Source organism: Dermacentor albipictus, chromosome 9 (assembly GCF_038994185.2).
Source record: "Dermacentor albipictus isolate Rhodes 1998 colony chromosome 9, USDA_Dalb.pri_finalv2, whole genome shotgun sequence".
Lineage (NCBI taxonomy): Eukaryota > Metazoa > Arthropoda > Arachnida > Ixodida > Ixodidae > Dermacentor > Dermacentor albipictus.
In genome coordinates, this window is record NC_091829.1 from 64940074 (window position 1) to 65050631 (window position 110558).

General features: G+C 45.7%; 3 protein-coding genes across 4 annotated transcripts; 2 read left to right on the plus strand and 1 right to left on the minus strand.

Annotated features, from left to right (window-relative positions):
* Nucleotides 1-283: 283 nt before the first annotated feature.
* Nucleotides 284-8348, minus strand: ClpP (Caseinolytic protease proteolytic subunit). Its single transcript, XM_065456162.2, has 6 exons — nucleotides 8151-8348; nucleotides 7871-8050; nucleotides 5474-5570; nucleotides 4324-4511; nucleotides 1433-1538; nucleotides 284-485 (listed from the first exon to the last, which is right to left on the minus strand). The coding sequence occupies exons 1-6, from the start codon at nucleotides 8166-8168 to the stop codon at nucleotides 370-372; spliced, it is 705 nt and encodes a 234-aa protein (XP_065312234.1). The 5' UTR covers nucleotides 8169-8348; the 3' UTR covers nucleotides 284-369.
* A 301-nt stretch (nucleotides 8349-8649) lies between these two features.
* Nucleotides 8650-19603, plus strand: Polr2E (DNA-directed RNA polymerases I, II, and III subunit Rpb5). Its single transcript, XM_065456168.2, has 8 exons — nucleotides 8650-8808; nucleotides 8953-9041; nucleotides 9150-9211; nucleotides 9683-9822; nucleotides 12901-12981; nucleotides 16384-16442; nucleotides 17831-17909; nucleotides 19271-19603. The coding sequence occupies exons 1-8, from the start codon at nucleotides 8752-8754 to the stop codon at nucleotides 19334-19336; spliced, it is 633 nt and encodes a 210-aa protein (XP_065312240.1). The 5' UTR covers nucleotides 8650-8751; the 3' UTR covers nucleotides 19337-19603.
* A 17334-nt stretch (nucleotides 19604-36937) lies between these two features.
* On the plus strand, nucleotides 36938-103234 carry LOC135921864 (zinc finger SWIM domain-containing protein 5-like). Of its 2 annotated transcripts, none has more exons than XM_065456259.2 (17): nucleotides 36938-38733; nucleotides 57770-57866; nucleotides 62902-63029; nucleotides 64929-65072; nucleotides 67270-67418; nucleotides 68463-68613; nucleotides 70123-70326; nucleotides 71186-71581; nucleotides 76259-76501; nucleotides 78277-78411; nucleotides 79342-79657; nucleotides 81734-81857; nucleotides 83652-83896; nucleotides 84613-84767; nucleotides 89079-89245; nucleotides 90274-90421; nucleotides 92685-103234. In XM_065456259.2, the coding sequence occupies exons 1-17, from the start codon at nucleotides 38367-38369 to the stop codon at nucleotides 93485-93487; spliced, it is 3972 nt and encodes a 1323-aa protein (XP_065312331.2). In that variant the 5' UTR covers nucleotides 36938-38366; the 3' UTR covers nucleotides 93488-103234. The 2 variants fall into 2 exon arrangements, with proteins under 2 accessions (XP_065312331.2, XP_065312330.2); XM_065456258.2 differs by having other exon boundaries at nucleotides 36939-38733; nucleotides 92679-103234.
* The last annotated feature ends 7324 nt before the right edge of the window (nucleotides 103235-110558 follow it).

Genomic DNA, 110558 nt, shown 5'->3' on the forward strand with positions numbered 1-110558 from the left:
ATTAAACAGTTTGGCAGTCTAGTAAACATTATGAGGCAAGCATCGCAATGCAAGTGAGCTTTAAAAGAAGAATAAAAGAAGCAACCACAGGCTTTCCCAAAGAAGCTGCACCAAATCAGAAAAAAAATTTTTGCACCACCCAAGATTTCTCACGGTGGCCGAATAATTGCAGTGCAAGATCTTTCTCTAGAAACCTCAGCATTAAGTTTTGTGTTTTCAGGAACTGTTGTTGCTACAAAAGCACTGTGACTACCGCCACGTGGCAAGAAACGAAAGGCTGCTGTGAACAGGTGTTCTCCATTTTACTGCTCTCAATGTGTGAAAATTGTTGCAAATGTACAGAAGCATGTCTGACGAGCTTGACGTGGGCTAGCTTGTCTCGGTTGGCGCATCGATCGTTGGTGGGTGTTCGAGGACGGAGTCGATGATGCCAAACTCCTTGGCCTGCATGGCACTCATGAACCGGTCTCTCTCCATGGCGCTTTCTGCATTTTCAGACAACAGCAGCAGGAGTTAGCAAAATGGGCTGTGAAAAGGTTATGCAAACTGTGCTGGGACAAAAATTTCTTTCAATGATTTACAACTGTATTTGGTCTTGGGAGTTGAAGCTTAGTTGAATGAAGAAGACGCTGCAAGTGGCCAGTTTCTTCAAGACATATAGGTTCGAGTGTGCAACACAACAGTTCTAGCTGGATTCACACGATGAATTGAATTGCAATTTGACCTTGCAAATGGCCTGTCGGGATCATACATGATCCTATTCCTGCAGGGTCCTCTTGGCCCTCCGCAACATGATTCATGACACATCAGAAAGCAAAATTGCCATCAATATTTTTCTAGAGAAATACAGAAATAGTGATAGTAAAACACCATAGTCTGGCAACAACCATCTTCGATCCAACTGAAAGCCACTCATTGAATTCGAGCACATGCAGCGAATAAGACACGACTGATGCTAATAAAGAGAGCAGCGTTCCAGCATGTCTGCCATCAGCCATCCTTCGGGGGAAGAGAGTAGTGTTAGTTCGTTCATGCTGTCATCTGTTTTTCTCCTCTCTCGTTAAAATGCTAGCCGCTAAGTGATCTGATGCACTCATATGTCATGTGACCGATTTTTCCATGTTCACGTCCACCATGTGAATCCAGGTCTAAGTATGCCAATTTTGACTATAAGTACTGATGCGTATCAGCACAATAACTCAAGAGCCTTTATGCAGTCTGTGGCTGTGGGTAAATTATCAACCTTTTACAAGAATCACCCAAGACAAGGTACAAGACAATGAACTTAGGAGCAGATGCGACAAAAAGTATTTGAACACCACTCGAAGAGAAATGCAAATGGCTTACAAAATTTGGCTTTGAGGTGGACACAAAACTAACACATCAGTAGACAGGAGACCTCACTTGTAAGCAAAACACAAGAACGGCTCACCTATGGTCTCCAGGGGCTGCTTGGTGTGCTTTGCGTAGATTATGTTGATGGTCCTCTTCAACTTCAGGATCTCCTCAGCATGAATCTGGATGTCCGTTGCCTGACCCTGTGTTATACATGCAAGACAGCAGTTTTAAACACAGTTAAGGGAAAAAAGATGAACTATGTGTGTGTGACATGTCTGTGTGTGTGTGTGTCACATGCACGCATAAAATACCGTATTTATTCAACTATAAGGCAATGATTTTTCCCAGAATACTTAGCCTTGAAGTCACTCCCCCCCCTCCTCCCCCCACCTTTTACGCAAATTTTGCCTTTAAGTGTGGCTTTGCAGCACCGTGAATTTTGCCTTATAGTGTGGCTTTATGGCATTGCGGGGCGTGATGCCATACAGAATACAGATGTTGAGCAGGCAAAAGAAGACGCACAATACAAGGGAGAGAGATATCAACTTTACTTTACAAACAGCCCTTTCTCCACACTACCAGGCGAAAATTGCACTGCCGTGAAGCCACACTTAAAGGCACAATTTCCATATAAACGTGCACGGTTGAAGCTCCCTTCGCCCCGATTTCATGGTTGCAATTTTTTGTTTGGCTGTGTTAGTAATTCAGTACTTCGGGCAAACCCTGCTGAACCTGAATAACCCATCTGCTACTCTATATTGCCTTATATTAATGTGCATGCTTAACTTAATTTAATGGGTTTCTAACTGCACCCTCGCCTTATAAGTGTGACCACATATAATTAAATGAATATTGTAATAAATAAATTTGCAGATCTATACAACTTCTCTAGGTTTGCATCAAATTGCAAATGCAACACAGATTCTGAGCATGAAAAAAAAGAAAATGCAAAATTACAAGGGAGAGATCAATTTCATTTTACAAACAGCCCTTTCTCCGAGTCGTTGGCTCTGGTAACACATTGTCATATGATGCTTTGAGGTTGCAAAATCCTCAACTGTGGTGCAGCCTTTCTTTGCCTCTTGGTAACAAATGCGTCCTGTGACTGACTGTTTTCGGCCGTCATGGTAGATTTGGCGAACACTCGTATTGCATCACATGCAGCATCTCACAGCCAGGGAGACAAAGAAATCAACTAGTGTCACAAGCATCAGTGTGGTGGCATACTATATGTAACTAGCCTTCAACATTGATATGAACCTATTTAAGAGATAGTGTCCAGGACAAGTGGCCTTACATACCTTTCCTAGTGCAAGGTAATAGGTCTAGACTGCTTGCCTGATTGCTGAAGCACATGCAATTAACAAAAGGGGGCTATGCTCACGTAAGCACACCATTTTTAGCACTAACACAGTAATTACATTCCTTGACGGTGAACTGTAAAGTCAGTGTGCAGACAGCTGTGTAACTTTGCTGCTCTTTTTTTAACCCTCTAAGGAATGGACATAAAAGTTCCTGAAAGGAATGATCACTTTTCATCTAAATGTGCAAAATACACCGAGAATATGAACATTCAATGAAAAGTGAACAAATTTTGCAGAATCTTTTACAGATTAGGTTTGTTGCCTGAGCAAGTTTAACCACAAGCTACCTATGGCTTTGCGTGGAACTAGTACAGAGGGTGCTTGTTGGATGTGAAACAGAGCTGTACATTGCATTTGCTCTACATTACCAATGTGATACCACTGAAGCCAGGAACATAGCATATCTTTGTTGCTCTTTAGTAACACTTGCCCGTAAAGTATTAAACAACATTCCTTTTGTAGTCATAATCATGTGCTGTGTTCTGCCATCTTTATATGGCAATGAGCTTATGATTTCGTCCGTAGTATGCTAACACTATCTATTGCTTTGTCAGCCCCCCCAAAAAACACCTTCAGTTATTAGTCAGTACTTCATGATACAGTTCCTTTGGCTTGTCTTCATTTTCCATTCTGTTGATTGTCACAAACTTTGTGTACCTTGTTTATTCCACCTGCAGAAATGCTTCATTCCACTGCTACTGTTTTGAGCAAAAGAAGACAGGCGGGTGGAACAAGCATGCACATCTGCTTGCTTTAGTAGGTTGGACCATCATCATCAAAACAAAAAAATATGCAGATCTAACGCATATGTTCAAATCTATGTGCTTAACTAAATGCTTTGCAGCTGATGGCAATGCATACAATTTTGTTTATTTTCATCCTATGCAGTGCGTATCTCATAGGATGCTAATTTATCCACCACCAATGTCACAACTTATTGCGATGCAGTCTTTTGTGTTTACGCACTGCATCGTTCACAAGCTATGCCGAAATGCAACCTCCGAATCAGGTGGATGCCCAGTGCAAGACGTATACGCAGCGATATCACGAGGACGAAGGCAACATATGATGCTTGTTGAGAGAAGAATATCGATGACGGATGTACGTACACAAAAGTAGAATCCGTATCGAGCAACGTATAGGGATGCTGTATCTCTCGTGTCATAGTGGGCCATTCCCATTCCGAAGGATTGGCCAAGAACGAGCACACTCCCAGTGGCACATAGCGAGTGGCCAAACCAAAGAAATTTAAGTAAATCAAAGAATGCGTCAAATATAATTAACAGTTCCATTAACAGATCGATGTGCTTTAGAGATGCCTGTGAGTCTATATTATAGGTGCAGGTTTCATTACCAAGTTAATTCTTTTGTTACAGAGAACAGAGGTTCACATCCAGAGCAGTACATAAGCTACTTCGCGGGAACTTTCATATAACCTTCGTATATATACCTACGAATATATCCACCGAAGGAGTGACCGACCTAGCAGCCAAGCAGCCAAGCCAAACTCGGAAAAGTAGGCAGAAAAACTTGTAATGTGTAGAAACTTTTGAACACGAATAAACTTTACAGACTCTTCTAGGCACATTCAGCTCTGTGCGACTGTCACAGATGCACTCACGGCAGCGTGCCCAGACGGCTGGTGGACCATGATGCGCGAGTTTGGCAGGGACTGGCGCATTCCTGGTGTGCCAGCACACAGCAGCAGGCTGGCTGCACTGCAGGCCTGGCCAATGCACCAGGTTGCGATGGGTGGCATGATGTACTGCATTGTGTCGTAGATGCCTAGACCCGCCGTTACCGACCCACCTGCACGTGCAAATGCATGCACCACTAAGACTAAGATGTTGGACAGGCATATGTTCAGCAAGCAGCAAGCAAAGTGGACAGAATGGCTGGCTCATATGTACGCTTCACAATGCGAGGAGTTGTGTCTGGTACGTGTGGTCTCACTATGCCTGTCACTGTCGTGGAGCATCAACAAGCCCCAACGTTTGCAATACCTTCCACGGTGCAGGTGGGGCACCTCACTGAAGGTTCCCGTGCTGAACATGAACACTGGTTACTAAAACATTGGTTCAGACTTCCTACCACTGGAAACATGTCTTTTTTAAATATGTTTATCACATTAGCCAGTGAGATAAACTATGGATGACTCCCCCCTGAGGGAAAGCTGTATGCCACAGTGCCTGCATCACAAAAGCTGTGCTTACATTGCGAGGCTCCTTGCTTTGGTGTTGCAATCAATCATTAACTTGTGTGTAGGCACGTCTTTCCTATCTCTATACATGTGTGCAATCTCTCTCCTTTGTTGCAACCATGCTCTCATCAAAGGTAGAGGATCCTTCTTATTGGTGACATCATTACAGTGGACCCTCATTATAATGAAGGCGCATCTGACATGAAAATACCTTCGTTATGTGCAATATTTTTTAAAAGTGTATAAATTCATTACATGCTGACATTTGCGAGAAGCATTTTTATTTACTTCACTACATGGGACAAAGTGTTACATCCTTGTTCATTATATCGAGGTTCAACAGTACAGTAATCAGAAATGAAACTTTTAAACACTCATAGCAATTTTCGGGCCTCTACGTTTTAATGCACAGAAACTTCTTGTTTTCCACTAAGCTGTAATCAACTTGACTGCATTTGGCACTTACTTCCCTCGAATTATTTCACGCTTGAATGCACTTCCAACTCGGAAGACTACTCGCTTCGAGGCTGTGAAAAAACTAAATGTGAAACAGATGTCAAAGAGTACATACCTGGGCTATTGATGTACATGTGCACAGGCTTCTTGTTGCTCTCCGACTGTAGGAACAGCAGTTGTGCCACAACCAGGCTTGACATCTCATCCGTGATCTGCGATGTCGAAGCATGTACTATTATGTTATATCAATCAATTGACTGATATTTATTGAAATATTTAGTTCTTACTCCACTTGGTCAACTACCAAGGCAATTTGTGTGAAATTTGCTGCATTTAAAAGAAACAGTAAGTGCTTGTTGGGACTAGCCCTTTCTTTTTTATTGCAGTCTCAAATTTCTAGCAAGAGGTCACAAAAGTTAAATTAAATTTGTAACAGTGCAACAGAAAGAGATGCCTCAATTCTCTAAGCAGCTGCTGATAGTTTAACTGCCAGGTTAACTCCTAAAGCTTTTTTCTTAGTCTCCCAAAGCATCATAATAAAATATCTCTAATTTCAGCAACATAGGTGACTTAAATATGTGCCAAGATTTCTCAGGCATATGGGTGCTTAATATGCGTACACCCATAAGAATGTTTGCTTCCTCCCTCTATAGGAATTCAGCTGCTGTGTACCAAGGTTATAGCTTCTTTCAATCGCTTCCCGGGATACTTTCACATTTAAGTTTTACATGCAAAAACCATGATCTGATCATGAGGCACACCATAGTTGGGGACTTCGGAAATTTTAACCATCTCTGGTTCTTTAACATGCACCTAAATCTAACTACACGGGTGTTGTTGCATTTCGACCCCCATCGAAATGCGGCCGCCGTGACCGGAATTTGATCCCGCGACCTCGTGTTTAGCAGCCCAACACCATAGCCATTAAGTAACCACAACGGGTACTGTCACTCTTGTGAGATTTCGCGTGACTGACGCCAGATGCATCGGTGCTTATGGTGAGGCAGTGTGCAAAAAATGCTGTTCATAGACAATGATGCATTCGACGCTAGTCACGCGAGAGTGTCTCCAAGAGTGATCATCCAAGAATACTGCCCCATGAACAGAACCTACATCCCAATCGGCAACAGGATGCCATATCTGGTGAACCACTGCAGGAAGTACAGCATCCATTTTCAGAAATTGCAGTTGCTCAATGACGTCATACTCTACCATTATATGACTTCACAATATCTTCAATGAAGTGGGGTTCTGCAATAACTGGTTTGTGGAAGTCTTGTCCCAGTACCAAGCATCTGTTGCAAAGTGAAGTGATAAGTCTGAAAGAAACACGGAACCGTGATACACACTCAGTGTGCTCTACCCGACATCGCCAAGAAAGGTAATTCATGCTGTCCATGTGGTATGCGTGTAACCTGTGGTATTTTTGCTGTGGCAAAAAAATGTTTCTTTTTTGCTTTATTGCAAACCCAGCACCATGCCAAAGAATGTACGAACAACTCAGCGCTAGGCTGTGTATCAAGATACTGTGATGGGCAAGTAGGCCAACAAGCACTAACTTAACTGCCAGAAAGATCAGTCTGCTGCACTGCTGGAATGGAAGGTCCATAAGATTCACTTGTTCTCTGTGAACTAGTCCAGGACTTGCTGTAACATTCTATTCATTTCATAAGTCAATGTGGTGACATGCACATGTTGCAGTGAGTTCCACACGGTGCACGTATTACACAGAATGTGTTCACAGCCTTTCCTGCCCTAATGAAAGAGCGGGGAGCAGGCATCACACAGAAGTTTCTGGGTCGATTTTTCACAGCCACAGAACTCGCATTAACCAGATCGTGAACTGCAGGGCGAATGGTAATGGCCTTAACAGAACAACAGAGAAGACAGCAAGGTGATAACAAGGTTCTATTGTGTCGCTATCTCTGTTTTCCAACAATACACTTCGAGCAGAATGGCACGATTGCTGCCAACATTGCGAACTCTGTGGCATAGACAAATGCGGATGCGTCGGCCACAATGCAGTGTTAACGACTCTATTTGTCGCAGTCCTAATGAACAACTTGCAACACAGAAAAAGTAAGCTCATCCCTGCCAGCAATATACACACAACAGTTATTGAACCACAGGAGTTTACGTTGTTGTTAACCAGTAGTAATAATATACTTCGGCATGCGGACCCTCAGCCGTTTCAGTTACTTGAGCAAAAGTCGGTGAACAAGGATAGTTATGCCGACAACTACAAGAACTACAAGACTGAACGCTGAAGTCGTAGTAGCATATGCTGGATAAAAAAGAAAAACAAAAGTCAGACATCGCAATCCTAAGGCAAACAACTATAAACTGTTAGTTTTCACTTGAGCGGGACCTGTATTATATAATGCAGTGGGGCCCGCATATGTCCGACGGCGTTGATTGCGTCAAATGACCGCGGAAGTCTCAAGTGGACCTATACTTGGCACACGCGTACCGTCACGTTGAATAGGAGCGCGCGCCTAGCTCATCAACTCACCGGGCCCATGACACACACGATCCGTTCCTTGAGCAGCCTGCTGTAGATGTCGTAGGCCCGCTCTCCGCGGCCAGTCTGCTCGATCACGATCGGTATGAGCGGGTAGCGCAGGGACCGACTTGTGTGGAGAGACCGGCACGCTTGAGTCCGCGCTGCGAGGCTCGGACAGAGTTTGATCGCCTGCAGACAAAAGTTCTGTTCTGTTTTATCGGGCAAGAAGGAGCACCACTGAGTGCATAAACATTACTACAGGTGTATCTCCGACGGAAAGTATTCTTACCTTTCTTAGGAGACTCATACTTGTTCTTTGAATAAGTTTAGCACGGCACAAAACAGAAACCAGACGACCGCAAGTGATGGCGATGGTGCTGCAGCTCCACAATTCTGCTCGAACTATTTTAAACGTAATAGTTAAAAAAATAAGCTGTCTTGTTATTAACCTTTATAAGTGTAAGACATGAGACACTTTAGGACAAATTTGTATGGCTTTGATTGTAGGCAGCTTTTGTGTGTGTGTGTGTGTGGGGAACGTTGGTGTGGGGAGGGGGGGGCAATGATGTCTTTGTCGACATTTTTTTTTGTACATAACATTTTTAATCAATAAAACATTTGAATAAAAAATAAAAAAGCCATGTAGCAGTATAGGAATGGTAAGCACAAAATTAAGAAGTTCCTAATTTTTTAAACAAAATATTACTTCAGTTAAAAACGTGGGTTTTTTGTTTGCTCTACCTCTCTGCTTCAAGCAAACCATTGCATCTGAACGTCCAGTTAATCATAGTGGTTGCTTACTTATTTGTCTATGCGAGTGGCGTGTATGTATTTCGCTGGCCTTTGCCTGTTAAGATTTGTTTGACGGCAACAGCTCATCACCGTGAACGATGGATGACGAAGCCGAGACCTACAAGCTGTGGAGGATTCGGAAAACCATTATGCAGGTATTCAACCCGAGGCGCTCATTCATCGTCGTGCATTTCGTCGCGGCCGGTGCCGGGGAATGCCAAGATGGCAGCCCCCAGGGCACGATGTTTCGCATACGAACCTAATTCTTCCGCGTCGATTTCGTTTCGCGTGTTCTTTAGCTGTGCCACGACAGAGGATACCTGGTGACGCAAGATGAATTGGATCAGACCCTGGACCAGTTCAAGCAGCAGTTTGGTGACAAGCCGAGGTAAACAGCGGTACTTTCCAGACGTCAACTTCCTGCATCCCCGAATTTTCTGCAGTGCGTCGTTACGTTTCGCGACTTTATTATTATATGTATATTTTTTTATTTCAGTGAGAGGAGGCCCGCGAGGAACGATCTTATCGTACTCGTTGCCCACAATGACGATCCTACTGGTGAGTCAAAGTTCCTTATTTAATGTTGCTGCCGGGCCATAACGCAATAAGCAATGACAACACAGTACTACGTGGATACTGGTGCTTTCCACCATCGATGAAGCATGAAGCACTGTTGAATGAGCAGCGCAGTGATGTATGTATGCAGTATACACGGCAGCACATCGCATATTCGTTTCGCCATTTCGATTACCTTACAAAAGTCTGCTTCCTATCATTTCGATAGTCGGCGCGGTGTAGCAGGCCAGACTGTCACGTCAGCGTCACCAGCCCGAAATGTCATAGTCTAGTTATGTCAAGAGCAAGAGATTATTAGTGGCCATTTGAAAGCTGATTTGGCGCAACATACGTAAGGCAATTCACAGTGAATGTACCCTCCCTGATTTGTTACTTGCCTTCAACTGCACCTGTGGGCACGACTTTTTTCCTATATCGACTTTCTTCTAATGCCACTTCTGTTTACTTTCACAGATCAAATGTTCGTGTTCTTTCCTGATGAGCCCAAAATTGGCATCAAGACGATCAAAACATATTGCCAGCGGATGCAAGAGGAGAACATTACGCGTGCCATCATTGTTGTGCAGGCAGGCATGACGCCATCAGCCAAGCAGGTATGGTCAACTCGCTTTGCTAATTCGTTGCTTGTGTACGTCTCCGTGTGTTTTTTTTAACCTCCCGAGACCCCGTGCACATTATATTGCACGTTGCCTTCAGTCTTTTTTAAGATTAACACGGAAGTGATCACTCAAAATATTCATCCCAAATATGAAGTCTGGTGCATGCGCAACTGTACTGAAGGGGTTTACTTATATTCGTGCCATACGTTTTAGAGAAATTGGACACTAAATTTCTCTAGACCATTGGACACTAAATTCCTCTAGACCTCTGTGTTATCACAGACGGCAGAATGCGACCTTGAAGTGTGTTTCAAGTTCCTCGAGATTGCATGAAAATTCAGGATGCAGCAGCACCATGGCAGTCTTCATTGTTCCATCTTCATCTTAGCGTTTAAGCAATGGAATGCAGTTTTTACCACAGAAAACATGAGATCTTCCACGTACATGGAGATGCAGTGTTTGGCACCTAACCGTAATATTTGAATAAACAAATTCCTTTCATGTTCGTAACATGCCGTTACACAATAACTAGCTTGAAAAGTGATTATATCCCATAGCTGTGTTTGAGTCTTAGGAGGTTGAAGAGACACTAAGATTAATCTTAAGCCGTATTAGTAAGTTGTGCTTCCTCAATAGCAGTACAGACACACTTATTGTTGGAGAAGGCTTGGTAAGTCAGAAAAGATGTACAAATATGAAAGATAGGTGCTGACTGCAGCCTCGAGTTCCCCCACCAGCTGGATTCTGGCAGCCTCTTCTCAGAAAAGCGTACATATTCAATGCAGTGTCGAGATCTAAATGACACGAAGCTTGTTTGTATTAGCGAGGTAGCAGCTCTAGTGCGCGACATGAGTGTGGCCTTGTTGCCTGCAACTGTTTTTTATTCAAGTACCCTAAAGGCCCATATGGGCATTACATAGGGGTGTCGCAATAAATCAGTGATAGATACAGCACGCACATTCAAACAGATAATGCATGTTAATATGTCTGCAGCATGAGTACGAAAATGATGTTTGATTGTCAAGAGTAGATTGTTGATGAAATGCCTATGCAAAAGAGAAGTACAACACATGTCTAAGGGCATTTAAGGCTCCTGTACCCCTTGTGTTGCAGCGACACGTCTTCTCATATCTGGGACGTTGTGGTGTAGTTAGCAGAAGTTCTCATAACTTGCCAAATTCAGTCATTGGTTCATTTGGAAGATGGCGCAGTCCATCTTGTGAACCAGAGTAAATAACTGAGCCCAAGTCGGCACTGTCATAATCCAAGATGTCACGGCAAGCTGGTGCCTCATTTGTGGTAAACCAAGCCTTATTATGTGGTAAGAGAAGCTGTTTTGGTGCAGAAGGGTAATTTACTAATAAAGCTAAAGTTGCTTTTCTCTGTTGCTTTAACTCTTTCAGGTTTGGATTCTTTTTATGAAGTGAAAATTTTATATTACATGCATCTAGCAACAAATGTCAGGGGGAAAATAAAGAAAAAAGTTCCAGTGTTGTTTTTTGAGGGGTGAATGGAAAGTTTTTCATGTGAGCTGCCACAAAAATTCGAGGACACCTAAGCACTTCTTATGATTTGTGAATGCGAAAGCATTAATGCCCAATTGAACTCCAGTGAGTGGTCCTTTGAGTTATGAACTCCTCGCGGGCAAGTGAGCGCGTTGAGATGCTTGGCGCATTTTTATTTGGCCTTACCAAGGTGCACTTAGAGTGCAGGTGAGCGATTGCACAGACAAGGAATGCACGAAGGACACAACCTTCTGAGAGCGAGGGTGACATGGCGTCGCAGCAATGTTCTCTCCCCTCACGCAACAGTTGGTATGTTACCGCAGCAGCAGGTGTTCCCTTTTGCCTGCTCATGATGTGGCGTCGCAGCCAATGGGAAATTAGGTGCCGTTTCACTCCTACAGATGACAGATGTCGGCTTTTCTTCTCAATGGGTGATTTGACGCTTTTGCATCAAGCCTCAAGGTGTTAAAAGCAGTACATGGCTTTTCTGTTTTCTCAATCCACAATCCTAATGGTGTGAAATATGGCTTCAAATTATTCGAAGATCATTTGGTCCATTCGTCGCAGCAGGTTACCTGAATTAGGCAGCAGGCTTCAAAAATAGAGCGCAGCGTTATGTGACACATGGGCATTTCCAAATTTCAAGGACAGCCTTTATAGTTGTGGCACCTAGTTGGCAAATTATTTAATTAGCTTTGCTGAAGCTTAATAGGAATTCTTCTTAGGCAAGTTGGTGGTTTGTTAGACATTGTTCTGGAGCAGTAGATGAAACATACAAAGGGAAGGATGGACACGCAAAGCACAAACTGATTTAATGACACAAAAGAGAAAGCATAGCGCAATGCAGCAGATGGCAGATGGTGAGACAGTGATGGTTTATCTCTATTGCTACAGCTTTACCTCAAACAGGTGCATCTCAGGAATATAAGGACATCAAGATGTCATTGACACACATGGAACCTTTAGTTCTGATAAAGTGTGCCTCAAGAGTTCATGTGCTGTCTTCTTTTATTGCTCCTGCCTAATATTCTCCTCAAATGTACCTGTTTGAGGCAAAGCTGTTGCAGTGGAGATGAACCAGCACGTTCAAGCCACCTGTCTTGCGTTGTGTGCGTGTGAAAATTTCATTAGTGCTCTCTTTTGCATCATTGAATTAGGTTCTTTGTGTGTGTGTGTGTTCCTTCGTATGTCTCGTCTAGTGCCCAAGAACAATGTTTTGCTGGTGCTCACATTTCAGAAAGTAGTATTGTCGGTTGTTTTTCTCGATGTCTGGTAGTTGGTGCTTTTTGTGTGTGTATATCTCATCCACTGCCCAAGAACAATGTTTTACATTTCTGAAAATAGTTCTGTCAGTTGTTTCTTGCATTGTCTGATATTCCCTGTAAACCATTATGATTCCTACTGGAATAATTGACCAGAAATGGCTAAAAAAACCCACAAGGGTAAAAATAATCTTGCACAGTCGACATGGGATTTCTCGTAGGCTCTGTATTGCAGGATAATGGTACGCCCCCTCCAGTCAAACATTCAACTTCCTCTTCCTTTGCCGTACTTCTTTGCTCTGCAGGCCCTGGGAGACATGGCACCCAAGTACATTCTGGAGCACTTTCTGGAATCGGAGTTGCTCATCAACATCACGGAGCATGAGGTAAGCAAGTTCACAATTTGCAGTGCAATAGTACAGTTGTGCTCCCAAATCTGAAAACTGTGAAGCATAGCCCTCTTCAAACACTGGAATGAACAAGGATGTGTTATGGATGAGGCACTCCATACCAGTACTGTACCCTCTCACGAGTAACTTGCAGCACTGCTGAATGTAGGAGGTGTACAGAGGCAATAACCTTGTGCAGGGGAATATAGTTCCGGGCATAACCGTCTCATTATTAGTAGGATTGAAAAGATTTATGTTTGCTTCGTACACAATACAGTACAGCAATATGCAACATGTTAGGCCTTTTGTGTATACACGCTGTATACTGCAAATGACTGAAATTACTGTGGCAGCTATCGCCAGTAACCGTAACAGCCACCCTAATTGTGATTATGTAGCAACATGGCAGTGCCCATACATTCCAGACCAACCACTTCGATCCGAATTTGCGTCTTTTACTGGTGCTCCACCCTGACAGCAAGAAATAAATAATAAAAAACCGTCATCGCCTAGTTTCATCTCGTGCTGAGGCACAGCATTAAGTATGTTTTGTCGTTAGTATTATTGAGATCAGCAGCTTCTTCATCTTCTTCTTTTTTTTTTTTTGACACTGCTACAGAGGCAGTACTGAGCCGTAAAAGTGGTTTGATTTCCAATTAGCCGATGGTGCAACAGCAGCAGCACTGGTGATGTGCTGATGATGTGGAAGGCTATAAAGGCCTAATTGTTTACTGCATCATTAACTTTTTCAGTGTCTTGTTTTTGCAGAGGTAACGCACCCCCAGTGTCAGATTTTTCTTGGATATTATAAGATGTTCACAACGGTTTAATTTTTTATTGTGTACAAATAAAAAACATCATGGATAATAGCAAATGCTTTCTTGGTGTGCTCAATGCTTTCCTATCTGACAAAAAGAATGTAAAAATAAAAATCATGGTGAGACAGAAATGCAAAACCGCATCGGTATGTCAGTGATGGTGAAAGGGTTAGTTTAATACTTTGCTATAGTGTAGCACATGATGATGGTGGCGAGCAAACGTCAAATAGACACTGAGCAGACGATGCGACGCAGGTGACCAATCGTAAGGGCCCTTACTAATGGCTAAGAAGGCTGCAAGAAACTGCTGAGAAATCGTACTGTTGAAACGAAGCCCCAGTGTCGTATTTATTCATGTAAACTCATCTTATGGTCACGACACCATAGCATTTGTTGTGTCAGTCCACCAAACATGGAGCATCTATCGACAGGATGGCAAGTGGGACGTCGAGCTGACAACACGGCGCTGCAGTGTACTAGAAGGGGGCAGTGAGCTTACTCGGCTGCTCCTCTGGCACAGTTAACATCGCATTCAAGAGGGCGCCACTGGCAACTTCAATGGAAGCGTTGTTTGCAGAAGTAGAGTGACCCTAGCAGAATCTTTCACTTGCCTTGCGCTGCTGTTGATTTCAGTTCGAAGCAGTTCACATTCTTATTTGTTTTTAATTTCTGCACACTTGAGATTCTTCACGTGTCTTTAGCAAGCACTATATTTGTTTAAGCCACATGATATTTGCCGCTATATAACCTTGTGGAAAAGGACAGCGTCAATTCTTCGGCGATTTGCTGCTTGTCCTAACCACTAAATTTTTATGCAAATAAGTTGTCGCCGATGGTTTAGCTTATATGTAATTAGCCTTAAAATTTCTTGAATTTTCAGGCAATCATAAAAATTAATTAGAAAAACAGTCTTGTTGAATTTGGAGGGCCGGTGACCAAATATACGGTTTCATGCCGTGTAGCTCCTGACTGGAAGCTTAGCATTATCGTTGAAAAGGAAGTGTACAATCAGTGCATTTTACAGGTGCTGAGATATAGCTTAAAAGGACGTCTTGTTGGGCGAGTTGGTCACAATTCATCTTGGCTACTAGGCGCGAAAACACACACGACACAAGGAAGGGGACGGGACAGAGCGCCACTTACAACTGTTTTTATTCGGAGGTACACCACATACTTATATACCCGTCTTATACGCAAGGACACAATCACATCAAGATTGATATGGAAGCGCACTAGTTAAATATTTCTTTTCAGCCATATATAAAGATATTGACGGGTCGCTGACGCACATGCTTCCTTTCTTTTCGATAAAGAAAGCTTCAATCACTCTATATATATATATATATATATATATATATATATATATATATATATATATATATATATATATAATCATTAATGAATAGTTCAATTAATTGGTAGTGAATTACTTAACTTAATAATTAACTTTTTCACCTCGTTAGGTAATTCACTGCCACCACCAAAGGTCGAGGCTTCAGCTCTCACTAACGACCGTGGGTTAGAGTGTCGTAATGAACTCAGTCGTAATTAAACTTGCACCCTAATTAGCTCTACCTGATTAACTTCGCCTTAATGAACGCGTGTGTTGGACTCCCACTAAAGGTTGTGGGTTCAAGCACCTTAGCTATATCTTACAAACTGGGCCTTAATTAACATCGCGCTAATTGACACCAACGGTCGCGAGTTCGAAAGATTCCCCCAATGGTCGTGAGTTCGAGCGCCTTAACTCTATTTTAATTAACTGTGCCTTAATTAACTTCACCTAATTCACTCTGCCTTAATCCACGCTGCCTTAACTGGCGTCGTGAACTGCCTCGATTGGTTCGCTTGGGCTCCTGTGACTTTTTTGGACCATCGTGTGTTCGCGCTAACATCGCCTCATGAGTCATACCATGCGTTCGCATTAATAATTAATTAGTACTAAGCAGCAACAGCTGATTACAAGTACTAATCAGCTATTTACAGCTATTAATCAGCAACAGCTGATTAATAGAGCGCAGTGGACGGCCAGGGCTGCTGCGGCCCTGGACTAAGGAATCCACGGCGCACTCTGGGGCAGCGCAGCAGCAGTTTCAGAGCTACGTAAAATTTTTTAGTCACTCTCTTAAATGTGAGCCTATACAAACATTTAAAGACGCATCGGTGAAAACACTTGCTGAATACGTAAGCTGCGAAGTCGGAGAACCCGAGCCCCTTCGCAAACGCAGAGCTGCGCCCGCGTAGAACTACCTGCGGTGCTCCCGCCCTCTGGCGGCAAACCAAGACACGGGGGCACCCGCGATGTACGGCGCCTACGGAGAGTTTGACAACTGAACCTAGTCTAGCGTGGGGTCGGCTGATGCAAGGTAGGAGTAATTGTAGATCTCTGGGAGAGGCCTTCATCATGCAGTGAGCATAAAATAGGCTGATGATAACAATGGTGATGATGGAAAACTGGAGACGTAGATTATGGGATCTTGGTATAGCCATACTGAAAAAGGAATACGTAGTATCTCGTAGGCCCATGATTGACTTCAGAATGGTTTGTTGACACTTTCTCTCTTCCTTTTCTGATCTACAGCTTGTGCCAGAACATGTGGTCCTCACCCCGGAGGAGAAAACTGAACTGCTTGCGCGATAGTATCCTTTTGCTCTTCATGTGTTTTGCTTGCATGAGCGTTCTGTTGTACTTGTCTCCCTAAAAGTGCAGTCATCGTCTGCATTGCTTTCGTTTGCATTCTTGAAAACCTCGTGCTTGCAACTTTTTTCTCAAGAATGCTATGACATGCTGATAATGTACATGCTGTTTGTAACCTAGCTGTAGTGGACACACAGCATTCAAGAAAGGTGTGCAAAATAGTAAGGATTATTGTTTTGGGGCAAGATGAGCTTGAAATCAGTGTAAACTTTTTTAGAGTGTAGGGCAAAGAGCAGTAATACTTGCCCACTGCCACTGGTACTATTCGAACCCATACCTCTACAAACAAGAACACACAGCTAGGAACTGCACACTCTAACCGCCATGCTATCGCATTGCATTGTGTTTCAATGTTTTTGAAGAGATGGTGGCGTTCCTTGTGAAAGCCTCCTGCTGCCGCATAATTTAGTTTAGAGTCGGAGGTACTGTTAATGTCTGCTGGTCTTTAATTTTTTTAGCTGAATTTGTTGTGTGATTATGTCTTGCTTCCTACATGTGTTACTTAGCGAATTACTTTTTGTAGTGAAAGCTACATTACGCCAGGTTTTTGCCTCTTTGCTGTCACCGCACTTTGAGCCGTGGCCACACTGGGATGTCACACCACGGCCCTAGATTCTCCAGTAACTCGGCTCGTCGCGGTCGCCGTGCGGCCACCGCTCCTGCCGTAGGGCGCTTGCTGCGCCCTCTGTATGTCGTCACACCCCGCACTCAGCAGCTGTGATAACCGGGAGTATGGAAGGGGAGAGCTCGCATTCGCCTCAGCCATAGTTGCGGCCACAGTATGGATGGGGAGAAGTCGGCCAGCACTAAGTTTAATAACAACATGTCTAACTACAAGCGAAGCCTGAGCGCAGCCGTGGGTCTGTAGCTATCGCTGCTCCACTAGGTTTAACGAGAGCTAAACTACACCCAATTTTTTATTGCTGTGTTATGTTGAGCTGTTCCTCTACCACAGAAATAAATCATCAGAATTCATCTTAGCCCTTTCTGTACCGTTTATGAGTATAGTCATCATGAACAGAAGTGCCTTGCAATGTGAACAGTTGATGAGTACATCCATCAATATGCTTGTAGTTACAGTTGTTGACACTAGGTGGCCTGTGCCCAGTCCCAGGTATTGTTGACTACTTGAATCCTCACACCGAAAACATGGGCTTGCCTGCGTGCCACATTTCTGGGAAAATTTGTACATTTTTGTCATTTCCTACAGTATGAAAAGAGTTAAGCAGGATTGTAGGGCTGGGACAACTTTTGTGTGAACTTGTGGTCCCATCACATTGTCAGCATAGTGTACGCATAGATTTTTCCTTGACTGACCCCTGCAATACAGCAAGCTGAAGGAAAACCACCTGATGAGGATCCAGGCGGGAGACCCTGTGGCGAGGTACTTTGGGCTCAAAAGAGGACAGGTATGACAGCTCCTTGCACAACTTGGGGGAATGCGAGTTGTGCCATGTGAAATGTCTATGATAGGGCTGTCTACTAATTTGGAATGCATGGTAGATATATTTTGCAGCATTCTGCTAAAGTCAGGTGGCCGGCACATTTTCGTTTTGCAAAACTTCCTGCATCCTCTGGATTGGTACAGAAAATATTTGATGAAATCTTTTGTTTCAAGCTTTTGGTACGTTAATTTGGTTGTTTAGGTGCACAAAATCTGAAGCTCCCTATTATATTTCAGAGCTATTAAATAATCAGACTTATATGCATTACAGAAAAAAAGGTTGCCAATTACTACCCCAAGAAAGTCAGAGGAATTGCTAAGAAGTAGTCAGTTACTTCTGCAGTGCTTCCCTCCAAATGTTTATTAACATTGCGCAAATACAGTAAATAGAACTAGCTGACCTGGCTCTTTCAGTTCATCCTCTGCAATCCTTCACACATTGTGGAATTCTTGCAATTCATCACGCAATGATCAACACTAGCAATTGCTTCTTAAAAGTGTTTAGCGATCACCTTCCCTTGTTTTCTTGTCAAGATGGCAGTAGCAACACGGAAAGCTCTCTAGATGTGCATGCTGAAAGGAAGGGCAGCGTTATATTGTATGAGCACATTGCGCCTATGATTGTCGTTACTCAACGCTGTGCTATCCGTGCTTGGATTCTTTATGGCGGGCAGCACTTCATTGTTGCTGGGGCTCAGAGAAAACCCTCTCGTTAGCAAAAAGCTGGAAACATTGTCCTGGGATGATCTCGTGGCATCAACATGCAAAGTGGCCATTGCTATCAAGCCGTAGCAGCACCTGTTCAATTCATCAGCCAACATCAGTCCATCAGTGTTAACATGAAACAGATACTAAACGTTTAGTAAAGCAATGAAGGGGGCTAGTTGGTGAACGTTCATGGTTATATTGCGCTCAGTTTTACACAGACGATATATACAAGTTGGTAGTTTGCACTACGTCTGTCCACGTCCTGTCCTTCCTTAATATCGTCTGTGTAAAACTGAGCGCAATATAACCATGAAGATACTAAACGCCTAGGTTTGCGAGGCTGCAGCATGGCATGGCCATGGGCGTTCTACTGTAGTTCCTGCCATATTTAAGTGCTAAAAGTTTTGTTGCGTGATACAGCTTGTCTTGTTAATAAAGTAACTGGTTGCATATAATTGGTTACTGAAAAATATAATTGAATCGCAGTGAGTGTTATTCAGATCAATTGCAAAATTACTAAAATTTAATTAGAAGTAATATTTATGTGTAATCCTTGCATATTAGTCTGCAAATAATACACTAGTTTAGTCTTTCATTCACTTCTCAATTATTTTCCAGGTCGTGAAGATCATCCGGCCTAGTGAAACTGCAGGACGTTACATCTCATATCGTCTGGTGGTGTAGCGTAACCAAGTTCTTACTACATTTAAAAGGGTAAAGAGGCAGGAATCAGCTTGACGCCCACAAACCATCGCCATGTCCGTTGCTGCATCAGTGTCGCTGTGCACCGCTGGGGAAGCCAGGTTGGCTCTTTTGGGACACGGTCATCCTCTGACTGCAACTGGTGTTGTGCTGTGTGATAAATGGTAGCAACTTTCATCACTTTGGAGACTTCTGACTAATTAACGAGCCAAAATGTGTCATCAATATTAAAACTGTTCAATCTACTCATTGCATATCTTCATAATGCAGGGTCACAAGTTACGCAGTCTGGCGAAACAGTGACATTAGTTGCATTTTATGAATTTCCACAGCATCATGTGCTGAACAAAGAAGTTACTTTGCACAGGCATCAACATTCAAAGTAAATGTAATCATACTTTCGTGAACATTCCTTGTGCCAGTGGAAACCAGTGTGTAGCTGCCACCATTGCACAGGACATGAGCTGGGATATTAAGCTGTCGTAAGACATGCCGTAAAAGGTATCGCCGCACTATTTGTTGGAAGACGTTCTTGTGAACGTTATTTTCCTGCTGACTGCATTACGGTCCTTCGCCATTAGCACACTTTCCGTTTGTAGCATTTCTGTCTGGTGCACATCTTGGACCTAGCACAAGAGCACTGCGTTTACCTGTGGCAACACACTTTTTATTTGTTGTATGGGATCCGCACATATGTTTCAGCCAGCATGGGAATGATCGGCAGGATTTGTCTAAACTTTGTCCTTCTGATTTCAGGCGAGTTTGCGGCTTTGCGAAACTTACTATTTTCAACAAAATATTGCACATATATGCAATGCAACGGTTCACAATTATGTGTATATGGGAGAGCCGAATTGTGTTTCTGTGTTTAGAAAGCTACGAATGCTTAGAAATTGGGAAAGAGAAAGTGTAATAAAAATAATGTCAAGAAAGCTTGAAATTCCAAACATGAAGATTAGGCAAGTCCTTTTACTGATCGCATGCTTTTTGCTTCATGACTAATCGTCATTACTGTGGTGGCTGTCTGATCGCAGTGTCAGTTGCAATTTCTCTGTAAATGCGAGAGAAATTCATTAGCATTAATGCCGCACCTCTTTGAGGTCCCTGATTCATGACCTAAAGTGGGTTCGCTACATTGCAACGGTTTGATCAGCAGCTTACTCTACATACTTCTTGCCTCTTTGAGAAACAAAGTGTTAGTGATGGTGGTCCTGAGCAGGCCACCATCCATTTGCATTGTATATATACACCAACTGGATGGTTATGCACGCATGCACACGCCTCTCTCTATATATGTCTCCCTCTCCCGTTGCCAAGCTTTCCCAACCTCTCCCCACTTCTACCAAGTGACCGGCTTCACACACTCACGTTTTCCATTGCGACACCCCTGATGCTAACGCATGGAAAAAAAGGCCAAATTGGTCCGATGTGTTTCTCGTTTGTCGCCTAAAAACGCGAAGCATTTGAATCCTAAACCTAGCCCCCGCTTGAGACGACAGTCTGGCAACACGGAGGCCTGCGGCGGCCATCTTGCGTCGTCTGCTTCTGTTTTTTTCTTGCCGCGCTTCCATTCCTGCGCGCGCCGGGGCCGTAAAACAGCAAATTGGATGATATTCACGCCGCACAAAATCTCGTCTCGGGGACCGTCGGCTGCTCGCTCACGCAGGAGAGAGCGGAAAAACGCACTTCGCCGGCTCTTGAGAAGGGAGGGATTCAATTGATTGGATCTGGGTGATCCGGCTATGCGGGCCGGATCGATTCAGAGAGGCAAACACACTCCACGAGATCTCGAGAACAGCCGATTCCGAAAGCGAAACGTTGCGTTAGTAGAAAGAAGAGCGAGAGAGGGGGGGGGGGGAGAAGCGCGGGTCTTTCATTTCTTTTACCCAATTTGAAACAGACCTAGGAGGTTGCCTGGAATTGATCCCGAACCATGGATCCACGTTTGGTTTCTTTGCGACGTAGTGCAGTTCAGTGGCTGTTACGGCGACGCCAGAGTGCATACTGCGGCATCGCCACGACGGCAGGAAAGAGCTCTATGCAAATGCGCCTTTGCGTGCGCTTTGGTTTCGAAAGACCGATTAGTGACGGCTGGGTCGAGGGAGTATGAGCGATTGAACGGCGCGGATCACCAAAAGAGAGCGATGAGTCAGCAGCCCAGCACGGGCGCCGAGCTGATGCGAGTTCGCGGTTGAAAGGAGTTAGCGTGCTTTGATATTTCGCGCTCCCCGCTTTCGCCACGGGCTGCGGCCATTATTTACGTTCGTTTGTTCGTGGGTTCTTTTATTTCTTTCCCTTCCTTCTTCATTTGCTCTCGGTCTGCAGTTCTGCTGCTGCTGATTTCTGCGCTCGGAGCACACGCAGAGGAGCACCGTTGGGCGTCTGTATTTGCTCGCGTGTCTTTATTGACCTTCAAATTTTGTCACTTTTTTTTGTCAGTTTGTACGTCGCGCGTATATCTTTGCTGTACAGCGTGCCGTTCTGTAGCATCTGGTTACCTTAATCAAGCGTGTCATTAATTTATGTTCAAAGCGATCATATTTTTTCCCCTCTGCCTCTGTCCTGTTCTCCGATTGGTACCGGGCAGCCTGCGAAATGTTGGACACTGTACGAGGAGTCGTGATAATAGCCCGTTTCACATGGTGCAAATTTGACTGCGTCTTCGCAGCTGCGACAGGCAAATGGATCGTCACACCCTTCGTACGTGCGAACTTTCCATGTTCGGAGCGTTGAACTTCTCTGCGATAACGCACATGCGGCAAGGACGGGGAACCAGTCACAACGTGGATCGTAGACACGTCGCTGTGGCCTTCCTACTTCATTTCTTCTTTTGATAAAGTAACGCACTCAAAGAACTTTCACGAAAGCAGTTTTTTAGTTGCTTTAATTTGTTTTTATACCGAAGCGAACTGACGCCAGGAATAATTCGGTCCTCCATTAGGTGCTTGCAAATGCGAAAATCGCAGCTGTCGCGCTCGGTGAATGTGAAACAAGCAGGCGAAGTTTGCATTTGCGGAAATCGCAGTGTGAAATCGCGCCAAGTGGACGGGGCTTTAAAAGTGATTGGGTAATGGAGGCGCAACACGTACGATGGTTCACGTGCTTCCATCCTGATTGCAAAAACGCCCGGAGCTGTGCTTTGGAGCAGCTCAGACGGGTAAAGAAGTGTTGGCACCTTTGTCAGACATTGCCGAAATGCGTTTAATCAGCAACGCGTCATTAGGCCTACGTCGCACGTGCACTCTCGGTGGCCATTCAGACGGCGAGCTGTTGAACCTGTGGAACTTAACCCCATCGCGCCGACGGAAAGTTACCGTTGCCTAACGAAGTCTGTATAGTGTCGCTCTGTGAGGGCAACTTGATGACAGTCGCCTTTCTTACAACTGACAGCCCAGATGCTGCCCCAAGGTCTCCCCGCCAGCACCCTCTAAGAATCTGCGACCGTAACGTGTGCCACCGTTGGCGCCCTTGTAACTTGAACGAAAGCTGCGCCTTACGTGCCAAGACCGGCGTAGCAGGGAGACTCTGGATTTATTTTGACCACCAGGGGATCTTTAACGTACCCCCAATGCATGGGACGCAGGCGTCCTTTTTTTTTTTTCATTTCGCCCTCATCGAAATGCGGCCGGGATTTGATCGCGCGACCTCGTGCTTAGCAGCGCAACAATTATAGCCGCTAAGCCACCGCGGTGGCCGGCGCCCTTGTAACTTCTCGCGGTGCGCCGAGTTCGTCGCGCTGGAATTATTTACACGAGGTCTCCAGGAAGCGCTCATCAAAAACCTTTTTTTTTTTTTGCAACACCTGCGCCAGATATTGTTAAATGGGTTGATTCTGTACATTTCTATTTCAAAAGATCGTCTGGAAAGCAGTCGGCTCGGAAGCGAAGCAGACGATCATCCGTGCGAATGTCGTCTGCGCGCGTCCCCATGGTATCAACACTCTAGCGCTGTCCTATTTATATTAGTTTTAACGTGGTTTTTCTTTTTTTCAGCTCGCGTGGCGTAAAAATTAATGGTGGCGCTTGACGACGCCTCTGCGCGCCTCTGCGGACGGTATGGTCGTCGTCTCGTCCATAAAAGAAGAGTCGCATCGCGACCGCGTGGGAAATGGCCGTCTGCGTGAAGGACGTTGCGCGGGTGCCACGTTTCGACACACGCACGCACACTCAGCCGGCGCCGCAGAAGTTCTCGCGCGCCAAATGGCTCTTCTCCATTTAGATTGTGTGACCGACGCCAGGGGTCATCACATCCTCCTAGCGCGTGTCACTGTTGCAGAAAAGAAAAAAAGAACAGCCTCGCTTGTTCACTTTCGGCTCGTGACTTTGCGGCTGTTGCGGCGAACAATTACGCCAAGTAGAGATTAAAATGCACCACTCCCTCGGGCTTCCTGCCTTCTGGTTAGCGTGAGCGATTCTGTGTGTTGACGTGTGTGCGGCGGGCGATGGAGAATGCGCTTGATATTGGCTAGGCAACGCAACAGCAGGCGAGGACTATAACTATAATGTGTACACACGACCGCGGATTCACAACAATGCACATTTATTGGCGAAAATGATATCAAATGTGTAAGGAGAATTTGTAAACGTTAAAAAAAATACCGTTTGTAAATATGAACGGTCGCTAACCGGCCCATGCCAAAGGCACCTAGAACTATAGTTCTAGGAGGCGCTGCCCAAGCTTTTAGAGAAGTGCGCTCGAACTGAGGAAAGTTTAATTTAGCTGAGTCTTTGTGAGGCCCTCTTCAAATCCTGGGGAACAGGCGCACGAGATACAGACGCGACAAACGTCTGTCGAACAAACTTCCCGGAGATAGTGAGGGATTCACTGTCTTCTGGCAGGTAGCCGCGCCATTGAAGTAAGGGGAATTCTCGTTGTGTAAAATAATTTAGCGGTGACGACGCGTACGTTTGCAATGCTATGGTGTCATGGCCACCTTCTTGATATTTGGAAGCGTCTTTTTGATCAGAAGCCGGGAAAGTACGGAGTTTCACTTCTGTAGTGGATCGAATGTTGATATGGGCCAGCATGCGTCAACAGCTTGAAAGCTCGGGTTTTATCTGCGCTGAGACGTAGGGTGTTGTGTAAGCGCCGTATTTATTCGTGTAATGCCACGCCTGAAATGCCGTCTGGTCAAACTATGTTAATAATGTTCGAGGCCGTGGAGCAGCTATTGTGGTTTTATTCTTTCTTTCTTTTTTTATCTTTTTTTTGGGGGGGGGGGGTGGAGGGGGAGGTGCGCGTACCCAGTGTGCCAGCTTCCTGGCTACACCGCTGTTTCAAGGAGATGCGTCATAGAGACCGTGTCAGGAGTGGCTGCGTTGGTGAAAGAGAATGGCTTTTGCTCCTCGTTTTCATCTGTTCCATGCGACCAAAAGTTTGCCCCCATTGGAGCTTGTCCCACAACAATAATATATCGTAGCCGCATTTCCTTTGTTTAACGCTGCGCGCCCGGTACTGCAAGACCGCGAACGGCATGCGCGTAATCAGCGCGACATAGCATTTTCAACAGGAAATTAGCGAGTGCAAAGTTTTCATGGAAGGAGAGGCAAGCAAGACGATTATAGTTGTGGCACTAGATGAGCCCGCAATGGGGGATGCAAGTTTTGATAAACGGACACTGAATGCGAAACAATGAATCAGTTTAGAGTAATCAAGCATTGTGTGAGAACCCTGCGGGCAGTCATTTAAAAAAAATAAATAGTTTGACTATTAGACGAGAAAATGAAGGTCCAAGTATCAGTATTTGAATTTCGCGCCGAAACCCCAGCGCTGGTACGTTAGCGTGACGTCTGGGATGTATGTTTCGCATTTGGGCCGCGTTGGCTGAATAAAGGTTCCCTAAACTTGCCATGTTTAATATTTAGTTCCTTTAGAACACAATGTAGTCAATCTGTGCCGCTATATATATATAAATAGTAGGCCCTAGAAGCTGCCATCAATATCCAGGACGTCACAGTCCCCAGGTGCGGGACCTTAAGTAGGCGTCGCCACCCGTATTTTGTTCTTGCCCTTTTTCTGGCTTACCAAACCTCTTATCGTTGTAAGAGTGGTGTTTTTGGTGTTGTAGAACGGTAATTTACTGATGCAGAAATCATTTTTCACTTTAGTGTCTCTTTAAGTGTATAAGACGTCATTGTGCTTAGACGGAATTGGTTTTACACCTTCCTGGTCTGACGCATCTTCTGGGTATAGCTCCACAAACACTTTAGTGCGAAACGGAAGTTAACGGGCTTCAAATGCGAGTGGACGACTTCATCGGAAAAACGGTTTGCAGATTTCCAACTTCCTCGCATGAACTTTGTTTGTTTTTCCGCCCCAGGCTTAGCGCTGTCCATCACAATAAGCACCTCTTTCAGCTCCGTAGCAGAACTAACCCGGCTTCGTCTCGTCTTGGTTGTTGGCCGCGCCGTGAGGCGGTGTATATTCGTCTGCTCGGTCAACGGCGAGGGCAGAAACATGGAGGTGGGCTGTGCTGTCTCTCTAATACCGTGCACTGTGCAGAAACCTGTAGTTGACCTGTCGCCAGTAAATTTATCGTGGTGCCCACCACTTCGCGAATTGGGTGTCATTTAATACAAGCGCTGATTCTTTGCGGGAATCTCCGCGCTGAATGTCGTGACCGACTAGCATTCTAAAGTGCGTAGTGAAACCCATCTGTGCCGTTCTTGGAGTGCAAGTCCCTGAATAGGGGATTCGGTCGCTGGCTACAGCGTCCAGCACGCTGCATCGTTTTATCGAAACCGCGCGCGCATGCATACATGTCCGCCGCCTTGGCGCTGAAGCGTGATCCGCTTTGGAAGAAGGCGAAAGCAGACCGAGGTGCGAGCCGTAAAAATGAGCAGCTTTGTGGCGTCGCGCCGATTGTTGTTGCCTCGGCGGGATATGGAAGAGTCGGCGGTGCAGTGCTCGGAACATAACCTGCTGCTCCAACAAGCGTTGCCCTTTTTTTTTCTATCCTACCTTTTTCGACCCCGTCTCTCGCACCTTGTGGTTGCATTGTATATGAGAGCCCCGTTCCCATTGTGCGGTTCGATGAAAAGAGAAGGGGGGGAATTTGGTTTGTTTTCTTTTCTGTCAGTCTTTGCGAAGAATAGCCGGCATTCTCTGGTACTTCTCTATGGTACTTGTTGCTGGCTGTCTCGCTGGCCTTACCTGGCCGGATGGCCCCTGCGTGAGCTTCTGGTTCGTCTGGTCGACTGGTGGTGCAAGGCGGCTTTGAAAAAAAGTCGGTTCTCTTTACCGAGGCCGGGTTATCTTTCTGCGCGACTGCCTTTTGCCCGCCTGTCTTACACACTTTCTTATATATATATTTTTTTAAGTTCCCGCGGACTTTTTGACAAGCGGAAGCACTGTCTGTAGATTTGTCTCCCACATGCCCAGCGAGGCTGGTGCTAGGGAGCTCCAAGGATTTTGCGGCCTTTTATGCCGCCCGCCTCGTATGCATGCGCAAGGCTTTTAACTTCACTTGTATGCGCTTTTGCTGACCGCCCCTTTGATCCTGTCCTCGGAAAGCCGTTCGCGCCTAATCGTTTGTTCACTTCACTCTGCAGTTATAGTTACTGAATGCGCAGTCAGGGGCCAAAGAACGGCTGCTTGGGGAACAGACAGATAACAAAATCGTCTGCTGCACGCTGTGTTCGAAGCAGACGACGCACTGCGTCTGCTTCAAACGCGGCTGCAGACGTCTGCATGGCTGGCGCGTCACCACAATTACAGGAGCACGTTTCCACTCAGACAAAAGCACGACAGCGATCTGAGGCTTGTGTTCGGTCTTTGCCAAATCGGTGTTGTGCGCGGGCGAGCAGCTTGTTTCCAAACGGCGTCACAGAGGTGAACTTTTCGGTCTGTGGCTTTTCACGCGTTTGGCATCTGCTGTGACGATACTGGGAAATTGTGCTGTAAGGCAGAGGGCATCAATCTTGCAAAAGCGGCTTCCCTAGTTTCACAAACAGTCTTCGTGCGCAAAGGGTTGAGAAGTGTGACGCATGTACGATGTATATTCATCGACGTGCGAAGTCCCATAAGGAGCCAAAATCGGATGAAGGTCATTAACGCGGCTTTCCAAAAATGCCGTTCTTTCGACATTATGACCTTTATTTATTTTTGAAGTAGTTGTCGAGTTAGATAGCGGCAGTCCGCCGCTAGCTCGCCATTCTGTTGTATTGATATGTGGACTTTAGTTAGCATGAGCCCTCATGGGTTTAAGTCAGTCGAATTTATGAAAGTGGTTTGAACTTGCAATAAGCGCATTAGAATGGTTACGTGCGTGAATTATTTGCTCACCTGTATAAGCAACACTGCATCGCATCTTATTAACCGTGCGCGCGGTCGATTTTGTAGTCTGTTACCGCTGTTACTGCTTAATTACTAGAGGAAAAATTGGCACCAGTGTCTGTGTGAGCTTGCAAGCATGCATGATCTTTCAGCCAGCATCGCAATGATCGATAGTAGGTACATGGATCAAGCTTTGTCCTTCTAGCTTCAAATGGCTTTGTCTCTTTTAAAATCGGTCATATTCGCCAAAATATTACGTTATAAATTATAAGTGCAACAATTTGGAATGGTTATTGCTCGTATGTATATGCGCAGACTTACACCGGTGTCACACGCGACCACTTTGGATCGCGATTGAGCCCGATCCGGACCGAAATTCTCGACCGCGATTGGCTCTCTTACGCAGATTGAGCCAAGAAGCGAATCGCGACCGAGAAATTCGATGCCGATCGGGCTCGATCGCGATCAGAAGAGCGCCGTGTGACACCTGTATTATCACCGCCAGGCGTGTGTAGTACAAACATGTTTGCTTGGAAAGTTAGGCCAATAAATGCAAATACTAATCGTTATTTTCATGGTGGCTGAGCGATCGCAGAGCTTGCCTCTTGTAATTTTGCAAATTTCCTCTAGTAATTTTGCGAGGACACTGCTGAGAACATGGCCTCTGAGATGGGGCAGCGCGCAGCGTGCGCCGCCCGATCTCGGAGGCCATGCTGAAAGCAGTGTCATCGACCTCAACGCATGCCGGTTCTCTTATGCCGACGCCAAGGGCGTTTCCATCCGTCGGATGAAGATACGGACGACGACCGGGCGACGTAAGTATAGCATACATTGAGCGCAGAGACGCATTACGTGCTGACCAAAAACCCGGCCGGTCCTCACTTGACCCCTGAACCGGTGCGTATCGCGGCAGGTGCCGCGAAGCAGCTGTCTGCGAGTTGTTGGCTTCCGTGGGAGCTTCCGGTTGCCTCAACCTCGCGCGCGCCTGGCTGTGTGTAGTGCGTCAGCTGGGGAGGCGGTGAACCCAGAAGCAGACGACGATGACATTCGCAGCCGGCAAACGGTCGATCGTGCGTCGCCCGCCGTCTGCTTCGGTGAAGAATCCTATCACGTGATGCCGTCTGCTTCGGTGAAGAACCCTATCACGTGATCGCGGAGCGTAATCGGTCTACACCAGTCTCGCGTGTTTAAAAAAAAAGGGGGTGGGGGTGGGGGGTCATTTTGGATAACCATACAGCTAGCTCTGCCGCAAATTAGCAGGAGCGAGTGAATTCTACGACACTCGTCAAATGGCCACTATTTTGTATATGTGATTGTTTTTCCGTGTAGTTTTCGGTTATTTCTAATCGTCTACTTTGTGCGGTCATGCATGAAATTGGAGCATAAGTGTTTCAAATTTAATCCTGGCCGCCATTAGATATAATGCACAGGTTACGTAGTGGACCAAGCTCACGTTGCTCAGGGAGTCGGACTTTTTTTTACCAAACCTCTGCGCGCTGGCCACTGAACGAGTCTTGAGTATGCGAATAAAATGCTTGTTTCCCCTAAACTGCTCAATTTGTGCTTCTGTTAAACAATTGATAACGTGCAATCCAATGGCAGAAATTTGCTGCCATGAATATGCTAGGGTGTGAAGGTCGCTTTATATTGTGGAAACGTCTGCTCATTATTCGAAAAGTATTAGATTCGATTCGTTACTGACCCTATATGACTCGTATTGGGTTTGGTTACAATACGCGTGGCGTATTGTAACTCCTGGCGTCGAAGAAATAAAGGAAAAGGTGCTCGATGGTACTCCTTTTTATAACACATTTCGAACCCTATCGTGCGTCGCTATTTGCTGGGTGTTCTGCCTTTTGCTCTTAATGTTTCCTCAGTAGTACGCGGGCATTTCGTAAGTCTTATTGCACTTCTTTTGCACACCCAATCGATGCCTGCCTACATGCTATGTAAAAGAGCAGTCCTTCACCTTCGTGTTGCCTTTACCAGCTTAAGCCAGGTGTGACGCGTATCCTGCTGTTACATTATATATACTTATTGTGCGGAAAGCGCGCTTGACAAGTTTGACGCTTTAGTACGCGTCCCTCTGCGTATATTTTAACACCGGCCGGTTTTTCCCCCTTTCTTTTTTTCTTTTTTTTCCAACTCCGCGCTTCCTTCCCTTTGGCGCCTGTTCCAGTTGGCATTTGGTGCATCTGTTGCTCTCCGCTCACGACGTACGCTCGCTGGCGCCCGCGGAAAGTGAAACTCTCGCGATCGTCTGCTGACCAAAGTTGGCAGACGACGCTCTTCTGCGCCGTCCCAAGTGACATCGTTGTGGTTTCTTGGCGTACGCGTAGTTCCCCCAAGGTGGACTTCATTATTATTTTTGTTTCCCTCTCTGTCACGTGACGCTTCCTGCGGCTTTTTCGTCTGGCTTCGAACCAACGTCGTCCGATTTTTGTTGGCTCCGTCGATCCTTCCGTGGTCGTCTGCTTCTAGGCTGAGACGTCATTGAGTCTGGCGCTGTCATTCATCCACATAACATACGTGTAGAGGTACTCTGGGTACCGAGTGCGAGCCTACAATGGAGTGCTTCTTACTTCCTTGCCAAGAGCATTTCGCAAATGCTCATTACTCGAAGCAAGGAACCGCGCCAGGGATGGATCACTCTTCTTTTTTCTCTCTTTCTCTCTTATTGCGAAGGCACTTCTGGCTTGCTTGTACGAGTACGTTCGCGAGGGGAGTTTTGCGCCGGTCAAGGTCTGACGTTCCCCCGTTGGAACGTTTCCTGGCGGTTATATTCTTCGATGTAACTAACTTTCGTCAAGCTATACACGTGTCTGCCGTAACGGGAAATGATCGGAAAACTTTTGCTGGCTGAGCTGCAAACACTAGTTGAAGTTTCTCGGACGAATAAAACGAAAGTTAAAGCCTGTGCACTTCTGCAGAACTTCAAAATTTTGTGTGTTGCGAGGTTCACTGCACGTGTGGAAATATGTACCTTCAAAAGTGAAAATGAGATGTTCAGGAAATCAGGCAAAGTAGAGGGGTTGGGGGGATGCTGAGAAATGGTATCGTATTTCAATATCGCACATAAAACACTTTTCCATGGGATGTTACATTGGCTTGAGATTAATTATTGCCTAAGACTGCGTAGGTTAACGCTGATACTATACTTCGAGGTCAGATCAGGAAATTTGGTGAGAGAAAGTATGGCACCCCCCCCCCCCCCCCTTCCCCCTCCAGTATCACGGGTCGCTAGCGGCTTGCTTTGCGTATCCGAAGTCCGCTCGGGTATTGCTGGGGCCCAAATGGCTTGAGTACGCAAGTATAATGGAAGCTTCTTGCGTCATATAACCTAATTAAAAACGCTGTAATAGAAAAAACGCTGTAATAGAAAGTTCTTAGAAAAAGCGTTCCCAACATGTTTTGCATACTTAAAAAAAAAAGTTCCTTTATAAGCTTTTTGTGTTATTTCGTACTTCTGGCCGATTGCGTTCCCTAACTTTGGGTCGCCCTTTTTTAAAATGTCTTCTATTAGGGATTTTTTGATATTGGGGTGTCCATACTAAAGAACGCAATATGTCAAGAAACATTCGAGTCTGAGTACGCAAAGCCGCCTGGCGCGGCGCTATTTCTAAAGCTCCCTAGAATCTCTGCGGTCCTTCGTGATCAGCAGACGTGCGGTTGGGAGAAAGTGTGCTCTATGTGTACGCGGCGGTCGTGAGGGAAATTTGAACATAAAAAAAAAGAAAAGGAGGCTGACGCGACAAGCGTCGGCACCGCGCTTTGTCGCTTTGAGCGACGTGTGCTTATTCCGCAACAAACGCTCAGGTTGTATTCGTGTGGTGGCCCACCCGTATACACCTGCCTCATTTGCATCTCAAACGCGCGATTCGAAACGGAAGGCAGGGAGCAGGTGACGCTGTCTGCGCGTTTGCGCGGAGTATATATACACTGCAGGTCAAGACTGCAGACGAGGACGCCTTGCAGACGATTTCGACTTTGACGCGTTCGCCTCCTCCCAGGAGCCGACCTGCGATCCATGCATCTGCACTCCAGCTGGTCACGAGTCTACACACTATGACGCCTCGCAGGACAGCTCCAGAGTTGACGTCATCGCCATCGAAGCATTTAGTGATGTGCCCATTATTGTGTGTGTGTGTGTGTGTGTGTGTGTGTGTGTGTGTGTGTGTGTGTGTGTGTGTGTGTGTGTGTGTGTGTGTGTGTGTGTGTGTGTGTGTTTTCTGATTGGACTACACACTTTATGGAATTGAGACAAGAATGTTGGACCGCAATTATAGATGTCTTGCCCCTTGTGTGTGTAATGCTCGCATACTTAATGCTGCTATATATACCATGTATAGAAGGGAAAAAAATACAAGCCGTTGATTAACCTGTTGAACTTGAAAATTTTCCATTAGGACAGGGTTTTTATTTTATTTTATTTGTTTGCATACGTGCGTACACGCGGGAGCGTTTCATGGCGAAGCCTTCCGGGAACATCGGCGCAAACTCGTTTTACCACGTAGCTCGCCTAATCACGTTTGACGCAGAGCTGAATCGTAGGTGTTTCACAGGCACTCACTAATTTTCTACGATGTCGCAGTAGTCACGGCAGATAAAAAAAAGAAAGATTGCCATGACCGCCTTGCCCCATGCGCGCCTCTCATACTCCCCTTTCACCCACCGTCTCGGACTACCATTGGCTACTTTGTCCTCGCCTGTACTTCACGTCCAGACTGTACTCTATCTCGCAAGTCGTCTGCAGCGCTGCCGAAGAGTAGTAGCAGACACAGGAGGCGTACACAGGCAATATCCTTGCGCAGCAGAATATAGTTCCAGGCGTAACTGTCTGATTATTGGCAGGATTAGAGAGTTTTGTTTTTGCTTGGTACGTGATACGTACGTGACATGTTAGGACATTTGTGCGTGCACGTTGTATACAGCGAATTAAGCAGCCGCTCAACAAACGACGCGGATGAACACATATCGATAAAAAAAAAGAGTAACTAATTTCAGTCGCCTAACGCGCCACATTAACACATTGCAGCTATATGTAGAATCGCAAAACGGGGAAATTCTCTCTTTCGGGATGTAAACATTTATGGCTCTGAAACTCGTATCTGAATACATGGGAACGGGAAATCGTTTTTCTCCGCAGCCGCTGTACCGATTTTAATGATGTTTCTGCATTCGAAAGTAAACGGTAAATTGTAGTTACTGTAAGGAAGCAAATTTTCTTTTATTTAGGATGACACAGCTTTTACAGAAGTTACTAAAATGCCAAAGTTGGGAAAAAGGTACGAGGTTTTAAACTCTGTAACTCAGTAATAATAAATGGTACACCTATATACAGTGATAACTAAATTACACCTATTAAGACATCCAAAGCGGACAACATTTATGTAACCTACACCACTTTCACTTATACCACTAATTTGTGAGCGTATACCGCTGGTACATAGAACGGTACATCCCTCGTACGTACACTGTAACAGTATTACGTGACCTGCAAACTCATGTTAACATCCGTCCGTTTCAGATGCTGCTGGATTTGTGAACTTCATGCTTCAACTCCCTTTTTAACGTGCCGGTGTTCGGAGTCTTTTGTTTCCCTAAAGTGAAAAATGATTTCTTCTACATCAGTAAATCACCGTTCTACAACACCAAGAACACCACTCTTACAACGATAAGACGTTTGGTAAGCCAGAAAAAGCGCAAAAACGAAATACGGGTGGCGACGCCTACTCAAGTTCCCGCACCTGGGGGCTGTGACGTCTTGGATTTGTATGGCATCTTCTAGGGCCTACTAATTATATATAGCGGCACAGATTGACTTATTTGTGTTCTAAAGGAGCCAAATATTAAACATGGCAAGTTACGGGAACCTTTATTCAGCCAACGCGGCCCAAATGCGAAAACATACTTTGGAATCCCTGACGTCACGCTGACGTACCGGCGCTGGGGTTTCGGCGCGAAATTCAAATACTGATACTTGGACCTTCATTTTCTCATCTAATAATCAAAACATTTTTTTAATGACTGCCTGCAATATTCTCAAACAATGCTTCATTAGTCTAAACTGACTTAATGTTTATCTTTAGTGTCCCTTTAAATCAGAATTTTGCTTCGTATACAGTTTCTGGGTGTTAACTCTCTTTCTCAAATCCAACACAGTTCGTCGAAAACAGTCACGCGGTTGTCTCGTAAGAACGCTTCTGCGTTTTACATGTACTTGAACATAGTGAAATGGGAACATGCCCGGAGTTAAAGCTTCTTTATTACCGCAAGGATCCAAAGTGTAATTGGTCACGTCAGTGGCAAAAGGCAAGCGTTTGAAATCGGCAAAATATATGTATCGCATATAATTAAGCATGCACCGCCTCCACTCGTTGTCACGGGCAATGAATCATGTACGGGGCACTAGAATCACCCAGAACATCGTAGATGTGTAGTTGAATCGTGTCATGTAGACTCATAATTCACCTCATAGATTCATCAAACGTGACTCCTGCAGCATTATATTTTTTTACTGGTAGCGAGTCCATATATGTCCTCCGGAACTCGGAAACAGTTCACAGAATACAACCGGATTTCGAAGCTCCAGTTACGCGACAGATACGACACTTCGGTTTGCTAAAACGTCACATTGCGTCCCCGTGCAGACGACGAGAAGGGCACTTCCGTTACTTTCCTGTCGTCTGCTGGCTCCTCAACGGCGCGGCGGCAGGCCAACTTGTGCCAACGCTGTGCCAGACCGACTACACAGAGGGACCATTGTTTACGCCCAAACAACGCAAGCGGGCCCGCCACTTCTGTCGGGTTATTTCTTTCCGGAACTGCGATCATGGCGGTCGGTGAAAGGAAATGCGGTGTTCGCATGTGCCGTATACGCAGCGCGCGCGCAAGTGATGGCTTTCAACAAAAGCTCTCCGTTGCCTTGTAACCAAAGCGAACGACTGCACAGCGTTGCTAGAGGCCGGGGCCGACCTTGACACGCTGAGCTGGCCTGGCCCGACCTGCTTTTTGACTTGCGAGAGTCGGGTCCTTCGAGAGTCCCGTGGCCGCCCGCTTGAGAAGGAAGTTCTCACTCAAGACAAGCGATGCGGCCACTTGTCTTTTTCTGAAGCAGCAGCTACTCGAACTAACATTTCGTGTGTGTGTGTGTAACTGCGTTGGCTCCCGGGCTTTACAGGCAGCGGCATTCATGGGATTAGGTCACTCTAAACAACCTATCCGCAACTGTCCCGCCAAGCAGACGAACTTCCAGGAAACAAAAACGGAAGACGTTTGCTAAACAACGAAAACATACATATTTTGCTGTTCAGTATTAAGGTAGAAGTGAGTACTGGCAACTTGGAAGGCCAACCTCCACCATTTCTATTTTTGAATTTCGCGCTCAAACTAACGCCGTTACGTCAGTGTTACGTCACAGAGTCGGCATACCCCAAGGCTTGTGTGCCGGAGACGGGGAGTAGAGGCCTCCTTATCTGGCGGTACAATAAAGTTGCTATCATCATCATCATCATCATCATACTTTATCTTTAATCTTTTCTCTCGTTCCCACATATATCGACTTCCGTCGGCAGAGACATTTAACTTGTCCGGGTAACCGCAACATTTTTTACGATGCCAGTGGCCATTTATTCCTATCTACTCAACAGCAAATATTCGCCCTATGGGCGTCCCCGAAAAGCTTAATCTGATATTTCACAATAGTGTCCCTTTAAATGTATCCACCCCTTAAATTGCAAACGTGAGTCACTCAAAGGGATGGTCGTCCGAAGCATTATTTTTATTATTATTAATAAACAGTTGTATTATAGTTTGCTGTAGAACATAGAGAAACGTGGCAGCCGAGATACTACTGTCTTCCTCAAGCTCTCCACAGCAACCGGTGTACTGTCGAAAAATTAATGTAATGAACCCGGATAAAGCGAATTAACCTTTATATCGAACACACGAAATTTACTGACCCATGAACTGCGTCTCCCAATAAGGCTGGTGTACCCCTCGGCGTATTATACGCGATTCTCACTTTTACTTGAATAGTAGAGCTAATAACCGAAACCCTCTGCTTGGTGGACCACCGAGGATTATTTTTCTTGCGGATTTGCGTTGCAGATTTCGATACGTTTGAATGGGTCTTGCGCCAATTCCCTTGCGCTCCAACTAATATTCAGAACAGGTAAGTTCGGGCTGGCTTTTATGAATTATTTACCAGATTATGAGGCAAAAGGCCAGCAGCCGTTCGCATTAACAGTGAGCTGCTGCTGAAAAATGCACAAAAGTTTGCTTGTTTGCTTACGTTTTCAGAACAGAAACGCACGAGGAGGCGAGGCGCACTGATGACTTAGCCTGTCGCGCAAGCTGCGACACCTGTTGCCGTGCTCTGTGTATTTGTTGTTCAAAGTAGTAACCCAAAGTCAAACTTCAAAGTACTTCACGAGAAACGCAAGATCAGTGTCTACACGCCAGACGACAGGAGGCTCGATCTGCTTTACCCGCGGAAGAGCACAGTGCCACGAACGCACGTGGTAAATAAATAATAACAAATGCAACGATTGGCCGTGAGCGTGGCTTGTGCGAGCGCCGTTTGCGTCATCAAAAGCGGATTAAGTTGGTGCACATAGCCGCCATTTGGATGACAGCCGTCTGCGAAGATTTGGCCGTGGCACGAGCGAATAAAGCGCCACCCATTACCAGTGATCGTCTGGTTCCACTCGCGCATCTCGTCCCGCACTGCTCGTGGCAGAACAAATCCGCACCGCGCGTGCGCGAGCATAAATTGCTAGAACAAAGCTCTCGCGATTGCCTGAGCGCGCGCCTCAGCGCGGGAGCTGGCACCGACGCGGGCGCCTACAAAAGGACAAAGTGACGGCGCCGCTAAAAGAAGAGAGCAAAAATCTGGAGGAGGGAGTAGCCGTAGGGAGCGAAGAAAACGAGCTTTGAGTCACGCTCTGATGCAAGCCTAAGCCGCGCTCATGAAGCTTTGTGTTTGGTAACACAGCGTCTTTGTGAATTCAGCTTCAATAAAAGAGAACACAGCGCGGGACGCGCGGAGGTCGCGGAGGCTCATCGCATGCAAGCTTTTGAAACCGCCCAGTACTTTCCAACGAAACAGGCAGCGTCCTATGCCAAGAGGAAGCCAAAGGAAAAAAAAAAAGAAGGTGGACGCGAGAACTTCCACCCAGCGAAAGGAATGCTGCTGCCCCCGTAGTTCGTGCCTGGTGCCCCCGCGGTGTTCCTCTTTCTCATACGTGACGTCACAATGGCGTCACGGCCGGGAACGCCGCCGGTACCGCCGGGGCGCAAGTGCACTTGGCGGCGCCAGATGGCGGCACCTGTCTCGCAGGGTGGGCGTGCCTGTCAGGCCGAGTGGGCGGGGTCACTTTCACCCCCCCACCACTACAACACGCGCACGGCCTGCACGGCACTCGAGCGCGTTTTTCTGCGCGCTGACTCGTGTGTGTTCCATGTGTATATATGTGTGAGTGTGTGAAACATTAGGAGCGAAGGCTTCTTCGTTTATTTTTCTCTTGGGTCGAGGACACGTGCGTGATGCGCGTTTCGCCTCTTCTTTCTCGTGTGAGTGCCAGCTAATCAAGACGAATTAGGAGAGGAAAGGCGCGTCGCGTTTTTACAGCTTTCGAGCAGACGAAAAGAAAACTCGCGCACGCGCTGTTCCGCCGCTACTGGCGCTCGGGCGGAAAAATATCGTCTGCATCAATCACAGATGCCGCTCTTTAAAAAAATGTCGCCCCTCCGGCTCGTTGTGACTGAAGGTGGCGGGTTTTGTCTCGTCCATACTAAGGACGGAACAAAATTCGAACATGCAGGCATATGGGAACGGAGCGCAGAAAATAACTGACTACGTTGCGGAACACGCAGCGCTGATCAGAGAGCGTTGTGCCGTCTGCTTGACTCGCTGTGCCACCTGCCCTGCGAGCAAGGGATCCATAAGAGGGCAACAAAAAAGACGCTAGTGGTCAACAACGACAAAATAATGCGCACACAATAAAGAGATCGTCGTGCTTGAATGTATGGCGTTCGAGAAGCGAACCGCGGAATATACGAGGCGTGGTATGTGCCAACACGGGAGCGATAAATTCCCCCGGAGCTCTGACGAGCCCCGCGCGGTTCCCTCTCATCTCGCGAGCGAGCCAAAAAAGATAGGCCAGCAGGATCAATGTCCAACGACGGAATAACGATTCGAAGCAGCGGCGGGCAAGCAGCGCCGGATCGAAACCCCGAGCCGAGCCGGTCCGAGAACAAAAATGCACGCCGCCGCCAAATCAGCAGCGGGGAAAGGGGAGCTTGCGAGCAGCGGGGCGATTATCCGAATTAGGCTTCGCCTCGACTTCGTGCACGGGGCCGGCTTTAGCATGCCGAGCATCGTTAGGCCTCGACTCGACTCTCTCCGGCGAGTTGCTCACGGCGCGGGGCGGAGCTGAAGCCCGCCGTGCTCCCGGAAGGGACATTTCGCTGGGAGCGGCGCGGCCGAGCTGGCAAAATGACAGCCAAAACTTCACACGCCGCGCCTCACATTTGAATGAAAAACATGTGAATTGCTCCGATGATTCATCCCTTTTCCTCGAGGGGCCCGACGCCGCAGCCGATGCCAATGACGGGGAGCCCCCGGCCCCACGAGCAGGATAGCGAGTCCCGCGTAAATACCACGCAGGTGCTGTATTGTTATTAAACCCCTCGCGCATGCGCAGTGTGTCCCCGGCTTATATCAGATGTTTCAAACATGGCGACGGCGCTCAGGCCGTCGTGTTCTTTTGTGGGTGGAAATTGCCTCGCCAAGGGCGACAGATTGTCCAATTTCGAGCCGAAACTGTTCGGACATCGCCAGCCGGAGAGCCTCTTGGACGTGTGTGCAAAAGTGGTGGCGCAGCACATCCCATTCCAGCGCATCGAAGAACGCTACAACAGGATACCTGAGCCCGTGCAACGCAGGATCATCTTCTGGTCGTTTCCCCGCAACGAACGGGATATTTGCATGTACTCGTCTTTATCAAGTGACTCCAATAGTTGTGGTGACTACCAGAAGCTTCCCTTTTACCGTGGCCTCAAGCTGTACGAGGCTGGGTGTGTCGATAACGTGTTGCAAGTAGGTAAGTGTACACGCTACGGCGCACCGAACAAAGGCCGCTTGCCTAATGGGCTTTTTGGCCGTGCATGTTTTCACTCCGTTGCCCGCTGCCTCGCTCCAGTGCACTGTGTTGCGCGGTGAGTGCGATCGGCGATGCATCGTTCTTAGGCGTAGCCAACGTCGGAATGGGCCGTGGGAGGGCCAAAGTAAACAAAAGTGCCGCGGGCAAAGGCGTCTTTGATCGAACCAGTCTATGCGGCTGTGACACCCCTCCGCCCCGGCGGCTAATTTAATCGTTTCCATTATTGATCACGTCCCGCTTTTTTCGCCGCCCTCATTTGGCAGAGCCCGAAAGTGATCTGACGTGCGTCATTTTCGGCTGCCACTGCAAAAAATGCGTCCGCGAGCGACCGGATACCGAAGTTTGCCCGACTCCGACGACGCGCTCCGTGGGAGCCCCCCACCGCTTTCACCCCCCGAGGCGCCGAGCGTGCTTTTTTCCACGCCACTTGATATCGCCACTCGAAATGCCTCGGTCAGCGCTATCCGACGCCACTCTGTCGTCCCGAAAAAAGCACCAGCTTGCGTTTTTCACTTGCATTGTCCGGCCGAAAATGCCGTCCCGTGGTAATTGTCGTCTGCGTCACGGGCGCCGTGCCTTCTTGTTTCGGTTTTGCATCGTGTTTATGTTTTCCGGCCGAAGGGGGGCCGTGCTGTCGTCGGCGCGTGGGGGAGCAGCCAGCGCTTCGCTTCGCCCCGCGCTAGGCCTAGTTCGACTTGAGGGGATGCGTTTCCGTCCGCGCCCTGTGGCGAAACCCTTGGCACGTAGGCGCCCGTGTCCGTGTAGCCGACGCAGAGGAAGCCGTCGTTCGTTTTCTTTATCGTCTGACCGAGTGCGATTTCGTCGACGTCGTCGTGCATCCGGTGTTTCTCGGGCTCCTATAGCCCTTGCTAGGCCTCACCGTTCCGTATCGACGGCTCATCAAAATGTAAACATGATGAAATCATGCTTTTTTATTCTCGGTTCTGTAGCGCCGTAGAGCGCTTCTTTTTCTGGTTTTTGTTCGTGCGTTCCTCTCTGCTGCTTTCTGCGACACTTAAGCGCGGAAGAGAAAAAAGAGCACGGCTCGCTCGCCGACCGTTTTTCGTCTGCGTCTTCTGCTAGTCCGCCTGCCTGTGCGTTTGCAAATAGTTGAACTCCCGATGCCGATTCTGACTAATTTGAGAGAATTTTCGATGTCGTTTTGCTGTGCTGCGGTCGTATGCATTTTAAATTCGAAATGGTATTTTCGTTTTCCTCAGCCGTAACTAGCAGCGCGCATGTCCCGGGTTCTGTCGTCTGCTACAGCGGCGCAGAGCTTTTTTCTTTTTCGTCTGCTCGCAAGCTTTCCCCAGGGCTACTAGCAATCCGCGGTGTTACGGCATTAGCTCTGCGAAAGGCAGAGCTAGCGGCGATAGAAAAAAAGAGTGAAGCTTCGTTCCTTTTGCATTTTTAATACGAGGACCGTGCTTGTGTATGTGCAAGCCCGCCCGCGCCGCCTCGACCAACGCTAGCTGTGTACACATCAAAAAAGTATATGCGGGTCTTCTCCGACGGGATGGATCGAAATCGCGCCATCGCACGCGCCGGCTTTGCGTGCTTCTGCTGGAAGAAGCGTATGCAACATCGAGAGAAAATACCGCCCCAGGGATCACGGGGAGCGTTCGGAATACGAAAGAAAGTAATAACAGTTCGGCAAGAAAGCCGACGAAACGGGCAGGAAAGTATGCGTCCGTTTCTCCTTTTTTTTTTCTTTAATTTTTTTTTTCGTTTCCGACCGTGAAAAGTACCTTACGTAACGCGACGAACCTGGCATTCAAGCGGAAAAGACAAGCTGCTCGTTGCGCCTACGGTACCCGGGAGTTAGTAAGCGTTCACGGAGCTAAAACGCCAATCTCGACTGTTGCACCTAAAAATGCAGCGCGCATTATTACGAATCGACTGTTTCGTTTTCTTTTTTCACTTGAGTGATTTCGTGTCTTTCACTAAGCGCTCGCGTAGCTGCGTTTGCATTTAGGCTGAGCCCCCGAATAACGGCGGAGCGTCGGCTGGAACTAAAGGAAGGGATAAAATTGCGTCGGAGATACGCCGCCAGCGCATCAGAGGGCAGCGGGTCAGAGGGAAAGTAGTTTACGTAAAGCCAAGTTTACGTAATGGACTTTTTATTGTTATTGGCTCGGCACGCCTCAGGTCTCTCTCTCTCTTCCCCTCCGCTTTTCTCTCTCTCTTGCCATCTCGAAGCGGCGATTTTCAAGGCTGCCCTGCTGCTATCTGCCCGGCTTTTTTTTTTGTTGGGCGCTGGACCGCTCGTGGAAATCGGTGACGTAAGGAAACAAAAACCGAAACGCCTCCCGCGTCGAAATTGCACCGCTGCGATGGGCGGAATGGCCCGCCTGGGACAGCGATGCGCGCTCATTACGGGCGGCCTCGATTGTAATCGTGCCCGTTTTCAAATCTTCGCAGTCGAGAGAATTAAAGAAAAAATTGAAGTCTACCGAAAGATAATGCGGCACACAATCGTGCTGGCTCTACAATCTCTCTAACTTTCCATTATAGCTTACCTATTACAAAATTTTGACTTATTTTACACTTCTCTGTAACCTACCCGATTCTTGGCCAATCCCCGAGAGCGGGTTACGTCTGCAACCTGTCTTCAGCCGTAGAAACAAGTGTATCGGACTTGACCTCGCGTTTGATCGTGTACAGAATCAGAATCAGTTTATTCATGACAAAAATGGGGATAATTACACGATAAGTATATACAGAAGGAGGGCCCGTAGTTAGAAATTGAAATGCGACCTTGCGTGCATGATGGCTAGAATTAATAATACAAACAATGGCAACGTGTAAAATTTACGATAATAAAAGTTTTTAGGAGACAAGGCACAAATGAACGGAAAAGCAGCAGATGAATGCATTAAACAATAACAAGGCTTCGGATTAGTCTACAAAAGGTGAAACTACAGAGCTTAAGAAAAGAAAAAAACGTAGAGAAAGAAAAGCGAGAGATAAATACAAAAACAAAGTGAAAGTTAAAAATACAACACATATATACTACACTTAAATAGGAAAGTCGGAGGAAGCGAAAAGAGAGTGTTTAAGTTCTGTACGAAATCTGTGAGCTTTGACCAATTTAAAAAAGAATGGTAATGTGTTCCAGAGAGATAAAGCTGGAAAGTGTAATTACTGCTTACCATAGTTGGTGCGAGCGAAGGGTAAAATGAAAATCATATCGCCTGCAAACCTGGTGTTGTTTATATTAGTAAGGGATGTCTTCGCTGTGATGGTTACTGGAATACCATTGTTTAATGCCCTAAAAGAAATATGGCCAGGTTATATTTAACAAGATCAGTTATATTAAATATGTTATTTGCATGTAACAGGTGATTCGCGGTAATGCTGGGAGGTGAAATGTTATTAGGCGAATAGCTCGATTCTGAATGACTTGCAACGAAGTTAGGTGACTGTTATGAGTGTTTCCCCATGATCCAATGTTCTAGTTAATATGAGAATGAACAAAAGCATAATAAAGCGACGTGAGAGTAGAAAATGAGAAATATGGTCGTGCTTTGGATTAAAACGCGTATTCCATATGCCATTTTCTTTTTTTACATTAGCTATGTGAAGGTGAAATTTAAGGTGGCGATCAATTTCCACACCGGAATAGGTGCAATGATCAAATGCAGTGATTAGGTGATTGTTGATGGAAATAGACTGAAGGAGCTAAGGCGATCGCCGATGCGAGGCAAAGACGACAAAATTGGTCTCATTATGGTTCATCTCCAGCTTATTAAGTTCACGCCGCCATGTGGAAATTTTCACGAGATCTTCGTTTAGATTAATTGTTAGCGTTGTTACACAATTGTTAGAACCAAACATAGTGGTGTCGTCAGCGTACAGAATGCACTTCCATGAAGAGAGGCAACTAGGCAAGCCATTAATATAAATTAGGAAAAGTAAGAGACCTAATATGGACCCCTGTGGTACATCAATGTTAGTAGTAGCTTATTTAGAATTGACGTCATGAAGTATTCGAGAAACATTCGGATCTACCAACGGCGACGATTCGCGGAATGAACCTCGTGTGTTCAACATTCGACTCGTTGATCGAAAGCATAGCGAATGTTCGCACACGTCTTTGCTAAACACAAAGGATCAGTGAATTTAACTAAGGCCAAGGTAGTTTGCGAGCAAAAAATCTATCGCACATTCAAAAAATCGTTAAATGGAAGTTGAGGGAAATAGCATGCTCGCCGGTTGGAAAATAAGACAACATTGGAAAACGGTAGAATAGGGAAAAGGGAGGTCCAGAAGGCAGTGTTGCGACGACAAATCGAGGGTCACTGCACTTATTATTGAGGCTGTAGGGCAAGCCCTCTAAGAACACGAAACTATAGAAGGAAGAGGCTTTCTTGGGTAGAATGCAAAGGATAATGCGGGGACAAGAGCTCTACGTTTATTAAGTTCAAGTTCATCTGTTGAAGCAAATCTTTTCGAAACATTTCATGTTCGCAATTTTTTTCATTTATTCAATGTTAGTTTGGCTCTTCACATTTTTTATAAAATCAAGCATGACTTTAACTCTTTTTCTAATACTTATAATTCAAGAAACGTTGCATATGGTCTACGTTCCGTTGCCCTATCTACTGTAAGACCCAGAACAAATTATGGTAAACAAACAACCGATTATCAAATTATAACATTGTGTAATGCCTACCAGTCTCTTACTCAGATTGCTTTAGAAAGTCATAGTGTGTCTGTATTTAAGAAAAAACTGACGATTCTTTTCCCCCCCGGTTAAATTTCAGCTAATTCTGTATACTTGTTTTGTTCTGTATAATTCTGTATAATGTTTTGTTTATTGTTAATTGATATTTATTATTGTCTATCATTAACTATTTTTCATTTGTGATCATGTTTGCTCATTTGTTTTTTTTTCTTTTTTTTCTTTTGTCCATTCGGCCCCCGTTTCCGTGATGTGTGATCGGAGTGTAGGCCTTGTCAGGAGGTATGCTTGGTCTACCTCCTTTAGCCTCACCTCGAGGGCATATTGTATATAATATGGCCAAATAAACCTACTACTACTACTACTACTACTACTACTACAATTGCGCGTATGTCCTTGAGGACCAAATCGTGGCCGTCCAGCGCGCCCGTGATCGGGCCGGCAGACTAGATCTGTCGGTCCCGTCGTGGGATTAGCCGGGCGCGCGTTTTATCGCGTTTTGCTGGACCAAATAAAAGTTTATTCACTCACTCACATGTTAGAACGCGAGAGATGGCATACTCCCAAAACACGATAAAGATACTGTTGCTCTCCGCGAAGCCCTGTAGTCTTTTTTTTTTTTTTAAAGACAACAATGAGAGGGTAGACATGGTCTCGATAAACAGAAGCCAAAGACGTTTTGAAGATAAGGGGGACGCAGACGTAGAAAAGCACGAGAGACCTTCAATAAGAAATGTCACATCATTCTTTTTCTTTTTTCTTAGAACAGATTTTTTTTTAATATGGTCTTTTCCATATATAACAGTTCTAGTCCTTGAGCTGGAATAATCGAAGACGCGGGCATCACTAGCGCGACAAATCGAAATGAGTAATCAACGAATTATCAAGAAATCGCTCATTAACTTTTTGGTTGCTTTACGTCACATATCGTAATTTGCGAATTGTAGCCGCAGTGAGTTGGGAAGGCACATCCAATTTTGGAACGAATTGTCACCAAAATACATTGGCGGTCCAGTTACTTTTGCGCTTCAGTGCGTAAGACGACGTTTTCTTTAAAAGTAAGTGGAGCAATTAACAGCGCATGTTTACCGCAAGTTTGACGGCGTATGTCTCGAAACCAGTGCGATCCTCAGGATTCGTTCCAAGTCGATGTGCCTTGCAAAGTCCAGTTGAAGGATTATGATTGCGTTATCTGCCACAGGCGATTAAAAAAAAGAGAGAGAAATCCTGCACAGTAAAAAAGAAAAGAAACAATTTCAAAATGCTACAATCGTGCGCTCATTACAGACAGCAAGGGGTGACAATTAAAGCATATTTAATGACACTAAAGTTGGGCAAATGGGCATAGAACTAGAATGCCGAAGTGCAGCGCACGCGTAATGCGGAGGTCGTGTGTTCGACTCCTACAGGTGTCAAGTTACCCCTTCATTCACTTCCCTTTTTACAGCGAAGCTGTATATGGCTAGGGTTCCAGGCATTTGTGTTCTCCGTGAACAAGAACTATCATCATCGATGGCTCATACCCCCGTAAGCATTCCTGCTCACGTGAGCCGGCAAAAAAAAAACAAAAATCCAATGGTTCATAGCCCCGTAAGGCAAAGGCTACAAGCACTCGACAGAGTGAAGCGAACAGTGCTTAAATTCTTTCTAATCACACATACATCATACAGAACCGCATGTCGAAAACTGTTATCATCAGTGGTTCATACCCCCTTGAGCAAAGACTCATAGTCCCGTAAGGTTCATGGCTACTCACCTTGCGTGAATTAGCTGCGATGACACTACCCCTTTTGTCATTGTCACTGACTTCAATGTGGATGTGTCGGTACCGAAAAGGGAGCGGTTTACTCGTTCCGTGTTTCGTGTTATATCCCTTGCGATGTCACACCGATCCGGCCTAACCGACAACCCAGCGGCGTGCATGCATTGGCTTGACATATCAGAGAACGGGATAGCAGTTGCGAGTGAAGTAATGGCTACCTATCAAGAGAATAAATGAGTCTGCGTACCTTTCGTCACGATAACCATCCTTCAAGACTATAAGTCAGTTCCCACCTTTGTTCAAAATTATGGATCACCTAAGTGCCGTGTGCTAAACAGCTTCGCTGGTCAACGACCTTCACAGAGTGGAATAGATCATGACTTTCTACAAGGAAACAATAAAACTGAAATGAAAAAAAAAAGAAGAGATGAACGTCATCACGTATTCTTGAAGGAGCCGACTTGGTGGAAAAGTGTTCGCGCGCACTCCAACTGGAGCTGCAGGCCAGTTGTGTCTCGTTCGCATCATGAACTGATCATCATCATGCGGCCATAAGCATGATAGAACAAAATGTGGAAGTCCGATGAGAAGAATGAATCGCGACCGTTGTCGAACCTGGGACGTTTCGTTTTGGTGATCCAGCCATGTGCGCCACGACAGCGTCAACGAAAGTTTGAAAACCTAAAGTTTCGTATAGGATGCTATCGGTAGGGCTTACAATAGAACGCAAGGAGAGTAAGAAATAGGTAACCCAAGCGGAGTTAGAATTCCCTCATTATTTTCTGCAGTTCAATTTCAACTGCATATAATTTTCCCCGATGCTTTCCCATGGCTTCATTGCCTGTTGGCTTTATGTGGTCATGATTAACAAAAATCGAGCCCCTCGATCGGGTTCCAATCTTCTCTGGAGCATATGTATAGTGGAACATGTGCCGCCGCCCAGGTTCACTCACCATTGTCGTTGGCCTTTTGTGTTTACTCTACCGTTCCTCTCAATTAAAATTTGGCACTCGTTAGTCAGCATGCTGTCCCATGTGCTTTTCTCGCGCTTGATGTTTACCTTCACTTTGTGTGCAGCAAGCGTGTAGAACTGAGCGGACAAGATGTCTCCTATACCCGTTTCTTAGCTTACAAATGCCGTCTCAAAGTATGGGTGGTTAGTAAAACGTGCAGTAAAAGAAAAGACCATAGTAAAAAAATCCCGAAGAAATGTGAAACGGGCACCACAATGTACGATAGAATAGCAGCTTGGGCTTGTTGGTTTTCCATCCTGCTATTTACAGCGCGACAAGAACAGAACAGACGAGACAAGAAGACACCACAAGCACCGACTTTCAGCAAGGTTTATTTTGAAAGAAACACGGCTTCTTATAACCATTGTCCACACATCTCGCAGTCACGTGATGGCACATCATGTGAAACGTGCGCTTTTTTGCACTCAAGATAGTGGTTGCACATGCAAAAGCTCGTTTTTTTTTTTGCCAGTAACAAGGACGGCGTGCTAACGCATTGGTCACGAAGTCTGGTAATCTCGGCTGCCTCTTGTCTACATTTTGCGCTGTTAATAGCAGGAGCACCATGTACGAGAGCGGACTGTGACATTCACAGACTTGGTTGTACCGCAGTAAGCTAAAGATGCACTAGAATTATAGGTTACACATGGAGCCGCCGCTGCCCAGAACGTGTATCAGATATTTGTGTACCCTTAACTCAACCCTGCGTAGGTTAACCAAACCTAGAGAACTCGTACTGGTTGGTATGTATTCAAGGGCACGTTTACCGCGACAAAGTACAGATTGAAACGAAAACGAGGACACGTGCGGGTTTCGTCTTAGTTGCGGTAGCATGTCCTTTAGTTAACCTATCCCTACCGTAACTGGATCAAGCCTAATCTATAGCCTAACCTATAAACCCAACGTTGTCCTTGCTCAGGTTTGACCCCGTGTTGGATATCCGTGCGGCGCCAAATGCTGGGCCGGTGGGCCGACGTAATAGTGTGCAGCAAAGGTTCCCGTATTCCCCAGAAATCAGCTGTAAAAGAAAGCCATGTGGCCCGAAACAAAAGGAATTTCTAAATGTTCGGCCCGAAGAACTGCGAAAGAGCAGCTGCACAAGTAGAAAGGTTCACAAAGCTCATAGGCTCGCCGAGCACACGAAAGGGTCAGTTGGGCACACGAAAGATGCAAGCACCTGCTCAAACACTTCGGCAGTACGGCTCGCCAACGCGGAATTCTCTTCGCGGACGAGACAGTGTTCAATGTCGAGCAGTCTTTAAACCACCAAAAAACGATAGGGTGTTGAGACAGGAAGCCTCAAAAGAAGCCAACGTCAGTGGAAGGATTGCCTCAAGAGTTGCTCGTTCGCCCTCAATCGGTGGTGATCCCTTGGGGCAATCATTTTTGGTGGAAAGATGGCCGCTGGTTCTACTGGAACAGGGAGCCAAAGTGAACAGTCCGTATTATGCGGTAGATGTCCCGAAGAAGGAGGTCCTACCCTTGGGCCGAATCGCGCTTCGGAAACGGCCACTGGACGTATCGGCAGGATTCCGCCGCGGCTCGCGAGATGAAGGTGGCGCGACGATCGGGCACGAAAAACTCTCGATTTTATTTCCGCTTAAGAATGTCCTCCGAGAAGCCCGGTCCAGAAACCGCTAGTCTAAACTCATCCTGATCTGTGTTAAAAAGCAGTCTGCCCTACTCGATCCTCGCCGTAATTTGGCTGCTCTTCGTCGGGCATTATAGAAGAAAGCATGGAGCGAATTACTATACGGAGACTATATACGTCCGTGCCGCCATCGAGTCATTTCCGAAGCGACTCAAGGCTGGCATTCGCGCGATACGCTGACTTTTCGAAAAAGAATATTTATATTTGTGCATGTAGAATGTAGCACATCAAGGTAACATAGGTTTGCGCAGCCATATTTATGGGGTTTTTATTTGAGCGCGGGAACTTCTACCGCACCATCTACATTCCTTTCGTTCGGTTCTATTGGCCTCGAGCTCCACCACTGGAAAAGCTGGCGCCACCGTCGGCGTGACGTCCTAGGAGGGATCACGTGGACATAGCGGCCGCGTCGGCTGCTTCGGGCGCGCCGAAGCGAGCTGAAAACGAGTTTAAATTCCCTCGTACGCTGCGGTTTTCATTTAGTGGCGAAATTTTCCCGCTTCGAGTGTCTCCTTTACAACGCTTGAAAGCACTACAATATGTAGTGGCTGCCTTTGAAGGCGCGCGACATGGTAGGCTACTGCTCGGTGCCGCAGGGCCGGACGCACGTAACGGAGGCCGGTGTCAGCCTTATTCACACATAGCCGCAGGACAAGAAGCTGTGTGAAGCTTGGCTCGCGAAACATAAAACCGGCAAACAGTCATCGGCTACAACTCGGGTATGCAGCAAGCACAGACGCGAGGAAGATTTCTGCTACGGCGCCCGGTCTGCGATGTTCTGAAAACGCGCACTGAGACGCACGCCCGAGTCCCCTGCCCGACTAATGTCATGACGGTTTGGTCTATGAACTTGTCGATACTATAGATACTGGCAAGTTCAGTGGAGTGGAAAGGTAGCGGTAAGAAGCACATTTAAAGAAAGCATGGCATATGGTCATGTTTGTGTTATGAAATAATGCACTGGATTACAAAAAAGGAGCAGCGGGAAATTGCGCGCTGAGAACGCCGATAAACATACAGTGCGACGCAACTCGAGAAATAGTATCGAAAGGTCAAAGAATTTTCAAGAAAAAAAAGATTGAATCGTCGCGACGGCACATCACAGTATCACAGTCCCCGTAGGCGTCGAAGTCTCTACAATGAAATTATTTTTGAACAGCTCTGATAGCGCCCACGCAACAATGGTTGCTTGTATACTGTCAAATGCTCATATTCTGCGGCCTAAAGCTCATGGCACGGTGCGAAAACGCGCGCGCGGAGAAAGCGAAACAGTGCGCGGACAAGCATGCAGACGCGCAGTCGGTCGCTGCGAATCTACGCGATCGCTGCATTGAGGCTTCATTCTATTACGCTCCATTTAGTTATACAAACACTATAAGAACATATTTCACATAGTTTGCTCTCAGCGTTTACCTACCTTTCACGCAAGTAGCCGGTTCGGCAGACTCCATCGTGGCGACCTCGCGCAGTGGCGTTCACTGTACGTATTCGGTAAAGAGATAGCGACTGTAAACGATTGTGTGCTTTCAGTTGGCCCAAGATTATTATTTAGACAGTAAGAAACTTCTCTTGTTGCGAAAGTACTTACAGAAATGTCCGGGAAAGCTCGCGCGTGGTGTTTTCAGTGAGCTCTGACAGCAAAACCTATGAGGAGCGCGCCACGTGATCCCTCATACTACGCCAGCGAGGCGCTTCCGATAGAGGGCGACTCCGTAACTCCTCGCCGCCAATATTGGCCTCGAGCTCCACCACTGGAAAAGCTGGCGCCACCGTCGGCGTGACGTCCTAGGAGGGATCACGTGGACATAGCGGCCGCGTCGGCTGCTTCGGGCGCGCCGAAGCGAGCTGAAAACGAGCTTAAATTCCCTCGTACGCTGCGGTTTTCATTTAGTGGCGAAATTTTCTCGCTTCGAGTGTCTCCTTTACAACGCTTGAAAGCACTACAATAGGTAGTGGCTGCCTTTGAAGGCGCGCGACATGGTAGGCTACTGCTCGGTGCCGCAGGGCCGGACGCACGTAACGGAGGCCGGTGTCAGCCTTATTCGCACGTAGCCGCAGGACAAGAAGCTGTGCGAAGCTTGGCTCGCGAAACATAAAACCGGCAAACAGTCATCGGCTACAACTTGGGTATGCAGCAAGCACAGACGCGAGGAAGATTTCTGCTACGGCGCCCGGTCTGCGATCTTTTGAAAACGCGCACGGAGACGCTCGCGCGAGTCCGCTGTCCGGCTAATGCCATGACGGTTTAGTCTGTGAACTTGTGATACTATAGATACTGTCAAGTTCAGTGGAGTGGAAAGGCAGCGGTAAGAAGCACATTTAAAGAAAGCATGGCATATGGTCATGTTTGTGTTATGAATTAATGCACTGGATTACAAAAAAGGAGCAGCGGGAAATTGCACGCTAGAACGCCGATAAACATACAGTGCGACGCAACTCGAGAAATAGTATTGAAAGGTCAAAGAATTTAGAAGAAAAAAAAGATTGAATCCTCGCGACGGCACATCACAGTCCCGTAGGCGTCAAGTCTCTACAATGAAATTATTTTTGAACAGCTCTGATAGCGCCTACGCAACAATGGTTGCTTGTATACTGTCAAATGCTGATATTCTGCGGCCTTAAGCTCATGGCACGGTGCGAAAACGCGCGCGCGGAGACAGCGAAACAGTGCGCGGACAAGCATGCAGACGCGCAGTCAGTCGCGGCGAATCTGCGCGATCGCTGCATTGAGGCTTCATTCTATTACGCTCCATTTAGTTATACAAACCCTATAAGAACATATTTCACATAATTTGCTCTCAGCGTTTACCTATCTGTCACGCAAGAAGCCGGTTCGGGAGACTCTATCGCGGCGACCGCGCTCAGTGGCGTTCACTGTACGTATTCGGTAAAGAGATATAGGCTGTAAACGATTGTGTGCTTTCAGTTTGCCAAAGATTATTATTTAGACAGTAAGAAACTTCTCTCGTTTCAAAAGTACTTACAGAAATGTCCGGGAGAGCTCGCGCGTGGTGTTTTCAGTGAGCGCTGACAGCAAAACATATGAGGAGCGCGCCACGTGATCCCTCATGCTACGCCAGCGAGGCGCTTCCGATAGAGGGCGACTCCGTAACTCCTCGCCGCCAATACTCCCTCCTTTTCATCCACGCTTCATGGAGGCCGGTTGAACCCGGTGATAAAGTGGGCGGCGGTAACCGCGCAGACCACCTGCGAAGCACGAAAAAGATATAGTGTTTTGGAATGGAATTGTTACGTTGTGCCGCTCCTCTTGACCTATATAAGGACAGTATCCGTGGCCATGGCACATATGCGGGTATAACAAACGACTCGGGCTAGTTGTGTGCTCCCGTTCATATACGTATTTTAACCTTAAGCCTTTGTTTCCTTCTGATAACCCTTATTACCACAACATTTTGCCGGGGACGCACGTTCGCTTGATTACGGCGTTCGTGCGAGTCAAGTACCTGCGTATATGCCTGAGAAAATTCCCGGTTTTTATTTTTCCCCCGCTTCACCAAACCATATGCGGACAAGGTCTGCAGTATTCCTCGATGTTCATCCAATGCTGCAACAATGCTGCAACAATGCTGCAACAATGCCACAACAATGCCGCCTTTGCTGTCACATGAATATATATATATATATATATATATATATATATATATATATATATATATATATATATATATATATATATATATATATATATATAGTATATATTTAAAGCATACATTTCAATCTTCCACGGTTTAGACGTAACCTCCACGCATCGATGCTCCTGTACACCCTCTTTTTATTATACACCGTATAAATTGGAAGTCAGTTTGGATGGTTCTTATTTTCGTATGGAGCTAACTGTCAATCATCGCATTGGTGATCTATGGTCGGTGTAGTATCATAATTTTGCGCCAAACGCCGCCAGTCATCATGCAGCTTCTACGAGCTGAGGGCGTACACTCCAACCTAAAAAAAAAAAGTTATTACTAATTATTAGAGATAGATAGATAGATAGATAGATAGATAGATAGATAGATAGATAGAGAGAGAGAGAGAGAGAGAGAGAGACGCCTTGTACATACACCGAATTCCTGGTGGCCCCTGGCTGTCTGCATCCTTTCTGCATGTCGTGTCCATCCTACGGCGCTAATGAACATATCCAACAGGCACTAGATGTAGGTCGAAACGTTACAGTCCCGTCGTGAGTCTCACTATAAAAAATGCTGCTGCACGTGCAATTTTGGGAGGCACGTGCGCGGCACCGTAATTGCAGCTGGATTGAACCTCCTATATAAGGCTGCGCTTGTAGTTGGAACTCTTTGTACTCGCGGACAACTTTATGTGGCAATAATGACGGGAAAGCTACGGGCGCGTGGCTGCTGCACATGTGTTACGGCGCCAAGTACTCCGGCAGCGTTTGACAGTGCTTCTGGCTGCTCGGAACAGACGCCGAATCGACGCAACTTCCACGTGCGACGGTTTCGAGTTTGCCCAGACGCGGAAGCGGGCAAGCCGCAAAATAAGAACTTTTACATTCAGTGGTGTGTTTTATCTTATCTAAACTGTTACTACTAAGGCGTTTATGTTTTCTCTACCCCAGCTTAAACTAACGCGGACGGAAACGCGGGACTCTTTTTCAGAAGCGCTCTCACTTCTGCGCGCTTCGCCTCCGTAGCTTTCACTTTCATTGCCACAGAAAGTTGTCCGCGAGTATAGGCGTTTAAGGAATGCACTGACCGGAGCGGATGCGTGTCGAAAGAGCGAAGAAAATAAAAAAAAAGGAGAAACGAAGTCGCAGTTTCGCCCGAGAGGCGAAGCCACACACACTGACGGCAGTAGCACTAATGTATGTGTGCACGTACAACGACGAGGCAGTCACACGAAGGTTTGCATAAGCCGCGTATAAATTGCGATAAAAGTTATCTTGCCAACTAAGCAACTGTACGATGTCCCGCTCGCGCGGACAAATATGATAAGGAGATCTCAGTCGACGACCGCGAGGGAGAGCGCGTGCTCGCCACAGAGAGAGAGAGAGAGAGAGAGAGAGAGAGAGAGAGGGCTCTTTATTAGAAGAACAGAGAATTTTGCCGGCGCGCATATAACCGGCATGCTACTCTGTATAGGGATGGGGAATGGGATTAAAAGATTCCAGAAGAGAGTGGGAGAAAAAAAAAGGATAAAATAAATATGAAATGTCCGAGTGGACCTGACGCAAAAGCGAATGCGCCTCCCACTGTGCCGCTCGCTTAGCCATTTCAACTGTCGCCGCGTCTCCATAACTCTTGGTTACGCGACCTCCAAACACAAGGTGCGCTTACGACAGGGTGTATTTTGTAAGACCCAAAATCACTCAGGTCGTTGCGCGGGGATTCCCGCTGTCGCAACCTTCCTTTATACTGCGAAAATCGATATCATTATTTGCTTCATTCGTCTAATATATGTGTACACACAGGCAGCTACGGCACTGCGCCGGTTGCTGTCATTAAAAAAAAAAGAGAGAGAGACAATCAGTGGCGATTGAAGAGGTAAATTGCGATAGAGATGTGAGAGAAGTTACGTCGCACCCCCTTGCTGTCTCGGCGCACCTTCTTGCTATCACGTGACTGGCTTCCCACACGCGCGCTTTTTTCCCCCCTCACTTTGGCCCTCCTAATGCTAACGTGTTAAAAAATCGTTGCAGTTGTTTGCAACTCTGAAACAAACGGTGTTGGGGCGTCCGTTGCCGCACTTATGTTAACTGTTGTAGGCGCCTTGAGTGGGGAGTGGGAATTTGGCTACACGTGTCATGGCATGGCCGAACCACCACATTGTTATATTCATCATTTTCTTTTTCTCAGCTCGGAATGGCCCACTATAAAAGGTAATTAACGCACTGATTGTCTAGGAACGCAAACATATGGCTAAATTTTAGGGTGTATAGAGTGCCCAGCCCTTCTAGTCAGAAAGCCAATGGCGGCCGATTTTGACGTCACTTGCGTCTTTCATTGGTGGGGAGAATAACGTGCGTTCAGTTGCAATCTCAGTTACACTCGGGGGCATTCCGAAACGCTGGCACGATTCCATCAGCTCGTTATCTTTATTTTTCCATTTTGATCACGACTCTAATCAACTCGGACCTCGATCAGGGTCACGGCAGCGTCACCCCCGCCCACCCCCTTTCTTTTTTTCTATCTCACTCGCCGACTGTGCTTCCCAGAACTCTCGATAAGCAAACTGCGATATCGTCTGTGATACGCCAGACAGCCCAGGCGCCACTTATCGCCTCACGCTCTTTCGCTCGCTGATAGGCGCAGCCGCCGTGACGTCAGCGCACGGAATCGCCTATCGGTGGAACCTATATAGTGGCTACATAGGGGCTGTGTGGGTACACCTTGCTATCAGTGAGCGCCTCTCTTTCAATTTTTTTTTTTTTGCTTTGCGTGGACCAGCTTTTCGTATCTAGGTTCTAGGACAAATTTTTTTTGCACGTATTTTTTTTTCTTTTCCCCAGGCAGGGCGATAACGTCATGTTTGTGCAGACCGCAGACCTTATTTACTGGCGACCTTGTGGTGCTGTTGAATTACCACACATTTCGTGGTCATTGCCAAGGCCAACGCACGCTCTGTGGAAGAGGTGATCTGCACCGCTCAAGTCGGCGAAGTACAGCGTGATTAAATGGACACTAAAGAGAAACAACTAAAAAAAGGGTGGTACGTTGGGCGTGATGGTATTCCATACTAAAGAAACGGCTAACTCATTTCTAATGATAAATCATGCGTTGAAAACCTGTTATCTTCGTTAATTTCATGGTAAGGGGGTGATTACCAGAAGAGAAAGTGAAGGCGCACCGAACTTCCATTTTGAATTTTGCACCGCTGCGTCATTGCACCATCACTGATTTCGGTGTCCTTTTTTTGTGTGTGTTAGGGGGTGGGGGGAGATTCATTGTGGTGCAGTGAAAATTCACGAAACTCTCCAAGTTCACTTTATTGCTCCTTTAAAGAACAAGTTAGCCTATCGTTACACCAATGAAACCTTAATGAGGCCCGATAAGATGACATCACGACTCGTGACATAACAGTGGGTCGGTGTGGGCGGTGTGGGAACTTCAAGGAGGCGTGGTCACCTGTACTATTGACGCTTTTCGTGGAGCAGTTTATTCTTAAGGAAAAAAGACGGCACTTTCGGTGGCACGCCACACGTCGCCTCGGCGACAGCACGCGAATACGAAGCCAGTACCGCTTCCACTTTGCTTTTGTGCGATCGGCTGTTGGAAGTGCAACTGAGTTTTCGCCAATGCACTGTGCTCCAGTCATGCAGGATTGAATCATTTGGATTGAAAGTGTGTGCAGTAGTTCGCTACAAAAATAGGGACCATCATTTTAAGGAATGGAATAAATCAGTGTAGCCAAGTTCGCAGATGGTTGCTGCAACTGTCTGTACGTGTTACCGGCACTTTGAGATGTACAACTTTCTTCAAGGATACAGAAATTTGCTCACCCGCCAGCACTGTATCTCTAAGCTTCAAAGAAAGTGTTTCAGCCCCGGAACGGCAGCAAGAGCAAGTACCGCTCGTTAAACAATGACAAAGAGAGTAGCGCCACTTCCTGTCATAGTATGTTTCGCGCACAGTATCTAAACACACCTACCCTCAACTGGCATGGAATCTTACGCCCACTGTATCGCCAACCTGCCAATAAGTGAATGGGCGCACACTTGAATATGTGCGCACCGTATACACAATAAATGACGGACTACATCGATAGCGCACAAATGGTCGAAGCTGAATGTTTGGTGATGGTCCGCAAGAGTAAGCTAGTTACTAGCGATAATAAATCTTTGCTTCATGGTATTACTGTGTACAAAATGGCTACGCTTCAAGCCTTGCATACAGCAAGAACGAATCTATCGGAACTGAGCACACCAGCTGCGAGTGATTAGGCAGAAACAATCGGATGGTGGCCACACCAAGGAAATTTACTTAGTCAGAAATGTGACAAGCCGCTGCTTCAAAATGTTTGTCAAATAATGAACGAACAGAAAAACACCAATCTTGATTCAATTTATGAACTGAAAGTTTGGATAGCCTTATTGGAATATTTATCCTTGCTTTCAAAACAAGCACCATATACGCTGCTCACACTATTGAGACATAGCTTAAAGAGCTTCCAAAGCGCTTTTGCATGTTCTCTGAAGCTGTGGCCAAAGCCTCGTGCCGTCCACCCAGTGATCGTCTACGATACCTCCCGAAACAGAGGCTTGCTAAGCCGCACCAGCATCATACACACCAAAATTAAACATGGACGAAATGGAGGCAGTTGAGGCAAGCAATGGACGTGTCACCACGTGATGAAATGTGGCAGAGCCCACAGGATCACCGCAACAAGGGTCAGTGGTGCACTGGCACACTGTACCCATATGTACACCTTTCGTTTTCGTCTTTCCTTGCTTGCCAAGCCTCCTATCAGGCTAGAGCAGCTTTTCTTTCTTTTTTATTAATAACTAATTTATTTATTTATTTTATTATTTGTTTATTGCTGTCGGCAAAATGAATGTTAATCTTCTAATACAGCTCAACATATTCTTCTGTTTTGTGTCCGTTTATAACATGTTGGAAGGAGGGGGGGTGGGGGGTGGCCGGGAGTGGGCTGCAATGCCAAGCATTGCACAACATTGCCTGCCTGATCACCATGGCATACTTAATTCACTCGCTTTGATCAAAACTAGTATGTTTCACCCACTGCCTTGTAGCCAATGTCAATGCATCTTCTCAAGCATTGGAGACAGATTGGAACAATTATAGCATAAAGTGCGGACATTTTTTCCCCCTAGAATCTCCACTAATGCCAGCCATGCGAACAGCTTATGAAGAGGCCACTGGTGACACTGATTTACAGAATAGGCTCAGACTTGTCTAAATATGCCTTGAGCAGTGACAGTGTTCAATAAGAAATGCATTGCATGCTCTGAAGTAATTTGTTAGAAGATAGTCAGCTTTTAGTTGAGCAAACCACTTATTCTAAATAAATTTCTGATACCATCGGCATTCACCAAAAAGGTAACCTATGTATCTCTCCTTCACTGTTTATTCAGAAAAACTGAAATCTTTAACTGAAAGACCAGCTAATTAATGTATCACTTTTGCCGTTAATGTGTTCGAGTAAGTGTGCCGCTGCAGTAATGGTGACGACTGGCCTTCCATTTGTGGTGCAAAAACCATATGTCACACACTCCTCGACAAGCTGTCCTATGCAACTAAAACACTCCTCCCTTGGTGTTCCTTTGTGTAACCCACATCGCTAAGAGGAATTTGGCATAGTCTCCACGAGAATCTGGACCGGAAGACTTTGGCACCCATGCGTTAGGGGAACCGATGTCTTCATCACTTGCAACCCATTGTGCATTGCCACAACAAAGTATTGGTGCAGTTGTCTGACTGTATTCGTTCGTTGCAAACTGAAGTGATTGTGTTTTGTAACCAGCGGATATGGTGTTCTGCTGCTGAGCTTGAGATCGTAGGTTCAATTACTGGCTGTGGCAACGACGTTTTGATAGAGGCAAAATGGAAAAAAAAGAAAAAAGCCTGTGTACTTCGATTTCGGTGCGCGTTAACGAACCCCAGGTAGTCAAACTTAACCTGGGGTCCTCCACTGTGGCGTCCCTCACAGCCCCACTGGTGCTTTGAAATGCTTAAACACCACAAATCAATCGTATGGTGATTGATATGGAAATGAGGTGCAGGCCATGGCCGTTTGTTCCCTCCACATGTGCTATTGTTGTTTGGTGTTAAGGCCGCAGCGATGGTTGTTGAGGCTCAGTAACTGTCTGCCCGAGTGGCATTTTGTTTCATGCCTTTGACTGTGCCGCCCTGGGTGTCTGGGTCCTGCAGGTTTTCACTTGAGCGGCAGTGTGACGCCCAGCGCCCCTGGAACGGGATACCCTGCCGAGCCGGAAAAGAAGTTCCGCATCTCCATCAGTTTTGACAGGTGAGGCTTCTGCTCCTGGCCTTTCATTGTGAGGCTGTTCTCTGTTTGCTGTAACCTAATGCAAGAAAGGAAAAGAACAAGAAAGAGAGAGAACCAAGTTGCGCAAGTTTTTCACACCGTTCACACAAATGAAGAATGGCTTTTGTTTCCGTCATCTGTACGCTTGTTCATATAGGATTGTATTGCGTCCCTGTGTACATGTTTGGAACTTATTATACACCCACATGCCAGGACTGTGTATGTTCCAGTGTGTCTAACACCTGTATGTGAACTTACATTACTCTCCTATCTAACTCTGCTCTATACTTTCCACAACCTTTGATGTTTCTTCTTATATTACAATATTGTTCTTATTGTCATTGGAACTATGGGAAAAGGCATAGCCCTCACCATTATAGATGATTAATTTCTTTCTGTTATTTTAATTTCAATAACAAGATCAATGATGTGAAGCATGTATATTCTGGCCTTCTCTGACTTAGTAAAAAGGTGGAGCCAGTGTGTGCTTACTTTTAACTTTTTTGGATTCAATTCATTGCACATTTTTATGCTCTGGTGGAATACAGCTCGCCATATTTTGAGTCGTCCACTTTTGAAATGGTTTTCTGCAGTGTTTGCACAAAGATCAACTGCCAGTTCCTTTTTTCAGCAGTACCCACTAGGGTCTATTTTCCTCGATAAGTTAATAGCTGTTACATTTATTTCTCCTTTTTCTGGTGCTGACTAATTGGTTTTCATTGGGCTCAACTTGGACACTGCTTATTGCGAATTGTGCAGGGCAGCTGGACTCTTTTCAGGCAAGCAGTCACGAATTCAGGTTCGCGTGCACATGTCAGACAGAGCTGGCTTTCGTTGCTAAAGCCCTGCTGTTGACATATCAGGCCTGCTTGGATGGGAGAGTACTTGTTTTGTATCCTGCTGGGGGAGTTAACATCTTTTGCCCTTGTTAGACCTTTGGACATCTCTCCTTTTTTGCTCACTTTAGTTAGCTCGATGCTGTTTCCTTGTCGAATGGCTTTCCCATTTTTGGCTACAGTTATGATTCGTTGCTGTCGTAAAGCTCTGTTGTTTTCTGTACGTTGCCTTGACGTACATGCTAAGGTCGTCAGCTGGAAGAAGACGGGCTTAACAGCAGGAATTCCTGCTGAGAGAAGCGTCGTGTAGTGCTTGTGGCACTATCTGTTTTCACGCTATGGTGCTGTGTGTCACATAGTGTTCTTTAACTTGAACGGATCAGCAAAAGAAAGAAAAGGTGATTGATGACATTACGTTTATTGGAAACGTAAAAAGCCGGATGCTTTGAAGGTTGCCAGCTGTTTAATGTTGTACGAATAGATTGTTACAATTTTTTTTTCATAATTCGTCGGGAAATAGCATTGACTAGACAAGGTCAATGCTGCACATGGTGGTTGCGAAAATGAAATGTGTGCGTGTGCGTGCGCACTTTTTTTTTATGTTTGCCACAATGCCTGCTTGTTCTGTATGCTGTAGTGGCACTCGGCCTTTGGTTGTTGCCGACAGAATGCATCTGTGGAATTGCTCTTGGGCTTTGTCTTGCTTTATATTTTTCTGCCCATCTAGTTTTTAATGCTTCCTGATAGCGAAAGCACACCTGCAAATGTTCCCAAATTTCCTGTAAAGTTGGGAAATTTAGGCTCATTTTACAAATTTACTAATGTTGCATTCAAGTTTTATGAAAAAGAAATTGTTTGTGAAAAAGTCCCACTTGTCTTTCACTGACCGCATGCCATCAAAAGTCTTCCGATCTGGAAAACATCAGAGGGGCATTAGCTTTTTGGAAGATTATTCAAAAATGTTCCTGAAGCAGGTTAAATTAGCCAGAGCAAAGTCACTGAAAAATTCACTGTGATCTAAAGAAAATGTGTTATTTGTCAGTCTGTGCTTTTCACGGTTATGACTGCTTGTGGGTTGTTTTTAAAGATAAATCATCTTTACGAGTGTGTATGTATCCTTCAAAAGGCATGTGCTTAGGGAAAGCTTTAAACAGAATTATGTGCTATCCTCCCGCCCCATTCTCCCCTCAGTTGCATGTCTGAGAAATATTTACTAATTTTAAAATTCATGTGTTGGCAGGTGGCTGAAAGTCATAGTTGTTCCCGCTCATTTATTTTCATCAGAGACTTCTAGTGCAGCTAAAGAAATTAAAGGCTGAAAGCTGAAATTGTATAAAAGTGAAATATTGTTAAAAAAATAATGAGCAAGAAAAAAAATTGCACTTCTGGCCACAAACATAGGAGAGGTCATTGTAGGAGAGAAAACTGTCGCAGTTCTTCAAAAACGGGAGGTGGGGACATGTATACATCAAAACAAGTTTGTAAAGTGATTACCATATTTACTCGATAGTAACGTGGCCATGATTGTAACGTGCACCTGTTTGCCGTGACCTAAAGAAAGAAAAGTCCTTTGCAGTACCGCGCGCCTCATTCTTTCATACAGAAATACAACTTTTTTTTATTTGGAAAAAAACAAAGATTTACTCCTAATGCACTAAAGTTGCAATAAAAAAAAAAAAAAGAAGTCGCAGTTTCGCGCGAAAAGCAAAGCATCGATTACAACAGCAAATTAGTAGACAACTATACGAAAAGTAAGGATAGTAGTTTTATCGGCCGTATAAACTTTTAAACATTCCCTTACTAACTAAATTAACAAGCATCGTGTCACACGCACACAAGCATGAACACGTAATGACTGCGGAAACTCTTTAAACACTGCAGTGAGGAAGTGCGGTAGCAGGAGCGAGGGAATTGACCTTCGTGCGGCCTCTCGCTTCGATATGAACTAAGTGATGAGAACACAGCACGGTGCGCCTAGATGCGTGGACTCTTGTCTCCGCTGCAGATCACTTTCAAGATAGGGGTCGCGTGGCCGCGCCGTACGTAGCAGCTGCCCGTGTAGAACGCCTCTCCTGTTTGCGCGAGTCCCTCATGCAAGTTTCGGGAGCTCCGAACGCCCGTGATGTGGCCCGATTTCTGTCCGTCTCTGCACATGTGATCGCTTTCCTTTTAATTGCGGCACCGTGATGAACTCAGCATGTCTTTGCAGTAGGCACGTTCATGCTGATAGAGCAAACACAGAAAACGGGAAGATGGATGGTGCACTAACCTAAGCCAAAGGAAGCATTGCCTAAGCACAGGTACTACAGCACATGGAGAAAGCTACGGCAGCTAGGCTCGAAGTGCGTACGAGGTGGCCATTTTGAAATGCCGATGGCGATATGGTAACGCCGATTTAGGGTCGTAGTCAATTCTAATGCGCAAGCAATTTTTGGACCCGTTTTATCGGAAAGAAAGTGTGCGTTAGATTCGAGTAAGTACGGTAAGTGATGATGAAGTCTTCACCATATTCAAAACCTAAAACACCGGTGTACAACACAGCTACCGTGTTTGTCGTCTCTGTAGAGGAGGCGCAGCCATATAGAGAAATAAACTAAAGGAGGTCATTTGGAATATTGCTCAGTTAGCTACATTGTATAGGGGAAGGGCAGAGTGGTATAAAACGTTGCAAGAGAAAAACGAAAGGTTTTTGAACACATGAACATGCATGAAAAACTTCGCATAGCTGCATTGATCACTTCACACATACTGTTGTTTTGCCGAAATGGCTGAAGAATGAGCGGAAATGCTGCAAGCCTCCTTTGCAGACACTAAATGTTGCAGTGAACGTGTGGCATCACGTCACAGGAGACATGATGCCCCATGTTCACTGCAACTCATTGTACACTAGGAGGGACACATGCAATTGAGTGTCTCATTATACCTCTTGTCACCTGAACCCTAGCTCAGCCTCTTCTTATAGAGTTAGCCCCGAGAATAAAGCAACATGTAATCACTGCCACATTGAAAGGAGGTGCGTTATATCGCGTTCATCAACATGCATAAGTGAGCTGTGTGGAGGAATATGCAGGCATAGTACTTCTAACCATGCAATGCCTGAACTCAGTTCCACATCAAGGCAGTTGGAGCACTACTATTGAGACCATGACTAACACTACATACTGAGACCATGATCCTATGTATGCAATATACATGGGCTATCCTCAAAGAATGAAATGCAAACAGCAGGGGACGTATTCTGAAACGTTCGCCGCGGCGAACTTTTTGCACTGGCCACGCCTCCGCCGTAGCGGCGCGCTCTGAATGGCTGCTTTGACAAAACCGGAAATTCAGGTGGCGCAAGTGCATTTCCGGTTTTGTCAAAGCAGCCATTCAGCGCGCGCCGCTACGGCGGAGGCGTGGCCAGTGCGAAAAGTTCGCCGCGGCGAACGTTTCAGAATACGTCCCCAGAGCGTGTCGCTTTTGGGAAGCATAGTGAAGAAGCAAAAGGCGTGAACATGTATTATTAACTTTGATGTGCCACTACACCAGGCTGAGAGGCCAAGTAGTGAGGGAATTGAACTCCTTCAAGATTTCTGTGCTCTGAAAGTTTTTGTGCTTGGGTGTACTGTATACCAGTGCTGTATATGTATTCTGTGTAGTGCGTATAAGATACTTACTGTACTGTGAATACCATGTGTCTCATGTAATAGCCATCCTCACGTAGTAGTCACACCCAAAGTACAATTAATAAAGTAAAGAGAGGCCCTGTCATCCGAGAGCCTTATGAGGTGCAAAGTGCCACTGCCCTTTGAAGCAAGTGACAAGCTTAGCTCAACTGCATTTAACCGAAGGCCACAGTCGCACATTGGTGCATTGTGTATGGTACTTGCCAGTATTCATTAAGTTTGACAAAGTTTCATGCACTAGTTCCCCTTTATGGAGGCAAACATGCAGGTTTCATAGGTATGTCTTTAAAAGCTTCTTTTTTATATGATAGCCATACACTGACTGTCTGTGTAATTTGTCATGCAAGCTTATGCGGCACTGACTTTTGTCACCGCATTAACCGCAACCATTTCTGTTGAATGAGCTAGCCACGTCGTGATCTGACTAAGCTTAGCCCTCACTTGGAATACGTAGCGTTATTCGTCGCTGGCGAGTAACTAACAGTCATGATTCTCGTTCACCTTTGCTTTCAGGTGTAAGATCACCTCGGTAACATGCACGTGCGAAACACACGACATCTTCTGGTGCCAGCATGTGGTGGCCCTGGCCATCTACCGAATCCGGAATGCCGACAGCGTCCGGCTTCGAGTTCCCATCTCAGGTGAGCCAACAGGGCAGCCATTGAAGCGAAAGCTTTAGCTTGGGGCCAGTGCCAATTTCCATATTTGAATACTACATGTAAAACACATAAATGCTCTCATGAGACAACTGCTTAACTGATTTGAATGGAATTTGTGGCATTTGAGACAGAGAATCATGTTTTAGCAACATTGGTGAGCAGAATTTTCACATAGTACATTGAATTTCTTTTACAAAAATTTCTGAAAGTCGGTAAGTTTCATAAAAATAAAAGCAAGAAATTTACAAATCTATGCACCAAAAATAGATATCACAGTTCTGCAAACTGCACCTCTTAGAGCATCTGAAATGGACAAATCTAATATACACGTCTACAGCTTACATAAAACTGTTACAATGTGTACAAGGATTTTGCAAAAATCCTATTCACAGCTTAGCGGCATATTTTAGAGTGTTGCATAATACATCGATTTTGTCTGCTTAGACGTGTTATTAGGTGCAGTTTAAAGAAATATGATATCATTTTTTTATTGCCGAGTTACATAGCTTTAAACATCGTACTTGAGTTTTCGCTATTTTGCAATTTTCAACAATAAGTATTCGTAAAAAGAATTGGCGGCCTAAATAAGGAATTTGCTGCATACAGTCACTAGATTCTCACTTTCTCTTTTAAATTCTAAAAATATCATCCAGTTTGGAGCAGTAATCGCTGAGAAAAAGCAATTTCTCTGTTACCATGTAATTAGAAGAAGCCCCTGAGCTGAAACTTCCTTGAGTACCACGAAGGCATTAAGTGAACCTGAAGTCAAAAGTTTGATGAAATCATGTCTTGTCTGGAAGAATTCTGATGAAGTGCGGTAGATGCCACTGAAGGTAGAATTTGATAAAAATTTGATGTTTTAGTCTAAACACAGGAGCCTTGTACACATGAATAACAGCATGAATCATTATGAACAGGGCTCGCTGATGGGAGCCAGAATGTCAATTTATCAATTGTTTGTCTTCTCCAGCATACGTTTGTCAACATTTCTGTTGAGCAACCTTTGGACCATCTAAACAATTGACGCATTGTTTGATAAATCACGAAGCACTGTTTAAGGATCTTGGCGCTACTGTTCCAAACTTCGTGGTGTCAGCACTATGTGAGATAACACGTGATAATGTCAGGGCTTGGCCACCAGTATGTTTGGCATTTTATTTTGGTGTACCGAGCAAGTTGTCACTGTTATCTAGAATGATGTGTGAGGGACAGACATTGTTTGCGACCCACATGCCTTAACCTGCTGTGGTTGCTTAGCGGCATTGATGTTGCACTGCTAAGCACGAGGTAGCGGGATCGAATCCTGGCTACAGCATCCCCATTTTGATGGGGATGAAATGCAAAAAACACCCGTGTACTTAGATTTAGTTGAATGTTAAAGAACCCCAGGTGCTCAAAATTAATCTGGGGTCCCCTACTACGGCATGCCTCATAATCAGATCATGGTTTTGGCACACAAAACCCCATATTTTAATTTCAGTTTTTGAAAACTCACGTGCTTTTGATTAGTGTCCGCAGCATGTATGGTTCGGCTACATGCAAAGTAAAGTCACCCCTCGGTAAATGAAGGCTCTTCCGACTTGAAAGTACCTTCGTCATATCTGATGTTCATTATAATCAAACACTTTGAATCAGTGAAAAATAATTCCTGAATTTTGGGTTTACTGTGTTATGTGCGAGAATTTGTTATATCCGGTATTTCGTTATAACGAGGTTTGACTACATGAAGTGGTCATTTGCTGAATTGCATTTCATACGTTGAGTACAGTGCATGCGTGCTCGCTTAAGAGATGCTAATTGTACTGTAGTCTGCAAAATCGAGCAGCACGTCTCTGTTGGCATGAGGACGCTGGGACATTTCGCCCTTGTTCTGCTGTGCAGAGACCCTGCTGCAGCTGGACCGGGAGCAGCTGCAGAAGCTGCTGCAGTACCTGATAGCCGAGCACCACACCGAGGTGCTGCCGACAGCTCAGCGCCTGGCTGATGAGATCCTCCAGTCTCGGTCGCTCATCAACCGCATTGCCGGTATGTACACACATGCAGTGGTTGGTTTGCCCATCAAGTGGCAGTCGAGATGGGTGTTTTCAAAGCCATGAAGAGCCTTGTCAGAGAATCACGGAAAGGTCAGCTAGTTGGTAGACATTCGTGATCTGAAAGTTTTGAGGAACAACAAAAGGAACAATGCACTGATGACTTTCTCTGAGTAGCAGAAACTGATCTCAAAGGCTATGCTTTTGCTAACTGCATTCACCAGGTGTGATTGCAGTAGCCGGAAGCACATCATGGACGCCGACCATAAGGAGCCTTGAAATTCGCATGTGACGTTGTCACAGCAGGCTGCTTTACCGTTTTGCTCTAGGACCTTTCTAATGGATGTGTGAGCATGTTGCCATTTACGTGTCGGTTTTCCCTTTGCCTTCTATGTAGCAGTAACGTTGGTGGATTGACATCTGCACCCATCATGGTGTCTCACTAGCTATGGTGTTCTGCTGTTGACATTGAAGTTATGGGCTGGATTCCCAGCTGCTACAACTGCATTGCGATGGAAGTCAAATGCAAGAACACCCATGTACTTGCATTTATGGGCATGTCAACGTGCCTCCAGTGGTCACATGTAACTTGGAGCCCTCCGCCGTGGCATTCCTTACTGCTGCCTCTGCAGCTGTATCCACAATTGCAATTTGAGGCTGTCAGTAGCGCATCATGGGATCGGGATCACACATCACCGGTTGCTGCTTTGCTCACTCTGTTTCTGCAGAGCGATGCACGATAGAGCCAAAAGCCTAATCACAGTTGTGATTTCCCATGAGAAATACATAGGCACTGACAGCGAAATGCCTTAATGTAGCAACAGCCATCTTCACTACAGTCCAATGTGTTCATTGAATTAGCTAACACTCTTGGCTCGCACTGTTTTAACTTGATGGCTGATGGCTGCCAGTGGAGGTGCACAGTGTTTCGACACGTTTGCGCCGGCACCCGTGCATCGAAAAACGAGAGTGGATGTTAGGTGACTTGTGTTGCCCTCTGGTTTTCTTTGCTATTGTGTGAACACTAGCTGTGAAGTGCTCCGATGTTCGTCATATGCTGCGTGACTGATTCATCCGCGATGACGTCCGTCACGTGAACTGGGTTTTAGGGACAAGAAAACATGATCGGTTATGAGATCAACAGGTTAAGACTTTGCCGGGTGAACAGCAGTGGTGGTGTTCTGTTGTGGTCTCACTTGTAGTTTGGCCAGAATGACTTACGCCGGTGCCTGACACATTAATTCAGTAGCTATGGTGTTCTGTGGCTGATCATGAGACCATGCTGTCACAGCTGCACTTTAGTCGGGGTCGAATGCAGAAGCAGTTGTATACCATGCCTTGGGTGCACGTTGAAGAAGCTTCGATGATCATAATTAACCCAGAGCCCTCCACTGTGGCATCTCTCATAACCCATGTGGTAGCTTTGAGAAATGATCAATCTGATTTACATCAGTGGAAGCTTGTTTTGCATTTATAACAAGGCAATGCCATCTCGCTTTGATGTTAGAATAATTTCCTCGCTTACAGAAAGAAGCCTTGGCCTTTGGAAACAGTGGTGCATTTGTTAGTTTTATGCTAATCTGTCAATTGAGCTTGACAAATTAGGGGTTGACGAATATTTGAAACCTTCAACTAATGAAACAAATATTGCCCTATTTGAGTCGGTCTTTGAATCGAATTGTGACTATTACTAATATGCATATTTTTCAAACAGCTTTTATACTTTGAATTGTCAACTGTGCAATTAATTTAATCTCCATGGCCATAGTAGATGTAAAACACATAAAGTTATGTTTTGGAATGCCATAAATGCCACTCAGGGTGACAGACTTTTCTGGCTAAACCGCTATCACTAGCACTCACCAGTGAGTCGCGAATATGCAAGTAAACTGCTTGTTTGTTTTTAATGCTCCGTTTGTGCTTTCATTGAACAACACTTCGTAATGTGCAGTGCATTGACAGAAACTTAGTAATGTTGTTGACATGATTTACCTAGTGTGTGAAGATTAACGTTGAGCAAGGCTGTTCCTTCTTCAAAGACCATTTGAAAAGCGTACGGTATTTGGTTTGATTTGATCCGCTTTTGGCACTATTCGATGCGTCTTCGAATTGGTCTGAAACATTGACATTTGCATGCCCCTCTTGACATCTCTTGCTCTTGGCATCGTTTCAAAACTGTGCTCTTGCCCCAGGGGCCCCCGACCCTACGGCGGGTGCCTCGGCCGAGGAGGACCACAGCTGGCACCTGGACGAAGAGCAGGTCAGCGAGCAGGTGCGCGCCTTCCTCTCCCAGGGCGGGTACTTCATGGTCTCCCGGCAGCTCAACGCGCTCTTCTCCAAGGTGAGGCCTGCCACAGGCGATGACCCGGTACTTTGCGCTTCTGCTGCAGTAAGCACTTGGGAGCCACATTTGTAACATCGTGTAACATCACGGGACATCATGCTCCTTCGCCTCAGCAAGGCAAATCGGAAAAGTTCTCGTCTCAAGGTTAGGAAGCCTAGGAAAGTGAAAGCAAATTACTTGTAAAAGAACTAGTAAATTCCCCTATTCTTAATTTCCTTGGCTTCATGTGATCTTGCAAAAACAAAATCAGGCCCCTCACTTGCCCTTCTTATTCATAGTCACGAGATTGGTTAAAACAAAGGACCTGTGATATGGACTCTTGTGATATAGATGCTCTACAGCTATTCTGCAACTACATTGCACTGACAGCCGAAATTTTGCGTTGTAAACTGAACTCGTAGTTCACATTATGGTTTAAAGTAATCACGTTAAAGTTAGCATCAGCAAATAGAAACTCCTTTTATTGTGATTGAAGTTAGACTCAAGAACTGCTGTTAAATTAATAAAATGGGCTATGCTTGTGTTTCTTGAGTGCTATCAAGCAAAACGTGCATGAGAGTATTAGCCGGATCCATGGCCTTCAAAAATTATAGTGCCATGCTCAAGGGCGCCTCAGGTGCATGTGCAACAGGCCTGCCGCTTACACGAAGTACACATACACATTATGCCTTTGTTCAAACCGAATTACCCAGAAGAAGGGACGGGGCCGTTGCAGTTATCTCTGTATGTTGCATTGTTGAGGCTCACATCTTTGGAGGGGTACGTGGTATTGGAGCTGCTTAGCACAGTCATAGACTCAGAATTGTGGGGTCTGTGTGATTTGCGCCTGAGCATATATTTCCATACTGTCAAGGCCATTACCATCATTTAAGATCCCAGCATGGCTGTTGCCTTTAAACGCTGAAGAACTTACATTTATGAACGCTACCATGGTGCAGCATGCCGTGCCAGCAACCTGTGGGCAATGTCCTCTATTCATAATGCCTAGCATTTTCGGTTTGGACCCTCGTAAATACTTGCTTCTTGCATTTATCTGTGCAGGTGAAGGAGATGCTTCGAGCGGGCGATTCCAATGGGGCACGCATGCTGCGACTCATCACCGAGCAGTTTCTGGCTGACCCGCGACTCGTCATCTGGCGGGCCCAGGGAACGCCCATGTCCGACAAATGCCGCCAGCTTTGGGACCAGCTTGGTAAGCCTCGTCATTGCTCTTTTTTTTTGCGTGTGTGTCTTCGTGGCTTGCGTGGTACCTATGTTTTGCTGCTCCGACCACTTTTCATGTGCAGTTCTGCAATGTGCCATCACCTTCTAAAGAAGTTTCGGTGCATGGATAACCTGATATAACTGAATTTGCTCGCAAACTGAGCTTGGGGTTTAGAATTGAGGGCTGAGCTGCTTTGGTGGTGGCTGAAGACACAACTGCACCAGGCATCTCACAATTTAAGCAGGCATGCCTAGATTGCTAATAAAGTTATTTATTTTTCGACTCTCATGTCTTGTAATTGATGGCATGTTTTTGTTGATGAAATTTCGGAGGCAGTGGCACAGTCAAACACGACGTTAGCCCCCCGTATTCACAAATGACCCTCAAGTCAAAGCTCAACTCTGCAAACGGGAGCACAGCACTCACCCTTGACTGAATATGACACTGTAGTTCAGCAACGCCATTCTGCAACTCTCATGAAGAGGAATGGGCTGAACAACAAGCCTTCACTCCAATCCATCTGGGAACAAGCACAGATAACATGGTATCAAACTTTCGATCAGGAATTGCCTTGAAGCGTCATTGAATCGCAGCGACTTTATTCGAGGAGCAATGCTGCTATCCACTTTCTTGAAATGTAGTGTTGATTGAAGCAACATGAACACAGGAGTAAAACTGGTGTGAGGCAACACCTTTTTGGAGAACAGGAGGCCGCCACGCTCAGACATTGTGGCATCATCTGAAAAAGCTGATCTAACTGAAGGCCGTGCTTTAGGAAACATGATTCTACCGAGCACTGCCTTCATCTCCCACCTCCCATGAAGGTGTGCTGTTGGCCTTCTGTTGATGATGATGATGTCCCAGCTCGGAATGTACGGGCCGTCTGCTATCCATAAGGTGCTAAGGTTTAAGTTAGACTTATGAAGTCGGGCTTTTATCACATACTAGCTGTACATGCACGCAAAGCCAAAAGACGAGCTACGTCAAAGTACAGCCTCCGCACATAAATGGGGGCCTGGTACAGGACCTTCTGTTACTGCAGTAGTTAATGTTGGCTGTTTCAGCTCTCAATCTGTGGGCAAAAATGAGAATCATCACTATGTCATCATGAAAATAAGGGAAGTATTCAGGACAGTGATGTCACAGTGATGTAGGAGTTAAGCGAGGTGGCTAGATGAAAGTGCTGGCACTAGCAGAAATCAAAACAAAACTTATACACCGCGACACAACAGCGTCTACAGGCAACAGCATTCCTGGCATCGTGCCAGGAGTGCTGTTGTCCACAGGTGCTGATGCATCTAGTGTTATAGTCACACAAAATGTCATGTGGTTGTTTCCTTAAAAGCGAATGATCGAGAATACTTCCCCTACACATTAGCATATCCTCCCTCTGAGGTTGTCATCTCAGTTTTCTCTCTGGGCTTTCTAATACTGTTTTGGGTGACACTTGGAGATTTCCTTGAGTGTGCCTCTAAAACTTGTGCATATATTTTGCAGGCACCTTGTGGGTGTGTGTGGTTCTTAACCCACACTGCACGAGTGCCGAGAAGCAGCAGTGGCGTCAGCTGCTGGAGCGGTGGTCCTCGATGCACATCTGCCCGCTGGAGGATGCCGACTTCCGTCCTAGTGCCACAGGACGCCGTCCCCTCGTGGTCGATGACGATTCTTCTGACTCGTCCGAGGATGACGGCGGGAGCCACGGTGAGTCGGTCACTGTTGGACTCGCATTTGTAGCAGCCGCTTTCGCTTTGTGTACTGTTGGCTTGCAGTCTCAGTTATCAATTTATCCAAGACGTCATGACGGGCTTGAAATTGCTAGTCTACTGCAAGTGCTAAACTGCATGATTTTTCTTGTCAGAGCCATTTGCAGATGCCAAGGTATGCAACACAAGTTCTTAAAATGCTGGTTCACCTGGTTTGACTGCTTATCGCGAAACTGGCTGCTTTTGAGGCTTGCTGGACTGACACTTTGGCTCAGCTTCTATTTGACATTAATTGGACTTTGCTAGACAGTCATATTATTCACTGTATCAGTAGCCTGGTTTAAGCTATCATTATTTATGACTTTGTTCTTGATAAATGTCATATTAAGTCATCAGTCGAGGGTATCTCTCACACCTGCATTGAGTAGTGAAAGTGTTGGTCTTCATGGCAACCACCTAGTCCCAGCGTGTCCACTTTCTGGACTCCTTTTCTCTTGTAAGGCTTGATTTAGCCAGTTTTTTGCAACCTTATGGAATCTTATAGATAATGTTTGAGTCTGGGTCCTTGCAGCCATAGTGTAATACATAGTTCAGTGTCTGGTGCTTTTGCTACTTTTTCAATGTTCATGCCGTGTGCTTTGCCCCAGTGTGCCATTTCATATGCTGCCAAATTCCGTCCTGTTGTTGCATTGTACCATTGTCGTGTTTTCAACCAATCGGAGGGTGCCTGCTGTCCTTTAAGTCAATCAGAGCTGACAAAGTGGCAAATTTGAAAAATATAGCTTAACTGATAGTGTCCAGAAAAGCAACCCTGTACCTTTAAGCCTTCATGAGCCTGCATTCTTGCACCATTAAAGGCGATAGCCGTGGGCCTGGCGGTCACCATGGGGGCAACGCTGGGAGCCACCACCACCCGCGGGGAGTGCCTCCTGGTCCCCACCACGCTGGCAATGGTGCACCACCGCACCACCCGCACCGGCGCTCACGGAGGAGTGGCCTCGTGACACCACCGCGTTCCATCTTCCACCGCGCCCTGGAGGCCTGGATGCTCTCGTGGGACGACCCACACTTGCGCTTCATCTTGTCACACGATGCCTGTGCCGAGCCCCATTCCCACCGCTCGTCCGGATCGTCATCGTCGTCTTTCTCGTCGTGTTCGTCCTCGTCGTCTGTGTCGTCGTCGTCGTCGTGTTCCAGTTCCTGTGCCTCATCGAGCAACCTCTTCAACTCACAGGGTTACCCGTTATGGCATGGTGAGTGGCCCTTTGTCTGCTTCAATTGTAAGTTTAGAATCTACGTAGGGTTGGCAGCCTCTTTGCATATTCAGATTTCCATGCAGTGAGGCTACTGTCTGCTATAAAGATGGGTTACCCTGAAATACCACACGTATTACTAACCAGATTGTAATATGAGAGGCATTCTTATGGCTGTCGAATAAAAAGAAAGATCGTCTGCGCATAATACAATGAAGCAGCACTTGGCTTTTGGTTTCCAAAAACACATTTTAAGTGCATCGAAGGGCCTTATACCGAACGGTTCCAAAAGTAGCAGTTCGTAATCGGCTGCAGCAATGTTTTCTTCTTAAGTGATTGGCCACGGCAGCAGCCTGGCGACTTTTCTGGCTACTTTTTAAGCACCTGCAATGAACTGGTTACCCTTTTGGCTACCTTTCGCAACTTCCTGGCTACTTCTCACTTTTTGGACCTCGAAACCCTGCATTTGACACAGTTTGTTTCGTTCGCTTTATGCAGCGCACGTGATTCACCATCAGAGGTGTGATTTCTGTTTTAATGTTATTCTGCGCAACTCATGCGGTCTGGATTTTTTATTCTACGCGACACGGAATAAAAATGCGCACCACGCGTGTATTGTGTAGAATAAAATTCTAAACAACACATGCGGCACGGAGTTTGCCGGGAAGAGTGCCACAGACAGTGATGTGAGCTTTCACGAGTTTGCGGTATGCGAGCAGGATGTACCGAAGGTAGGTGAATTTACTGGCGCCGAAATTGCTGGGATGGCTACAAACGGAGGAAATTGTGAATGGGATGGCGACAGCAGTGAAGGCTCTCGAGACGTGCCGTCATCAGCCGAAGCAAGAAACGTGCTTTGCCTGCTGCTAAATAAAGTTGAGTGCAGCTGGGAGAATGATTGGCTCAGGTGAGGTGTGAAGCAGCTCGAGGACACCTTTCTAGATCCAAATGCTACCGCAATGCAGACGGACCGGCCTTACGGAGTTTTTCTGCACAGAATAAAATAGCAGTGTTGCAAAAAGGAGCTGGTTGATATCTCTGGTGTGCTTTTTATTTCTTTCTTTGAAACATTTATGAAGAGCCAGTTCAGATGCTCTTGTTGAAAAGCTGGTCCGCAGTGGTGAATCTTTTAGAAAGAACTTGACTTTTCACTAAAATTTCTGCAACTTCACTTATCTCGAAAATCCACTGATCTCTAATCCTTTTTTCCTGGTTTTACTACTTCGAGTTAACGAAGTATTACTGTATATGTGTATATGTGTTTTTTGTTCGCTTGTTTGTTTGTTTGAATTGAAGTGATCTACTTTTTCTTCTTTTTGTATATGTAATAATGTATACCTGTCCTGCAAGGATAACATTATGGCCTGCAGTATGTACTAAATAAAATAAAATAAACAAGTAGAACATGCTTAAATCTACCAGAACTTTGGTAACAGAATATAATACAATAGAAATTCTATATAACAAACACATGTATAACAAATTGTTGTATATAACAAATTAAATCTAAGAGGTTTGTTCACAATGTCAGTGTGTAACAATGTCAGTGTGTAACAAATGGTATGTGCCTGCAACGAATATTGGATCTAGTAAAGCTATTTGGGGGGATGGGGCCAAATGTGATTTCATTATAACAAGGTTCGATTGTATAGTATCTCAAGAGCAGTGGGAGTCCTTGTCCTCACTTCAAAGTGAAGCTACAATGTGCAATGGTGACGCTGTTCGCAGTGTTAGCAGTTTTCCTCTATGGTTAGGTTAAGTAGATGTGTTTCATAAATTCATGTTTGACCTGACCTCACCTCACCTAACCTCATTTAAGCATTATTATTGTAGCTGAAGAATATATTGTTACGTAGAAAGACGCAGACGACAAGCTATGTACAAATATATTTACAAGGAAAATACGCTGCGCTTGGCCAAGAGGCAACAGCCCGCGCTAGCTTCTAAATCGTCGTCTTCGTCTTCTTCCTGCTCAGCTCTTCGTCAGTGGGAGCATACCCCGTAGCACTACCCCCGGCGGCAAAAGCGCCGTCCCGGAGCGACTAAAGGCTGGACTCTGAAGCAGTGTAGTAGCTCTTGAGCCTACTGACGTGCACGACATCACTAGACGCCAGAGTAGATGACGAGGTTGAGCTCACAGGAGCAATTTCATAAGTCACAGGCGTCACCTGGCGCAGCACGCGGTAGGGTCCTGTGTATCGCGAAAGGAGCTTTTGTGAAAGTCCGACGTGACGAGAGGGCGACCACAAGAGCACGAGCGCACCAGGCGAAAACTGCACGTCACGGTGGCGGGCGTTGTACTGACGCTGCTGAGTGGTTTGCGAGTCCGTCAGTCGAGCACGGGCAAGCTGGCGTGCATGGTCGGCGAGAGCGATGGCGTCGCGGGCATACCGTATTTATTCGCGTATAACCCGCACCAAAATGTGAAAAAACGCGTTTAAAAAGTAGGGGTGTGGGTTATCTGCGAATTTTTTACTTGGGAGGGGGGGGGGGGGGTCGGCTTCACCGCAATGTGCGGCGGCCTCCCCGTGTAGTCCGCCATCCCCATCGTCATCGACGCTTGTCAAGCCGATGAAGGGCCAACGAAAGGCCAGCCGGGCCAGCATTGTTGAGCCTCGCGTTAGGCGCTGTTTAGTGTACTTACCCCAGTTTGCACTGTTTGCCTGCTTTGTTTTGGCATCATGAGTGCGACTCGACGGCAGTGTTTCACAGCGAAAGAGAAGCTGAAGATTATAGCCGCTGCCGAAGAAATCGGCAACAGAGCTGCTGCAAGACAGCATGACGTCGACGAGTCGTGCATTCGCGACTGGAGGAAGAAAAAAGAGAGTCTCGAAGCAACGAACCGGGACAGGCGAGCGTTTCGGGGTCTGAAGACTGGCGCGTACCCCCACCTCGAGACGCAGCTTGCGAAGTTCATTGAGGAGCAGAGAAGTCGTGGCCACGCTGTTTCGACTGAGATGGCGCAAATGGAAGCCCTGAAGTTGGCCCGGGAATTGAACATTCCACGTGAGTTTCGTGCAAGCCGTGGATGGCTTCAGCGCTTCATGCGAAGACATGGATTTTCTATGCGGCGGCGAACAACCATGTGCCAGCGGCTTCCTGAAGCCTACGAGGAAAAGTTGTTGAACTTTCAACGATATGTTATCGCACTTCGGAAGGAGCACAGCTATTTGCTGTCTCAGGTGGGAAATGCTGATCAAACACCTGTGTACTTTGAGATGCCGATGGACACGACCATGGAAAAAAAGGGCTCCAAATCAGTCAGCGTGCTGACCGGCGGAAATGCCAAGCTGCGCTGCACAGTCATGCTATGCGCTTTGGCTGACGGCGCGAAACTGCGCCCGTATGTCATTTTCAAACGCAAGACGCTACCTAGCATTCCACTGCCCCCAGGAATCGTTGTGCGTGCGGAAGAAAATTCGTGGATGAACAGTGGCCTAGTCGGTGACTGGCTTCGAGTAATCTGGGAGCGAAGAACAGGTGCCTTGCTGGCACGCCGGTCGATGCTCGTACTAGATTCCTTCAGAGGCCACTGCACTGATGCGGTGAAGGCTCGCCTTGCCGAGACCAGCACCGACCTCGTCATAATACCTGGCGGCATGACGTCCATGCTACAGCCACTCGACGTGTGCCTGAACAAGCCGTTCAAGGCACACGTGAAGCGGCTGTATGCCCAGTGGATGGCCGACGGCCTTTACGCCCTCACACCGACGGGACGCGTGCGAAGGCCTGATATTCCATTGCTGTGCCAGTGGATCGTGGATGCGTGGAAAGCGATACCGGCCGATTTGGTGCGCAAAAGTTTTAAAAAATGTGCGATCAGTAATAGTTTGGATGGTTCCGAGGACGACTACGTTTTTGAGAGTGGCGATGAAGCCTCGGATGGCAGTAGTGAGAGCGGCGACGATTAAGAATCGGATAACCAGTGACGTGGTGGCGGTCGTTTGAATAAATGTTCTGAAAACGAAATGATCACTGAGTGTGAGTTGCATCTTTCTAGCGCTCATTTTTTTTTTCAGGTAAACGTGCGGGTTATACGCGAGTTTTTTTTTTTTTTTTCGCCGAGTTCAAAGTTAGGGGTGCGGGTTATACGCAGGGGCGGGTTATACGCGGGTAAATACGTACTCGCTTGTTGAGATCGAAGCAGGAGGAAGTGCCGTGTCAAGGGGCAAGGTCGGTTCGCGACCGTAGAGCAGATAAAAGGGAGAAAATCCGGCGGTGTCGTGCCGGGAAGAATTATAAGCGAATGTGACGATATTAAGAAAGAAACAGATTCCTGGATAATTATGAGAGAATAACTCTCCAGCTTATTGTAATCTTGTTTGTGGTTTTGGTGCACCATCAATGTCACTGGAAACTGCAGCATAACAAAGACGACACACAAAGAAAGCAGCAGTTGATGGGCATGTTGTCCAGTGTTTCCTTTCTATCTTGGCATATCACCTTTATTTTTTCAACAAACATGACTTATTTCCACTGACATGCTCAAGTGGTTTATTTTTGTGTTTCGTAATCTAGTTTAAAGAAGTGTTGCCAAAAATGCTTGATGCTGAAACGAGTGGATCTTTGGTATCGCCATTTGCGTCGCCTGCGTGGCGCTGCCGCAATGTGTTCCTGCCGGCAGCCTCGCTGCAAGGGAGCAAGTTCAGTGATGGCCGCTTCCACACGTGTGCGCAGAGCCCATCCCGGTGGCGTGCTCGCGGGTGGAGGCCCTGCGCTCGCACGGCTACCAGCAGGAGGCCCTGCGGCTGGCGGTGGCCGTGGTGCGCACCATGAAGCGCCAGCAGCGCGAGTGGCAGTGCCGCTGGCAGGCCGAGCAGGAGCGCTCGGGCATCCACCACCACCACCACCACCATCACCACCACCGGGGGGGACGCACTTCCACCTCCTCGTCCTCCAGCTCTTCGTCCTCTTCATCTGGTGAGTCCCCTCTGCCTCTGCAATGCCGTGGAGCCACATAGAGCTCCCAGCAACAAGAACGCAACGACAGTTCAATTTGCTTTATTTCCCAAAAAGGAGACAAAGAAACTCGAGCAGTTTCGCCCAAAGATGCGAAGCATTGAAAGCGATAGCAAGGTTTAGTATTGTGCTTGAACTCCTCAGACAGTGTTCTAACTATACAACATGTTGGCTTGAAGCAGCAGGCAAAGCAACTCCTGCTGGGGAGAAGGAACAGTGCCCTGGCAGCCACCAGGCATCTTGCAAGGATTAACACAGCAAGCTGGGCGGCTTGGTGACTGAACATATTCCTAGGGGTGGGCAGCATAACCTGGACGAAGGACAAAAGGAAGTACACAATATGAGCGCAGACTAACAACTGGTTTATTTTTTCAAACAAGTGATTAAATATGCAGAGAATGTGATCATGTGATGAAGCGATGCGTACAAGCGGTGAAAGGGTGTCAGCCTATCTTGCCATTCAAAAACTCCGTGTCTTTATCACGCAGAGAGATTAAGTCTGGCTGACGCATGCGCCTGAGTTGACATTCGTGAAGTAGGCTTCAGCAATCTCGCGGTTGATTTGATTGCCATTCTTATACAGTATTTTGGTTTTTTCATCACATCACTTCATCACATGATCACATTCTCTGTATCTTTAATCACTTGCTTGAAACAGTAAACCAGGTGCTAGTCTGCGCTCGTATTGTGTACTTCCTTTTGTTCTTCGTCCGGGTTGTGCTGCCCACCCCTAGGTATATGATCTCGCAAGGCTCGCAGGAAGAGCACCACCAGTGGTGATGGAGGCGTTGAAACTTGGTGGTACATGAGACAGGACCGATGAGAAACTGTCAGCGTCAGGCAGCACCCAGTTAAATATTGAGCAACGCTAGCTTGGTTTCTACTGCTCAGACCAGAGCACACGCACAGCAGCTCGGCGTGAATGCCAGTGTGGGTGCTTACAGTCTGCGGGTGCGCAGCGCTTGGTGGAAAGCAGAATGCTGCCGTTGATCTGCCCCCAACATGATTGAGCCAAGCGTTCAGGATGCGTCCACTACGCTTCATTATTTTTGCTGCCAAATGCACTGGGTGTCCTTGGAGATCCTCTAACCACCTGTTTGCGAACCATGCATGTGCTGTTAGTGGGCAACCACGACTGTGTTCGTTGAAGGAAGGAAGTATGATACTGCAGCACCGCATGTTGTTTTTTAAGGGTTGTAAATACCGTCAGACCTGTTAAATTACAAATTGCTTTGCCTAAATCAAGAGAAAAAATTCATGTTAGGCTGCTTGAAGTTGAGGCATTTTTATTTTTAACGACTGGGAATCATTCAGCAAACGTTACCTGCCCCTGTTCGTTCGCTCAAGGGCTGGTGTCTCTACCAACACAGATCTCCTACAGCAGAATCGCTCGAAACAGCCCTCATTTGTATCACTCTCTCTCCCTCGAAACTCCTGTAAGTGTTGTTATCCCTTATATTCAAGCAGAAATTAATATTCACCAATTTTGAATAGCTGATTCTCGAATGCATTACAAATTGAATAACGGGGACTGTTTGACAAAATGCTTCAGCAAAAGAAAATTACATGTATTTAATGTCTGCAGGGAAGGCACCTCGCAACAGACAAAGTGTGTCTGCTTTGTTTGGTTTATTTCAACAGTATTCTAATTAAGAGTGCGCGTGATTCACGGGATCATGGCCATTTTCAATGCTGACACCCATCCCCTCTCTCTTTTCCCGGACGACTGCTTGCAGGTTTCTCCAGCCTTGCAACGCACAACAACACGGAGGGCTGGGTTGGCCACCCACTCAACCCCATTGGTTCCCTGTTCGACACACTGGCTGAGGCCTCTCTAGTTCCAGACAGCAAGCACCTAGAGTACTTCTACGGTAGGTACTGCAACAGTTCTGTCTTGGCATTTCACCTCACTTTCCTCAATCTTGCACGCAGCTCTGCATTTTCATGTGCAATCTTGCAGCCAACATGGCTTGTATACTATCACAGCAGAACGAAATGCGAATTGAAAAGGAACCAGAGCTACGCAGGTGTGGTTCCTGGCACCTCGGCTAAAAATGAAATCCGGGCACTGCTGTGCTGGTGCAGCATACATGCAGTGCTGAAGACGCTGCCGCAGCATGCTGCAGCTGTTTTTTATTCGTGCACTAGGGTGCGGGCTGTTTGGTCTAATTGCTTGGTCGAGCCTGAGACTTGTCAAGCGTGGCATGTGGAGACACCTTATTATGACGATGATGAGTATACTGTTTGTGTTTTCAGTGTATCACTTTGATTGCAGTGTGCCTGGAATAATATTTCCTTAGTCTGGCAGTATGGATAATCACATGAATAGAGCTCACCTTGTAATGCCTATAACAAAGTTCAAAGCTGTGGAGAACCTTGCAACTTGCATAGGAACATTGTCAAAGATTTTAGAAAGCTTTCATATGTATTCTGAGAACATTTGCTGTGTCACTTGTGAGTGTGCTGGTACAGCTTAACTGATGAATGAATTATCGCACATTTCCTTGCTCCCTTTTAGAGCAATCCAGCAGGTTTTGGACTCACAAAATTTCTCGTACGTAAGAGTGTTTTTTAATCTACCAACAGTTGGCTGTCCACCACTTGTGATGGTGATCAGTGTGCTAGCGGGACGATGGCCTCGGCAGTGGTCAATTGTCGACGGCACCTGCTAAAGAGATTGTTTGCGGACACTAGCACGTCTTTAGAAGTGCCGACTGAAGGATGTACTTAAATATCGACACCACCCTACCTGTTGCAAAATCAAAATGATTGATTTTGAATTGCTAAATGAATTTTTGCAGAATCTCTGCCGGGCCCCAGTGCCGAAGAAGCAGCCGCTACCGGCAGTGGTAGCGGCAGTGGTGGTGGAAATGGCGGTGGTGGTGGTGGGAACAATGGCGGAGGAGGAGGCAACAACAATGGCGGAGGCGGTGGTGGTGGAGGTGGCAACAACAACAACAACAACGCAGCTGCAAACTCGTCTCACCACCCTCACCCGTCTCATGCACCACACGGGAATGGTGGCGGCGGCGGCGGCGGCGGTGGTGCTGGCGGTTCTTCGTCGTCGTCGCCTCCTTCCTCGCAGTCGTCTTCGGCGCAGCCGCGGGAAAGACCCAGGCAAGTTGTTGTGTTGCCATTGGAAATTAGTTGTGGTGAGCTCACACAGGGACAAATCTTGCCGATTAATTGGCTAGAGTAGTGAATAGGTACAGGAAATGTGGAGGCCACCCCCTGCTCTGCTGTTGTAACATTCACAACGCCCACAAAAGAAAATGTCAAAATGCACTGCAATATGGCACCTTTCCTGGGTGACATATACTGGCAGAAGGGATCTAAAGCAGTGTCCATGTTGTTTGCCTTGCACTCCTTCACCCTGAAGTTCCTGTGTACCAGGATACCTGGCGTAAAACGAAATGCAACAACCCTTGTTTGCCGCCCCCCACCCCCCCCCCAAAAAAATTCCTGGCTGCACCACTTTCCCCAGTAACCCTTTCCTTTTACAAAGCATGTGACAGGGTGATATGATGGGATGTACTGTGTAATGTGTCATTGTTGAGAGATCACCAGCCTGGGTTCCTGTACGTTGCATGTTTGTAAGGATCTTTGCAGTTTTTGGAATTGCCGTAGAATATACAAGGGATTAGACATGCGAGCAACTTCAGCTGCATATTGTATGCCATTTACTAGCATTCTGTGCCCTTCAGTTTTGTAAGATGCAGTGGCCACTAATTGTATAGGTGAAAAATCACATAGTGAATGTTCGAATGACTCGATTCATGAATCGAGTATCTACTGTTTTATGTTAATAATGATTGATTTATTGATATCATTGAGATATATGATGTTGTTATAACATCGAATAATTATTGATATTCGATGTTAATAAATTGTTAATAATTTGATCCCCCAATCGGATATCTACTGTTCGATCTACTAACAGGCATCGCGCGAACCTGTTGTGACACTCCAGATTTCAGAACCTTTGACGTGTCGTGCCGACCCTGACAATGAAATGCCTCGTACAGTGCCTGCTCCTTAGTGTCGGCACCAGCTATGTGTAGAATGGTGATGGAGCCACATGGGGCGCAGTCCTTTCATCTATCGTGCAGATTGACTTCACGATGACCTACCTGCCGTAGTGTTGGGATAGCCCTTCTGTATTTTGCAGAAAAAGTGGAAAGCAAAACCTTCTATGCAAGGGTAGACCATACTGTATACCTTGATTTCTATGTGCCTAAGTTACTGATAGCTTGCTACATTCTTGTTATAGAATGCTAGGATACTCCAGAGCGCGTGCAGCATGATATTTACTTGCCCAAAATTTGTAAGCATTAAGTTTTGTTAAAACTTTTCTGATACAGTATATTCGATATTTGATTCGATATTAGGGCTTTTCTTTTTTTCCTGATTCAATGCAATATTCGATTCGAAACTTGCTATTCGGTATTTGCATGACCCTACCAAAAATGCAACATATTGAACTAAGCTTGCAAACGAGACATTTTTTGCAGTAATGCTCCTCGTGGGGTGACCAGCATCCACATGGAGTGCACAAGGTAAAAGTAAGTTGTTGCAAAAGGTGATCTGTACTCGTGGACAACTTTCTGTGGCTACGAAGGGAAAACTACGGGCGCTTGGCTGCTGCGCATGTGTTATCCCGCGAAGTAGTCTGGCAGTGTTTGACACTGCTTTGGTTGCCCGGAACAGACGTTGAATCGACGCAGCTTCCGCGTGTGACGTTTTCGCATTTGCCCAGACGCGGAAGGGAAAAGCTGCAAGATAAGTATAGACTGTTAGATTCAGTGGTGTGTTTTGTCTTATTTAACTGTTGCTAATAAGGTGTCTATGTTTTGTCTTCCCCAGCCTGAACTAGTGCGGATTAAGACGCCGGACTCTTTTCAGAAGCGTTTTCACTTCTGTGCGCTTTGCCTCTTTAGCTTTCCCTTCATAGCCACAGAAAGTTGTCCACGAGTATACCATACTTTCAATGTGGAAAACTTTAGCTGAGAGGTTTCAGGCAGTAGACCAGGTGCAGTACAAGTTCACTCTGTACAACATTCACAGATTCTATCGACGAAGCAGTTCAAATAGGAAGCCTCTGAAAAATCACCCAGCCTCTGCCATAGTTAGTGCTTTCTGCATAGACAGTCGCAAACTAGATAGGGCTTAACATGACCACCTGTGATGATGCAGGTATCGTCACGTTGCGGTGCCAGGGAGTCGCGATCGCAGCGAGTCGCTCCTTTCGCTGGCTGTGGAGGCGGCCTTGGTGGGACTGGGACAACAGCGGTCCATGCCCGTGGGCCTCTATGCACAGGTAGGCAAAGGTGCTGCACGCAACTAAATTGTCATGACACGGCCAATCCACTGATGGGTGCACTGCAGTCACCGCATTGCCTGTTTGCATTAGATCGGACGTAAAGCAAGTGGTTTAATTTGTGCTTGGGCTTCTGTTGTTGCATGCATTGCTGGTGAGGTACCATGGCTTGTACTGTGTTATACTGTTCAGTTCATAATTCCACGTGCCTTTGTTAATATGAACTTCATTGCCATAGCAGCTTTGTCATTGTAAGCATGTAACATCATTGTTGTTCCCTGCGCATTTCCTTATGTACACACATTGTATTTTAATAAAAGGATGTGGACAGCGAGTCATGATGGGAAGAGTTCTGGTGGTGTTTGCACATTTTAAGAATTGAACAAGTGTGATAATGAGGGCCCTGGCCCCAGTGTCGTTCCTCTTTGAACTGGCCTTGGGCTCATGTTGCTGTCATGTTTACGTGGTTCCAGACAGATTCTACTTGTCTTATCACATAGTTTATGATGCTTGTATAAATTTCTTGAAATGATGTCCCACTAGGGCGTTATGTGCCAAAACATGTAATGATGTGCATAAATCACTGTGCGATGAAAGCCACGGCATTCTTTTTTTTTTTATAGTGCTGGCCATAATCACTCGAAAATAATTTCTGTAGAGGTGATCTTTTTGGAGGGAAACAGGAGGGTACATCTTTCGTATTTTGCTATAAGAATGTGCACTTTTTACATTTTTCTAACAATACCTTCAAGGATGGAAAAGCGCATCCTCTTCTCAGAAGGTATTCATCTGTCCATTGTTCACAGTGCAGCATCAGAATGTGTGTTCCTTGGGCTGCTGCAAATCGGGTGAAGAGGGCGAGTGCTGTTGCTCACCTTGTGCTTGATCTCGTGCACTAACCAGCACGTGATGCGATAGCTTGCAGAAATCTCAGGTTTGAAGAGCTTGTGATTGGAAAGTAGATGGAAAAGTAAAGGAAAGTAGTCCAAAGAAACATGTTAGGCGCATTAAAAAAAGAAAATACTCATCTGGTATAGGACATGAGGTGTCTTGACTGGACTGGAAAGGTTAGGTACTACCCAGTAAATGAGTGTTTCTCAAACATTTACAGCATGTGGCCCCTTTATATATATATATATATATATATATATATATATATATATATATATATATATATATATATATATATATATATATATATATATATATATATATATATATATATATATATATATATATGTTGCTTCTAAAGAAAACTAAAGAAAAGTAAAGAAAAGAAAAAGTATGGGCACCGAGACAGAAAAATAAAAAATTAAATTACATGGTTTTATGTGCCAAAACCACGTTCTGATTATGAGGCACGCCATAGTGGAGGACTCCGGAAATTTCGACCACCTGGGGTTCTTTAACCTGCACCTAAATCTAAGTACACGAGTGTTTTTGCATTTCGCCCCCACCGACATGTGGCCGCCGTGGCTGGGATTCGATCCCACGACCTCGTGCTCAGTAGCCTAACACCATAGCCACTGAGCAACGACGGCGGGTGAGACAGAAAATTCATCGCTGTTCCAGCAAGCACATTGTACATGTAGTTGGACACTCCATGACCCCCCATAAAAAGTCTCGCAACCCATTTGGGGGCTCATGAGCTGAAGTTTGAGAATACTGCCATAAATGAAGAGCCGTAGGTGCAATGTTCTGGAACATTGAACTGTGACGCCTTTAATGGTGTCATGGACGGCGTCACAGTCCCTAACGTGCGTGGTCTCTTCACGGCGGCTATCCCCTCGACAGGAGAAGGCGTGCCGGCAGGAGGAGCGGCTGATAGCGCGCCTGCGGGACGTGGACGCGGATGGCCTGCTGGTGGGGGTGCTGCGCAAGCAGGCCATGCTGCTGCTTGAGGGGGGCCCCTACTCGGGCCTCGGCGTGGGCGCCCACCCCGAGAGCGTGCCCATGCACACCTTCGCCCGGTACCTCTTCGGGGCCCTGCTGCCATACGATGCCGACCTGGCCTACAGCGTTGGGCTGCGTGCCATGCGGTCAGTGGCCCCCCGCAGCTGCGTTGCACATCTCAAACAGTCCCACCAACATTTGGCTTGAACGGTGGCCAGGCTAGAGAGTTAGTCTAGCATGTAACGTTTAGTGTGCCTTCTTTTTGTTGGTTTTGTCATAAATTTTGATTGTTGCTTGAAGAGGAGATGAAAGAAAGGTTGCAGAAACAGCTAGACTTGCCCTTTACGGCCAAAGCAAGTTTTTCCTCTAAAGTACAGTTACGCTAATGACCCTCGACCATAAAAGGTTGGTGTCATTGTCTGAAAAAAAAAAAAAAAGGAAATGGAACTTTTCAATGCGTCCTGAATGGGGACATTGTTTGATTTTCCCCGTATATTGACAGCCCATCTCTTTAGGATTGCATGTTCAAAGAGTCTTGCTGTCTGTTGTTTTTGGGCCAGTAGTTCTACACATCAAGTAAGATGAAGGTGAAGCTTGTTATTTGTCAAGTTCACAATGCACAATTAATAATAAAGCAGAGGCTCAAACTCTAGCATGGCCTCTGAGTATGGTGTTAGCGCTTCCACTGGCCAGCAATTCATTGTGGACCAAGTACAAAGTGGCGGTTGGCAATTTGCAAGTACTGGTGCCTCTTGTGCCTTGAAGGTGTCGGTCAATCTGAAGCGTTCAGAATTTGCTTGTCAGATGGAGAGGGCGTAACGGAGTTTCCCTTCTCTTTGACACTCGGGACTGCGTTGTGCAGGCTTCCCATCCTGGAGAACCAGGAAGAACCGGATGACCCGGGCACGGGCGCCCCTGTTGCCCCTGCCGCCAGCCGGTACCCGCGGTGGTTCACTCTGGGCCACGTGGAAGTGCAGCAGTGTACCCTGGCCTCCACCATGCTCTCTGCCGCCAAGGGTGAGCGCGGCTACCGCTTGCCCTTGTGAAACGCCCTCTGGCTTTTCTTTTATCGGTAGTGAAATAAATTCCAGGGCGCTGCCAAGAATTCATTTATCTCTTGGAGGTCATGTGTGAGGCCCTTCGTGACGCACGAAGACATTCGTTTTGGTCAGATGTAAAAAAAAGTGCCCAACATGCGGAAGTGTGCTTGCGTTCGCTGGTTATTTCGGTTGATAGCTCCAGCTTTCGCGAACTTTTTCAACTAATGCACTTTGTGATGGCTCCTGATGAGTTCAGCACTTTTTTCATCCTTCTTCCAGGCATGGCGAAATTTTTGTGCAATATTTGGCGTGAAGCACCCACAGGGTGGTGGTGTTTTCTGCACATATGTTTTATAGACAAAATTCACGCGAGCTCAGTGGATCAGACAATGATTTTAGTGCTGTCGACGCATACCGTTTGCCTTCAGATGGTCATGAAACGCTCTCATATGAGAGCACTCTAGATAAAAGCAACGATCGGTACCCTACAGATCTGCATTGCGAATTCTTGGCTCCATCCAGAAGAGTGCTTCGAATGCTATGACACAGTGCTCAAGTACTGTTAAGAGCCTCAAGAACGATTACCTTTTCTGAAGTAAATCGCTTACCATGCGTTCGTTTAGCTGACCGCTTTTTCTGCGTGGCGTCTCAATGCGCGAAAATGGCTCGTGACTGGAAGAACCAGAAATAGGGCACATGCGCATGACCTGAAAGGGTCAAGCGCTGAATGAAGTAAAATTTCAGACCACGTGAGAAACCCAATTTCAGATAATTTAGCTATACAGCATCTCCTGCACGAAATTTTATTGGGGCTCTCTTCTCCGCACATTAAGCAGGGGAGGGGGGGGGGGGGAATGGTACCCATCGCACCACTTTACGTTCTACAACTTTGGTTTGCTACCTACCCTATGAGGAAGAACTCGGCAATTAGAATGGTTGATTTGGTCAAAGTTTCAGACTTACTTGATTTTCTTTGAGGGGGGGGGGGGGGGATCACCAGGTGTTTTTTTTAATTACCGTATTTACACGATTGTAAGTCGACCCCTTTTTTAAAATTTGAAAGTCTGAAGTTGGGGGGTCGACTTACAATCGAAACCGAAACATGGCCCCGCCAAAAAAAGCGATACCAACGGGATCTACAACGTAGTTAGAATTTTATGTTTGCTCTATGGTCGTATACCCGTATCTTTTCGCTATCCCGTGTGTTTGTTCGCTTTTCGGAAGGGTTCTTCAACATTTTTGAGAGTTTTACAGTGCATGCAATGCTCATGGGGGGGGGTGTCGATAGTTGATGGAAGCGCTGCTGTTCCCATTTGCGGCGGCACCCTCAGAACGGCGGCGCTTGCAGGGAGTATCGGTAGTTCATGGAAGAGCAGTCACCGCTCGCTGGTTGCTCTTTCTCTGTTTGAAGGCATTGTTATTGGTTTGACGCATTCCACTTGACTGCCGGCTACGTGCTACTTCTATGCTTCCCCAGTCGTCATGAGTGCTCCAGGCCCACTAATCGTTCGGCACTCGTTCACAGCAGCGTTCAAGAGGGCTGCCATCCCTTACGCCGAAGAAACAAATCACTGCACAGCGGGTCGCAATTTCAATGTTTCTAAACGGGTGGTGCGAGAGTGGCGACTGCAGTGAAGCGAAATTTTCACCTGTGACAAGTGAGAAATTTCCCACGTGTCGAAGTCTGGACGCTTTCCGGAGCTGTAGGCTAAGCTTGCGGCGTACGTCGCTGAAATGCGTGATCGGTCCCTGCCAGTGAAGTGCGACGTGGTCATGAAACAAGCCTGGACCTTCGCTTTAATTTTAAGGTTCTGCTCCGCCGCGAGTACAACGAGTGGCTGGCGACAGAAGACTGTGAAATTACGCCAACTGGACCTGTCAAAAGAGCCTCCCTGACGGCTGCGTGTGGTTGGGTGCATTTGGCGTGGGCTGCTGTTCTGCAAGATGTCCTGGTGCGGTCGTTTGCCAAATTAAAAATTTCGCTGGACCACGACGCGCTGTGGGACCGCAGTAACAATAACGATGGCAGCACTAGTGCAGACGAATAGTCCAGTCACCATGTCAGCTATTAATAAATTTTCGTTATCGAATGTGCCCTCGGGTATGCTCTCTTATTATTATTTTTTCCGGTCACGCGATATGGGGGGGTCAACTTAAATTCGAGTCGACTTACAATCGTGTAAATACGGTATTATTGTTATTATAGGAAAATATTGGAAAGAAATCTGAAGTAAAGTTGAGAAAAATCTCACTTTTGTAGTGTGCCATTGACAAAAGTCTGTTAGAGACTAGGGCTTCAGGAGGTGATTGCACCGGGGAATGCGTCGCTTTCATTGATGCAATACCACCATCGTAGTACCAACGTAAAGAGAAGAGATTGGAGCTTCAGATAATTGCAGCGCCATATTGCGTTGATCAAAACTAAATGCAAATGAAGCAAGCGAAAAGAGGAAACACTAGCGTCACAGTTCGTTTCTGCTGCCACACACACACACAGGAAGTGCTCCTATTGGCTGATGCAGATTTTTATTGCTGGTAGGTTTAAGCATGTATTTTGACAGCGGTGAGCTGTGTATTTCTTTATCCTGGCAGTATTCGGCAAGTGTGGTACGCTGCATCGCTGTACCACTTCTTTTTTCATTAATGCATCAAAAATGCAAAATTCTTAAATGTATCATTCAAAATGGCAACATATAGCTGTATTCAATAACACGGGGGGGGGGGGGGGGGGGAATGAAATCTTATATGCTTGTGCTTATGTTGTTTTTAAAGAATGTTAATGAGAAAATTAGATGATTATCAGCCCTGCAGCATTGCTAAGATTCCTTTTGTAGTAAATATTACTCATTTATAACAAATTTAGCTGAACTTTTGTTGTTGTTTGCCTTTAAGTGAAACTTTATTTTATGCATGTAGGAGCTTGTTAGAGTATAGAAAAGTGAAATAATGATAACTGGCATCTGCTTAGGTGTATTCACCATAGCTCAGAACATCCCAATGGCAATTGTAGCAGCATCGGAAGTTTCTGGTTTCACTAGGAGGCATTCAGTGAAAGATAGGGTTCAGTCATCGACAAAAGATTAGGAGTCAATTCAACCTCTAGTCGATGATGATGAAAGACATTGTCTTCCCAAGTGATTTTGTGGTAAGAATGGGGCAAAGTCATGGTGCATGGCACTCTGTCACTTCATCCCTCACGTAAGGGGAGTAGGAGTGTCACACTTCTTAAATTTTCAGGATCCGCTATCTTTGGGATCATCCCACATTTTAGACTGCACATACTCACAGAAACAGGCCACATCATCAGACTCCCTTCGGTATCGGTCCACGAAAGAGTGTAGAAACACATACCCAATATGGAAATGTTGGGGTAACTCGCTAAAGAAAGGCATTCTCTTTAACCCTTTAAGGGTTGGCAGAAAATCCAAAAATGTGTTCAGGAAATGACTTTTTCTATTGGACATCTGGATAGCACATTTTTTGCAGATTCAAAACATACATAACACGGGGGTAGTAAATTCAGAACTTGCATCTGAAGATACACAAAATGTAAAACGAGGAGGCTCTGGAGGAAGGTTCTGTCCATCTAACCTCGTTCACTGCCTGGCCCTATCTAAACTATTGTCATACTCCGTGACATCGGAGTCACTGGATGTGCCTATAGCACTGAAAACACTGTGATCACTGTTCATGCTTTCATGCAGAAGCAAATCATCTTGAGAGCTTAGCGACTCAATCAAACGAAAGCCATGCTTTCGTGATGGATGCGACTAGCAGCCACCATTTTAATATCTCTACCTATAGACAAATGGAGTCTGTAGAAATGTCTGTAGTGTGGGGGGGCAAAGAGGGAATTTGGCAGAATGTTGAAATGGATTGGTCTAGCCTGGCACGTTATTGCACTCAAAAAGAGAGCGCTTAAACACATGATCGAGACAGACTCATCTTTACTGTAACCAAGCGGGAGTCGTCCATGGCACCTAAAGGATTAAAAGCTTGTGCAAGAAATTCTGCCCTGCACTGGAATTTGTTCGTGAGACATTTATTTCAATGAAGCAGAAGTATCCAATTCCACCATGACCAATCTCCTCTGCTCTTGATAATAGTGGATGCTTGGGTTGTCACTTTGAAGGGGAAATCTAATGCACTAGTGAGTTAAGGAATTCCTGTGTAATAGCTGGTATGCGTGAGAACAGCTGACTACAGTAGCTTCCAAGAACATGAGGGCCACACATTTAAAAATATGAACATGGTAATTGAGCTTTCTTGTCTTGTCTGTGCCTTGCAGACGATGTGATGCGCCTGCGGACGGTGATGAAGTCGTCGCAGCGCAACATCCACAGCTCGTCGCAGTTGTTCAAGCTGGCACAGGACGCATTCCGCATTGCCGTGCCTCAGGACGGTGGTCCCAGGCACCTGGCCCTGCTCAACGTGGCCTTTGAGCTGGGCTTGCAGGTGAACATCATTTCCCTTAATATGTTTTGCATGTCTGTTTCCGTAGATGGCGGAGTTCATGGGAGCAGTGCCCACTAAACTTGGTGTACGCTTCCTTTGCCGCCACGTTACAGGAGCTTGATACAGTGAAACCCGGTTACTACAAACACCACATTACTGAACTTTTCAGAAATTCCTTGCTCACTTCCTATACATTCAGTGTAAAAATATTTCAGTACTATGAACTTCAGAATACCGAACCTCTCTGAATAACGATCGTTATTCAGTTTCCGTGTCATGTTAACAACGCCTCAGTACTAGCAACTAATATTCAGAAATCTAGGGATTCTTAGATTTCCATGTATCCTTCATGGCAGCTGAAACAGTAGGCTAGCAAATGACTAGGAGCGGAGAGTGGACGTTGTTGCGGATGAGTTTGGAAAACCTGAGACGGAGCCCAAGAAAGAAAGAATGCAGGCGAGCGGAGGTAACGACACATCAGGTTTTGCGAGCGCATGCTCCACCCAGAAAAGTGTCGCCTAGCAGCGGAGGTGCGTCTCTTCCTTCCTTCACCCTTTATTCTGCGCACACCTCTTTCTTTTGCGCTTTTTTTCTGTGGCCACACTAGCTGCGCGCAGGGAAGAATGCAACCTCCTTACTCACAGGAATGCCACACAGTCACACTTTGCACTTTCCGGACGGTGTCGTTTACGTGCGCTTGCATTTTGACATAGTTCAGGTGTCTGCCTCAAGCAAGGCAGTTGCGGCGTCCACGGCAAGAAATGTGAAAAACAAACCAAAAGCAAAAAACATTGTGCTTTGGAGGTGACATGGAGCTACCTGTAATGCAAACGTGTGCTGGAAGCAGATGATGAGTCCAAATTATTCTAATTTTTTAACGGCAATCAAAAGAAAGAGGTTTCGTTGTATATTGACACAATTGTACTGACGATAGCCAAAATACTTGCAACTTGGTGTACCATTGTCTTTGCATTTTGTGTCGTCAGATGAAACCATGTGACTGTGATGTGACGGTCGCCGCCGTGCAGGTGATGCGGGTGACCCTGTCGTCACTGAACTGGCGACGTCGGGAGATGGTGCGCTGGCTGGTGACTTGCGCCACAGAGATTGGCCTGGAGGCCCTGGTGTCTATCATGCAGAAGTGGTACCAGTTCTTCACACCCACCGAGGCTACCGGTAAGTGACCACTGTGCCCGGCTCTTCATGCTTGGGGGATGCAACTGTTTTTCAACCTGTGGGACGCCATTTTGAATTTATTTCAAGTCTTCGATCTAACACTGCTTTTCAGTCTATACATTGACTTGCAACTACCTCCATGTATGCATGAGAGACAAGTCTTGATTGTGAGGCTCGCTGCTCTGTCTCACTCATCACATCAGTCTTTCACATTGTTGGTCTATCATGAATAGGTCTATAATGTAGGTCTGGCATGCTGGCTGGCCTTTATGACTCGTCACGCTAGCATTTAGACAAGGAACTCGTGCTGTGAACCCTTTAGGGTTGTGATTTGAGGCTGCTTTTATATGAAAGAGCAGCAAGGGAATATAGCTCCTAGTGCAGTGAAACCTCTTTACTACGAACACCACATTAACAAACTTTTCAGATTAAATAATTTTTCAGAAATCCCCTGCCGACTTCTTATAGTTTCAGTGTAAAAATGTTTCAGTACTACGAAGTCCAGAATACCTAACTTTTCAGAATAACAATCGTTATTGAGTTTCCATGTCATGTTAACAACGCCTCAGTGCTATGAACTAATGTTCTTAAATCTGGGGATTCTTAGATTTCCGTGTATCCTTGACGGCAGCCAAAACAACTAGCAAACGACAAGCTAGCAAATGACAAGGTGTAGAGAGCAGACGTTGCGGCGGATGGTTTCAGAAAACCTGAGACAGCGCCTGAGAAAAAAAAAAATGCGGCCGAGCGGAGGCGATGCATCAAGTTTTGTGAGTGCATGCTCCGCCCAGAAAAGTGTCGCCTAGCAACGGAGGCGCATCTCTTCCTTCTTTTACTCTTTGTCCTGTGCACACCTCTTTTTCTTGTGCTTCCTTCTGTGGTCATACTAGCTACGCACGTGGTAAAATGTAACCTCCGTACTCACGGGGATGCCACATGGTCGCACTTTGCACTTTAAGGATGGTGTCGTTTATGCGCGCTTGCACTTTGGCATAGTTCAGGTGTCCGCCTCAAGCGAGACAGTTGCGGTCTCCATGGCAAGAAATGTGAAAAACAAGCCAAAAGTGAGAAACATTGTGCTTTGGGGGCGACATGGAGCTACGTTTTTGTCGGTAGTTTTCTCAGCGTCAGCGTTTGTTTTGCCTGTATGAATCTTATTGTACGGTGCTTCGGTGGTGCATGGCGGCAGAATCTATGGAAGATAGCAACAGCACGTGCTGAGAGCCAAATGTGACATTATTAGAACTTATCAACTGATGGGTTGATGAGCGGAATGGTTCATTTTGGTGCTTTCACTCTAACGATCTTTCAGAATAACGAACAATTAATTTATTGTGGTCCCCTGAAGTCTGTTATATCGAGATTTCTCTGTAGCAGGGGTGTGTCGACATTGAATATCACTGAATCTAATCGAATAGTGAAGATTTGAATCATTCAATTCATGAATCAAATACCTACTAATCGATTTTTCGAATATTCAATATATTCGGTGTAGAGACTCGTGCAGTGCCACATGTCATGCGTGCCACAGAGCCCCTCATGCTTGATGCCACCCAAACGAGTGTTTCACTTTGTTTTTGGTACAAAAGGAGAGCCTCTCGTGCCACAAACAGGGCGCCCCGCCTGATGGTGTCGCGGACTGCCACTGCATGCACCCCTGGACGTTGGCCCGATGCGGGAATTGAATTGCGAACACAGCGTCGGTCGGGGCCGCCTCTGTTGGTACAATGGTCATCCGGGTTGGCAAGACTGATCAAAATGATAGTGCGATCGGCTAATCGTGCCAATTAGCCACGGACATTGGTTGTGTTGGTAACGTACCGACGAACTTTTCTTTTCCTTGATTCAATTCGAAATCAGATATTCGGTATTTGCACACCCCTGCTCAATAGTACTTCTTAGACGAGTAGGTTAGGTATGCGAAATATTGTTTTTGAGCTCAAAAGGAGACGTACAAAGAAAGAATACACACATAGGCAAAGCACCATGTGTGTTTGTGTCCTTCCTTTGTATGTCCCTTTTCGCACCCGAAAACAATGTTTAGCAAGAACAAAACATCACTGTGGTATATTAGGTACCAACAAGAACAACAAAGAAGATGTAAAATGGTGCCATTCTCTGTTTTCTTTTGTGTTATCGTGAGTGCTTAATGCACCTTGATACATTGATGCCATCTAACCCAATCTTCAGTTTTTCAACAAGGAAAAAGTTGTAAAGATGTTGGGCTGTCCTCTTTTTTTCTTCCCCTTGTGCCCAGGTCCAGTGGCCACAACCATTATGTCCCATGCCACCATTCTTCGGCTTGGTCTGGACTTCAGCCAGCAGGAGGAGCTGTCGTCATGTGCCCGCACCCTGGCACTACAGTGCGCCTCCAAGGACCCCCCAAACTGTGCCCTCAACGCCCTTACCCTGTGTGAGGGAGACGCATATGCCTTTGAGACGGCGCATCAGATTGTCGTAGACGCTGCAGGCTCCGGGGTCATGACTTCCTCGCAGCTGTTCACCGTAGCTCGGTACATGGAACACCGCGGCTACGCCCATCGAGCCTACAAGTTAGCTGTGCTGGCAACGCGCGGTGTGCAGCTTGCATACAACCAGGACGCCCACCCGGCCATCAACGACATCCACTGGGCATGCGCGCTGGCCCACTCGCTCGGCCGCTCCGAGCTCGCGGGGCTCGTACCATTGCTGGTCAAGCACGTGCAGTGTGCCACAGTGCTGTCGGACATATTGCGCCGATGCTCGATGGCGGCACCGGGCAGCATGGGAACGACGCCGCTGGACGCCAAGCGGCGCTGCGTGCGCGCCCTCTCCTTGGACAAGCCCCCGCTGCGCCCCCTGCTGGACGCAGCCATCGCGGCATACGTCAACACGACCCACTCGCGTCTGGCCCACATCTCTCCGCGCCACTACGGCGACTTCATCGAGTTCCTGGGCAAAGCGCGCGAGACGTTCCTGCTGGCCCAGGACGGGCACGTACAGTTTGCGCAGCTCGTCGACAACATGAAGGCAGCCTACAAGGGCAAGAAGAAGCTCATGTATCTAGTCAAGGAGCGGTTCGGCTGAGAAGGGGCCGGTGGGGCACACCACTTGAGGCGGTGTGGCGCGGGCAGCCAAATGCCTCCACCGGGCACATTGGCTGAGGGCTCTGGCATCACCTCTCAGTCAAGCTCACAGTCCCAGTTTGGTGGCTCTCGGCATGCCGGCTACAACTGCCGACGCAGGGTTCTTCTTTTTTTTTTCTGGAGCAGTGGCAACGATATCAAAAGCACTCCTCGTCCACTATTTCAAGGAGCCGCTTTTTCCTTCCTGCTTCATCTCCCCACCCCCTCCTTTGCCTGAAGCAGGTGCAGATGCCCTCTTGAAGTTGGAGGAAGTAGTGGTCTGTTATGTGCGCAGACGCCTTTCTTTTTTTCCACTGGGCATCCTGAAGAAGGTATCCCTTCTGTGTCAACCTTTTTGTCCATGACAGAGAATATTTTTTACTTTGTCCCAACGCAGACGAGTATCTGTGGAGTGGTTTTACTACTCGTGAACTTAGTGAAAAAAGTGATGCCAAACCACCATTGTTCTCAACGAGATGCCTCTCTCAGAACCGTTGCTATCAGGGACTGAAAAGCAAGTGAAAAAAACAAAAAACAAGAAATGTGGCAGGCCTGGCGAGAGACACTGGTCCTTGTTTTTAGAGTTCTCATCATCTTGATGTTTTAATTGATTCACACAGTAGCAGTATTGCAGAGAGATGTCCTCTCTTTTTCTTTTATTCATTGTTTCATGCCTGTAGTGCGCGTCCCTTCTATGCTGAGTTTGTTGTTTGTCGTACTGTATGTTGTTTGGCATAGGTTGTACCCCATGCAAGTTGCATTTATGTTGTGTTGTGCTTCAAATGTGTACATTCGTTGTGTTTCGCGTACTTTTTGTTTTGCATACAGGACGACATGCCACCGATGTGCTGTAGGCTACTTGCACCACCGCAGATGTTTTTAACCCACCGCGTTTTGTTGCTAGCCAAACCAATTACTCTATGTGTTAGCCGCAATGTGGCTGATTGCCAGTGCGGCCATCTTGCTTGTTTGTGGATGCGAAACTGCGGCAAGAACTCCTCTGTCTCACGAGTCCGAATGAAGAAGGTGTTGCCGCAGCGTGCATGCGTGTTACCCTAAGCCTAGATCAAACAGTGTAAACATGACAATTTTTTTCGCGTGTGTGTGTGCACGCCCACTTAGTAGAACTGTGGGGACTCTTATCACTCGTTCATTCCTCTGTTGCTCATTTTTACATGTTCCGCGTTGAATTCACTGTTCCACAGTGGCATTGTGTAAAGTTTGTGGCCAACACAACGCGGAGGCAATGTCAAAGCCACAGTAGGTGTTTTTCTTTTTTTTTTTCTTTTAAAAGTTTGTGATGTTGCTCGTATTCAGTCTTCATGATCGTTCGTTCTACCGGAGCAAAGTCCTTGCAAGATTTAAGGTGGAAGTGGCACAATTTTACTAGCGCACAATGCGCCACAAAACTTCGAGAGCAAAAGGTATCCTTTGTAGGCTTCTCGTAGCCATTTGCCATGGTCTCACCTATGACTGGCTAAGACGTCTGCCAGACTAGGTTGCCCACTCTCTACTCTACTATGCATCACTGGAGATTGCACCTAGTAGCGGCCCGGCCAAAAGACACCGCAAATGGCACAAGGCCATTTTGCCTTGTATCAATGTATGGCAGTAAGAGGACTGAAGTTGGCAACCCCAATCATCCCTCACCATTTTTCGTTGTTTAAGTTTTAAAGAGCTCAAGCATTTGCCAACAGCTATGGAATGTGGTTTCTTTTCTTTTTATTCCCAACCTTGTCTCTCGCCAGAAACTGCCGGTGACGGGTGCATGTCGAGGGACAACGAATACGCGTCGTCTGCAATCGCGTGTAATGATAAGTCCCTCTTTTTTTTTTCCGTGGCTGTTTTGTGGTTTGATGATGCCTTTCTGTCCGCACGACCAGTCACTTCTGTTCCATGTTGTCGAAATCGAAGGAGAGTTTGCGGCCGCTTGTATATAGTCTCATGTCCATCTCCGCAATATTTCAGATGCGGCCATGCACCTCCCCCTTCTCTTCTTTCTTTTTTTTTGACCTATAGCTGTGTTTCATAATTGCAGAGGCCTCTTTTATCTCCAAAAGTATTTGGTGACGTCCCTTTTTCAACTCGCTATACATGCTGGAGGAGCGGAAGCATGCAGTTCAGTCACTGCATCTCGTCCTAGTTTTGACATTCTTGTTCTTGGCCCTAGACAACAACTCTTTGTGCCTTGTGGTTGTTACAGTTCTGTTTATTGTTCATACATTTGCTTTTATTTGCACCGTGTCTTTTCCACTTATCTCTTTTTTTTTATTCATTGTTTCGCGATATCTCTTTTGTTAATACAGCGCAGGTAGATTCAGCTGCGTGCATATTGCAAAAAAAAAAAATACTTCTTTAAATAATGACATTGCGGCACGCCATTCATCTGAGTATTGCGTGTCTACTTACTGATAAAAAGAGAAGCAAAAACGCTGTTACGAAAAACTGGTGTGGGGCTGATGTAGAAATTGAACCACTAGTCAGCGCTTTCATTTGGGCAGGCCATGCAGTTACGCTCAGATAATTTGCACTATCCTTTCCCCGGTGTTTTGTTGTCTGGCATTACGAATTTTTCACAAAAATGTCCCGTTTTGTTACTCATCAGCAGTTAATTTGCACTGTCCTTTCCCCGGTGTTTTTTTGTCTGGCATTACGAATCTTTCACAAAAAATGTCCCGTTTTGTTACTCATCAGCAGTTAGCCCTTCCTTATTTTTTTTCGCCCTGATGGGGAGCAATATCAAGCTCGGTGTTCTTTGACGATTCAGAACGCTGTCACTGGCAAAACAGACTGTCGTTCTGGTTCGGAGAGGACTGATTCGTTGCTGGAGACATAATATTTTTATGGACATTGTGTACAAAATGTTGTCTTCTAGAAACACTTAGGTGCCCAGTACCGTTCAGGAGCAACCACTACTCACTGCGGCGTCTCAGTGGCTACAGCATTTTGCGTTGAGTGCAAGGTCATGGGTTCAATTCCCGGTGGCGTTTAGAGGAAAACAGAATGCAAGACCGCTCATGTACCAAGCTTTGGATGCATGTTTAAAAACCCCAGATGGCTAGAATTAACCCAAAGTCCTAAATTAAATTACCGCTTTGTGTGCCTTTTATAAAGAGAAAAAAAACATGAAAAACAAAGTTGGTGGGGTCATACAAAAAATTCAGTCTGGTAAATTCTCTTGCTAAGCCTTTTTCCAACTCCCCTCTGTTTATTTGTGTCGGATGAAGAAAAGGCTACACGTTAAAAACAGAATTCTGTTCTTCAGCTGTCTAACTTAAGTTGCTTTAAACCTCCGAGTCATCACAGGTGCACACTTGCCATTCCTGCAGAAATCAGCCAATCGGTCCAGGAGAAGAGTTGAGAGAGAAATGAACGAAATAAGGTGGGCCCTGGATGTCCTAAAACACTTGTTTAACGTAACTGTTTGCAAGTTCCACACGCGGGTGACTACAGAGCAACGTTACTGCCACGTCTTTTGTCCTGTGAGATGTCGTCGGTTTGAGGGCAGATTGCTCCATTCTCCAGTGAAGGCCTGCTTTCAAAGTTTCCTTCCCTCTCGTCCCTCCTGCCTGTGCCCAACTGTCATAGAGGCCTTTGTCTCTCAGAATCTCGTCGGATGATCTCTTTAGCAGCGAATCAACATATCGTACAGCTTGCAGTGTTTCTAGACATCTTATTTCGTGATAGTCTGTAAAGGTCTCCGGTTGCACATGCATGCTGCGTGGGCAGTACATATTTTTGGCTGAAGGAATAGCGGTCTATTGATGTTTTACAGCAGGGTTGGCAACTTTCTTTCTTTAGCAGTACCGCTAGGTCACGGTACAAGGCACTCCAGCTTTAGCAACAACTCACTAAGTGATCGCAATGAAGGCGTGCTTGAAATTCTGTCTCTTATGTGTCAGTTGTCCTTGAATGTCTTCCATATTAGTTCTTAGGCCATGGCTTCAGATCACCTTCAGTGGTGGCTAGGCAACGGTTGGAATGCGATTGTGGGAAAACAACTCCTGACTTTCTAAAACGTCATCAGATCTCAGGATTGTGCTTCGCCAAGAAAAGCAGCTTTGATGGACACAGGTGGCTCTCCAATAAGCGCTTCAGTAAGTCCTTGAACCTAGTGACAAATGGAGGCGCATATGGAGGATATGCGCCTTCGGCACGACTCTCTGGGGGTAAAATTGTGATGAGGAGCTAAACTTGGAAGTCCGAGGAATTTTACCAGCCCAATTTAGTGACTGTTTACATCAGTACAGCAGTCGCCAGAAAAAAAAATCACAATCCCCCAATAAAATGCAGAGTTGTCATTAGGGTAATATGAACTTGTTAAATTTAGTAACTATCTAGTTACCAACACTGTTTTGCAGGCATATGGAAGGCAACCTTGAGGACTGGCGTGTTATGGCACAAAATACTGCGCATCCCTTCAATGAAAGCAAAACAGACTGTTTGAAACATTGTGTAGTAGTTCTTCAAGTAGATCTCCTATGAAAATGACTGTTCTTCGTTCCCTGATCCCGTATTCTTGTTCATTTGTTACACTGTAACATCACCTTGTGTGTCCGATTTTGAATGCCTTCTGCCCTTTATTAGGTACTTGTTAATTCTGCCATGACCATTGCTGCTTCACTTTTTCCGCACTTCTCCTTTTCGTGTGCTGTTGTCAAAATGTGTTGTGGTACCCCGAGTATCTTTAGAATGCTTTGTTTATGGCACAGGTTCTTGTGGGTTTCTTGTCTTGCGTTTTAAGTGCCTTGTGTTGAACTGTGAAAGCCACAACTTTTTTTTTTTTCTTAGCTAACAAGTAGACCCAAGCAACAACCTGAGAAGCCATTGGTCAGCATTGTATCTAGCAGCATACTGTGCCTTTAGCTGCAAGTTTTGTACCCCTAGACTGTAGTTTTCAGTGAGGAGTCTTCGTTTTTACGCTTGACTAACTTCTGATGCAGGTTACACAAACTGACTGTGAGTTAAGTTCTGCCTTATTTATTGACCCTGTTTGTATGGGCTGTAGTCAGTGACTCTGCAATCCACTAACTGCCGCTCAAAATGTGAGAGAAAAAAAAAAGAGAGAAGCTGTGAAAGTTATGTTTTCATTAATTACAGTCTTGAATAGAAAAGTGATTGCATATTACGAGTAGTATACATGATATGATGGTACCAGCTGTGCAACTTACGTCTGAAAAGAGCAAAAAAAAAAAATGAAGAAAAAAAAAGAAAACACGGACCATCTATCACATACTATGAGTACCTTGGTACCATGTCCAAAAAGCAACATTGCAGATAAGCACACCTTGATAACGGCATTCCAGAGTAGCTGTGGCTTGCACAGACAAGCTGGGCTCACTTTGGGCAGTTTGTGCAAAACATTCTCTGGCACAACTTATTGAGGGAAACTTCACCATACTGCTGAATGTAGCAGTACGCTACAGAAGGGCACACTACAGTTTTCTTGAAAAGCTAAGTCTGCAGTCGAAGAACTTGTTTTGGTTTGGGTATCGAACCCAGGATCTCTGCCTTTCCAAAGCAGTTGCCCTAACATCTTGGCTAGCCAGAAGGCTAGTGTGCAGAAGGAAGTCCAAAACTTATTGGCAACTCGGGAAGTGCTGGAAGCTTAAGACAGATTAGTCATTCAAGTAAGTTCAACATAAGTCTGCCAAGTTTCCCGTCCCCCGCCCAAAATGAATTTTTGATCAACTTCAGTGTTAGCTTTTTTGATTACCTTGAATTGGGGTTATTTCTAACAAGGAATACTGGCACAGTTCGGTAGACTGCAGTTTTAACTCTCATGAAACTTTCTTACCTTTAGGATTTCCATAGAACCCATTTGAATAATTCATTTGATTAAGACTCATCCTTGGCACATAAGGGATCAATGCAGTCCTTAAGGCATGCTTAATGAACAGTGCTGCTTTGCTAGCCCCACTGCAACAGCTACGACGACCCTGTGTCCTCGTAATTTCCCCAAAGCTATCGGTGCTCGATTCTTCAGCAGCCGTTATGCCTTTTATTGTCTCAGTCTTGTTTTGAAACCGTTGCACGCGAGTCTCTCGGCACAACTCTTGAATGGACGGAACGACAATGCCTTTCGCGGAGCTGCCGCTGTTGCCTACCTCACAATGAGCTATGCCAAAGACGGACTGGAGCTTCCATGTGACGACGATGCCTTCTCAAGTTTTGAGCATCACACATATATTTTCTTTTTCAAGGATCTCGCGCTCCTCCTGAAAAGCATTGAGTGTTCCGTTCTCCTTAGGAGCCCTGTTGAGGTGGTCAGATTGGCTCGGTTTTCGGCTGGTCAACTTGAGCGACCTGTTGAAATTAATGCGATGTCTCGAGCCCGACTCTTGTAGATACATATCGTGTGTCTCTTCGCATTTCAAAGCACTGCTTTGATTTATAAACCAATCTCGTTTGTGTGTTTCTTGTTTCCTTACACTGCTGTTAGAGTGATGCAACACGCATGAATGGTGTTTTTCTAGTTCTGTAGCTTGGTCAGGGGAAAAAAAGTACACGGAAAACAGATTTGTTCGAAGGAAACCATTCTGCTTTTTCGGAGCATGCATTGTAACTGCGCAATTACTGTTAGTAGGCAAGGTAGTGTGGCGAGGTCAGCGTGCCAGCAGTGACAATGAAACTGAACTGTTGATTAGTGTGCCGGGCATCATTTAATGATCTATTTTCGTGCAGTTAAGCATACTCTCAGACTAATTAAGACAAGTCAAGGCAGTCTAATACAGACCCGGGTGACTATAATGAAAAAGAACTTCAGTGTACTATCATGCTGCGACAAGGTGCACACCTCGTCTAACCCTTCTCGAAAATTTAAATTTAGATGTGTTTCCTATCTTAGTGGCGTTATCGCGCCTACTGAATCTTTTCGTTATCCCTCGTGCATCATCAGGTTCACTAAAGACCATGCAGCACTGCCGCGTTTATTGGTAAATCACTTTGTATTAGCATTTAGCGAGTGAAGTGAATGCATACAAATACAGACACAGGTGTTTCGGCGAACACTCTCAAAATTGTTTAAGGGTTGCCTGTGGCAGATAAGTCAATTCTAGTTTATGAGCCGGTCTACTCGAAGTGGCAGACAGCACTTGCATAAGAAATAGAAATGCTAAATTGACTCATTAACAAGAATCCACTAATTAACGTTTAGCTAATTATCTTATGACCCATATTGCAATTCACAAATTCTAGCAGTGGACTTCGCTAGGCGAATCCTCTTAGAACGAATTCTCGGGACAACACCGGTTTCGAGATATAAATTCCCGAACATTGCAGAGAAATGCATTGGCGTTCCAGTTACTTGTGTGCTTCAGTGCATAAAGTGACGTTTTGTTAACAAATTAACTGGAATGCCAATGCATTTCTCCGCAAAGTTTGGGAATTGATATCTCAAAACTGGTGTCATCTTGAAAATTCATTCCAAGTGGATCCGCCTTGCGAACTCCATGGCTACAATTTGTGAATTGCAATATTGGCCATAAGGTAATTAGTTAATAACTTAATTAATGGATTGTTATTAATTAGTCGATTTAGCATCTCAATTTTTTTTGCAAGTACTGTCCGCCGCTTTGAGTAGACCAGCTCATAAACTAGAATTGTGATATCTGCTACAGGCAACTTTTAAAGATTTTTGAAAGTGTTCGCTGATACAGCCTGTATACAGAGAACAATACGCACATGGACTCAAATCAGGCACTTGGACAACTCGAGTCACGTTCACGAAAGAGCCCACAGATGTGGAAAGCATACAACCCCCTGCCGAAGTGTCTGATATGCTTTCGCGTGTTCTTCGTACATATGCTTGCATTTGCCTCGGTATACATGTAGTTGAGACTCCATTCGTGTGTCCTTTCTGCGTGGTTTACCTTGGTCGAATTTTTTTTTTTTCATTCACACAAGGCACACACAAGCTTGCCTAGTATTTCAAGTTGTCTCATTTCAGCATCGCAAAACACAACAGGGAAAATGATGCTATGGGGTTCTAGTAGCACGGATTCAACAAAAGGCTGCATAGATGATTCTGAGGAGAGCTGCAGTCTAGCACGCCATGGCTTTGTCTCTCTTGCCAAAGATTGCACATGTAAATGGCTCTGCTGTTCTTATGAAGCCTTTGGCTCCTATCTGCAAGAGGTTTCGCTTCTTGCCACTGGTTTGGTGCTGGCCTTTTGATTTGTTTGGCTTGTGTTACGAGATGCCAGAGACAGGAGTTGCAAGGCAGTCCATCCTGCTTTGTAGTGTCTTATTTGGCATTCTGTCATGAAAATCGTTGATTCACGTGATGTCCCCGCTGTTGTTGTCACAATTTGTTGCTGTTTGTGTGAGTGAGGTTTCCATTTAAGTTTGTTTACGTGAGTGAAACATTTCCTTATGTATAGATCTTTGAAATAAGTGTCAGTGTCATTCCGTGATCATAGCAAAAAGTGAGGCGGGCCTCCAACAATGTCAGTCAATAATCTACCTCTATCGGGCAAGGAAAAAGGCGAACCAAAAGGACTGTTGTGGTTGTGAAACATGCAAGCATCATTGAAGCTTTTCTCTGCTTTACTGTACAGCTATAGTGTGGTGGAAGTGGCGTTGACCTGAATATCATGAGCTGATCTCTGTATGTTCTGGCATAACAGCAGACAAGCACTTCAGCCATAGGTGGACAAAACGGACATAAAAGTTGAGTTTATTCCTTTGAGAATGCTAGTTGTAGCTGACTGGAAGGAATAATTCTGCTCGGAGCACTCGGGTTTTGCATTTGCAAGCTCCGTCCTGATGGTCAGCACGTGAGCTTATGCCCTCTTAAGACTTGCAGTGGTAACTGGTTCACAAAGTTCAGTTAAAAGGTTTGCTGGATAATTTAAATCCGCTGTAGATCATCCAGTAACGAAAAATGTCTGTTCATAACCACAATTCCTCCCCCAAGTTTTATTATATTGTATTGGCACATTGTCGTTGCACATAAGACACTAATATTTTTTTTTTTTCTGTAGGTGCAATTCAATTCTACAAGGCTCATGCATTTGAGTCGTCGTAAGTGTAACAGTTCTTGAACTGCACCAAAGAAGCACGTTTGTCTTTGGCAGGGTTTTGTACCGACTCCGAAGAAACGTCCATTATTTTGCCTCTGTGGTGTGACATGCTGTGAAATTGCGCTTGAGGACATCGGCCTCTTCTGATTGTTAGTGCCAGTTTACAACTTTGGAATGTGACTTCTTTTAGTCTGCTTGAGCACGTCGCAGAAGGATTTTTCACGGTGAACTAGATATGTCGGTGATTAAGAAAATGCAACAGCACTGTATGCTCTACAACAATTTCCTCCGGCAAAGTTTGGCAGATGGCATTGCATTGACTGTGAAGTGTAGGGTATGCAACACTGATTTTAGGAAGTTTCAAGAGAGCGGTCTCTGCTTGTGGTACAATGGAACTAGGTTGACATTTAGGTCCAAACTGCACGAATTGTCTTGCATACGTCTGACTAAATGTCTGCTTCACCATATGCATCTATTAATCGCATTGTGCTTGTCATGCGATTCAAGCATGTAGAACCAAAAGAATCTGTGCTGGGCGTGTTGGTAATTCATAGTTGGAACTACAGAGCAAAAACTACAACAAACTTGAAGAAAGACATGAAGGACAGCGCTGAAATTATGGCAGAAAGCTGGGCCAGTTGGAATTTTTATATTGCATGCATAATTTTTTTAATTATAGGGTCTTGCGTGCCATAACCACGATCTGATTATGAGGCATGCCATAGTTGTGGGACTCTAGAATAATTTGGACCGCCTGGGGTTCTTTAACATGCACCTAAATCTAAGCACACGGGTAAAAATGTTTTGTGCATTTCCAGTGCTTAAGGGGAAACTGGAAAACCGAGAAAAGAAAAGACAACAGGACAGGGAGGACGCTCTGTCCTCCCTGTCCTGTTGTCTTTTCTTGGTTTTTCTGTGTCTTGTTAAGTGCTGGAAATGCATGAAATGACAAGCTCTGAAGTTCTGTGCTGAAGGCACATGAGTGTTATGCAGGCAGTGATCATACCACGTACATGGAGCAAGTTCATGCCTGTTACTGTGCGCGCCCACCATAAGTGTATGGATTTGGGTAAAGAGCTTGGGAAGCTGCTGCTGTTTTGGTCACTTGTGTGGTTGAGACAGGTGTAACGGCTGACTCAGCTGCATGTCTTGGGATCACGTAGTCGCAGTTTACACACATTTTTTTTTTTGGCGGGAGCGCACATTTGCACCAGTCTTGTGTGCAAAGAGTGCATACTGATGCACTCGTTTCTTAATTCGTCGTACAAGTAGGGACCTCAATACATTCAAGGTGATGCGGAAGCATAGTCTGACGTGTGTGCAATGGTCCGTGTGGTTTGGGCTTTCATCTTTTTGTGGACGACGTTTTCCTCAATTCTTAATTTGCAAAGCCAGTGAGGACCAAGCAATGCATGTTTTGTTTGTGGCTTCATTTTGTACTATTTTGTGTCGTTTCATGTTCTGTTGAGCGTATGCTATATATATATATATATATATAAATATATATAAACTGCTTGTGCAAGAAGAGAGTGTGCGCACATGTGCATTTCATGTCTCTCAGCGACATTGCCGTCATAGTCATCGCCATCGTCATCATAGCCGAGTATGTGTGAAACTCTTGTGCGCATTGCTTTGCATGTGTTCACATGCTTGTGGCAATTCTGTCTCTTCGACACTGTACTTCGAAGAAATATCATGTACAGGATATATTGCGCAGATAACCGTCGACAGTGCGGCGGGTTGGTGACGTGACTTTCCGTTGCCTATGGACATGTTTGCAATCGCCCCCTCACTGACTCTTTTCCTTTTTTCCCCTCCTATAAAATCTTCCAAGCGTGTGCTTATGTATCTACGAACGCTATGCAACATCAGAAACAAAGATGACAAAGAACACACCAGGTGACGGAAAGAAAGACCAACTGTGGTTCGCTTCGAGAGACTCGTGCGACGTATTCATCTCGAACTGTGCAGTGCAGTGTCTGTGTGGTTGTCTGGCGTTGGCGAGCCGGACTGTCTCTGGAACAGTTGGCCATCGGCTTTGGACTCGTGATTGGCTTGACTCGTGTCCGTCGCATGTTGTGCACTCTCGGTTTCCGCAGTGTCGCAAAGTGACCGGCAGCGACCGAAGCTGCCACTGCAAGACTACGGCAAACGATGGAAAGACGTTTGTGCGCGTGCCTGCTTGCCTGTGAACTGTTGTGTGTGGTGTTTCTCGGTGACATACTTCTTTCTTCCCTTTCCTCTATCCCCAGTGCACGTATGTGCACACGTGTATCTTTGGAGCGTGTGGCCGTATTACTTTGTGGCATTAATTTGCGCCCTTCCGCGTGTTGATTGCTTTGTTCTTGCCCTCTTTGTCATGCGTTTGATTAGAAACCTACCCACTCTCAGGGCAGAGGCTGCCAATTTGCCTGCTTGCAGTTGCGAAGGAGCTTGAATGCTAAAAACTTGGGATTCAAATCTGTGTTTGCTGCCATTTATTTTAATTTGTTTTGAGAGTGCTTCTAAGAGCATGGCATTTCACTGCCTCTTTATATATAATTTTGTCCAGTGTCGTTCTCTGCTCACAATATCACGTTTGGCCAACATGAAGGTATGCACCAACATAGTCGTGGTTGGCTTGTAGTCGCACTGCAAGCATGAGGAAAATCTGTGCCATAACCCAATCTGCTTATCTCCATCTTATCTCCAGCCAATCTGCTGCTCTACTGTAGAAGCTGTGAATGGGACTACGATACAGCATTTGTGGCATTGTGTAAATATCACTGCTTAAGCTAATTAAGACAAATTTTGACATAATGCCGTAATTACAGGAAAGCTGAGCATACATAGCATTTACATTGGAAAGCTTGGACAGATTGGACAGGTAAAACAAAATTTACTTGAAATTTGATTGAACTAAAACGATAAGTTTCACACTTCCTTTGCTTTCTTTTTTGTCTGCGACTGTTCTAGCAACTGTGCTTGTTGTTCTCTTGTTTGCTTGTTAATGCTAGGAAAACTTAATAATAGCTAGTATTCTATATTTTCTTGAATAAACATAGAAAAGTGATTAAACTTAACAGAAAGGGAGCCCTTCTCTGTTCCCTATGTTTTCTTGCATATCCACCAGTTTTTTGCTTCAAGCTTCTTTGTAAACTTCAGCTTGCCACATGGTACACAGTTTATCCAGCGCAAAAAACGTAGCGCAGACCTGCGTGTGAGAAGGATTGTTGAGTGATTGTTTTGTTTGCATTTGCTTTGTATTGTGTCCCTTACCTCATACCTCATCGCAAAACCATATCCATCCCACCTACCTGATTGGCTATGTTTGTTGGACCGTTGTTATTCCTTTGTTCTTGTTTTTTCTTTGCTTTTTTTTTTTCGGTCAACACTCATCAGCTGATGAAATGTAACCGGTCCACCTGTGTTATCACTATTTATTCGAATGGCTATTTAAAGTGTTCGCATCGAAACTATAGAAGGGCAAAATGTGCGGTGGTATGTGTGAGCATTGAGTGACTATGAACTTCGGAATAAAAATGTCTTGAACTGCTCTCAGCTGTTATTTTCCAAATGCAAAGCCACCATTCTACCTATCGGACACCTTGATTCATATTTGGCTACAGACACGTCAATGGTAAATTAAAACTGCTATATGTGTCATACGATGTGGAACAGACATATCTGTGAACAAAGTTGTCGAAGGACGGACAATGTAAGGTGTGGTACAAATGAGATACAGACATGGTGCACTGCAAACTACAATGTTAAATGGAAGTCGTAGTAGTCTCTCACTACAATGGCAGATCTAATCACCAACTAAGCTGGGGACTTGCATTGGATAACTGCACTGTTTCATGTGTGAGTTTCTATGCCATGTCTGAAATGCTTGGGGGTTTTTGAAGTAGACCTGCATAAAACAGGAATAGTGGGTATTTACCTAATTTCATGCAAAGCTCATGCTTGGGACAAAAAACATAATCTGTGCATGCAGAGTTGGATTGCACTTGCGTTCGGAGCACTCTGAGCTCTTAAGGCAGTGAATTTATGTTCACCTTATTCGTTGTCACGAGATTGGTTCTTAAGCAATTCGTTTGTGCAGAGGAAATGATCAGCACCATGTACAACTGCAATTTTTTTTTTTGCATTTGCTAGGCTATTAATCGTCTATACATCAGGACTTTTCATTGTCTAGCACTCATTCGCCATTATATGGACTTCATCACTAGATGCATCACGGCTGCCAATCTGCACCCTTGCTGCTCATTATACTCACCTGATTTGGCCTTGTGTGAAATTTTTGGGCTCTCCTAGCTGAAGTTGCAAATAAAGGTGCATCGTTTTGACAAAACTGGGGCAATTCAAGCAGAAATCTTGCAGTGCTTGACGCAATCGCATACCCTTTAGGACACATTTGCAGTCCCCATTCACATAATTACTTCAGAGGTTATGACTAGGCTAAAGCTGCGCTTTTGTTGTGATAGTGCCAACGCCTAAAATCTTAGTCCTGTGTGAGCCTACACTTCTATAGTCACAGCAGCAGTGCCTTGATTTGACCTTTATGTGTCCTTGTATGTTAGAATAACATGTTGGGTGCCAAGGGAAGGAGAAGTTCACCGAGGATAGCAGATGATCGGGAGCTGTGATGAGATTGGAAAATTCGCAGGCATAAGACATGGAGTTGTTTCACGTAAATGTCTGCAATTTAGGGTTTGTGGGAGAGGCTGTCGTCCTTCTGTGAACGTAAAATAGGATGGTGATTATGTGGTTTTGTGTATTTGTTATGTGTTAAACCTGTGGTGACCTTACAGATTTGCAATTATAATTTACATAAGCATTGTGTTGTCGTACACGGCACCTTTAATGGCAGTGGCTGTTTACATCCAAAAAAAAGATGCAGCAGGCATATTTAATTTTAGAAGTGGAAGTCAACCGCTTTCTTTCCACCGTTACATGGAAAGCAAAAGATATTGGCAAAACACTGGCCTCAACTGGAAAATAACCACTGCTCCTACAGAAATGATCTTAAAGGAAAATATTGGTGCGACAGTTTCGACTTACCTTTTTTTTAATGTTAGGTGAAAGTACAAACCCTCTAAACAATAGAAAGAATAATGGCAATCAAAGTTCCCTCAGTAATTCACTGTAACACTTGTTTTGAAAGAGTTTCAACACCCATGAGGTGTGATCGATGTATCATGACATCATGATAAACATGGCTAGCTCACTCTGTTTCTGTGATCACTGCGGATGTCATGTGAGTGCAACCAGAAAAAAATGTGCATACTGTTGTTAACGTTCTTAATGGGTCACGTCATCATACCTATAGTTTGTCGGCAAAATTTCCTTTTCATCGTGATGTGAAAATAATATTGACAACAGGGTATCGAGCTAGAGCTAAACCAAAAACTGGAAAAAAAAAGTTATTTTTGCTCAAATTGAAACTATGCCGTTATGATTCTTTTAACTCCAGAGTGAAACTGAAAAGAGAGAGAAAAAAAAAATTTCCTTTTTTTTTTAGGCTTGATACCTTTTCTGAAGCTTTTCATCCATGCACTATTTACACTTTTGGCTCGACTACACTACCTATTTTGTAAAAACACACCATCTTCCCACAACTTTAGAAGTAGCAGCACCACTAGTACGGTTTTCAATGTACTCTGTTGCGGGGCAGACGTATTAGTAACACACTTGTAAGCATTTGAAATTGATGACCGTCAAATAATTTCTCGTTAGTTGGAGACCTATATGACTGTTGAAATAAAGAAGCGCTACCTAGCTGAGTAGTGGCTTTTAATTGCACAAATTGAAGTAGGTTCAAAGAAATTACATACTGCTTTCGCAGCATCATTCTTAAATCGAAGCTTTCTGTCCCAGGTTGGTGCATGTTTATAACAAACTGGTATGGCTTGTCCTCTTGGTGGTGATGCTCTGTGATGAAATGGGAGAGAGAATGGGAATTAGCGTAGGGCAATTCAGTGAAAATTGTATGAGCAAAGGACGTCTCACAGGAAGATTCCTTATGACAGTCCAAGGTCGATCCTCTTTCTGTGCTGTGGCTCCCCTCGTGACCTCTTCCATTACACAAAGCTTGCGGCACAGAGAACTGTGCGGCCTTTTATAATCCTGCATCAGTGCTGGTTCCCCGCTACATCCACTGTGCCCCCAGTTTGCGCTCCTATGCAAGGTGGAAGATGTCTGCTTGCTTTACAACATCAAACAGCAACCTGTAGATCGGTCTGGTCCGCTATGACAAGAAGCCTTCTTTTTGGAAAAGAGCGCCAGTCTCAGAGTTGTGCCTCATCATCACTCATCATCATCATCAGCCTATTTTATGTCAACTGCAGGACGAAGGCGTGTCCCTGCAGTCTCCAATTACCCCTGTCCATGCCAACCAATTCCAACTAGCACCTACAAATTTCCTCATTTCGCTGCACCACCTAGTCTTCTGCCGTCCTCTACTGCTAATGCCTTCTCTCGGTACCCATTCTGTCACCCTAATGGTCCAACAGTTATTTAATCTGCGCATTGCATGACCTTCCCAGTGCCATTTTTTTCTCTTAATGTCAATTAGAATATCGTCTATACTCATTTGCTCTCTGATCCAAACCGCTCGCTTTCTTTCTATTAAAGTTATGCCTAGCATTCTTCATTCCATCACTCTTTGCACAGTCCTTAACTTGTTCTCAAGCTTCTTTGTCAGTCTCCAAGTCTGTGCCCCATATGTCAGCACCAGTAAAGTGCACTGATTGTATACTTTCCTTTTCAATGATAACGGTAAGCTCACAGTCAGGAGCTCATGATGTCTGCCGTATGTGATCCGACCATTTTTATTCTTCTGCAAATTTCCTTCTCATGGTCAGGGTTCCCAGTGATTAGTTGACCTAGGTAAACGTACTCCTCCATGGACTCTAGAGGCTGACTTGCGATCTTGAACTCTTGTTCCCTTGCCACATTATTTATCATTATCTTTGTCTTCTGCATATTAATCTTCAGCCCCGCTTTTGCACCCTCCCTGCTAAGGTCCGCACTGATTTGTTGTAACTCGTCTGCATTGTTCCTGAATAGAACAACGTCATTGGCAAAGCAAAGGTTGCGGAGGTATTCGCCGTCGATCCTTACTCCTAAACCTTCCCAGTTTAATATAGTTTGAATACTTCTTCCAAGCACGCAGTGAATAGCAATGGAGAGATTGTCTCCTTGTCTGACCCCTTTCTTTATAGATATCTTCCTACTTTTCTTGTATGGAATTAAGGTGGCTGTGGAATCTCTGTAGATATTTTCCAGGGTACTTACGTAAGCGGTCTGTACTCCTTGATTACGCGATGCCTCTGTGACTGCTGGTATCTCTGCTTAATCAAATGCTTTTTCGTAATCTATGAAAGCCATATAGAGACGCTGATTGTACTCTGCAGATTTCTCTATTACCTGATTAATGACATGGATGTGATCCATTGTAGAGTATCCTTTCTTGAAGCCAGCCTGTTCCCTTGGTTGACTAAAGTCTAGCGTTGCCCTTATTCTATTGGAGGTTATTTTGGTAAAGCTAATAGGCCTATAATTTTTCAGTTCTTTAACGTCTTCCTTTCTGTGGATTAGTATAATATTTGCATTCTTCCAGTTTTCTGGGACCCTTGCAGTCGATAGACACTTCTTATAGAGAGCCGCCAATTTTCCTAGCATTATGTCTCCTCCATCTTATATTATCGACTGTTACAAATCTACTGTTATTCCATCATCTCCTGCTGCTTTTCCCCATTTCATGCCTTGCAAGGCCCTTCTGACCTCATCTCTAGTTATAGGAGGAGTTTCTGTATACTGTTCATTATTAATTGCTTCGAATAGAGTACTTCCGAGTCCTCTGGGTACTGTACAGGTCAGTACAGAATTCTTTCGCTGCTTTTATTGTACCTTCGAAGATTGCTGATGATATTACCCTGCTCATCTTTCAGTGCATGCATCTTGGTTTGTCCTATGCCAAGTTTCCTTCTCACAGGACAAACCAAGATGTATGCATAACTAAAGAAA

What these genes read in the sequence shown, in the direction of transcription:
- LOC135921864 (XM_065456258.2), top strand. Translation starts at nt 38,367, where the DNA reads ATGGCGACGGCGCTCAGGCCGTCGTGTTCTTTTGTGGGTGGAAATTGC. An exon ending in GGGTTACCCGTTATGGCATG is followed by an intron (nt 71,582 to 76,258) that starts GTGAGTGGCCCT and finishes ACGTGTGCGCAG; the next exon opens with AGCCCATCCCGGTGGCGTGC. An exon ending in CATGCTCTCTGCCGCCAAGG is followed by an intron (nt 84,768 to 89,078) that starts GTGAGCGCGGCT and finishes TGTGCCTTGCAG; the next exon opens with ACGATGTGATGCGCCTGCGG.
- ClpP (XM_065456162.2), bottom strand. An exon ending in TCGTGTGTGTCATGGGCCCG is followed by an intron (nt 5,571 to 7,870) that starts GTGAGTTGATGA and finishes TCGACATCGCAG; the next exon opens with ATCACGGATGAGATGTCAAG. An exon ending in GCAGCCCCTGGAGACCATAG is followed by an intron (nt 486 to 1,432) that starts GTGAGCCGTTCT and finishes CTGAAAATGCAG; the next exon opens with AAAGCGCCATGGAGAGAGAC.
- Polr2E (XM_065456168.2), top strand. Translation starts at nt 8,752, where the DNA reads ATGGATGACGAAGCCGAGACCTACAAGCTGTGGAGGATTCGGAAAACC. An exon ending in TGACGCCATCAGCCAAGCAG is followed by an intron (nt 9,823 to 12,900) that starts GTATGGTCAACT and finishes TTTGCTCTGCAG; the next exon opens with GCCCTGGGAGACATGGCACC. An exon ending in TCAACATCACGGAGCATGAG is followed by an intron (nt 12,982 to 16,383) that starts GTAAGCAAGTTC and finishes TCTGATCTACAG; the next exon opens with CTTGTGCCAGAACATGTGGT.